The sequence below is a fragment of the Trachemys scripta genome, chromosome 1 (genome assembly GCF_013100865.1).
Source record: "Trachemys scripta elegans isolate TJP31775 chromosome 1, CAS_Tse_1.0, whole genome shotgun sequence".
NCBI classification, from domain to species: domain Eukaryota; kingdom Metazoa; phylum Chordata; order Testudines; family Emydidae; genus Trachemys; species Trachemys scripta.
Genome location: NC_048298.1, coordinates 14453297 through 14597475, shown reverse-complemented (window position 1 = coordinate 14597475; position 144179 = coordinate 14453297). Strand labels below are relative to the sequence as shown.

General features: G+C 45.6%; 1 protein-coding gene and 1 non-coding gene across 2 annotated transcripts; one reads left to right on the top strand and one right to left on the bottom strand.

Moving 5' to 3' along the window:
* Positions 1–22316: 22316 nt before the first annotated feature.
* Positions 22317–22423, bottom strand: LOC117871437. Its single transcript, XR_004644234.1, has one exon. It is a non-coding gene; the product is annotated as a U6 spliceosomal RNA (small nuclear RNA).
* A 21714-nt stretch (positions 22424–44137) lies between these two features.
* CCDC3 (coiled-coil domain containing 3) lies at positions 44138–116026 on the top strand. Its single transcript, XM_034764982.1, has 3 exons — positions 44138–44758; positions 47072–47246; positions 114814–116026. The coding sequence occupies exons 1-3, from the start codon at positions 44385–44387 to the stop codon at positions 115087–115089; spliced, it is 825 nt and encodes a 274-aa protein (XP_034620873.1). The 5' UTR covers positions 44138–44384; the 3' UTR covers positions 115090–116026.
* Positions 116027–144179: the final 28153 nt, after the last annotated feature.

Sequence of the window (144179 nt, the reverse complement as noted above, 5' to 3'; positions counted from 1 at the left end):
AATTTTTCCAGGGACTGAGGTGAGGCTGACTGGCCTGTAGTTCCCCGGATCCTCCTTCTTCCCTTTTTTAAAGATGGGCACTACATTAGCCTTTTTCCAGTCATCTGGGACCTCCCCCGATCGCCATGAGTTTTCAAAAATAATGGCTAATGGCTCTGCAATCTCACCCGCCAACTCCTTTAGCACCCTCGGATGCAGCGCATCCGGCCCCATGGACTTGTGCACGTCCAGTTTTTCTAAATAGTCCCGAACCACTTCTTTCTCCACAGAGGGCTGGTCACCTTCTCCCCATGCTGTACTGCCCAGTGCAGCAATCTGGGAGCTGACCTTGTGCGTGAAGACAGAGGCAAAAAAATCATTGAGTACATTAGCTTTTTCCACATCGTCGGTCACTAGGTTGCCTCCCTCATTCAGTAAGGGGCCCACACTTTCCTTGATTTTCTTCTTGTTGCTAACATACCTGAAGAAACCTTTCTTGTTACTCTTAACATCTCTTGCTAACTGCAACTCCAAGTGTGATTTGGCCTTCCTGATTTCACTCCTGCACGCCTGAGCAATATTTTTATACTCCTCCCTGGTCATTTGTCCAATCTTCCACTTCTTATAAGCCTCTTTTTTGCATTTAAGATCAGCAAGGATTTCACTGTTTAGCCAAGCTGGTCGCCTGCCATATTTACTATTCTTTCTACACATCGGGATGGTTTGTTCCTGCAACCTCAATAAGGATTCTCTCTCTCTGAGCTAATGATTAAGTATTCATACAAAATGGAACAGCTACAACATGTGTTTGGGGGGAAGGAGAGAATATGCAAACATATCTAAGAATTTACCTTCATGGGGAGATCAGAGTCTCCTCACTTGGGGTACTCACAGTCCCATTCGCATTAACAGCTGAAATCCAGAATCTGTAGGACGTCTGAGGCCTCAGTCCACCAATGTTACAGAACTCTGTTCGGTTTCAGCGAGGGCATGAAAAATGAGGGGAAGGCCCATTGCAACGACTAACCCACTCAACCCTGGTGTGAAGCACTAAGTAACTAAGGGTTAGCTAGGGTACATACTCTGGGGAAATAGAGTAACTGTGCCCCTCCAAAGAACATTGCAGCAGAACTAGGACTAGAAGTCAGGAGATCCCAGCATCCAGGCTGCTGCAACAGAGATAACTAGACCATGCCCCTCCCTCCTCTACTAAATAATTATGCACCCATAATCCACTATGTTAATGACTAGGGTTGCCAAATTCCTAATTGCAGAAAATGGAACACCCCTACTCTGCCCCTTCCCCGAGGCCCTGCCCCTGCTCACGCCATCCCCCCTCCTATTGTTGCTTGCTTTCCTGCTCACTCGCTCATTTTGACCAGTCTGGGACGGGGGTTGGGGTGAGGGGGTGATGGCTCCGGCTGGGGGTGTGGGCTCTGGGGATGAGGGGCTTGGGGTGCAGGAGGGGCTCCAGGCTGGGGGTGGTGCAGAGGGGTTCAGAGTGTGGGAAGGTGCTCCAGGCTGGGGCAGGAGGTGCGGGCTTTGGGGTGGTCCAGAAATGAGGTGTTCAGGGTGCAGGATGGGGCTCTAGGCTGGGGCAGTGTTGAGGTGCCAGGGAGGTGAGGGCTCTGCCTGGGGGTGTGGGTTCTGGGGTGGGGTCAGGGATGAGGGGTTTGGGGTGCAGGAGGGGATTTTGACCTGGGGCAGGGGATTGGGGTCCGGGAGGGGGTTCAGGGCTGAGGCAGTGGGTTGAGATGCGGGCTCTGGCTGGGCGGGTGCTTACCTCAGGAGGCTCCCGAAAGCGGCTGGTATGTCCCTGCAGCCCCTAGGTGCAGGGATGGCCAGGGGACTCTGTGCGCTGCCCTTGCCCGCAGGCAACAGTCCCCATAGCTCCCATTGGCTGCAGTTCCCAGCGAATGGGAGCTGCAGAGACAGCGCTTGGGGCAGTGCGCGGAGCCCACTGACGCCCCTGCGCCTAGGGGCCACAAGGACATACCGGCTTCTTCTGGGAGCCACACAGAGCTAGGGCAGGCAGGGAGCCTGCCTTAGCCCCACTGCACCGCCAACTGGACTTATAACAGCCTGGTCAGCAGTGCTGACTGGAGCTCCCAGGTCCCTTTTCTACCGGGATGCCTGGCAACCCTATTAATGATACCAGCCTTTCTACTTCATTTCTTTTGTGCTGCCCCTGTGCCTGGAATACCAGTCCTGAGGTGGGCCAGCTCTCCTCATTCAGCTCTATCCTCAAGACCTCTTTGGGCCATGATACTCACAAGAAGTTGCTAACTAATTAAAAAGTTAAAGGGGCAGCTGGGAAATGGCCATATATTTAATAAACAACACTCCAGTAAAAGCTCATTGTGCTAACACTCTTTATTGAGGGGGAGATTTTCAAAAGCACAATGTGCAATTTAGCTTCACCTTATTTATTTTTATTTCAGCATATAAGAGGAACACAGGCACTAGGCAACTGTAAGAGGGGCCAGAGCAAATCCCGTGTGGCACAGTGTGGCCCTACCAGCACCCAGCCCTCAGTTCCCTTAGGGGTCTTTCAATAATTTTCTCCATACCAGAATACTTGTGGGATCTTATTTATTAAATGTTTTCAAAATTCAGACTCTTTGGCCTCGCAATCTCCAATCCTTCATCCTGTTGGTTCAGGACTCCCAGTGCTCCCACAGCTCTCCTGCTCAGGGCCTGTGTTGTGATTCGAGCCATCTTCCCCAGCCGCCAGTTTCCATCCCTGCTTCACAGAGCACCTCTTCCCACCCTTGGTTCAGGGGTCCTTAGCCCTCCTTCTAAGGCCAGGTAGGCATTCTCTTTGAGTTGTCTGCCTGTTTTCTTCCTTTGGCTCTCTGGATGGTTCTTGTTTATTCCTAGGCTTGGACTGATTTAGCTATATGATCTGTCATGTGACTGGAATAACTTTCCCCATCCGGGGAGCTGGACCCATTACCTCTAAAGGGGCCAGTGACCAATGCGACAGCACCTTTGGCAGATCATTCAAAATCCAATCTACAACAACAACAGTTTTTCTCCACACAAGAGGAATTGGTCCACAAAAGTATCAGAGGGGTAGCCGTGTTAGTCTGAATCTATAAAAAGCAACAGAGGGTCCTGTGGCATCTTTAAGACTAACAGAAGTATTGGGAGCATAAGCTTTCGTGGATAAGAACCCACTTCTTCAGATGCAAGAAGACTTGCATCTGAAGAAGTGAGGTTCTTACCCACGAAAGCTTATGCTCCCAATACTTCTGTTAGTCTAAAAGGTGCCACAGGACCCTCTGTTGCTTTCCACAAAAGTAGAATTTCCCAACCTCAGCCTCCGCAAAACTCTATTCCCCCTGTCCCATTCAAATCTCAGCCCTCCCCAAACAGATGGGCTTTGCAACAGGTTGTAAAGGTCAACAAATTTGGTCATTTAGACTGAGTTAGGAAGTGAATTGCAAAGTCAAGGGACCATCATGGGGAAAGTCTTGCAACCAGCCCCCTCTTGTATTCTCTTAAAGGACTGGCACATACGACTTATTGTGAAAGATTCAAGGCACTCGATCTATTTAGCTTATCAAAGATAAGGTTAAGAGGTGTCTTGATCACCGTCTATAAGTAAAAATTGCTGAGGGGGGTTCGCCTTCCTCTGCAGCATGGGACACAGGTCACTTGCAGATTTCAAATAGTGTAATAAATGGTGAATTCTCTGTAACTTTAAGTCTTTAAACCATGATTTGAGAAGTTCAGTAACTCAGCCAGAGGCTAGGGGTCTATTTCCCTAGGAGTGGGTGAGGTTCTGTGATGTGCAGGAGGTCAGATTAGATGATCATGATGGTTCCGTCTGACCTTAAAATCTATGAATCTGTCTACATGGGGAACAAAAATCTGATAACAGAGGGCTCTTCAAACTAGCAAACAAGGGTGTAACAAGATCCAATGGCTGGGAGCTGAAGCTAGACAAATTCAAATAAAGTGCAGATGTTTAACAATGAGGATAATTGACCATTGGATCAATTTACCAAGGGTCATGGTGGATTTTCCATCACTGGAAATCTTTAAATCAAGATGGGATGTTTTTGTAAAAGATATGCTCTAATTCAACCACAGCTGTTGGACCTGAAGCAGGAATTAATTCCTGGAAGTCCTATGGCAAGTGTTATGCAGGAGGTCAAATTATATGATCATAATCATCCCTACTTGCCTTAAAATCTACAAAACTTATATCTAAGCCAAGGGAACTCCACCTCAAACCCCTCTGCATGTCCCAACCACGACAGCATCTCACACACTCACGCTCTCTCTCTCTCCTTTATAGATCAGAACCAGCACTTTAAGCTCCACCCAGAAACTAACATGTAGCCAGTGCAGATTCTGGGAACTGGTATCCTGTGCTCACACAAATCACCACTTTCTACATGAGCATTGGTTTGGAATTAATATAAGATGTTGTCTCATGTAGAGTAAATATCAATAGGCTAATCTCTAAGTGACAAACACGTAGATAATGATTGCAAAGGCATCATCCAAGAGAAAGGCCCTCCTGGCCAGATGCAGATAGAAAACACCAGCCTTGGCCAGGATCATCTATTAAATGAGTACTCCTCTGAGCTAGACTCCTTTGTTCTCCTACGACTCCTATTGCTTTCTCTCATGCCACCACAAAGCATGGAACTCCTTCCCAGTCCTTGTTCTCCAAGACGCTACTCTCTCTCTTCATTCAAATCCTTTAAGGATGACGTAGTTGAGTTTCTGTATTTTTCCAGTCCTTATGCTGTCCATTGAGACTGTCAATAGGAATGTCAGTTGCGGTGGTGATTTTTGTGATGGAGGCCCTAGTCCACTAGGAACTGGACTGAGATCCCCATTTCACTTAATCTCAGAACAGCCAATGAACATTTTCACAGAGGTCATTTCATGCAGGCCACTGAACAGCCAACAGATGATAACTTTTCGTATACCAAACCCAAGCTAAATATGGACTAGAAAACTGTTGGTGAATGCCCCAATGAATACCAGTGCCCCAAGACGATGTACTGTGTTGAAGAGGAACATTGCAAATTTAGTGAACTTACGATGTGATCCAAATCTCATTAGAGTCAATAAGGGTCTTTCTATAGAGAGCAGGAACTAATCAATCCCCTTACAGGACAGGCTCAGTTTAGATTAAGAATCACTAACCCTCCTAGGGATGATCAAATATTTTCTGTCAAATCTGTTTTATGTTGGAAAATTGGATTTTTGACTAAAGGAAATTTAGCAAAAGTGTCCGCTGTCCATGGAAACTTTCAATTTTTTGTCAAATAACCAAACCCCCTTTAGTAGGTTTCTCAGTGGGGCTAGGTGACTTAGGGGTTAGCATCCTCCCCAGCAAGGGGTGTAGTAGTAGGGGAGCTCAGGCCCACCCACTCCACTGGGCTCCAACCAAGGGCCCTATGAGGATCAGCAATGTTGGCCCCTGGAGAGGATTGTGGACAATCTTCCTCGTCCCAGCCATCCACATCCAAGCACCAATTTTGATCTGTTGGTAGAAGTGCCAATAGACCACTCCCCCCAATTGCTACAACTGACCACTGCTACCTACCCATTTGGCCACTGGTTGGTAGCTGTTCCGCAGTACCTGGGAATGCATAACATCAGACCGATGGGTCCTAGAGATCATTAACAATGGGTACTCTATCCATTTTACCTCCCTACCCTGTCCACAACACCCTTCCCTGTCCCTCTTCAGGGATCCTTCTCATGAGAGTTTACTACAAGAAGAGGTAGATCATCTCCTCCAGTTAGAAGGCATAAAAACATTACCTCAATATCTATGAGGCAAAGGGTTCTACTCTCGTTATTTCCTAGTACCCAAGAGGCAGGGAGACCCATACTAGACCTCAGAGTTCTCAACAAGTTTGTCAAAGCTCAAAAATTCAAGATGGTCACTCTAGCAACGCTTATTCCAGTGCTGGAACAGGGAGATTGGTTTTTGGCCTCAACTTTCAGGACACCTATTTTCATATCTCAATCCTTTTGACTCTCAGACTATTTCTCAGATTCACTCTAGGACAAGACCACTACCAATATAGGGTGCTCCCCTTCAGACTATCATCGGCCCAAGCGTATTTTCCAAGGTTCTCTGAGTAGTGGCTGCCCACTTATGTTCCCAAGGAATCATGATTGTTTCTGAAAGAGGCTCACTGAGTTACCAAAGCTGCAATGTACTTGTTTACGGAACTGGGTTTACAGATCAACGCCCAGAAATCAACCCTCTCTTCAGTGCAGTGCCTGGAATTCATATGCACTGACCGTGACTTTTTACAGGCCAGAACCCTCCTACCTCAACACAGATCCCTCTCTTTGATCACACTCATAGACAGTTCAAAACAGCCCACAAATATCAGCCAGACACTGCCTCCTACTCTTGGGGCATATGGCAGCGGGCACAGCAATAATGCCGCATGCCAGGCTTCCTATGCAATGTCTACAGATGTGGTTCAGCTCGGTTTACAGACCAAAGAGGGACAGACTAGACAAACCCCTGTCACTACCCACCAGATCAAAATCTCCTTAGATGGGTGGAAAGACCTAGCCAACATTTGCAAAGGGATCCCCTTCTTGCAAAACCCCGCGTTGCTTCTCACCACCAACGCATCGCTCATAGTGTAAGGTTTCTGTCTGTTGCATAACTAATTTTGCAGGGTTTAAATCAGTGGTTCTCAAATTTTTGTACTGGTGACCCCTTTCACATAGCAAGCTTCTAAGTGTGACCCCCCCCGATAAATTAAAAACACTTTTAAATATATTTAACACCAGTATAATGATGGAGGCAAAGCAGGGTTTGGGGTGGAGGCTGACAGCTCGTGACCCCCCCCCCATGTAATAACCTCACGACCCCCTGAGGGTCTCGACTCCCAGTTTGAGAAATCCTGATTTAAATCAACTAAGGTGGTGGGGTCTTATTGGGTAAAGAATTGTTTCACAATATGTTAGGATTGGTCAAAGAATTATTTTGTAATATTTTAGTAAAATGCTTGGCTAAGGTATAGCTAAGCAGGACTCAAGTTTCACTATATAACAGGGGTTGGCAACCTTTCAGAAGTGGTGTGCCGAAACTTCATTTAGTCACTCTAATTTAAGGTTTCGTGTGCCAGTAATACATTTTAATGTTTTTAGAAGGTCTCTTTCTATAAGTCTATAATATATAACTAAACTATTGTTGTATGTAAAGTAAATAAGGTTTTTAAAATGTTTAAGAAACTTCATTTAAAATTAAATTAAATTTAGAGCCCCCCAGACCATTGGCCAGTACCCAGGCAGTGTGCATGCCACTGAAAATCAGCTTGCGTGCCATCTTCGGCACGCGTGCCATAGGTTGCCTACCCCTGCTATATAAACTGGAGTCCAAAAGGAACTTCTTTGGAATCAACTCCAGGACAAGATCAGAGCTGCCAGACCTCAACACTCTGTCAACTATATCGTGCAGAAGCTGGAGTCCCCAGATGACCCGATCCTGACTAGCCACCAGGAAAAGTTCATCTGCTTTATTGGGAGTGGTGAGCATTGTATGCTTAGCATATGCATTATGTTTTGGTGATTGTTAATAAATAGAGACTAAGGATATCACTGTGTAGTGTCTTTCACTGGTAAAAGACCCCACAAACCCACAGTAGTTTACGCCCTGAGACCGAAGAATGAGGTAAAGGGGGTGCCCTAGGCCTAGAGTGTGCGGGTAACAATAAGGTGGGGTGCACATCTAAACGGCCTTACAACACAAGACAAATGGTCACCCATGGAGATATTCCTTCACTTCAACCTCCTAGAGCTAAGGGCGGTCAGGAATGCTTGCACCTGCTTCCTCCCGCTGCTCAAAGGATCACACACAAGAGTCCTAACAGACAACGTAGCCTGCATGTACTATATAAATCTATAAGGGGGAGCCAGGTCACCATCCCTCTGCGTGGAGGTGATGAGACTATGGAACTGGTGTATCTCCCATGACATCATGCTGTCAGCAGCCTACCTCTCAGCACACAAAACTCCATAGTGAGCAGTGTGTTGCAAATTCCCACACGACCACAAGTGGGAGCTAGACCCAGCAGTACTGTACTTCATGATCTATTCAGGCAGTGGGGGACACCAACCACAGACTTGTTTGCCAATTACCTGAACAAGAAATGTCCACGCTACTGCTCCAGACAGGGATAGGACAACACTCCCTGGATGATGCTCTCCTCCTCCCGTGGGGCGCGGACCTTCTTTACGCCTTTCCTCCTTTTCCCCTGCTATTGAAGGTCCAGCTGAAAATAAAGAGAGACGGAGCACACGTCATTCTGATCACTCTTACTTGACCGAGACAGACCTGGTACCCTTACCTGTCACAACTCATGATGTGCCTGCTGATCCCTCTCCCACTCACTTTGTACCTCCTCTCCCAGGACAGAGGACATACCCACATCCCAACTTGGGGGTTTCCATCTCAAGGCATGGCTCCTTCTTGGTTCAAACACCTAGAAAGCTCCTGTTCGAAGGAGGTGAAAGATGTTATAATTACACAGTAGAAAGTCCTTGACACGACATACTTACCTGCAAAAATGCTTCAGGTTTTGGATTTGGTGTACTTCCCAATAAATTTCCCCTATGTCCGCAACTCTTCCACATATCTTAGACTGTGCACTAGCCCTAAAAAGATCAGGGCTGCCTCTAAGCTCTCTCAGAATCCACCTGGTGGATATAACAGCCTTCCACCAACCAGTAGAGGGATACTCAGTGTGCTGTCACACCCAACAACCAAAGGTTCCTCAAGGGTATAGTAAACCTCTTCCCACAACCTCGACTTCCTGTTCCCACATGGGACCTCACCAAGTACTGAAAGGACTGACTAGGCCTCCCTTTGAACCCATGGCCACCTGTTCGCTCATATACCTCTCAGTGAAAATGCCCTTCCTGATAGCAATTACCTCAGCTAGGAGAATAGGATAAATAGTGGCTCTGCTGGCACATCCCCACTCAACACGGTATTCCTTCGGGACAAGGTTATGCTCAGGCCACATCCAAAATACCTTCCTAAAGTAACCTCCCCATGTCACATGAACCAATTGATGCATCTCCCAACCTTCTACCCCAAGCCTCACAAAGACAACAGGGAGGCTGTATTATACACTGATATCAGGAGAGCCCTAGCCTTCAACCTGGACAAAACAAAGGTTTTCAGGAAGTCCCCCTCTCCAAGTGTGTCTCGAACTGCATCAGACACTGTTACCAAGTTTACAGATACTATTTGTACACACTTCACAAGGTCAATCTCCTCATCCGTCGCCTTCTTCAAGAATGTCCCTATCTCAGAGGTCTGTAGAGTGGCAACATGGGCGTCAGTCCACACTTTCGCAGAACATTATACGATCACTGGGGACTCCGCCTCCGATGCCATCTTCGTCTCCACAGATGCTGTCATCTGTAACTGACACGATTCCGAAGTTCCAGCCCTCCAGAAGGGATACTGCTCAGGAGTCACCTAGAGTGGAGCACCCATAGGGACGCTACTCGAAGAAGTTACCTTGTGCAGTAACGATGGTTCTTTGAGATGTGTGTACCTATGGGTGCTCCACAACCCACCCTCCTCCCCTTTATGTCAGCGTTCTTGTCAATGACTCTGCGGTAGAGAAGGAATCGAGGGGGTTTAGCCCACGTGCACTGACTAGCCTCGTGGTGCAGCAGGGGAGAGACGGTGCTTATGCGGTGCTAGCGGACACTGCTACTGAAATTCTCCAATCAGCAGTGCAGGGACGCAAGCACACCTACAGTGGAGCACCCATAAGGACACAGGTCTCGAAGAGACATCATTGGTGCACACTTCACGTTGGGCATAAAATTAAAAAATAAACTAAAAATATGTTCATGTTTGCATGTCTCCAGTAGATGGTGCCAGTGATCTTTTCAGGTCAGTTGCAACAGTATCGGTCAAATAGAGCAGCTTGACAATACTGGAAATATTTAAAAACAAATCAGGGCATATCTGTCCTTTTCCTTTGCTCTAAGTGTGAAATTTGGACCCCGAAGGCAACAGACGGAGAAAATGAAGTTTTTGGAATGTGGCACTATTGCCAAATACCGCGGTGTAATGAAAATAAAGACAGATCAATGAATGAATATTAATTAATATTACAGGGGGAAGGAAGGTAGTTTGCTTTTTGCTAAGGAAGATCACCAGGTAAAAGTTGGGATATTTTAGGGATGTATTAAGGAGACATGAAGAGACATCTGTACAGAAGCATGAGGCAGAGAAATATGGGAAGGGCAGGAACAAAGAAATTGCAATATTGGATCAGAACATTTTTCCATCAAGTCCAGCATTTTGCCTTTGATAGTGGCCACTAGTTGATGGTTCAGTGTGCGAGGATACATGCACTGTTTCTTTAAAATAGGAATAGGAAGCCAGGCAAGAGTGGGGTTGGGAAAAGATATAGGCAGAAACCACAGTGAAGCAGAGATAGCAACAGAGAGAGAGAGAGAGAGAGAGAGAGAGCATGGCTTTAGGGCTAATACAGTTTTTCCTTTATGCTATTAATGTTCCTTGTTCAATGTTAGAAGAAAACAACTCTGGGATTCTTTACCACCATCACATGACACAAAGGAAGATGAACCCCTGCTCCCATAGCCCATGTTGACATGCAGGTGGTGGAGAAATTCCTTCCTGACCAGCGTGGAGATTGATTTATGGCCAGAAGCATAATATGTGATTAACCTTATCTTAGAAGGCATTACATTATTCATAGATTCATAGATTCTAGGACTGGAAGGGACCTTGAGAGGTCATTGAGTCCAGTCCCCTGCCCTCATGGCAGGACCAAATACTGTCTAGACCATCCCTGATAGACATTTATCTAACCTACTCTTAAATATTTCCAGAGATGGAGATTCCACAACCTCCCGAGGCAATTTATTCCAGTGTTTAACCACCCTGACAGTTAGGAACTTTTTCCTAATGTCCAACCTAAACCTTCCTTGCTTCAGTTTAAGCCCATTGCTTCTTGTTCTATTCTTAGAAGCTAAGATGAACAAGTTTTCTCCCTCCTCCTTATGACACCCTTTTAGATACCTGAAAACTGCTATCATGTCCCCTCTCAGTCTTCTCTTTTCCAAACTAAACAAACCCAATTCTTTCAGCCTTCCATTATACATTATGGCTGGGAGTTTAAAGGGAACCTAAGAGAGTTAGGAACCCAATAAATTTTGTTGGAGTTAAATCCCTAAATCCCTACCACCTTTGGAGCAAAAATCCAAGCTTCAAGTACCAGGACAAAGACTACCTTTACCCTCCCATATGGAGAACGGCACACATTGGAAACGATAGGCTCTGCAAGAAAGAAAAATTGAGATTTTCCAGATTGATTCAAGGTAGAAAAACATATAGAAGTTAGCTTATGCTCAAATAAATTTGTTAGTCTCTAAGGTGCCACAAGTACTCCTGTTCTTTTTGTGGATACAGACTAACACGGCTGCTACCCTGAAACCATACAGAAGTTAGAATTTTTCTATGAAATCTTTCTCTGGGAGTTGAGGGGGCTCAGCAGTTCTGGGCAGTTCTCAGCACATTAAAGGATGGACCCCTGAGATATACCACGAAAAATACCTTGAGACTTGAATTAAAGATAACACTGCTTGGTTCACAAACCTCTACCAAAGATTAGAATCTAACACCATCAACAAATGCAGCTAAGAAATAAAAGGCCTCCAGCTTGTTATCTCATTCTTGGATCAGTGTGAACGTAACACTTTAATTTTTAACACCATTTTAAAAGAACTCTTTGATCACATACTTCCCTTAGGCAGCAGAAGTGCTTTTTAATTTTTTTTTTTACAGTTTTGAGTCCCTCTGTGTGAAGTTAGCACTGAAGAAAATTGCCGGATTGACACCCCTGGATATTTATACTCTGAAGAAGTGTAGCAGGAGCTGTGGCAGGGTAAGTCTATTTGTAATGTCCTATCAATGTGCTTCAACTCTCTTCTTTAGGGATCACCTCTAGGCATAAGTGTGTAGGGACCCACTCTTGGAATAGGAATCACCATGAGGAGAAGCAACAAAAATGATAAAAGGTTTAGAAAACCTGATCTATGCGGAACAGTTACAAAATCAGGGCACGTTTAGTCTTGAGAAAAGAAGACTGGGGGGGGGGGACCTGATAATGGTCTTCAAATATGTTAAGGGCTGTTATAAAGAGCACGGTGATTAATTGTTCTTGTCCACTGAAGAAAACAAGTAATTTGGAGAAAAAGTAATAGGTTTAAACTGCAGCAAAGAAGTTTTAGGTTAGATATTAGGAAACACTTTCTAACTATAAGGATAGTTAAGATCTGGAATAGGCTTCCAAGGGAGGTTGTGCAATCCTCATCATTGCAGTTTTTTAAGAATAGGTTGGACAAACACCTGTCAGGGATGGGCTAGGTTTATTTGGTCCTGCCTCACTTGATGACCACTTGAGGTCCCCTCCAGCCCTACATTACTATGATTCTATGTACATCAGTCCTGGAGATGCCAAACTGGACTCCAACAAAGTTGGAGTATGAGCTGTGCTGGTGGATTTTGTGACATGGACACTTACCACTAGGATCCAGACTGATACCTTAGAAACTCATTTTGAATTGGCCACGGCTAAGGGTTTTTGTTTTTTTTGTTTTATTTGCAAATGCAATGCTTCTAATTTATCTTCCATACATTTATACAGGTTACTATGACCACTAAAAATACTCTGTGATCTTTCGTCATTCATCGATATTCTTTGGCAAATGCTCAGTTAGCTAATTCTTGTAAGGCAGTTTGGGATCCTCAGTGCTACAGAGGTGCAAATTATTATCAATCTTATTTCTCTTTGTACAATTGCCACCAGTTTCCTGTATAAACAACAAAGTTCAAATTATATTTGTTTCTTTTTTTTTAAAGGTAAAATAATTAGCACTATTAAAATATCTGCCTAGCTGGGCATTTCTTTTTGTGTCCTCAGGAAGAAGGATTAATCTAATTAGAATGGAAATGATTTCTATTCTTGTTTCAGCACCAAGTGGCAGATTAGCTTAGGAGATGAAGTAATGGATGTTGGAGACATTCATTTTTAAGTCCCCATTTCTAATATAGTCTGGGTCAATTGTGACTGTGGGCTTAATTTTCAAATGCTGTCCAGTTTCATATTTGGAATACAAATGGTCAAATAGGCACTCATTTATCTCTTTCAGATACTTGTGTACCAATTTGAGTGCTTAATGAAGAACCAATCACCTTAATTTAGGGTTTCAAGTATGAAAACTGGGCTCTGAAAATCACTTCTGTCTGGAAGTTAAGATCTCCATGTAAAGCACACATGTAGCCATTTATAGAGCACAACAACAAAAAGTTTTATTGGCCCAACAAAACCCAGGAACTATGTTACATATTCTTAAGCAAAATCTGCTGGCACATTATCTAACTATTTACATATACACAGAATAGAGCTCTCCTGGGCTATTCTGTGCATAGAGAACTTCAGCCTTCAAGGCTCTTAATCTTAAGCATTACAGTGCATTAATTTAAGAGAAATTTTTTTTAAATGTTTTTAATGACATGGGGTTCCCGAGGGTATGTTAGGGACCATGACAAACATTCATTATGGGATCTTTTGTCCTCTTTACACACAGCACATAATTAAAATTAATGGTCACTTAGGTACAAGTGATCATGACTCAATCACATTTATAATGAGCAAACAGACTAAAGTCCAAACAAGTAATATATAAACTTGATGCTTTAAAGGGGCCAGCTTCACAAAGCTGAAAAAAATTGAGCCAAATCAGCTGGGAGAATGAATTTAATTTAAAAAAGTGAATAATACTTGTAAATTATTTAAGAACACTTTACTAGTTGCCCAAAAAGCCATAATTCCACAATCAGGAAAGGAGGCGGTATTAGTTTAAAAAAAACGGATTTAGAGGGGAAGTGAAGGCAACTATAAAAATTATATATAATATGAAAAATACATATATATTACGGCTGTCAAGCGATTAAAAATGAATTGTGATTAATCATGCAATTAAAAAATAATTGTGATTCATTGTGTGATTAATTGCACTGTTAAACAATAATAGAATACCATTTATTTATATATTTTTGGATGTTTTCTACATTTTCAAATATATTAAAATCTGGAAGTTGCTTTCAGTTTAAGCCTACAGCTGTTAGGGGATGTGGTTCAGATCCTGGGTCTGGGTTTGCAGCAGGCTAGTCGGTCTGGCTCAAACCAGGCAGGGTGCTGGAGTCCGAAGCTGCCAGGGCAGGAAAGCCGGGGCAGAAGTAGTCTTGGCACATCAGTTGGCAGACCCAATGGGGTTTCTGTGATTCAACCCGTCACATATGTAACAAAAAATATTGACATTTGTAAGTTGCACTTTCACGACAAAGAGATTGCACTACAGTATTTGTATGAGGTGAATTGAAAATACAATTTCTTTTATCAGAGGGGTAGCCGTGTTAGTCTGGATCTGTAAAAAGTGACAAAGAGTCCTGTGGCACCTTATAGACTAACAGACCTATTGGAGCATAAGCTTTTGTGGATGAATATCCACTTTGTCAGATGCATGTAGTGGAAATTTCCAGAGACAGGTAAAAATATGTAGGCAAGAATAAGTCTAGAGATAACGAGGTAGTTCAATCAGGGGGGATGAGTCCCTCTTCTAGCAGTTGAGGTGTGAACACCAAGAGAGGAGTTGGCTAGCCATTCACAGTCTTTGTTTAATCCTGAGCTGATGGTGTCAAATTTGCAAATGAACTGAAGCTCAGCAGTTTCTCTTTAAAGTCTGGTCCTGAAGTTTTTTTGCTGCAGGATGACTACCTTTAAATCTGCTATTGTGTGTCCAGGGAGATTGAAGTGTTCTCCTACAGGTTTTTGTAGGGACTGTCCAGTTTGGCCGATGTACATAGCAGAGGGGCATTGCTGGCACATGATGGCGTATATTACATTGGTGGACGTGCAGGTGAATGAACCGGTGATGATGTGCCTGATCTGGTTAGGTCCTGTGATGGTGCCACTGGTGTAGATATGTGGGCAGAGTTGGCATAGAGGTTTGTTGCAGGGATTGGTTCCTGAGTTAGAGTTACTATGGTGTGGTGTGTGGTTGCTGGTGAGAATATGCTTAAGGTTGGTGAGTTGTCTGTGGGCGAGGACTGGCCTGTCTCCCAAGGTCAGTGAAAGTGAGGGATCGTTGTCCAGGATGGGTTGTAGATCACTGATGATGCATTGGAGAGGTTTTAGCTGAGGACTGAAGGTGATGGCCAGTGGAGTTCTGTTGGTTACTTTTTGGGCTTGTATCGCAGCAGGAGGCTTCTGGGTACATGTCTGGCTCTGTTGATCTGTTTCCTTATTTCCTCATGCAGGTATCGTAGTTTTGAGAATGCTTGGTGAAGATCTTGTATCTATTTCTTTTGTTTATCATTTTTACAGTGCAAATATTTGTAATCAAAAATAATATACACTTTGATTTCAATTACAACACAGAATACAATATATATGAAAATGTAAAAAAAAAATCCAAAATATTTAATACATTTCAATTGGTATTCTATTGTTCAACAGTGCTATCAAAACTGTGATTAATCGCGATTAATTTTTTTTAATCACGATTAATTTTTTTGAGTTAATCGCATGTGTAACTGAGATCAATCAACAGCCCTAATATATATACATATAACAAAAGGAAGAAAGGGAAAGTTGATAGTAATTAATATAACTCAGAAGCTAAGAATTGTAGAAAATTGATAAGGGAAGCAAAAGGACACAAGGCAATATCTTAGGCTAGCAGAGTTAAGGGCAGTACGAGAAGTTTTTAAGTATATTAGGAACAAAAAGAATCCTAACCATGATATTAATCCATTACTAGGTAAAAATGGTAGAACTATCAATAATAATATAGAAAAGTCAGAAGTGTTCAATAAATATATCTGTTCCATATTTTGGAAAAAACAGTTGATGTAATCATATCCTGTGATGACAATAACACTCTTTCCATTCCAATAGTATCTCAGGAGGATGTTCAACAGCAGTTAGACATTTTTAAATCAGCAGGTCCAGATAACTTGTATTCAAGAGTTTTAAAAGAGCTGGAGGAGGATCTCTCTGGACTGTTAATGCTGATTTTCAATAAGTCTTGGAACACTGGGGAAGTTCCAGGAGACTAGAAGAAAGGTAAAAAGCTAATGTTATGCCAATATTTAAAAAGGATAAAAGGGATGACCTGGATAATTATAGTCCAGTTGTCTAACATTGATCCTTAATAAGATAATGAAGCGGCTAATATGGGACTTGTTTAATAAAGAATTAAAGGAGGTAATATAGCTAGTGCTAATCGACATGGGTTTATGGAAAATAGATCCTATCAAACTAACTTGATATATTTTTTGATGAGATTACAAGCTTGACTGGTAAGTGTAATAGTGTTAATGTAATATACTTAGACTTCAGTAAGGCATTTGACTTGGTACCATATGACATTTTGATTACAAATTAGAATGCTATAAAATTAATATAGCACACATTAAAAGCTGGCTAACGGATAGGCCTCCAGATGTAATTGTAAATGAGGAATCAACATTGAATGGGTATATTTCTAGTAGGGTTCCACAGGGACCAGTCCTTGGCCCTATACTATTTAACATTTTTATCAATGACCTGGAAGAAAATATAAAACCATCACTGATATAGTTTGCAGATGACACAAAAATCGGGGGAGTGGTAAATAATGAAGAGGATAAGTCACTGACACAAAGTGATCTGGATCACTTGGTAAGCTGGTTGCAAGCAAACACTTTGTGTTTTAATATGGCTAAATGTAAATGTGAACAAAGAACATAGGTCATACTTACATGATGCGGGACTCTATCCTGGGAAACAGTGACTCTGAAAAAGATTAGTGAGTCCTGGTGGATAATCAGCTGATCCTGAGCTCCCAGTGCAACACTGTGGCCAAAAGGGCAAATACAGTTTTTGGGAGCATAAACAGGGATATCTCAAGTAGGTGTTAGAGAGGTTATTTTACCTCTGTATTTGGCACTGGTGCAACTGCTGCTGGAATACTGTATCCAGTTCTGGTGTCCACAAGTCAAGAATGATGACGATAAGTTGGAGAGAGTTCAGAGAAGAGCCACAATAATGATTAAAGGATTCGAAAACATGCCTTATAATGACCGACTCAAAAAGCTCGATCTATTTAGCTTAACAAAGAGACTGTTAAGAGGTGACTTGATTACAGTCTATAAATACATACATGGGGAACAAATATTTAATAATAGGCTCTTCAATCTAGCAAAGAAAAGTATAACAATATACAAAGCCTGGAAGTTGAAGCTAGACAAATTCAGACTAGCAAGAAGGTGTACATTTTTAACAGGGAGGGTAATTTAACCATTGGAACAATTTACTGAGGGTCATGGTGGTTTCTCCATCACTGGCAATTTTTAAACCAAGATTGAAGGTTTTTCAAAAGAGCTGCTCTAGGAATTATTCTGTGGAAGTTCTCTGTGTTATACATGAGGTCAAACTAGATGATCACTGTAGTCCCTTAAGGCCTGGGAAACTAACTTTGACATTAATGGGAATTATATCTGTGCTTATAAAAAGTAGATCCAGTTATTTTTAGAATCTGAGGGCCAATATTCAACTATCAACACTTTGGTTACATATTGTAGGGAAAGAGAAAGTTTAACATTATTCAGTCTGCTTGTTTATAGTCTGGAGCAGTTCAGATTAGGATTCTCAAGGCATAGTTGACTAGTTCCCTGGATAGGCTGTGGCTGCACTTAGAAGTGAGGTGTCCCTCTCAGATACCGCCTCTTAATCTGTCATCAATCTGTATTTGACTTCAGAATGGCTCTGAGTTAGGTGGAATTCATTGGTTGCTAACACTCTAATGCAGTGGTCTCCAAACTTTTTTGATCGCGCACCCCTATTAGTAAAAAAATTTTGAGCATGCACTCCCTGCCGCGCCAGCTCTACCATTTTTGCCCAAGCAAAAAAAAAAAAAGCCATTCGGACTCCAGCCCAAACTGACAAAGCAAAAAAAAAAAGCACTCCTCCTGCCGTGTACCCCCAAGGATCCTCTTGCACACCCCACTTTGGAGACAACTGTTCTAATGATCTGAACATGAGAGGTGTTGAATGCCAGACTCTCCCACTGAGTTCAGCACCCCGCGAGCTTGGCCCTTATGTAGTATAGGAAGAGTTTGCAAGTATGCTAGAATGGGGTATGTGGGTATTTCCCTCATCCCCATTAGCCTCCTAGTTCTCTCTGAAACGTTGGTTTTCTTCTTTCAGTAGCTTGAGCCAGTTCTATCTTTTAGAGGATAACAGTGGTCATGGTTATATAAAGGTTTAATTTATAAATTGTTTATAAGAGGTTAATAAATAACTAATAGATTTAATAACCATGTTAGACATGAGTACTACGTGTTATAGATGGTTATAAACATCACTGGAAAATCTTATAGCAAGGTTATTATAAACTATGGTTATTGATCTGTTGGACTCTATAAAAATCAATTAACAATTTATTAAAACACCTACTAATTAGTTATGAACACTTTAAAAAATGGAACTGTAATAAAGTCAGCCACCTCTTGTGCGCCCTCTTATGACCATTAGTGGCTTTGCAGAGCCGGGCCTCTTTTTCCCCTCTGGGTTCTTTAATAAATGTGAAAAGAGGCTTTCACAAATCCAGTAACAGCCCTTCTTGAGCTCTGGTTTTATTAGCACAAAGGTCCAAAACAAACATGAAAATTCTTCCACCCAGCCTTAAGTTGGGCACTGCCTCTCCTTCTTGAGGTACTGTCCTTTCCTGCTCTTAAGAGCTATAGAAGATATAAGGTCTGGCCTGCCTTCTTTGTCTTCTCCCTAAAAGGAAAACAACATTTTGGCTGGATCTTTCTATTCAGCCACAACTCCCTTCCTGTGGGACCACTGCAGGAGACAGCTTCTCTCTGCAGTTCCCCACTTTCAGCTGTCCATGGGCCTCTGTTTCTCTGTTGCCTTAGAAGCCCGATATAGTCACATGACCACCTGTCACATGACCACCTGTCACATGACTTTCTTTGTTCTCTCTGCCTGGCAAGGCAAATCAGCTGTGCCATAAGTGGACTGAGACTTATTTTCCTTTGGAAGGGCCAGCCACCCTGTGACATGAACCTTAATATAAAGTGTGACCGTTAGCTTTAGACACAATTTATTATTTCCTTCTCTTCATTTCCCCACTCCCTTGTCCTCCCCGTCTAACTCCTTTCATTTATGCAGATTGTTGGAGGATATTATACAAGGACCCAAATCATGTTGTCATATCTACCTGTGAAACTCCTCTGAAGTCAGATAAGCTGCACAGATGTGACCAAGAGCAGCACTGGACCCAAGATGTCCATCTCTGCTTACAGCTTCTTTCCCATCACTCATATTCTGCTTGTTATTTTCTTTATCACCTTCTTTTTCTATCCTTTCACCTCTCTCCACTGGGTGCCTAGTTCTCCCCTGCAGGATACATGTCACCTCCTATGAAGTCAGTGGGGAGAAGATAAAAAGGAGAGGTGGTAAGTAACTTCAATGGGAGTCACTCATACCCTGCAGGGAGACAACAGGCTCCACAGGGTGATGTCGGCTTCGGTTCAATGGTATTACATTGTGGAATAGGGATTTGATAAATGTCAAGTTTCTGTTCACACAATGTATTTATTAGAATCATAGGTGGTGGGTATAATAGGCCACGGTCGCCAAACGCCAGGTTGTGAGTTTTTGTTGTTTGCGAGGGCTGGGAGTGGGCTGGGCTTCTGCCGGAAGACGTTTTTGCCTATTATTGTGTGCCATGCAGGTTCTGGGGTGGCTGAGGAGGCAGTATGTGCTACTCAGCTTCCTGGGTTCATCAGTAATCTCCCTGGACTCCATTGATGAACCCGGGAAGCTGAGTAGCAGATACTGCCTCCTCAGCTGCCCCAGAACCTGCCTGGTGCATATAAAAAGCTGAGTGTTCTTCAGGAAGAGCTTCTGCTTTTCCCGCCAGGTGGCTCAAGGTCTCAGGAAGGGAGGCGTGGTGCATTTAAAGTGACCAGGTGTCCGGTTTTGGACCGAAACACCTGGTCATAAAGGGATCCTGGTGACTCCAGTCAGCACCGCTCACTGGGCCATTGACTGTCTGGTTCATGGTGCTGCGCAGCGGGGCTGGCAGGTTCCCTGCTAGTCACCACGCGGCGCAGCTCCCGGGTCGGGAAGCAACCGTCATGTCTGACTCCTAGCCTTAGGGGCTGCTTGGGGGGATGGGGGTGTCCGCGTGCTGCCCCGCCCCCGGCGCAGCTCCCATTGGCTGGGTCGGGGCAGGGGAGGAATTAGCGTGACTCATGAGCGCTCAGCAGGCGGCTGTTGAGGGTCGCGTGGCATGCACCTCTCCCACTGCTGCCCGGCCTCTTCTCCTCACGCTCCTCGTGTGGCTGGGCTCGAGCTGTGGCGCGTGCCCTGCTGCCCCATCGCCAGCACCCAGGAGTTGGAGGTATGTATCCCTGTCTCCGAGTGCTGGGAATGGGGCTGCACCCCCACCCCCCTCACTGCATCCCTCCCCATGCCACCCCCCTGCACTCCCATCCCCCTCACTGCATCCCTCCCTGTCCCACCCCTCGCATCCCATCCCCCTCACTGCATCCCTCCCCATCCCACCCCTCCGCACCCCAATCCCCCTCGCTACATCCCTCCCCGTCCCATCCCGACCTGCCCCCCACACCTTCCCATCCCATCCCTGTACCTCTTACAGCACTCTCCCACCCATCCTCTCCACCTCCCAGAGCTGCCACCCCCATGTCCCTCACCCCCCCCACCCCATTCACCTCCATACACTGCTGCACTCCCATTATGTCCCTGTGCCTCCCACATCCTCATGCATCTGTAGCCTTCTGCCTCCCCCTGCATCCCCATCCACCCCACATACCCCCACATCCCCTCCTCTCTCCTTCACTGCTCCCTTCCACCCCCACCCTGCTCTCATCCTTGGCCTCTTTCCCTCCCCATCCTCTCTCCTCTCCCCCCCATCTTTTCCCCTCCAGCCCACGCTTCTCCCTTCCCGGCTGGGTGATTTAGGCAGCCCTTGGAAAAGTGTATGAAAAAGTGTCTCTGTGTAGGCAAGTGTGTGCATGCATGCACTGTATGTGTGTAAGAGACTGTGTGTCTTTGTGTAGGGAGGTGCGTGTATTGCCGCATGTGTGTGTACCTGTGTGAATAAAAGTTGCAGCCTAACTCTTTGACTTTCATTCCTTTTGCTGGCGCGTGCACAAAAAAACTTGATGACATAAAATCTGTGTGTATTCATTTCATAACAAGTTTTTAAAAGAGACGGGAACTCTAGAAGAAATGTATTATTTCTTAAACAGTGAATGTTGGTGACTAGTAATTGCAGAAGAGCCGGTGGATCAGACATTTCTCCCCACCTCTGTCTAGCTACATTATAAACTCTTTCTTGCAGACTCTCTCTTTTTATGTGTATGACCAGCACCTACTACCCTGGAGCCCTGATCTTAGTTGGGGTCTCTAACACTAAACAACAATTGTAATAATAAATAATGTGGAAGTATATGTGTTAGTGCATACTAGGTGTGTACACATGAATACATGTGTGTATCTGCATGTAGGTGTGGGAGTCAGTTTCTACAGATTTATTTATATAGGTATCTGGACAGGCGTGCATTTCTGTGCTTGTGCTCTGTGGATTTGTATTTGGGCTTCAGGAGTGGGCCTTTAATGGCCCCATTGCAGCTGTGATAATGTGTGGTCCTAATGGAGGGTGGGGAATGGAATGAGCAGGGGGCCAGGGCCTAGGGAAGGGGCTGGACAGGGGTGTTAAGTTTTCTGGAATTAGAAAGTTGGCAACCCTAGTTGCATTTCCCATTCAGGGGCTGGGGCTGGCCAGGGACTTGGGCCAGCCAGTGCGCCTGGGGCAGCTTAGGCTGACCAAGGGCTCCTCCGGCCATGGGGGCGAGGGGCAGGAGCGGTGGGGGGCTTGGAGCTGTTGGGCGGGGGGCAGGGCCTGGGGCAGAGGGGACGGGGCGGGGGGGGCTAGCCTCCCTGAAAGGGGGGTCCACTCACCACCCATGAGAGACAGGGTTGTCAACTTTCTAATGGCACAAAACCAAACACCCCTGTCCCACCCCTGCCTTCCCCGAGGCTCCACCCCTGCTCGTTCCATTCCCTTCCCTCCATCACTCGCTCTCCCCCATCCTCTTTCACTTTCACTGGGCTGGGACAGGGGGTTGGGGTACAGGAGGAGGGTAAGGGCTCCAGCTGGGGGTGCAGGCTGTGGGGTGGGGTGGGGCTGGGGATGAGGGGTTTGGGGTGGAACGCTTCACGAATTTGCATGTCATCCTTGTGCAGGGGCCATGCTAATCTTCTCTGTATCGTTCCAATTTTAGTATATGTGCTGCTGCGGGGAGGGCTCCAGGCTGGGTTAGGGGGTTGGTGTGGGGGGGGATGTGAGGACTCCAGTTGGGGGTGGAGGCTCTGGGGTGGAGCCAGGGATGGGGGATTTTGGGGAGCAGGAGGGGGCTCCGGGCTGGGGCAGGGCGTTGGAGTGTGTGGTCCCTGCAGCACATACCACGGCTCCCAAGAAGTGGCTGCCAGGTCCCTGTGGTTCCTAGGTGCCCGGGAGGCCAGAGAGGCTCCACGTGCTGCCTTTGCACTCACGGGGGCCACCCCCACAGCTCCCATTGGCCAGGAACCGCAACCAATAGGAGCTGCAGGGGCAGCACCTGTGGGTGCGAGGGCAGTGCATGGAGCCTCCCTGGCCTTCCATGCACCTAGGGTCTGTAAGCACCTGGCGGCTGCTTCCAAGAGCCGCGCAGAGCTAGGACAGGCAGGGAACCTCCCTTAGTCCCGGACCCCCACTGCACCATCAACTGAACTTTTAACGGCCTGGTCAGTGGTGTCGACCAGAGCCACCAGGGTCCCTTTTCAACTGGGCGTTCCGGTCAAGAACCAGATGCCTGGCAACCCTAATGAGAGAACTTACAATTTTGGAGATAGGCCCAAATCACAAGTTCCAAACCAGGTCTGAACTTCCTGAGAGCCTGGGGAGACCTGGATCTGCCATTTTGGTTTGACCCATTATGCAGAAGGGCCCCAGTCATGGAGCTCGAATCCACACCTGGATTGGATCCTCACTGATGTCTGGCAGAGTTCTGAGCAGGGGTTTGGATTTAGGGATTTCTTTTATTTATAAGCATTTCTATAGCACTCATCACCACAGTATCTGGGCCCATCTCTAGATGTTATAACAATAACCGACTGATTTATACAGTGTCTTTTATGACACTGTCAAAGTTATGGTATTTGTAAGTAAAAAAGTCACTCCTGAAAATGGAACTTAGGCTGCTAAGTCACACAGATGCTTTTAAAATTTTTACCCAGAGTGCTGATCAGGGTACTGTCTGAGTGCTGGAGCTTTATAAAATTACAGACTATACACATGTAGACATCCCTTAACTCATTGGCCATTATAACAGGGCACAGCAACCCTACAAATTTTAGGGGCAGGAAGCAAAGAAGAATAATGTATTTAGTTAAAGCAACAGGGGAAGTTGAACAGATATGTGAAAACTGAATAAAACTTTATATATTAATAAGGTAAAATAATACAGTGTCAACTTGGACTATGTTGAAATGAATGGCTTTGATACTAGACATTACTTCTTCTTTGCTCCTTTGCATATCTGTTCAGTTTTTCATTACCAGGCACAGAGAGCAGAAATCAATAGTACTCTTGCATTAATTATTGATAGTAGCAGCCAGCCAACTGAATACAAAACTTCCCTAATTCAGAATCAGATTAATCAGTCTCATAGTTTGAGCTAACATATCTGAAAAATAAGCGCAGTGAGAGGTCTAGATTTAAGATGCAATAAACAACACTAACCCCCCCTATAAAACCCTGCAAAGCAGTCAGAGCATGCAGTGGTGTCATGGCTCTCACAAAAAGAGCTGCAGAAGTGAATAATAATGCAGTCTCATATTTATTTATATAGCTCCTTTCCTTTAAAATGATCCCATAGAACTTTAGGCTGGGTGAAATCCCACAGGATTTCAGAACCATCTCAAACGTCACCACGTTCTGTTCCAAGCGCCAGGCACTCTCCTTTGATCTCATCTTCAGTAACAAACACACATAGCACCACTCGCATAACGTAAATTAGAAAACCAAAACCAACCCTCACATAATTTTTGACTTGGAGAGAAATTTGGAAAAAAGGGGAAAAGAATCTAGTCACATTGCTTAATGCACTTCTGGAGGTTCTCACATATGACCATGATCCGGGTAGTAGAATTTTACAGTGTATATGGGGTGGGGGTCACTTCACACACTGAAATGCAGCCACCTCTAGACTGGCATGCAGCAATCCTTTAATATCCCACTGTAAAGCTGCAAAACAGTCTGCGAACAGGCTATCCTCTCCAAAACAAACTATGGGACAGATGTGCAGTGCGGAGGGAGTGTTAGGTAATTTTAATCATGATACCCTTTGCAACTTGTGTAGATATTTCAGGCATGGCTTGAGAGTGTGGAGGTGCTAAACCTGAAGGTTTTGTGGTTGATCAGGTTATAGAGACACCATTCACTATGCTAAGTTTAAGTAAAAATGTTGTAAACAGGGGATTCAATGAATAGCTTGGGTTTTTAATGAAGGATTTATTTGGAATGTATGGATTATTCTCTATTGATACAGTTCCAGCAAAGCAGTAAATATTAATTGGAGGTCTCCAAGTAGTGTATGAAAAGAAATCCAGTTGCAGTTAATGCCAAGATGGCTATGATATGTATGATGCAGAACTAAAGGACAAAAAGTACAAAGTAAAGATTTTCTTTCTTTCATGAGAATCCCAGGAGGGTTTCTGCACAGCCTAGGTGGCAAGTGCTTAGAATTCTAAGTAGCGTTGGTGAAGGGGCCACAGGACCAATGGAAGAAGTGGCTGAGAGAGCCAGAAGATTATTATGGCACCAATCGAGAGGGACAGCAGAACAACTGAAAAGCAAATGGGCAGCCACTGAGCACCACAGATGGTGGTTAGCCTGCACCTGATCTGCACCAGTAGTGAGCAAGGAAGTAAACGTGTCCAAGCACTGATGAGAGATGGGATGAATGAGCAGAAGCAGCAGACACGCTAGAGAAAAACGAAGGGCTTGGTTGTGAGAGATGTTAGTGACTTCAGTGAAGCAAGCGTTTTGGGGTAAGTTATGTGGTGTACTGTTGCAGTTCTTCCATAAGTTTAACTGGTACACAGTCAACGCAGTCTATAGAGAATCATGTGTCATTTAAAGAAGGAATAAGAATTGGAAAACCTTTTGCATTTGAGTATGCAGGAGTTCCACGGCCTAAGTCTCTAAATTCCTCCTTAAAAGGGGAAAAATTGAATGAAGTTGTAAACTCAGTTTACAATACCTGAAGTTGATATATAGAATTAGGGTGAGTTTCATGGGACCTCAATAAATTATCAGTGCAGCCCTTCTGCTGGGTGAAGTTTGCATCCCCCTTTCAAACAACAGCCAGATCGGATTCTTTAATTTTCTTTTTTGTGATCTTTATTTGCTGTCTGCATAGAGACAAGAATAGCTTGAAGATACTGTGATTTTAAACAAACACAAAACAGAAGTCTTGTTAGACACAACCCATCTGCCCCTCCTGTCACAATGTATTTTCTTCCAGCTTTCTTCCCAGGGCCAGATGGCAGTGTGTACAAGCCCAGGAAAACTCTCTGTAACCCATTGGTATGTCTACACTGTAATAAAACACCCTCGCTGGTCCGTGTCCCCTGACTCAGGCTGGTGGGGCTTGGACTGCAGGGCTATAAAAGTGCAGTGTGCTGTAGTCATTTGGGCTCAGGTTGGAGTCCAGGCTCTGGGACCCCATGGAGGGGGAGGGTTCCAGAACCTGGGCTCCAGCCTGAGCCCAAATGACTACACTGCAATTTTATAGCCCCCCAGCCGGAGCCAACTGACCCGCACCAGCCACAGGTGTTTTACTGCAGTGTAGACATACCTTGAGTTATTTCTATGGCCCTCCATTACAGTAGTAATTGAGCGGCTTACATTCTTTAACATATTTAGCCTCACAACTCCTGTGAGGTAGGGAAGTGCTGATATTCCCATTTTACAGATGGGGAACTGAGGGCACAGAGAGACTAAGTGACTTGTCCAAAGTCATACAGGAAGCCTGTGGCAGAGCTGGAAATTGTACCCATGTCTCCTAAGTCTCAGGCTAGCACCTAGCCATGATCTCCAGTCTCTTTGCCTATGAATTTCCAAACTACCCCAAGCACCTGCAAAGAAAGAGGAGCTAAAGGGAAGCAAATTTAAAAATCAAGGACCCGTCAGAGAGAATGGTCTGTTAGCAGCTCCCTCCATTATACACAAAGGGTCTTTCGCACAAAATGCCTCTTCTGACCTCAGTTGTGGATGTATGGCCCAGAGAGCTGATCCAACTCACTTTGAAGTCAATGGGAGGTTTTCCATTGACTTCAGCTGGGGTTGAATCAGGCTCTTGCAGATTATTAAGATTAAAAACTCCACACCAGAGACAGTACAACTCGCCGAGTACTGAATACTTCCTGTGTATTGCACTAGTAGTCAACAAACAAACAGGGGGCAGCATTCTGTATTAGCTTGAGCTTTGGAGTGGTCTAGGCCCAAGTAGAATGCATTGCAGTACTAGAATGAATATACTTCTGTTGCTATAAACTAATTTCTTAGTTAGACTGCAATAATGTCTCATTAATCATGACATTTTAAATATTTAAAATGAACCCCACTCCATCCTACCTATAATATCACAACTCATAAAAGCCAGAGGGAAGCATATCTAGAGGCAAAATTAAATATGGATGAAAGCGAAGTACTGATTGTTAACTGGAATGGGGCCAGAAAAACACAACTGAAAAGAGGAGAGAAATCTCAGTTTTTAAAACTGGCCCTTGGTCTTATATAGCCAGTTTCAATGTATATATAACTTGGCCAAGAGCCTGTTATTAATTTTGATTTAACACAAGCAGACTTGCACTTTTTGAATACAAAACTTACCAGGTGAAAAAAGCATTACCGAGTATACACTCTAAGGCCTGGTCTACACTGCGGGGCGATCGATCTAAGATACGCAACTTCAGCTACGAGAATAGCGTAGCTGAAGTCGACGTATCTTAGATCGATTTAAAATTACTTACTTCGCTTTCTCGCGGCGCAGGATCGACGGCTGCGGCTCCCCCGTTGACTTTGCTTCCGCCTCTTGCACTGCTGGAGTTCAGCAGTCGATGGGAGAGTGATCGGGGATCGATTTATTGTGTCTACACTACACGCGATAAATCGATCCCCGATAGATCGATCGCTACCCGCCGATCCGGCGGGTAGTGTAGACGTACCCTGTGAGTCAGATTATACCATTGAGTCACCTTCGGCAACTCCCATTGACTTGAGTTTACACAGAAGAAGCTGGAAAGCTTGTCTTTTTCACCAACGGAAGTAGGTCCAATAAATGATATTACCTCACCCAGCTTGTCCCTCAGATCTTTGAATCTATATGGCTACAACACCACTGCAAACAACGATAAAAGATATTACTCCTCACCCACCTTGTCTCTCAAAATATTTTAGTTTCATTTGTTACAAAACAAATATTGGCCCATGTATGATCTGAGCCTGAACTTTCTAAAAATTAGTTTACCTTATTTCACTTAATCCACAGGTGTGAGTCAGCATGTGTCTCCATTAGCACACCGTTATTTCAGTATCATAAAGACTATCAGAGGTGTAATGACATTAAAAGATGCAGGATGTTAGATATCATAGCAACAAAAAATAACATCTGCCTTTATGATGGAGACTTAAAAACAAAGTTGCCATCTGCTGAATGTGGATGTTAAACACCCCATTGCCTAAGAATAGAGGTTTACTCAGACCCCTCCCATCCCCTGCTGTGTAGCTGGCTGAGTGTGCTGGTTCATTCGTGCCCTCCACTCCAGAAGTGGCTGCTGTTCATTTGAGTTGTGTGTAAATGACCTTGATTCAGCCCTAGGTTTTTCTGCCTTCTACTGGCATGGCCCAGGATGCAGCGCTCTCAGCAGCGTAATTTCTGCATGGGAGGACTGTGCTGGCACAAGGAGCCTGCAAAGGCCATGCTGCAGTTGGAGAACCACAGCAGCTAGTACAACCCCTAAGGTGGGTGCTGCTAGCTGCTGAGGGGGCCTGATAAGGGTGGGTCAGTTCCGGGGACGTCCAGGCAGTCCCTGTCTGCAGGGCTTCACTACAGTCTAAAGCTAACCTCCCCTGTGGAGGGCAGAAGTGGGGAAGCTACCTGCCTTCCTCCTGGGAATAGATCCCGCCCTGGGGTGCAGCAGTCCCTGGTGTCTCAAAGAGGTGCGAATAGCCATTGCCAAGGCTGTGTCAACCAGAGTGAATGGAGCCCAGTCGGAAAGATTTTCAAATGTGCTCACTCCCAGCAGCTCCAGTTGCTGGGAGCTGGGCACGTTTGAAAATCTGGGCAGTTATTTCCAAAGCACTTTGGGATGAAAGTTTCTACATTCATGAGGAATATTCTTCAAGCAAATGTTTCTTTGTTTCAATGGGACCAATCGTAACAGAGGATACAAAGCTGACCCTAAGGCTGAAGGATCCACCTAAATCCCAGTTTATTAAAAACCCACACCAAACTTTTGATGCCTTTTTTAAGACTCTCTCGTGAATCACCCTAACTAGGGAATGAACCATCTGACGCATCAAAAGGCAGTTACTATAGTTCCCACAGCAGATAGCAGGACTGTACCATTTATCTGTTACACTTTCCTCTCTCATGTATTAATAAGACTTTTATCAGCAAAGTGATAGTCATAGAATAGCTAATTAAGCTTAAAGCAGAGTGAAGGAAATTGTGTATCCACGGCCATCCACAGCAACCTTTAAAAAAAAAAAAGTTAACACCTGTGCCTGGCTCAACATGCCATTTTTCAAGTTTGCAGTTGTTCTCCAGGGAATCAAAGTGACAGATTTATGCGGAGCTGCAGTTTGCATCTCCCTCGAGCAACACTTTTATCCGGTGTTTCTTTCCCCACCCTTAGGAAAACTCTTTTAAGAAGACGCTGAAGAGAAATACATCAGATCTGAGAAAGGCAAAGAAAAAAAACAACATCTTTCACAGCTGTTCCTAGCAGCTGGGATAAATCTACTCAGAATTAGAAATTAACACACCTCACAGCCAAGGAGAGATTCTTCTCCTTTTTCCTCTATAGTAATGTTATCACATATACAGTGGGGTGAGATTCTGTGCAGCACAGAAATTGCAGTCCTAGCAGTGAGGTTGTTTAAGGTAGCGTTAAGTCACCTTTGCACCATCCTCATCCCAGGATGCTCAAGGGACCTGAGTGGCCTCTGGTGTAATTTGGACAGTGTCTCAGGGCTGTCTAAATTATGGCAGTCTCGCCTGGCTGGCAGTGCTGTTCAAAACCCCCACAATACTACATGCTAAGACCCTGCACTTCTCCTGCCCCAGCCATACCCCTGACATGTCCCTTCATGCCCGGTCTTGCAACAGGGTCCTTCGAATGCAGGCTTATGGCTATCATCTGCAGTTACGGTGCTGGGGAAATCATTTCCCAGACAGATGCAAGACTTTTAGAGACCCATGATGTTGTTCTTGTCTTTTTACCTAATTTTTGAGTGTTTGACTTTGCAACCATAATAATGTTCTTTTAACTAGTTTTTGTGTGTCTAGATTTTTAAAAACGAACTGAAAAAACCCTGAAATTCCATCATGTAGCTTCATATTGACATCCACATGGATCATCAGCAGGATTGGAACTTTTAGATCCACCACACAGACCTCTTCCACTTGAGCTAACGAAGTAACCGAGAGCAATAGTAGGCTGCCGTCCTCTATGTGGACCAGCACTAGAGAGGAATGAGATACACTTTGCCCGTGGGCTTCACAGGTACTTGCTGACAGCAGAGGAAAGGTGAGATTCAGGAATCTTGGGTTCCAATCCAGGCTCTGGAAAAAGTAACAAATCCATATGTGACGGCCAGTGAAGACACATGTACAGCAACAGAGACAGAATGCTGGATTGTCTGCTTCAGCCACACAGCCCTCCATTGCTTGAGCCAAAGGAGAATCTTTGTTAGGAAGCAGTAGCATTAGGGCTCATAGCCTTTGCGGGCCAGTCACTAGTGGAAGAAATTATCATACACTTAGAGCAGCGCTGACATTCCATCCAGCAGAGGGCAGTGGTGCTCAGTGCATTAGCCAGGAGACTTCAAAAGGAAAAACGAAGAATTCATATGTGGAACAGTACCGGACCTGTTCCGCAATGTTTGTTTCTGCTACATCGCACATAGTGCCTACCACATTCAGTTTCCTCTGCTCAGAGTTGTGCTGCAGCATTACAAGAGTGCCCCATTTTGAGCCACGCTAACCATAATGTATTGTCCATTACACAGACCAATGCAACTACTAGGGAAGTACAACTAACCCCCCACATGTAATCCCAGGGTGAGTGTTTTGATAAAGTGAGTGCAAGGACTGTTTTTTAAACATGTTTTCTTTGTAAAACACCCAGTGAACCTTGTTTAAAGGTGCTCTACACAAGAGTGGTGTGTACTCCTGGCTCACAAAGTAACAATAATACACCGCTCTCACATATAGCACCTTTCACCCAGTAGTTTCAAGTCACTTTAGAGATATTAATGTCCTAAGCCTCGCAGTGTTTAGCTTTGTGCATCTCCTCACGCAAGAGATATTGACAGATTGGAAGGAGTCTAAAGAAGTGGGAATGATCAGGAGGCTGGAGGGATAGATTATGAGGAATGATTACAAGAACTAAATGTGTGTAACTTGGCTGAGTAACAGCCCAGGTGGCGGAGGTGGAAGCAGTGGTGATGGTTGGGTGAGTAGGCGGAATATAATGAGTGCCAAAAATATTCAAATGCTGTCAAAACCCGTACAGAAGCGCTTCCTGACAGTGAGATATATTGGGTTGTGGAACAGTCGCCCCAGAGACATGGTGGAAGCCCCCCATCCTTTGGGATTTTTATTAAAAACAGACTGGCCCAAACACTGGAGATGGGAGTAAATCTAAGGATAGAGAAAGGCCTATGAAGCAACAGAATGTGAGGAAAGCGGGGCTACGGTAGGGCCATGTTTAGGATTTATGGAGGAAATAGACAGTGAGAGGTGTCACTACAGCAGCTACAAATGTTTCAGGAATAGCATGACTAATGAAGGAACTGTACTAGCGCTCAGTGGACGTTGGGGGCCATACTATAAAACAATAACAAGCTATGGCCAAGATTTTCAGAAGAGACTAGTAGTGATTTTGGCTGTCCAGTTGGAGACTGTTAAAAAGGGGCCTGCTTTTCAGAAAGGGCTGCACACCTGCCCTCTGGAAATCAGGCCTCTCTAAGGTGTCTCTAGTTGGGCACCCAAAATCACTGGTAAATTTTTTAAAGCTTGGCCAAAGTCGGTTTTTTTGTCCCTCGTTTTCCTTTTCCCTTCCTACGAAATATATTTTTAATACAGCTTTGCTTCCCTCTTTGGGGAGTCCGATTTTTCCTCAGGTTATTTGCTTCTAATTTCTAATCCGTTATTTCCTCTATCTCCTCCTCTCTTTGACCCAAACTATTCCTTTAGTTCTTTCCTGCCTCCATTCCCACCTCCCAGGTCCACTCCCTGATCTCCCTCTCTTCCTCAATTGGTTCTCTCACTGACTCCCCTTTGTCTGCCTCACTTACCATGGTGCTCCCCTTCTTTCCATTCTGCTTGCCTATGTCTGTTTACTACAAGCACTGCCCTCTCTCCAACAGAGATGCTTCTCACTCTGCATTCTGTGTGACTTTGACCCTCCTCAGCCATCCACAGATCCACACATCAGACACACGGACACACAGGCCTTTGTGCTGGAACCAAGTCCAGTCAAGGATATTTCCATTAACTTCATAAGCAATGGATAGTGCCCTTTGTGTGTTGACTGATACACACACGTTAGTTGCATTGCTCAGTGCACTGCCGGAAGGTGCTCAGACAGTATAGTGATGAGGCTCTCATAAGAACCTGTGTAGAATAGAATAGTCTCTGCTGTTGGGTATGAAACATAGGCTGTCTTGGAATTTAAAAACATTTAAATAAAACCTTTAAGCATAATGGTTTTATTAAAATGCTTTCAAATTCCAAGGTGTTTTCAAATTCAAAGCACAGCTTTATAAGTAGACTATAATATGCTATGGGACAACTTTATTGGAAAGAACAACTGTAATGAGAAATAATTGTGACTAGCCTTTTATGCAGTGCTTGAAAGCAGATTTCCCTTGAGTTAAGGGGATTAATTTGCACTCTAGCAGTGGACAAATTAAAACTTTTTAAATTTAACATAAACAAAAGAGATTTAATCCAGAATCCTGATGCAAGCGTATTTTCTGCTCACTTAAAAAGTTCAGTAATTCCATAAGCAAGATGGACACTTAGGTTATTTGAATCTCAGCATAGAGTCGGACAACAATGTAAGGGACGTTGAAGGAAATTAGCTCACCAACATAAGAATCTAGTTTTGAAAACTAAGCACAGTTTGAGTTCAATTGCATTAACTATATGTTGTACCAAAATCACTCATTAGCAATATCTCTTCTCATTTTTAATCTTTTCCAGTCTGAGAGTAAGTGAAAATACTTGTTCGTACAGGCCAGGAGTGGGCAAACTTTTTGGCCCCTAGGGCCACATCTGGGTGGGGAAACTGTATGCAGGGCCATGAATGTAGGGCTAGGGCAGGGGGTTGGCAATCCAGTGGGCCAGACTGAAAACCCTGTTGGGCCGGATCCGGCCCGCGTGCCATAGTTTGCCCCCCCCCTTGTATAGGCTCTGATTTTCTTACTTCAGGTCAGTGCACACAGAGACCTATCCTGAGCTCAATGGAAGTCCTGTACATACATATTCCAATTCCAAAGGTTGTGGTGGATTCTCCAGCACTGGCAATTTCTAAATCAAGATTAGATTTTTTTCAAAGATATGCTCTAGTTCAAAAGGAATTATTTTGGGAAAGTTCTCTGGACTGTGCTATACAGGATGTCAGACTAGCTGATCACAATGGTCCCTTCTTGCATTGGAATCTATGAATATCTGAGGATGAAAGTAATCTCAGTGCAGGGGCCCACACAAGGATCCCCGAAAGCAGAATTTGGCTCTTGGTGAGGGAGGAAGAGGTAAGTGAGTGGTTTCTTGTAGAAACACCATTAGTTAGCCTGTAAACTGGAAGGCCGGCCTATGAGAGCTACCAGACATAGCCAATTCCCCTCCCTACAGAATGACAACAAAATATCTTTAATCCTTGCTAGCACAGCCTTCTACTAACAGTCTCGGCACAAAGGCAAAGATGGAATGGGCATGGAGACTTTATTCTCTTGTCCCCTTTCAGAGTTGGTCCCTCCCTCCAACTGAAATTTGGGGGGCAATTTGTTCTGCTGCTGCTCTTGCTATTCCTGTTCTGTGGAAAGACACAGAAATTAGGACTGCCAATCTGGTGCCATTTGAAAGCCCTAAATTCACTTTAAAAACAAGCAGTGTCAAGCAGATCTCTGAAAACTATAACAGATTCAGCTCTTTGAAAATAGGATAATGATGGGATATAAATACTAAAAGCTTGAGCAATAAAGACAAATGCAAAACACTACCCAGCTATGCTTTATGAACTCCATTCATTTCAGAACAGAATTTAGGGCCGTGGACTCAATCGACAATACTATAGCTGGATTGCAACTTAAGTACTTCAAATATTGCTTTGTCCTCCAAGACAATTATACCCCCCAGAAATGGTGTGGCTGAAGAGAACCAGTAAGAACTATCCGATCCTGGGGCTACAGCTGTAGAACTCTTTGCCAGAAGGGGTTAGAGTTGCCCTAGCTTGAGTGTGTTCAGGTCCAAGTGCAAAACGCACCTTTTCAATAAAACTCAGTAATCTGGGAAAAACCCTGGGTGCCTCTAAGAGGCAATACTTCCCCTCTCGCAAGCGCTGCGTCTGTGTAGGAAAACGAAAACTTTTAATAAAAGGGGAAAGGAACCCGGCATTAATTTGGGAAATCACCACAAGCATGATTCGAAGACATACACCATGAGCCAAACAGCCATCCCAGCATATTTTGGGCAATGTCCTTTTCCTCGGTCTCTTACCTTGTGGTGTGAAAGTCTAACAAAGGTCTCTTTAACCACTTCCCTCTCCCTCCACCACACTCTACTCACAGTTGTTGTCCTTGGTCAGCGGCGACCCAGAGTTCAGAGGTGCATTCGCATGAGCTCACTTCCCACTCTGGGGGTGGGGGAAGGCATCGAGCAATGCATCATCTCTGCTGCCCTGCCGTTCACTCTGCATCGCTCACTCAGGCATCAGTTGATCTGCTGTCAGCTGCTCCACCACCTCGTAGACCCCTAGACTTTAAGGTCAGAAGGGACCACTGTGATCAACTAGTCTGACCTCCTGCACATTGCAGGCCACATAACCTCACCCACCCACTCCTGTAATAGACCCCTAGCCTCTGGCTGAGTTACTGAAGTCCTCAGATCATGGTTTAATGACTTCAAGTTACAGAAAATTCACCATTTACACTCGTTTAAACCTGCAAGTGACCCATGACCTGTGCTGTTGAGAAAGGTGAAAGGTCTCTGCCAATCTGACCTGGGGGAAAATCCTTCCCAACCCCAAATACGGTGATCAGTTAGACCCTGAGCATGTGGGCAAGACACACCAGCCAGACACCTGGGAAAGAATTCTCTGTAGTAACTCAGCCTATCCCATCTAGCATCCCATCTGCAGCAGTTGGGGATTTTTGCTACTGGCAGTCGCCAATGGGCTACATGCCACTGTAGCCAATGTCATCATACCATCCCCTCCATAAACTTACCAAGCTCCGTCTTGAAGCCAGTTAGGTTTTTTGCCCTCACAGTTCTCCTTGGAAGTCTATTCCAGAACTTTACTCCTCTGATGGTTAGAAACCTTCATTTAATTTCAAGCCTAAACTTGTTGATGGTCTGTTTACATCCATTTGTTCTTGTGTTCACATTGGTGTTTAACTTAAATAATGCCTCTCCCTCCCTGGTATTTATCCCTCTGATGTATTTAGAAAGAGCAATCATAACTCCCTTCAGCCTTCTTTTGGTTAGGCTAAACAAGCAAAGAAGCTCTTTGAGTCTCCTTTCATAAGGCAGGTTTTCCATTCCTCAGATCATCCTAGTAACCTTTTTCTGCAGCTGTTCCTGTTTGAATTCATCTTTTGTAAACATGGGAGAACAGAATTGCACACAGTATTGCAGATGAGGTCTCACCAATCCCTTGTATAATGGTACTAACACTTCCTTGTCGCTACTGGAAATAGCTCGCCGGTGCATCCTAGATCTGCATTATCCTTTTTCATGGCTGCATCGCATTGATGGCTATAGTCATCCTGTGATCAATCAATACACCCAGGTCTTTCTCCTCTTCTGTCACTCCCAACTGATAAGTCCCCAACTTATAGCAAAAATTATTGTTGTTAGTCCCTAAATGCATGACCTTGCACTTTGCACTATTAAATTTCATCCCATTCTATTACTCCAGTTTACAAGGTCATCCAGATCTTCTTGTATGTTATTCCAGTCCTCCTCCGTATTGGCAGTACCTCCCAACTTTGTGTCATCTGCAAATTTTATTAGTGCACAACCACTTTTTGTGCTGAGGTCAGTAGTAAAAATGTTAAATAAGATTGGTCCCAAGACTGATCCCTGAGGAACTCCACTAATAACCTCCCTCCAGATTGATAGATCACCTTTCAGTATGACCCATTGTAGTCACCCCTTTAACCAGTTCCTCATCCACCTTTCAATTCTCATATTAATCCCTATCTTCTCCAATTTAACTAATAATTTCCCATATGGAACTGTATCAAATGTCATACTGACATCCAGTTAGATTAGTTCTACTGCATTTCCTTTGTCTAAAAAAATCAGTTGTCTTCTCAAAGGAGATCAGGTTGGTCTGGCACGATCTACCTTTTGCAAACCCATGTTGTATTTTATCCCAATTACCACTGACCTCTATGTCCTTAACTACTTTCACTTTCAAAATTTGTTCTGTAGTCACTCATGCTGCCACCTGCGCCATCGTTGTTCACTCCGCCTCTGCCCTCTCTCCTGCAGCCTCTAGGATGTCTTGAGGTCCCACCACTTAACACAGCTCTCAGTGATTTCAGCTGCTAGTGGGGAAGCCTCACTGCTTGCACAGGCTGTGCAGTCTCTTTCACCAGAGACACTATCCCATAAGCAGGTCTAAGGCTTAGCACTTGACCTGGTTATCAGTGATTTCAGCTCTGCTGATCCACAACAAAAGACTCTTAATTGAGTCTTAATCAGCTCTGTCCTTAAACAGTGGAGTGGGGGAGGGTCAAATGGTGTCTAGGACCCTTAGGCAGCACCACCAGGCAAAAACACCTATCCAGGGATATCAGTTGGCGGCTCCTGCACGGGGCCGTGAGCATGGGTGTGTATTTGGCACGGTTTACCGCTGTCCCAGACACCTGCCCCTTTTGCGGCGTGAGGGAGACCCTGGCGCACGTTTACCTGGAGTGCGCCAGGTTGCAGTCCCTATTCCGGCTCCTCTTAGATATCCTGTTACGTTTTTGGTTGCACTTTTCCCCTCACCTTCTTATCTACGCACTCCCTATCTGTGGCCCCACAAAGTCACGGGACTTCCTGGTCAACCTCCTCCTGGCCCTGGCTAAAATGCCCATCTATAAAACCAGGGAGAGGAGGTTGGCTGATGGGGTCTCCTGTGACTGAGGGGCTTATTTCTGATCCTCCGTCCGCTCATGCATCTGTGAGTTCCTCTGGGTGGCGTCCGCTGGCTCCCTTGACGCCTTCGAGGACCAGTGGGCGCTGTCTGGGGTTCTCTGCTCGGTGTCCCCATCCAGGTCCCTTCGTTTGGCCCTTTGACCTCACTCCCGTCCCTGTTATCTCATTAGTTGTCCCCCGGAATCACTTGGCTTCCAGGTCCTGTGGGTATGTCAACACAAATAAGGCACAGTGAGGATAATTACCTACTGGAACCTACCAAGGGATGCAATGAGGTCTCCATGGCTACAGACTGGAATTAATGTACATTTTAAACAGAGAGAGTAATTAAATATTGGAACAATTTACCAAGGGTCATGGTGCATCCTCCATCATTGACAATTTTTAAATCAAGATTGGGTGCTTTTTCAAAAGATCTGCTCTCGGAATTATTTCAGGGAAGTTCCATGACCTGTGTAATACACGAGGTGAGACTAGATGATCGCAATGTCCTTTCTGGCCTGGGAATCTGTCAAATCTTTACATCAAGAATGAAAGTCTTTCTAAGAGATATGTTTTAGCTCAACCAGAAGTTAACAGCTTGATGCAGCAATTACTGGGTAAAACTGTGCTCTGCAGGTCAGACTAGATATTCATAATGGTTCTTCTGGCCTTAACATTTATGAATCATAAGAGTCCAATGCAAATGGTATTTTCTCTCTCAACTCACTTGGATTACAATGGGAGTGTGACTTAGACAATCAAGGATCTTCATCTCGCTCCATTCCTCCGCAGCTGTATGAATGATATGTTCAGATATGTTTCCTCTTGTTAAGGCTGTCAGTTGTGGAAGTGTTTTTTGTTATGTAGATGTCTGTCCATTGGCATCTAGGCTGAAACACAGATTTGGTTCACATTGCTTAATGAGTAGACACCTGATTGCAACAACCTCCTGTTCTGTTGATTTAGGCTGGATTCAATCTGGGAAAGTATAGGTAGAACTGAAGACTCCATAATTCACTGCCAATTCCCTAATCCATCCCGAGCACTTTTACATTAAATTCTAAATTGTTTTAGGAGAAAGTCTTTTATTGTCATTTATAAAATCATGCTTGGCTTTTTGCATTGCTGTTCATTGTAACAGTGTATTACAGCTGATCCCCAAAAGGCAGATCTTATTTCACCAGGTCATAAATATTGTCCAAAAAAAACAAAAAAGTTAACAGAAAATTTGGGGCAGCAGAATGTTTTGTTTGATAGGGGGAAAAAAACCAGATGTTGGTAGAAAAATCATGAAATGCAATGGAACAAATTTTAAAATGTACAAGAAGAATGAACCAAATTATGGAAACAGTCATAAGAAGGTAAGGAAAAACACCACTTCCTTTCGGGAACTAAGAAAGCCAAATATTCATCTTTCTAGGTCACCCAGTTTAAAGGAGGGAAGAAAATCTGGGTTTGATATTTTGTACCCTAGACTACAAAGGAATCGCTGAGGATATATAAATAAAAGACAGATGAGTTGAGGTTTCAGGTCACCTACACTCATCCGTAAGACAGCCAGAATCTGATACTGCGCTCTTTTGTTTGGTACCTGGACTAATACTCAGCTCAGTCAATGCTTTAGAGGCAAAGAGAGCAAGATCAGAGCTATGTTTATACTAAAATTCTTAAATCACCTGTATTTCCATAGAAACAGGAAGTAAAACGACAAAGCCCTGAGGGAGAAATCCTTGGCTTTAATGTTCATTAAAATGTGTGAAAAGGAAGGCGAGTTCCTGCCTGGGAAAACCACAAGTCTGTCTCAAAGTCAGAGGAGGAAGTGAATGAATAACCCGTGGCGCATGCATGAGTGGTTAGAAGCGTGGACGCAGCTATAATTGGCTCTATTGATGCTACTTTGATTAGTTAGTTTTGGCTACAGTGCTTGTCAGATCCATTCTGAGTTCACAGAAAAAAAATCACACGGCACTTCACAGGGCACTGAAGAATGTCTCAGATCAGTCTTAGGATCCCCGAGGAGAACCAGCAAACACAGATCTTAAAAATGCAGTCTCCTGGCTGGATTTCTTAATCTTTGCTTTATGTCACTAATACCTTGTTATCCAGAGCTAGAAGAAGAGGAACCCTGGTGAGAATTTAGAAGGTCTCGCTACATCTCAATACATCTGCCACTTACAAAAAAAATAAAAAATAAAAAAGAGCTGCAGTGAAAAAATTAGAAGCAACATTGCATTAATTGTCATGTCTTGAGTCCAGAGAGCTAAACTGCTCCACTAAAATATTGATCTAAAAGTGGTTGATAAAATCCCTAACTGAAACAGAAAACAGCCTAAGGGAGCCAGTTTGGTTGTGATGGCTCTGGGTTGAAAGGTCACCTACTGCTGATTATCAGGAAAACTTTCTAACAATTAAGCTACCAAAATGTGGAACGTCTCCCAAAAGGAAGCCTCATTGTTTTGGACATCTAGAACTAGACTGGATAAGGCACTAGCAAATATAAATGGAATAGATACAGGAAATATGAGTCTTTAAAATGAAAGGTATTGCTATTTTTATATATACATGATTCTTTATAAAACTAAGGATATGACAACATTTATGCTCAATGACTGAAATCCTGGGTCCATTGACATCCATGGGAGTTTTGCAATTGACTTCAGTAGGGCCAGGATTTCACCAACTGTGTCTCCTTGCCTGAAGAGATTGTAAAGGCTAGGACTATAACAGGGTTTAAAAGAGAACTGGATAAATTCATGAAGGTTAAGTCCATTAATGGCTATTAGCCAGGATGGGTAAGGAATGGTGTCCCTAGCCTCTGTTTGTCAGAGGGTGGTGATGGACAGCAGGAGAGAGATCACTTGATCATTACCTGTTAGGTTCACTCCCTCTGGGGCACCTGGCATTGGCCACTGTCAGTAGAAAGTGGGAGGGATAGCTCAGTGGTTTGAGCATTGCTAAACCCAGGGTGGTGAGTTCAATCCTTGCAGGGGCCACTTAGGGATCTGGGGCAAAATCAGTACTTGGTCCTGCTAGTGAAGGTAGGGGGCTGGACTCAATGACCTTTTGAGGTCCTTTCCAGTTCTATGAGATAGGTATAAAGGATACTGGGCTGGATGGACCTTTGGTCTGACCCAGTACGGCCATTCTTATGTTCACAATGTACGCATCATCATCACTGCTGGATCATGGAGAGAATTCCAAAGGAGAGTAATTACTCACTTCTACACCCCAGTAATCACCACAGAAAAGAAAATCAGACAGCTCCAATCTGAACCAAAGGATGCAGGCAAATATGTCAGCACACACATGCTTTTGGGGACTGCAGTATTTCAGATATTCTGGTCACACAATATATTTATTCACTTTATTAACAGTGGCATTAAGAAAACACAGCACTACAGTAGGGCTCAAAAAAAGAAAAAAAAAGAAAACCAAAGCAACCCAACGGTAATATTGTGGCTAAATGAAATAAAAGGAATAGCAGCTATGGAATTGGTCACAGCTCACATGAGATATTCCCAAATCTGGTTTGAGGATTGTTGAGCCATCTCCAATTAGGTATTTGCAACACACACAAAACAAAACAAAGAACAATGAACCTTCCACTGAAACTGCTCTCCTCTATCTAGAAAGCTACCAATTTCTTATTTAGATGATTAATAAATAGTATCTACATAGCTATTCAAGTATAATAAAACTGCTCTAAATACACATGTATCTATCTAGGTATAAACACTCTTCATCAACTACTTTTGTCCTATGACAATGGTGCACCAAATACCCACATATGAACATGTGGATAATAATGCTGCACCAAGTACCTGTATATATATTCCTCCACAAAAAAACGGAGTTAACTTGGAGTTAAAGTTGGTAGACTTCTTTCCCAGGAATGCAAACCATACAAAACAAGGGCGGGGGGGAGAGGGGGGGACAGTTGAATAATTAAACAATCCACTCATCCATTCTCTTTCTCAACTTCAAATGCCTCCCTTCTATCACCCACAGACAATGTCTCCACCCTTGTCCAGGACAACTGACACAACAGACTTGACTCCAGCCTAGTTTATGAGTTTAGATTATTAATAGAATGGGTGTGGCCTGGATGAAAAACACGCTACATAGTTCTGTTCACGGTTTTGCATTGTGGTGCATAAGTATGTTATGATGTCAGATTGCTAAAGGTAGCTGTGATATATGATTTTCTATAATGGTTAGGAAGAGTTATGTTAATAGGTCAGCTATGCTTTTAGTGGTTATGAATTTGTTAGTAGTTTTTAATGTAGAAATTACAGAACATAAACTTGCATGTGTGTGTTGGTGTATTACACTTATGTTTGAGTTAAGGCTGCACCTTGGTTGGATGAAAATATATGGGCTGTCGGCAGTGAGAGAGAGATTCAACTGCTTATTTCCTTGCTATTCAAAATTTTAAAGATTTTTAAAACTTTTAAAGATTATCAAACATCCATATTCATAATGTAGTCCCCTTTGTAAGTATCAATGTTGCCAGATGTAACTGCTGATACAGCCAAACATTTCAAAACTAAATGTCATTGGAAAGCAGGGGTGCACAGTGGGGTAGGAAGAGCATGTTGACAAGGCCACCAGGACAATCTATGCAGGGGGGGCGGGGGGTGGGCATAGGATTCCCTGAATGGGAGAAACAGGATTTGTGAGAGAGGGGGTTTCCCCATGGCACTGCTGCCTTGGCCCCTGGGTGGTGAGGTTTGGAGATTATGGTTGTTTAGCTAGAGGAACCCAAGTAAATGTGAGAAAAACAGGGCAACATTTCAAAGAGGGAGTATTTTTAAATGTTTCCTTGGCAAACGTTAGTCAATATTTCTCTTTAAAAATTACATGGCCTATTCAAAAGTCCCTGGAAGAGTTACTGTGCCAAAAGTGGAGCCTAAATTCAATGACCGAAGTCTGACAGAGGGTTTAGTACTGTTTAAGTGCAATTTTCAATACAAACTTAACTAAGAGATTACTACCAATGTCTTCAGAATTGTTACATACAGCATTGCACAACAATACAATAGGGCCCAATTCAGCTCCTTTTGAACTCAATGGCGTTGAATCTTCAACTTCAGTCGGAGTTGGATCAGAACATTAGTTCTTATTTGCACCCAAAATCTGAAGAACAAACATGTGAACTATTCCCTAATAATCACAACTCTGGCCCAGTTTACAAAACAAAACAAAACAAAAAAAACCCTTACCCTGGAAGATTACATTTTAAAAATCACATGTAATTTGTTGATTCCTTGACCTTTATTATTATTTCTTTTTATTGTGGTTTCCCCATCAAGCTTTTCTTGACAATTATGAAACAATATGTTGCTCTCCAAGAAACGGATTCTGAAGAATGCTGAAAAAGATTTGAGTCCGTCAATCAAATTTACTCTAGAATGAGTGGGGGAAGGGGTGAATAAATTTTAAAAAAATCTGTTTCTAGGCAGATCTTTGATGTTTTTCCATAAAAATTATGAAGAACTAAGGTATAGGAGAACTGTCTACTAATGAAAAGTGAATATTGCATTTATTTAACATTAACATTGCTGCACGCTGATCCAGTGAGTAGTGTAGACATACTCTTAGTGAAGTTACTCCAGATTTACACCAGTGTCACTGAGAGCAGGAGTTGAGCCAGTGTTATTTAACTAACTTTGCATGATGTATAGCTGCTAACAAGACTGTTATAGGTGCCTTGGGCCTATTCCTGGCTCTTATCAACTTTAGTCGATCAGGTTTGGGCCCTTTGAGATCCTCAGATAAAGGGCAGTAATAATAAATGTAATTATTATTATAACAGAGTTGGGTGGTCTCCAGTGCCATTGGACTCAGGAAATACTTGTAAGAGGTGTGAGAACCAAATGCTCCCTCGTAGATGTATCCTGTTGCTGAAGTGGTAGTCAGAAACTTGTAGGGTGACCAGACAGCAAGTGTGAAAAATCAGGATGGGGGTGGGGGGTAATTGGAGCCTATATAAGAAAAAGACCCAAAAATTGGGACTGTCCCTATAAAATCGGGACATCTGGTCACCCTAAGTCAGAGCCTTGGAGATATTCTCCAAGGCCTAATAGTCCCGCTAACCAGAAGAGACCAAAATGTGCCGCTAGACACCTCTAGGTTGTGATGAGATAGGATAAGATGGTAGTAAGAGGTTGATGTGCTTGGGCCTGCCTTTCTATTTTTATCTTGTTTCTTGTGATTTAAAAAATGCCTAAAGCTAAGGATAGGAGCTTTTAAATATGTGTGATTGAAACAAATTAATATAGATAAGCAGTGCGGGAAAGCAGGAGGTGGAGGAGAGAAGTGGCCTGGGGTAACCTGTGGCTGGTCAGAAAAAATGGGCTGGCAGGAAGGGGTTCTCCCCTGCCCAGAGGTTGGTCTTCTTCCTCCTCATCTGCTGTGCATTGAATGAGAGAGAGAGGGAGGGAGGTTAAGAGGAATTCTCCCACTCTTCCCCTTCCCACTGGGTGGGGGAAAGGAGGATACAGGGAAACTGTAGTCCACACATTCTCCTTTGCTTTCTTCTTCAATCATCCCTCACTTCACCATCTCAATCCCGCTTCCTTTCATTTCTTACCCCATTCCTCTTCTCCCACTCTAATTCTATGACTCAGTCTCCACTACCCCTTATCATCCACTCCTCACCCCATTCTGCCTACCTGCGTTCTTATGTAGGGTGCCCTCAGCACCACTGACTCCGAGTGCCTGACAAACACCGTCATTCTAGTCTATTATTTGCACTGCAGCAGCACCCACAGATCCCCACCGTGCCAGGCACTGTACAAACCCACCGTTCCTGCCCCAGCACGGGCGCAGGGGTCTGCCCACCCAGAACCAGCTGCAGGAGTGGGGACCAAAGCACCTTCATGCGTTTTATCTCCACACGGGTGGACAGGGACATAGCTTTCTCATTTGACAGATGGGGGAGCTGGGACGCAGCTCCCCAAAAGCAGGGAGTAAAGCTTTCAGTGGGAGTAAAGCACCGAAATACCTTTGAGGATCTGGGCCAGGGAGATTAAGTGAGGTGCTCAAGGGCACAGAGAGAGGCAGAGCCAGAGATGGTTTGCAGTCCAGATCTGCGTCCCAGCCACAAGGCATCTCCCTTACTCCTGCTTCTCCTCCATCACTCTTCGTTTCCCCTTCTCCCCACCTACCCCCCCGTCTCAAAACCCCTCCCCAGCCCGCCCGAGCCCAAGACAGGCTGCGGCCGGGGGCCGTGTTCCCCCCGCAGGCAGACGCGCAGGGGCAGCAGACGCCTTGCTCCGATTTTGAAACGTCCCCTGTGCGCCTGCGCTCCCGCTGCTGCCTGTAGCCGGTGCGAGGCTGGTTCTGGGCAAAGCGCAGCGGCCGGGCTGCTGTCACTGCCCCTCCCTCGCTCCCCGTGTGACTCCAATTGGGCGCCGCCTGGTTGATCGGTGGGGCTCAGCCCCCAGTCACCAGCCCCTGCCTTACCCACAAGCGGGTTCCGTGCGCGGGGATCCAGTTTCACGCGGTGCAGCAGCCCAGTAGCAGCAGTTTTTGCCTTGGGAAGCCAAAGTGTCCGGCGTGTGCTGCGCGTTCATCCATCATGCGGCACATGCTGCTGCTAGCCCTGCTGAACCTTGGAAGGCAGCTCAACCCGTGCTGGGGCTGTCAGCTGCCCTCAGACTGGAGACCCTTGAGTGAAAGCTGCAGGGCTGAGCTGGCAGAGATCATAGTGTACGCCAAGGTGCTGGCACTCCACCCGGAGATGTACAGCATGTATAATTACCTGCCCTGGCAATATGAAGCCAGCGAGGGGGGGCTCTTTTACTCGGCTGAGATAGAGATGCTGTGTGACCAGGCTTGGGGAAGCATGCTGGAAGTCCCTGCAGGCTCCCGGCTGAACCTCACTGGACTGGGCTACTTCTCCTGTCACTCCCACACAGTCATGCAGGATTACTCTTACTTCTTCTTTCTCAGGTGAGTAAAAACGTGTGACCCAGGCCCTGCTTGAAAATGAGAGAGAACATTTGCTCCTTCATACATGCTCTGCACTTCTATAACACTTTCACCCCAGCATCTCAAAGCACTTTGGGTGCAGCTGAATCTCTAGAGCTTCTCCGAGGCAAACAACAGTTAGCCCGGTACGTTTTCTGTAACTAAAATACACAGGGAGCCACCAGCAATGACTTAATGTTGTATAGTGAGTGAATAAAAGGAAATATTCTCTGGTGTGTAACTATATCATGGATGAGCCTTGTACATTTCTGTTAGAGATAATATTACCGAGCTGCAGCACGTGTGGGAGAGCAAGTCTCCTTACTTTGGATAGTGGAGTTTCATACTCCTTGTTGCTCAGGTAGGTACAAATTCACCTAGCAGAGAAGACGTGAATGTTACGCATTTCAAAGGAGAATACTTTTTGTTGTGATTTTTCTTGGAAGGAGTGGTGCTTAATTAGTGCTTTCCTAGACTACAGAAAGTGGAAACAAACGTGTTCAATTTATTTGAAATCTAGCGTGTGTGACAGACATATCTATAACAACAAAAATCGAACAATGCGTTTTACTGTAGCTTGTTTATAGTTGGTGTGGTTTGGATCTTACATTTTCAGTGTTCAATATTTACATTGTTCTGTAAAATGTAATCTGTGTCAGTTTCTTTGATGTGAAGTGCTGTATAACTAGCCAGCTGAAGTATGTAAATGCACCATGATATATGCAGACAGTTTGGAAAGTTGTCCTTTAGAATGTTTTCGACAGACAAGTTGGTATGTTCATGGAGGATAGGTCTATCAATGGCTATTAGCCAAGATGGTCAGGAACACAGCCCCATGCTCTGTGTGTCCCTAAACCTCTGACTGTCAGAAGCTAGGACTGGATGAGAGGATAGCTTACTCAGTAAATTGCCCTGTTCTGTTAATTCCCTCTGAAGCATCTGGCACTGGCCACTGTCAGAAAAAAGGAGACTGAGCTAAATGGACCATTGGTCTGACCCAGTACGGCCATTCTTATGTTCAGGTTTAGAACTGAGCATGTTATTGGTTTTTGTCCAACTTGAGATAGAGGGTGTAAAGTTTTTCAAGCATTCTAGCTAATAACTGAGATGCAAATCAAGTTATCTTTTGAAAACTAAACTCAGTAAAAGTGATTCACCCCCCCCTCCCATATCTGTTTTAGAAGCCTGCAGCAGATAAAATACTAAATGATGAAGAATCACTTTCTAAAGAAAAATAAACATCCCAGCAGATGGCATTTGTTCCCATCTTGTTGCTAATTTGTGCTCAGTGATTTGTGGTATTAACTTCTTAGTGATCTTGCTCATTTACAAACCATGGTAATGTCTTTCATGACCAAAAGGATACAACATTTCAAAACAATAATTTGGCATTCCTATAGAACAGATTTATTTTGAGCTGTTATTTAACTGTGTACAGCTCAGCCTCTCTTTGTTTCTATGAAACCACAGTAGGTACACTAGATTCTGGTCAGTTTTACAGGCTGGATAGGTGCCAGTGTCTATTCTCCCAAAAGTTTGGCACATGGGTTTAGCACTGATCCCCAAGTATTTACTCAGAAGATTTCTCTTTGCTCTTCTGGGTACTAGCCAAATCCTCATTTTATTCTAATCAAAAGAATAAGAATAAGAAACTACAATGTGGAAATAAAGCCATCACAGTGAACCTTTAATCCAAAAATATTTGTGAAATTCACTCAGTAGCTTGTTTAGAAACACTCAGTGTATCTCAATCCAGGGGAGTAGTGGCAGAGAAGCATAACAAAACATGTTTTGATGGTGCCTCCTAATGTCTCTAAAAGCTAATTTTGTATTAGTTATTAATGGATTATTTTAAATTGTGCTCATCTAGATCTGTGGGTACCTGGAAAGAAATGGCAAACTAAAGCATAGAAAAATCAAACAAATGCCCAAAATATAGGACCATCCCAAATTATGCCCCCAGTTGTGCAATTGGCCCTCGGTGGGAGGACCCCTGTGCCCCTGAGGAGCCCCATTGACATCGGTGTGGTTGCAGGGACCTGCCTGTGTGGAACTCATTGCAGGATTGGAGCCGATTGGGCAGAACCATTGCTAGTTTACAGTGCTGTCATGATAGCGGCTGTCATGGACCAATGGCTGTTTACACCCTCTATGAATATATGCCTAGGAGTCTCCTGCCACCCAGTGTAGCCCATTCAGGCAACAGTCCTGGTATAGGCGAGAAACACATCATAGATGGGGGGAAAATACCCCATGATTTGACATGACGTAAGTACGATCTGATTTTTGTTTCAGAATGGATGAGAATTATAACCTCCTTCCTCACGGAGTAAATTTCCAGGATGCAATATTTCCAGACACACAGGAGAACAGAAGGATGTTTTCCAGTCTCTTCCAGTTTTCCAATTGCTCTCAGGCGCACCATGTCATAACTTTCTCCAGTGACTGGGAGATTCAAGAGGACAACAGGGTAAGCCTCAGTGGGTAGGTGTATCCCCACATCACTTGCAAACACAAGTGTGTGAAATATACAGCAGTTGCAATTGATGGTACCTTTCTTCTAGATGGTCATGTAATGTTTTAACGTAACATGGTATTGCCACAAGCAGACTCCCTGCTCTGGTCTTATCTGAAATGCTTGAATGTTCCAAGTGGGATATTGTTTCAGCCAGTGTTTTCTGTATTATGAAGCTTCTAACCTCACTCTTGCTGGCACCAAATCTATGTCCTTGATTGGGTCACTCTGCACGCTAAAAACACATTTTTAGTAAGCAAAGTCTCAGATGCAGATACCACTGGTGGGTGTGTCTACAATGGCTTTTGGCCTTTGCGGGGGGAGGGGGGGGGGGCGACATGTGTGTCACTTGCAGGTTTAAAATAAACAGGGGAAATACTTTGTTAGCAGTTTTGGTGGGGACAAGTCATGCTTATTTACAGAATTAAAACTTTTGGATTATGTTTTTTCTGCCATTGCTGATAGTTTTATGAAGTTGGTGGTTTCTCCAAGGAGCTATGAGAATTGAAAGTGTCTCTCTAGCTTAGGAATGACTGGATATTTGTCATTGGTTGCAACTTCTGTCATGCTGATTCATGCAAGGTCTACGAAACCACTGTTTACACGTAGGAGAAGGAGCTCTATTGCCTTGTTCGGGAGAATGATGGTAGAAGCTCAATAGCCAATTGAAGGGCTCTTATTTACAAGCTGGCTCATAGCCAGCATAGGAAGTTTTAGCTCCTGGTTTTCCAGCTGGCCAGAGGTGCAAAATAATCAGAACACCGCTCAGGTCAGAGAGCAGTCACCATCAGGTGGAATTTTTATAGAACCCTGGGGGTTTAACTGTTTAACACTAATTTTCAATCATGTATTGGGGTGGGCCATAGAAATCAGGTGGTTTTTAAGAGGGTGGCGACGATTTATCCTACAAACAGATCCCATAGTTATAGAAATATTAGGACAGGAGATAGGACAGGCTTGTAGTCAAGGCACAGGGCTGGGAATCAGGGTAGTCTAGATCCAAACCTACTTCAGTTTCTCCATCTGTAAAATGTGGAGAATACTTACAGGTTACAAAACACTTTGAGATTTAGGTGTAAATCCGCCCACACTGGGAAAGCCCTGCTGGTCCTCTGCTCCAGATCAGGGATCTGGATTTGAGCAGATAGGGGATAGCTTCTATGTTCAGACTCCAGTCTGAACCGCCTCAGAGTCTGAGATGTTTGCAGGCACGGTCTTGATTTGGGCTCAACTCTACAATTAATTAATGGGGAGGGAGGTTTAACTGAATTTTCAGTTCTCCAGAGGCTGCTTGGGGTGAACATTCGGCAGCAAGGAAGGAGGTGAAGGGCATTTTATTCAACTTGTTTCACCCATCCCTGTTAATACACAGGGATAGTGCAGGGGGACTGGGAGCTGCATTCTCCAGCCCTCAAAGGCCACTTGGCAGGCAGGGGAACGTTGCGGGCATAAATCTTGACGAGGTGGCTCCTACACCAGCACTGCTCCAGGTAATGAGAAAGAGGATGGGGCATATTCAGAACAGTGAAGGGAACGGGATGTGGCAGAGAAGAGCTCAGCTATACCATGTGCTCCGGTGGACCCTTTGCAGCCCTTACTACAGCCAGGGGCAGGCAGCCCTGAATCAAGGAGCAGCGACCAGCCCCGTAACTGTCAATGGGTTGGATATAGTGGAGGATCAGGGCCTGAATCACTTTGGTCAGAAAAACCTCTTGTCAGCACAGCATATATTTAAAACCATTGTTTTAATATGACCCTCCCGTGCTGCACAGTTTTCCACGTGCCTTAGTAGAATGGCTCCAAATCGAGTTGACTTCGCTGGCATAGCACCTGGCTATGCCAGCAGTGAATCTGGCCCATTCACTTTCATGGAAGTCACAAGGCAAAATCCCCAAAGGCCCCTTGGGGAAACAAACAAATGTAGCAAAAGTGTGTTTCAACTGTTGTGCTCTCTGACCAGCTTCCAGCGTGGAATTATTTTAGCTGCTTGCTTTACAGGTTTGGACTGAGATTTTTATCCACACTGAGTGGATAAATTCCATCCAATTAACAGGCACCTTGTCTCCCCTCCACCTCCCTTTACAATAAAAAGTAAAAGCTTCCTTTGCACAATTTAAAAACCATCCAGGGTGGCCTCTCTCTCATTCATCTGGGGTCCCCTAATGTCTCTGTTCTCCAAGCTGAGTGCTGGTTTTCCTTTGAACTGTCCCTTCAGGCAGGCGTTCCCCACCCTTGGGAAGGGCTGCAATGATGTGGAGGTGTCAGGGTTTTATCCTCACTCCTTCATGAAAAAAGAGTAATAGAAGTGTCTCCTTCCAAAGGTAGTGCCTGATCTCCTCTGTTGACCGCATGTTTAGGCCTTGTGTACACTACAGTTTAAGTCGATGCAAGTTATGTCGCTCAGGGATGTGAAAAAATCCACCTCCTGAACAAAGTAACTTGCATCGACTTAATGCTGTGTCCACACCGCGCTATGTTGGTAGGAGACGCTCTCCCGCTGACATAGCTTCTGCCTCTCATTGAGGTGGATTAATTACATTGACAGGAGAGCGCGCTCCCATTGATGTGGTGTGTCTTCACCAGATACACTTAATTGACGCCGCTGCGGCATGGTAGTGAAGAAAAGCCCTTAGTGTCTTCTTCACTTCTTCCCCATATCAGACAAATGCCATGCCTGTGATTTCCCCATTGTTCTCTCCCATTTCCCTCAGTTATACTCATCCTACCAAAATCCAAACTATTTCAATTTCCAAATCCTGCCAGCTGAACAACCTCTCGTTCCCTTTTAAACTGAAAGGTACTATAAATGCTGAGTTCCCATTGCAGTAAATGAGTGAGTTTTCGGGAAAAATTGATATTGTTCCTTCAAGCTTTTAAAAGTAAAAAACTATTAAAGGGGCGCCCAGAGGGGAAAGGAGGCAACACAACAGGGGACTGTCTCTTTGACACTGTCAGGCTTTAGGATTCCTATGTGGAGGTACAGAGTTATTTTCTGGACTCGCCCTGTTAATCAGACCAGAGGGGTCTCATTAGCTGATTTGCATTAGTATAAATGGCTACACAAGGTGCAGGGCAGTGGAAATCAAGCACCAAGGGTTTCTTTGAGGTAACTGAGAGCCTGTCAGGGAGAAGAAGTCATGGGAATAACCAGCCTAGGAGGCTTGGGCTAAGGTCTATGCTGAAGTGTTAGTCACAAACCTGCACACAGGCAACCTGGGATTCTGGTCACTCGGCCTTGGATTCTGGGCCGCCAGGCTGTTTGGCAACACCCCAGTGGCTGAGCAGCCCTTTTTAGTACATTAATGCTCATTCTAGTAAGGGAAGGGGTTAGAAAACATGACCTAAACATTGCCTGCCAAACTTTAATTTGCCTAGTTCACCACGACTGGGGGGAGGGGGGAAAATCATCCACACACCAGGCATTCTATAAGAAAAACAAGATCTCACTGTGGAGCCATGGAACGTGCAGGCTCTAGTGGACAACAATAACACCTGAAAGACATACAGCATTAATTGCAACGGAAGCTACTAAATATAGCATTGACATAGCTGCCCTTAGTGAAACCAAACTTGCAGTCGAAGGGTCATAAAGGACCCTTCGGAGGTGGCTACATCTTCTTTTGGAAAGGGAAACCAGCGGAGGAAGACAGAATTGATGGCATTGTTCCTGTTAGAAACAGCCTCCTGAAATCACTGAAAGACCTTACCTGTAGGCAAAACTGAATGCCTAGTGACTCTACAAGTTCCCATTGGAAATTCATGCTTTGCAGCTCTTGTCAATGCTTATGCTCCAACCATGAACAGTACAGAAAAAATAAATCAACCGTTCTATTCTGGTTTGATTATGTCATTCTAATCTTAGGGGAGACAAACTCCTACTCCTGGGAGACTTTAATGCCAGACTCAGAAAAGTCAGTGAGGCTTGAAGTGGTGTGATAAAGAACAGTGGAGTTGGAAAAATGAACAGTGGTCTTCTTCTACTCAGCAAGTGTGCTGAACATGAGCTCATTCTTGCTACAAGCTTTAGGAAAGCAGACAAATACAAAACTTCCTGGATGCATCCAAGATCAAAGCACTGGCATCTGACTATGTCATTATACAGCAAAGAGATATCAGGGACATCACAATCACTAGAGCCAAGTAAGGAGCAAACTGTTGGGCTGGCCACAGGATGATCGGAGCCATTTTCAGTTTCCACATTGTTGCCCCTCAGTGAAATAAAGAATTCTGAACAGATTTAAACTGAAACTGAACATAGCAAAGTTGAGACATTCATTTAATCAAGACAAACTGAAGGAAAACAAAGGAAAAATTTGATAGCATTACATCCTCACCCAAGAACACACTCAAAAAGTGGAACATATTCACATCAGCCATCCTTCAAGACTTGGAAGACAGCACCAGGATAGGTTTGATGAAAATGATGAAATAAAAAAGATCCTTCAGGAAAAGAACGAACAATGTTTCTGTGTTGACAAAACAAAGAATCAGTATCAAAGAAGGATAAAGTCAAATACGGCTTCATGTCCTTCAGGATAACTGGGGGACAAAGAAAGTGGAAATACAAGCTTACATCGATATAAACAACATAAAGTTGTTTTAGGACTCCCTGAAGGCCATTTAAGGGCCATCGAAATGGACCAGCTCCATAAAGCTGTTCAGATGAATCTACCTCAATTAAAAAAAAAAAAAAGGCATCTCTGAAAGATAGGGGCAGCACTTTGCTGAGCTACTCAACCATCCTTCTACTGTCAGCCAACAAGTGCTAGAGGAACTAACCCAGCACCCTATACATGAAGAAATTGCCCAGTTGCCTACTGTTGAGGAAGTGCAAAAGCTATCAAACAAATTAAGTCAGGTAAATCACCAGGCAAAGACAGCATGCTGCTGTAATCTTTAAACTTGCAGGCCCCAAAACTGTCATCTATACAAAATTATTAAGGATATCTGGGAAACTGAGAAAATTCCTCAGGATTTCAAAAATGCAATAATAGTTTTATAGTTACACAATACAAAAATAAAGGCAACAAATCTGACTGTGGCTACTACCTGGGCCTCTCCCTGCTATCTGTAAGTGGCAAAATCCTCGGTTGTACCTTGCTCAATTGGCTTGTCAAAACAGTATCAGAAAAGCTTCTACAAGAGGCCCTATGTGGGTTTAAATCAGGTCAAAGCATCACAGACATGATTTTCATTGAGAGAGAGAGAGAGAGAGAGAGAGAGATATTCAGGAACAATGCATTGAACAAAATACAGAACTCTACGCTGTCTTCATTGATCTAAAAAAATAATTTGCAACTGTGAGCAGAAATGGCCTGTGGAAAATTCTTGAAAAGTGTGGCTGCCCCACCAAATTCATTATTGTACGTCAATTCCACAAAGACATGACTGGGCAAATGCTCTCAGAGGGTGGCCTCTGTAAACCATTCCCCATAGCTAAGGGTGTGAAACAAGGCTGTGTGCTGGCACCAGTCCTCTTTGGTTTCTTCTTTGTAGCTGTTCTAAATTACACAACTGACAACCTTCAAAAGGGCATCTACACAAGGTACAGAACTTATGGAAAACTCTTCAATCTCCAAAGGCTTTCTGCAAAAAGCAAAGGCCTTGAGGAACTCCTATCTGAAGCTCTTTTTGCGGATTATGGTTCCCTACTTAATCATAGTGAAAAGTGACCTACTGTTTATGCTTGACAGATTCTAAGAGACCACTAAACAGTTTGGACATGCTGTCAGCCTGGAAAAAACTGAAGTCCTCTTCCAACCAGTCCCGGCAACCACTACCACTGAACCAAATATCATAGACTCATAGACTTTAAGGTCAGAAGGGACCATTATGATCATCTGGTCTGACCCCCTGCATGCTGCAGGCCATAAAACCGTCCCTACCTCTTCCCTGGACTCTGCCGTTGAAGTCCCCAATCCCGTTTTTAGTGACCTCAATCGGCAGAGACCCTCCTGCTAGTGATCCCTGCCCCATGCTGCGGAGGAAGGCGAAAAACCTCCAGAGGCTCAGCCAATCTGCCCTGGAGGAAAATTCCTTCCCGACCCCAAATATGGCGATCAGTAAGACCCCGAGCATATAGGCAAGAGTCTCCAGCCTGACCCCTGTTAGCCATTTTACTATTTACCCACCATTGCTTGGTTTTCCTTGACTACTATGTTTTACCATTAAACCATTCCCTCCATAAACTTATCTAACTTAATCTTAAAGCCAGACAGGTCCGTCGCCCCCACCGTTTCCCTCGGAAGGCCGTTCCAATATTTCACCCCTCTGACGGTCAGAAACCTTCGTCTAATTTCAAGCCTGAACTTCCCCACGGCCAGTTTATATCCATTCGTTCTCGTATCCACACTAGTACTAAGCTGGAATAATTCCTCTCCCTCCCTTGTATTAATCCCTCTAATATATTTAAAGATAGCAATCATATCCCCCCTCAGCCTTCGCTTTGTCAGACTAAACAACCCAAGCTCCTCTAGTCTCCTTTCATATGACAGGTTTTCCATTCCTCTGATCATCCTAGTGGCCCTTCTCTGCACCCGTTCCAGTTTGAGTTCATCTTTTTTAAACATGGGAGACCAGAACTGCACACAGTACTCCAAATGAGGTCTCACCAGCGCCTTGTACAACGGAAGCAGGACCTCCTTATCCCTACTAGATATACCTCTCCTAATGCATCCCAAGACAGCATTGGCTTTTTTCACCGCCACGTCACATTGCCGACTCATAGTCATCCTGCGGTCTACAAGGACCCCTAGGTCCTTCTCCTCTTCCGTTACTTCTAACCAATGCGTCCCCATCTTGTAACTAAAATTGTTATTAGTCATCCCCAAATGCATCACCTTACACTTTTCACTATTAAATTTCATCCTATTTCTGATACTCCAATTCACAAGCTCATTCAAGTCTCCCTGCAGAATATCCCTATCCTCCTCCGAATTTACAACGCCTCCCACCTTCGTATCATCCGCAAACTTTATCAGCCCACTCCTGCAATCGGTTCCGAGGTCAGTTATAAATAGATTAAATAAAATGGGTCCCAAAACCGAACCTTGAGGCACTCCACTAGTAACCTCCCTCCAACCCGACAATTCACCCTTTAATACGACCCGCTGCATTCTCCCCATTAACCAATTCCTTATCCACCTCTGGATTTTCATATCGATCCCCATGTTTTTCAGTTTAACCAATAATTCCTCATGGGGTACAGTATCAAACGCTTTACTGAAATCCAGGTATATTAGGTCCACCGCATTTCCCTTATCTAATAAGTCCGTTACTTTCTCAAAGAAGGAGATCAGATTTGTTTGGTACGATCTGCCCTTCGTAAAACTATGTTGTAATTTATCGCAATTGCCATTAACCTCCAAGTCCTCAACTAGTTTCTCTTTCAGAATTTTCTCTAACACCTTGCACACTACAGATGTTAAACTTACAGGCCTGTAGTTACCCGGATCACCTTTTTTCCCCTTTCTTAAAAATAGGAACCACATTAGCTATTCTCCAGTCTAACGGGACCACCCCTGAGTTTACAGATTCATTAAATATTATCGCTAATGGGCCTGCTATTTCCTGCGCCAATTCCTTCAATATTCTCGGATGAAGATCGTCTGGTCTTCCCGACTTAGCCCCATTAAGGTGTTCAAGTTTTATTTCTACCTCGGATACGGTAATCCCCCATCCTGAATGCCCCTCTGTAGTGGTGCTAGTATCCCTAATACCTTCATTGGCCTCATTAAACACCGATGCAAAATATTCATTGAGATATTGCGCCATGCCTAGATTGTCTTTAATCTCCTCTCTAACTATAGTCTTCAGCGGTCCCACTTCTTCTTTCTTTGCTTTCTTCCTATTTATGTGGCTGTAAAATCTCTTACTGTTGCTTTTAATTCCCCTCGCTAGGTCCAACTCTACACGGCCTTTGGCCTTTCTCACTCTATCTCTACATTCTCTGACTTCACTTAGGTACATTTCCTTACTGATCCCTCCCCTCTTCCACTCTTTGTGCGCTTTCTGTTTTTTCCTAATCGCCCCTTTGAGTCGGTCGCTCATCCAACTCGGTCTAAATCTCTTGCTTAGTAATCTTTTCCCCTTTTTTTGAATACAGGCCTCCGACAGCTCATGCATCTTTAACTTGAAGTAATCCCAGGCTTCTTCTGCCTTTAGATCCATTAATATGTTTGCCCAATCCACTTCCCTTATCAGTCCCCTTAATTTGTTAAAATTGGCCTTTTTAAAATTATAAACCCTAGTCTTTGACTTAATTCTGTTACTCCTTCCATGTAGTTTAAACCAAATTAGCTCATGATCACTGGAGCCCAAACTGTCCCCTACTACCACTTCCTCAACGAGGTCCTCACTACTTACCAGAATCAAATCTAAAATGGCCTCCCCCCTTGTCGGTTCAGCTACCACTTGATGGAGGAACTGATCAGCAAGCACATCTAGGAACATCTGAGCCCTATTATTGCTACTAGCGTTTGTTCCCCAATCTATATCCGGGAAGTTAAAGTCCCCCATAATTACACAGTTTCTATTAGTAATTACTTCTCTAAACACATTAAATAGTTCCTTATCCATATCCTGGGTCGATCCCGGCGGTCTATAGCACACCCCAAGCACTATCTCAGGAGAGGCTCTAGTAGTCCTTTTACCCAGTGTGAGTATTGCCCAGACGGACTCTGTGTTATCTATTCCATCAACTATTATTTCTTTACAGCTTATTTCACTATTGACATACAATGCCACCCCCCCACCTTTACCTTTGTCCCGGTCTTTCCTAAACAGCGCATACCCCTCCATACCTGTGTTCCAGTTGTGACTGCCATTCCACCACGTTTCAGTTATTCCTACGATATCTGGTTTCAATTCTTGGACCAAGAGCTCCAATTCCTCCATTTTATTACCTAGGCTTCTGGCATTGGTGTATAAACACCCTAATGTATGTCGTTTAGCCTGTCTCCCCTTAGTAGCACTATATGTTGCGGGCCTCCTTGTGTCCGTCCCCCCTGTCCTTCCTATGTCCAATCTCATCTCCCCGGCTATGTCTCATTGGTGGTAAAGATCAATCAATCAATCACTTTACATACCTTGGCAGTACTACTTCAAGTGATGGTTCAATGGGTCAAGAAATATCAAACAGAACACGAAAGGCAAGCCAGGCTTTTGGAAGACTTCACCATAGGATACTCAACCAGCATACCATCAAACTGCCAACAAAACATGATATCCATTGCAGCAGTGATAGCATCCTTTTCTATATGGGTGTGAAATATGGACAGTTTACCGCAGACACATCAAGCAACTTGAAAAATTTCACGTGCAGTGTCTTCACTCTGTTCTGAGGGTCCGCTGGCAAGACCACGCGTCAAACATCAACATCCCTGAAAAAGCCAAAACAGCCAGCATCGAGCCAATGAGCATCAAAACTCAGCTTAAATGGAGAGGTCACATTATCAGAATGGACAATGATACACTCCTGAAAATAGACCTCTGTGGTGAGCTGAAACTCGGAAAGCCCTAGCGCGTCAGTCAGTGTAAACGCTTCAAAGACACCCGTAAGCAGAATCTCAGCTCATACTGCATAACTATTGATAACTTTGAAGACATAGCCAAAGACAGTCCTGAATGGAGAGCAACCCTCAATTAACGTAAACACTTTAAGAAAGACAGAAATGAAAAACCAATTGAGAAGGACCAACCATCATGCCAAGTCTTCAGTGGGAGCCTGCCCATCCCTATGTGTAGACGTGGCAGAATTCAATTTTCATTTATTTATTTGCAATTTCAATGATTAATATGGATTTCTATTTTTAATTGTTTTTATTTTTACAGTTGTGGGACATTAAGGAGGGGAGAGAGAGGGGTTAGGGTTAGGGAAGCGCTCGCAGTGGAGCTGCATTCATGGTCCCCCAAGGTGTGGGGGAAGCTGCATTCCTGGTCCCATGGAACAGAGACCCCAGCCCAGGACTGTAAGAAGGAAGACAAGCCCTCAGCTGCATGAGAGTCCGCTCTGCTGCTGAACAGCTCCTGCCCGGGGATGGCCCCTCAACTCCTGGCTGGCGAGTGCGCGAGCGGGGCTGTGACAGCAGAGCTGCAGAATGCTCCCTGCACGGCCACAGGGCTGCTGACACCCAATCCCTGCAGGCGCAAGGAGTGGCGTTGGGCAGGCTGCTCTTGCACCAACTGTTACGGATGGATTTTTTTTTTTGTCATCAATCTCAGCGTGTCAGCTGAAATCAACGTTCACTGACAGATACCGATTTAAATCTAATCCTGCCAAGCCTACGTTTGTGACATCTGGTCGCGAACTTGCTCCCTGCAGATCGGATTGTTCAGCCACAAGAGAACGCACGAGATGCTGTGACGTCATTGTCAGATAGGATGGATAGCCATAAAGTCCTGCCTCAGGGCCTTGCTTCTCAAATCTCTGAGACAGCAGAATACTGGGAAATGTCAGGGAGGGGGCGAGTTTGGACAAGAACAGTGTGTGCATGATGGGAATGAGGAAACCTCTTGTTTACAGTCTCAGGTTCATTCCTTGTAGGGGGCCTTCTGAAATCCTAAATTTGCCTCTGGCCCTCTGTCTTACTTTTGATAGGTCTCTGGAGTGGACTTTTAAAGTTGTGAATGCACATACAGTTGCACTGCATATTTATGTGAGTATTTACCTGATTTGCCATGTATATCTAGTGTTTGCAAGTATAAGGCAGGTGCACCCAGTTGCTGGATTGCAAACATGTATGCACATCTTTGGAAAATCTGGCTCTTTTTGCCTGTCACTTAATGTAAGATCACTCCTAATGACTCAAGGGATGCCTTCTGTTGAATGTATTTGAGTTGGGAACTTGGTTGAGCTTGCATTGTGGATTTTTGCTCACACATACTCTTCTATGCCACTGTGTAGACTTGAAGGAAGTTGTACACTGCATCCGTGCACAAAAAACCTTCATAACCATGTATTCAGTACATCCTTCTTATTAAACTTTTAGGAATAAATTGTTGTCTTTCCTTTTCTTGGCTGTGCAGAATTTAAATCTAAAATGTATTTCTTTAACTGGACCTCACCCAGCTGCATAGCGCAAGTTACTTTGCAAAACTGACCAAGTGTACTTTGGAATTATACTACCAGTGTCTCATCGGGCAAACAGATTAGTATTATGGAAGTCAGTGCCAGGCTTGTGTTGCAGGCCCCAATTGGAACTCAGGTGACAGTTTCACATATGTGGTTGTGGTGGGACATAGGAGGCAAAAGGCATGTGGGTTGGGATCCCTGGAAAGAGGCGTAGTAAACTGAAGCATGGCCTACCATTTGCACCATGTGAAAATGTTTTTCTTAGAAACCACTTGGGCATGTAGTAGAGAAAACTCATAGTAAAGAGCCCAAACTTGGGTATATTTGGTTGTTGATGAAGCACAGACCTTCCTCCATGTGGGCCTGCTGCTGCTGTTGTAATCTGGGACGACTGAAGGTCATGCGATATCCATGGTTTTCAAACAGCCCTTTGAATTGAATTCTCAGAACTTCACTCAAGTGGCTATACTCAGCACGGGGAGGAGCTGCAGTAGGTCAGGATGTCTTTTTTGTAGCAAAAACAAGAAGTTCTTGTGGCACCTTAGAGACTCTGAAACCTGTTTTCTGTATAGGGTGACCAGATGTCCCGATTTTATAGGGACAGTCCCGATTTTTGGGTCTTTTTCTTGTATGGGCTCCTATTACCCCCCACCACCTGTCCCGATTTTTCACATTTGCTGTCTGGTCACCCTATTTCTGTAGCAAGTTGCACTTTGTTTCTGTTGAGAGTAATTGAGCTTTGTCTTGACTCCTCCCAAAGACCACTCCCCCTTTGTGATGTTTGTAGTTCTCCTGCAAAATACCAACTTGCTGCTGTCCTTCTGGTCTGCGCTTATACCAATTTCCTCAAAGTCGCTCATCAAGCGCCAAACCCCAGGAAGGGTTTGTGGCCAGCGCTTCAGCTTCCAAGGCTGGATTTGTAACAAGTTGCTATATTTTTCTCTACGCTGCCAGGGGATCATATAGCCCTGTTGTAATTCCAGAACTGATGTAGGTGGAGATGATATATGTGGAGGTGCTGCTATTTTTCCTTTTAGTTACAATTTTAAGAAGTTATTGTTAGAGTTGGTCCTTTTGGCCTCCCCCCACAAGTCTGGAATATTTGCCTAGGAAAAGGGATCTTGCAGTCACAAATGTTTCTTTTTATTTTAACAGGACATGAGCATGCAAAAAATTAAAAAGTAATAAAAAACTCTCAATAACTTTCTTAAAAGCTGCATATTTTTACTGTGCTCTCCTGTGGGCCCCCTCAGGGGAGAGCCACAGATGGATCAAACAGTTGGTGAAATTTGACAACCCAATAAATAGACATACCAAACTGCTCCTGTATTGGCTCCAGAACAATCGCTAGCTCACTTCTGGCTCTAGAAATTGCCTCAAAAGGTCTCTTCATTTAACAAAACCCCACAGATAGTTCCCAGAACCTTGTATGTCACTTAGTCATGTGCATTCTCAGAGATCTGTGCAGCCAAGGCCCGTGCTGTCAGTAGCAGTCGCTTTACTGGTACCTTGTGCTACTTGTTAGACCCAGTCCTGGGAACCCTCCCTCACACAAGCAGACCCAGTGACTTCAGTGAGACTCCTCACATGAGTCAGTGTCTGCAGGATTTGACCCTTACTCCCAGGGCCATCCTTAGGATTTATGGGGCCCTTCACAGTATTATTAAACTGGTGCCCCAGAAAAGCTCCCCCACCTTCGTTGTGGACACATACTGAGCTTTCTACGCAGCAGATGCTGCAGCAGCCCGGGGAGGGGGGAGAAGGAAGGACGAGGCAGCAAAGGATACCAAGCCTCCTGGCCTGCCCCATGGCGACGGAGAGTCACAGTTCCCTGCAGAGACCCCCGTGCCCTCTCCCTCACGCAGAATGCGCCGTGCCGGTTCATTCCGCTCTGTGAATACGGCCCCTGCCTAAGGAGACTGTAGCAAGCGCTGGGTGTGTGGGAGCCGACCCGCTCTTACCTGCTGTCCCAGTGGTGCCCCAAATTTTCAGGTGCCCTAGGTAGCCATGTATGCTGCGTACTCCTAAGGACGGCCCTGCTTACTCCCTTCTGTAGACTGTACTCAGAGTCTCCTCTTTATAATAGAGAATGTGACTACTAGGAATTTCTGTAAGTTTCCCAGCTCTGTAGAGGAGCAACTCCTGGTGTGATCATAGTAACCAGAAGGCATTAAGTGGCTGTAGAAACTTTCTACCTGTACAAATGCCAGCGTCACACCGCTGAAGCTCAGACATCTCAGGGTATGTCTACCCTGCAGTCTGAGGTGTGACTGCAGCCCATGTAGACATACCTTGATCTACTTAGCTCGAATAACTATAGCAATGAAGCTGTAGCAGCAAGGGCTGTACAACCCTGTCTGGGAGCCTGGGTATGTACTCGAGTGGCTAGCCTGTGCTGCTGCTGTGGTTTCACTGCTATGGTTATTCTGTCTACACATGCTGCAATCACAGCTCTGATTGCAGTGTAGACATATCCTCACACACCCACATGCATTGACTTTAATTTGAGTTGTTCATGCAAATTGGGAGCTAGTATTCGTCCCTGGGACTTTCACTCTCTGGCAGTGCACACAGCTAAGCCTGTGGATAAGACACCGGGTTGGGTGTCAGGAGTCTTGGGGTGAAATCCTGGCTCTACTAAAGCCAAGGAGAGTTTTGCCATTGATTTCAATGAGGCCCAGACTTCACCCCTGTTTTTCGTTCCCAGCTGTGCCACTTTCTTGGGCAACCTTGGGTGAGTCACTTCACCTTTCTGCTCTGCAAAATGGGGCTAATAATCCTAATCCAACCCTGAAAAGTGATTTGAGATCTAGGGATAAAAAGTGCTACCTGTGTGTTAAATATTTCTTTGTTTTATTATTATGCTGAGATTTTAATTTCCTGAGTTACTAACAGGAGAGCAGGAAAAGCTCAGACTTTTAGCCGTCTTTCCACTTTGCGGTGAGCCTGCTGACCAATGCCTGATGACACATGATGCTTTCTTTACAAGCCAGGTTTCCCCTATTTTAAACATAGGAAATCAGAGAAATGACCCAACATGTATATTAAAGGGATCAATACGGATGCATTAACTTCTTCTTGAACAAGCTGTTAAAGTAGCACGGGCCTGATCCAGAACCCACTGACATCAATGAGCATCTTTCCAATGACTTCCATGAGCTTCCCATCAAGGCCTAGGAGAGAGAGATTCAGCCTTGGAGTAAGCCTTTAAAGTCCATGGTGTTGTACCAGAGATGGATTTGATCCCTTGTTTCTATGTATCTAGTGGGCTCTTTGCAGACTCAGTTCAAGGCCACAAGGATTTCTTCACAACCATAAGGGCTAGACATTTAATATTTATAAAATGAAAACTTAAAAAGAAGCTGATTGTGACACCAGAGAAGTACTTGTACATTTCACCATGGAGAACCACTCAATCCAACATCTGGCCATGAGTAGAGACTACAGAATCTCCATTAGTACTGCTCTTAATCAGTATCAGTTGTGTCACTAATGAAACCAAACTTAAAGAAGTCTTTCTAAGAACACTGAGTAAATGATCGTTTAGGAGCTGGTTGGGTTTTGCTGTTTAGACTTTCCCTCACCCCACCCCAAAGGGAAGGCTTCTCCTCTCCTCAAAACATTTCAGGAACACTCTAATTTTTCCCACACATATGCAGAATGAATTTTGTTATGTGCACCAATATGGAGGTGATGTGTGACACATCACCTTCATATTGGTGCACATAACAAAATTCATGTGGTGGTGGTGGGGCCAAGGGTTTTGAACTGTGGGAGGGGGCTCAGGGCTGTGGCAGAGGGTTGGGGTACAGGGGTGTGAGGACTCTGACTGGGGGTGTAGGCTCTGGGGTGGGGCTGGGGATGAGGGGTTTGGAGTGCAGGAGGGGGCTCCAGGGCTCCCCCCACTTCTCTCTCCCCACAGCAGCAGCAGCAGCAGCACCTGAGCTGGGGGGGAGAGGCGCCTCTCCCCGCCGCAGCAGTTCTGGGGCTGGGGCCGCAGGATAGGTGCCGTGGCAGGTCTGGTCCAGGGCTGGGTTCAGGCTGGGGGAGGGGTGCCTGGCCGCAGCACGTCTGGTTCGGGCCGCCCCTCCCCCGGCTGTGGCAGGTCCGGGGCAGGGCTGGGTTCAGGCCAGGGGAGGGGTGCCCCAGCCACGGCAGGTCCAGTCCAGGGCTGGATTAGGGTCGGGGGAGGGGCAGCCCTCCCTCAGCCACGGCAGGGCTGAGTTGGGACTGGGGGAGGGGCACCCCGGCCACAGCAGGTCCGAGCCGGGACTGGGGGAGGGATGCCCCTCCCTCGCCGCGGCAGGTCTGGGGCTGGGTTGGGGTCTGTGGCAGGTCCCAGCTGGGCGAGTTCCCTGAGCACCTGCATGGCGCTAAATAGGTCGCTGTGCAGCTTACAGGAGACTTAGGTTTCCACCCATCTTTTCCCCTCCTCCTCCTCCTCCTCATTAAATCCCTTTCTTCAACTTGTGTCAGAGCTGTGGCTAAATATTGCAGCACCCACCTTTGTAGCCCTGAACTGTCTTTCAGAGGGATTATGACTCTTCAGACTGGTGGCTACAGGAATCTACTTTGCCCCTGAGAGGATGAGAGCATGAAGCAATTAGAGAGAGCAGACTGAGCATTGATTTTGTTTGTAGAGTTATAGTGCTTCTAAAGGTTCTACGATGGCTACTTGTGGGAGCCGGCGCTGTAGGTAGGGTAGCGTGGCAATGTACAGTCATTTGCCAGGCCCTTTGGTACAGATATAGACCAAGCTTTTTAAATGGGGTGGGGAGAGCACTCATTGAAGGCAGTGTCCTCAGTCTCATCTGTAGAAGCTGTATTTGCTGTGGAAGTGGGGTCAGCTCTCTAGTATTTCCGCCTCGACAGCTCAGACTATGAGGCTGTCCCTGCGATGGCCAATCCTGTGAGTCAGAGCCCTAAGTTAGACCTGGCCTTTCCGCATGCCTGGGCAATGTGCTGTCAGCCAAGCCCATTAACCCTGCCTCTATCAAATGCAAAGGTCAGTCTTGGGGCAGTTAATCTCAAAGGCTTTTAGTAATAGGCCTTCTGAGAACCAAACCCACTTCATAAATATGATAAGAGCCTCTGTTCCTTTGTCTCCCTGGCGAAACACACCCACATAATGTGTAGAGGGTCAGGGCAGTGCATCTCCCCCTACCCTCTCCGCACTATGAGAGTGATCACAGCTGGGTTGAGGAAAAGAAGACTGCCTGGAACTCCAGGTTCCAGGCCATCGCAGTGGAGACTGGGCAGAGCTCTATGACATGGGCACAACAGGCAGTTGGTACATTAACTCTCCATTCACAAGGTAGGCAGGGAAGCAGTAGAAGTCTTGTAGCCTCATCCCATTGATTTTCCATGGCACACTGTTCAGAGAGCTGCAGTTGTGTGGTAAGATTCCCATACACATTCTTCTCAGAGAGACATTCCCCTCCACTAATTTCAACCACAGGGCCAGTTAAAAATAATAATGCTTTTAGAGTTCTGCACCACTGCGCATCCACAGAATTTATGTCCCCTGCAGATTTCTTTGCTTCCCCGCAGAAAAATGACTCCCTGACAGGGAAGCAAAGGGAAGCCACAAGAGCAGTAATGCAGTCCTCTCCATCAGTATGTTTTGGGTGCCCTGGGCAGCCGACAAAAAGGTAAATCACTGTGGGTCAGGGGCCAGGACTGGGAAAGACCCAGTTGGTGGCTCCTACCCTCGTGCTGGGCTGAGCTGCTAGTTGTGGCTGGGCTGGGAAGGACGGGACTTCCTCTTCCCCTACACGGGATCTGGGGTAGGGTCAGACCCACCCCCAGATTTCTCCCCGAGCTGCAGGAAGCTCTGCAAACTCTGCCACCCACCCCAGCTTCCTGCACCCATGGTTCCTCTGCTGCAGGGGGGAGGATCCCTGTACAGGGAGCTGCTCATGCATCCGCCCAACCCCTGTGCATCCAGACCCCCTCATACCCAGAGCCTCCCACTAAGCCTCACTCTCCCACACTCAGAACCCCCCTCTCGATGAGCCCCACTCCCCCGGCACCTGGACCACCTTGACAACCCACCTGCACCCCCACCCCACCGAGCTCCAACCAGCTGCACCTGGATCCCCACCCCACTGAGCCCCCCACACCCAGATCACCCTGCTGAACTCTACCCCCCACACCCAGACCCCTGCTGAGCCCCAACACCTTCACCTGGACCCCCTGTTGCACCTAGAACACCCCCCCCAACAAGCCCCTGTGCAATCTGATCTCCCCCCCACACCGAGATTGCCCCACACAGAACCCTCTCAACCCACACCTGAATCCCCCCACACTAAGCCCTTCCACACTTGGATCCTGCCTTGCTGGTGCACCTGGCATGGAGGAACAGGGCCCTGGGATGTTTGTGGGGCAGGCCCAATCCTTTCACTGTGTCAGGGTTGGGTGCAGCCTCACTACTGAGTCCGTGTCCTGGGGGAGAGCTGCAGTGATCTCCCACCTCTGTGCAGCCAGTGGCCTGTGCTCCCCAATGCCATGGTGGAGCCTCCACATTTAACTGACAACTAAAATTTGCAGAATTTTTAACTTTTGGGCACAGAACTTATAAAATAAATCAATTGAATATAAATATTTTACTTACATTTCAGTGCCTAGTATATAGAGCAGTATGAACAAGTTGTTGTCTGTATGAAATTTTAGTTTGTATTGACTTCGCTAGTGCTTTTTATGTAGCCTGTTGTAACACTAGGCAAACATCTAGCTGAGTTGATGTACCCCGGGAAGACCTCTGCATAGCCCTGATTGAGAACCACTGTTTTATAGCACAAGAAGGGAGCAGCATTTCCCTTTGCCCCAATCACTTTAACTAAGCCTCATTAAACAGCCCTCTGAAATAGTTGTGTGGTCATTTCATCCACCACCACAGACAGGCTTACGCATACATGGTGGAACGTGGTAGCTGCAGGGCACTGCCCAGTTTAGGACATTGATGAAGAACACCATTGCCAGCTGAACTGCAGGGGAAAGTTGGATAGGATTGCAAGCTGGAATCTGGAAAGCGAATGGGAGCTGACATCACAGACCGGTGTAATTTTAACACCATCTTAACAAAGCAAAAACAGTGGGATCTTTTATCACCAGCAGGGGCTAGAGCATTATTTTACAGCTGATCTGAAAGATGGCACCTTCAACAGCACCATTGTCCCTTAACACTCTGCTAGTATATGGAAACAATGTTGGCTCATGGGACTGGTGTTCCTTAGAGCAGTGGTTCTCAAACTAGGGCCACTGCTTGTTCAGGGAAAGCCCCTGGCGGGCCGGGCTGGTTTGTTTACCTGTCGTGTCTGCAGGTTTGGCCGATCGCAGGTCCCAGAGGCCGTGGTTCGCTGTTCCAGGCCAATGGGAGCTGTAGGAAGCGGCATGGGCCGAGGGACGTACTGGCCGCCACTTCCCGCAGCCACCATTGGCCTGGAGCGGCGAACCGCAGCCACTGGGAGCTGCAATCAGCCGAATCTGCAGACACGGCAGGTAAACAAACCAGCCCGGCACACCAGGGGCTTTCCCTGAACAAGTGGCGGCCCTTGTTTGAGAACCACAGCCTTAGAGTTAAGGAGACCTCTAACCGGGCTTGTCCCCGCTTGGTCTGAGACTTGACTGGGGTTGAACAAATCAGATGGTATTGGCCATTTAAACTCGTTTAAAACACAATTGTTTTGCTTTATTTTCCTGCATGGGAAGCCGCTTTGTCACAACTGCCAGAAGAAAGATTGGCAGTAAGCTAGTTTGAAAGGTGGGCGAGGTAATGTCTTTTATTGGCCCAACTTCTGTTGGGTTGGTGGGAGACAAGCTTTCAAGTTACACAGAGCTCTTCTTTCGGCTAATTTACCATGGCATTAGCACATCAATGAAAGTGGGATCTACGTTAGTCATTGGAGGTCCTGTGCACTAGAAAAGTCGTCCTAGTAATGCCAGTAGCTTTCAGTTTAAAGACTCAAAATATCCAGTGGGGTAAAATAAAGAGTGAAGGGAATTAAGTTTACTTTTTTAAGAAGCTTGTTTTATAAACGTATTTACAACACTCACCCTAGTGCTTGAAGAACTGCCTCACCGTCCAGGGTTTAGAATGGAAGGAATGCTGTGTGAAACAGAGGATAAGACCCATCTCTTCTGTACACACTCAAGAGGCAGCCTGAAGCTGGCCTGCCGTTTACATCTGGCTTGTTGGCTACAGGTCGGTTAAGTTCAGTGGGCCTGATTCTCATGTATGTTAAGGCCCCTTTGCATTGCCCTGGTTGTATAAAGGGGCCCGAAAGTGAGTGTAAATAAATATAATTTGCTCTCACTTTAAAACACACAGCAGTGCAAAGTGGCCTTGGTTATAAATCAGAATCAGGCCCAGTGACTTAAAAGTTACGCTTTTGTATAAGGGTGAGCGGGAATAGCCCCCCCCCTTCCATTTAATAAAGCAATCGTCACTACATTAGCCTAGCAGCATGAAATGCAACTGTGCGCAGAATTTTTGTAGTTTGAACAGCAGTTTGAATAAATTGCTCAGCTTGATTTTCCTTCCTAATAATCCATCACAAAGACAGGACGCCCATTCCTACGATCTGTGTTTAATTTAAAATGCATGCAGGCAAGATTTAAAAAAAAGGGTAACTGCTGGCAAGCATCTGGGATGAGCTGAGACGAGGAGACAGTCGACATATTTGGGTGACATCACGGACTTCTCGGTCTGGGGAAGGGACATGATTAATGTCTAAATCTTCTTCTACAGAGGTAATCAACTCTTTCAGGGTTGCTTGGTATCTAATTAGGGGCTCAGTCTCCTCCCACATGCATGCACACAGTTAACAGAAACACATTGCAAAAGGAAAACGGAGCATTTACGGGCACAAAATAGTCTCTCCCATCCATGGAAAACATATTCCTTACAATTTTTATTAGGTTTACAGCTCCCAAAGTGTTCTGGGCACTTACAATATAAATAGAAAGACAAGGCGTTGGATTTCCTTTGAGAATCTAGGCCCAAGTGACTTAGGAGCACAGGTCCCATTGATTTTAAACACATTTGGAAATCCTACCCAAGATCCCAGCACTTAAGGAGCCTCCAGTTATAGTTTGAGGATTCTGCTACAAGTGGGGATTACAAGCGGTAGAGAGAGGATTGGGAAAGGGGTGAAGTTTACAGTGATAAGATCATGGGGGTTATTCATCTCAGACATGGGCAAAGTCTGGCCCATCCATTACAAGGGCTGGGTTTTTTTTTTTTTTAATATATAAACAAAAAAATATTCTGGTCAACCCACTTCTTATGATCATCTTGGAAGCAGCAAGTCTTCAGTGATGCTTTTACTGACAAGACAGAAGCGGCTTGGCACTGCACAGTCGGGAGGACATTTCATGCACGTGGGTGGCATGGGAAGAAACGCAGAGATGGCTGTTTGAGAAACACACAAACAGTTCACGAAGGCAGACATCACTGGCAGAGAGGAGATAAAGGGATACGAGGCTAGGATGGATATGGTGGCAGAGGTGCAGTTATGTAGACCCTCAAAGGAGCAGGGTATGGAGTTTAAACTTGATGTCATGTAGAAGGGTTGGGATTCGGAGAGCGGGTGATGTGAGCAGATCAACTGAGAAACATTTCAGCAGCCACCTTTTGAATAGAAGGGAGCGGGGATATAACTGGATGTCAGGGAAGATCCAGTGGAGGTGGTATGGATGTAACAAAGTAAGCAAAAAAGTGCAGAATTTATTGTTATCCATCAGTGGAGCTTGGAGGACTGTATCACATTATGCCTAAACTGCCTTTAATCCTTAGAAGGTTGGCAATTTCTAGCCTACCAGCCCAACAGATGCTGCAAGAGGTGAGGGTATATGCCTCTCTCCTGTCTCCAGAGGGTTAAGTGGGAATCCTTTCGCAGTCCAAAGATGAATGAAGACAATCATTGCTTAAGGCTGCTTTTAGTTATTCAGAGCCACATGTTAAACAAGTTCTGCCAAATTCACGAAAGCACTTAGTATTTTGTGGCATGGTAATAGCTGCTGTCCTGGATCTTCACAGGAGGCAGGCAGGCAGTGAAATCTACCACAGCTGAAATACAGAGCTCATGCGTACAAATTGGGTTCTCCTTCCACAGCCACAGAGTGTGGGAAATTGCAGATGGCAGTGGGGACTCTGATTACCGATGTGCTCAGCTCCATGTGTTTAGAGATTCAGAGATAGGCTGGCGTTCATCAAGGGCTTAAGAAACCTGTCGTTTCCTCCAGAACTTTTCCAAGTCGTGTTCTGCGCTGGCACTGCCAAGGTCCCAGGAAGGATGCAGTCAGCTGGAGCGCAGTAATGCTGCAGTGCTACTGCTGCAGCATTTCCTCAGGTGGCCCAGGCAACATCTCAGTTCTTTCTGACCACTGATCTGCTGCTCTCGGCCAAGGGGGTGTGGTGTGAAGTGATCAATTTCCTTCTGTTGGCAGGAAGATGAACTGGATTAATTAATAGAGCCTAACTGCCCCTCATCCCCCATATTCCCTAAACTAACCTGTAGGATACAGTTCAGCGACACCCCCTCCCACCTCTGGAGCATGAAGGCTAGAACATTCAATGTGGTGGGGTGTATTGCCCCTATATTTGTACCAAATCTGGCCTGAGGGGAAAGACAGGGATGAAAGGGGCCTCTCCCCCAGCCCTAGATGGAGAGGGACATTGTAGGATATGCTTAGATTTAAAAACAGTTGCATCATTTGTCATTCCCAATTATAGGCCTGTTCTGGGGCATCATTCCTACCTAGACCTTCTGCCCGGCCACATCTAACTAATGGTCTTTGATGAGAACCATTCTCTGAATGGGTTTGCCTCCCCCTCAGGGAACGAATGTCAAGCTCCACCCCCACATCTGAGTTAAAATAAGCATTGCCTCTGCTGAGAGAAGCATCCAAACTTGGGGTGCTAACTGTAGCCTCTAGAATGTGAAGTTGGGTAGGAATTTGGCGAGAGCTGGTTCTCTCATGAGATTGTCTATGTCTGGAGATAGGTCAGAAATACTGTGCAAAGAGCACTTGTGTTATTATATACAGATAGAAACGTGTATATCGGGGTAGGCAACCTATGGCACGTGTGCCGAAGGCGGCACGCGAGCTGATTTTCAGTGGCACTCACACTGCCCGGGTCCTGGCCACCGATCTGGGGGGGCTCTGCATTTTAATTTAATTTTAAATGAAGCTTCTTAGACATTTTAAAAACCTTATTTACTTTACATACAACAATAGTTTAGTTATATATTATAGACTTAGAGAAAGAGACCTTCTAAAAACGTTAAAATGTATTTCTGGCACGCGAAACCTTAAATTAGAGTGAATAAATGAAGACTCGGCACACCACTTCTGAAAGGTTGCCGACCCCTGGTGTATATCTAGATTATAAAGAAAAACCCCAAATGCCCCTGCGCGCACACACATCTCTTCTTGGGGAAAGCATGAGAAAACACAGCAGGACCGATGTTAGTCACGTCTCTTAATGCACCGGAAGGTGCTCAGATCCTTCAGCAGGGGTGGGCAAACTTTTTGGCCTGAGGGCCACAGCGGGGAATAGAGATTGTATGGTGGGCCAAGAATGCTCACAAAATTGGGGTGGGGGGAGGGGGCTCTGGTTGGGGCTGAGGAGTTTGGGTGTAGGGGGGTGCTCTGGGCTAGGATCAAGGGGTTCAGCATGTGGGAGGGGGATCAGGGATGCGGGAAGGGGTGCAGGTTCCGGCTGGGGGTGCAGGCTCTGGGGTGGGGCTGAGGATGAGGAGTTTGGGGTGTAGGAGGGTGCTCTGTGCTGGGATCAAGGGGTTTGGAGGGTGGGAGGGAGATCAGGGCTGGGGGAGAGGCTCCAGGGTACAGGCTCCGAGCAGCATTTACCTCAAGTGGCTCCTGGAAGCAGTGGCATGTCCCTTCTCCGGCTCCTACACATGCAGTGGTCCCTGACCCTGCTAGCGCTGGAGCAGGGCCATGCGGCTGCTTCCACGACCTGCATGGTGTGGCCCCCAACCCTGTGCTCTGGAGCAGGACCATGCCATGGCTTCCGGGAGCTGTGTGGCATGGCCCCCGACCTGGAGTAGGCTAGAGTGGGGCAGTCCCCAGACCCTGCTCCCCAGCAGGATCTCGCGGGCCAGCATAAAACAGCTCATGGGCCGGATTCGGTCCACCGACTGTAGTTACCCACCCCTGTCCTACAGTGATAAGGGTGGTATAAGAACCTGTGGAGAATAGAGAAGGAATATTCCAGGGCTTCTGCATCTAGTCCTGGCTGGAATTGGGAAAAGAAGAGTTCTACAAGCAGGAAAAGTGAGAATTAAGAGCGTGTGTCTCCACGGCTCTGCACCGCGAGCCTTCCATTCTGCACCCTGTGGTATAGGAGTTTAGGCAGGGAGCATGGCCAATGTGACTCTTGGGCATGGTTGCTGGGATAGGGACAGCCAATTCAATCGTTTTTCAAGGGCTCCCAAGTTTTTCTGAACCTAAACCTGGCTGCTGAAGTCATCCAGATTCTACATGGTCCTAAAAGTCTGTAATCAAAGGAAGTGTTCTAGCGTGAAGAAGAATGGCTTAAACAGTAGGGAAGGATGACGCACATGGCACTAAACAGGCACATCTGGGCCAACTCCTCTTTGATGCATGCACACAGCCTCTATCCCAGTGATCTGGAGCACCACACACTTAGGGTGGAATACAGTCTTTTGGTCAGTAATTTGCTGCGTGCAGCACAGATCCCAGTGAAAAGATTCTTCTATCGGTTGTTTTCTCTCTCTCTTGCCCCACATGTGAATACAGAAACTGTGGAACAGGCCGTTTATTAAAAACAACCACCTCCAAAATCCAACTGGCAGCTGGCCATTGGGACACCTGTAATGTTGCCTGTAACCTAATCAGCCATTGTGGCTGAAGGGAGATGAGATCTTTCAACCCAAGACATAATTTATCCTGTTCTCTGTCTTTTGACATTTATTTTCACAAATCACAAGCCAGCTTGGCTGAGGCAGAGCAGCAGTTTGAATCCCTAATGGATGCTACAGATGGAACCTTTTAAAGCCTGGCCTCTCTTCATGAGTTGAACAATGTTTCCAAATTCATCCTATGTAATTTCCTTTCCTTACTGTGCTTTTCAGAAGCAGCAACAATTTCAGAGACTCGGTTCCTTTATTTGCATCTGGAAATGCAGAGCACATTAAAAGGGTGAAGAAAATAATGAGACATGACAAGCGAGAGCAGCAATTCTGGGAGCTGCGAGTGTAGTTTGTGTGTGTTTGTTCCTGACCAATAATAGCTGGGTTCTGCTCCTGTCGTTCCAGGTGCTTTTCACATCTGATGCGATTACTAGCTCCATGTCCCCCACCCCTCCCCCCATTCCTTGCATTGGTTTTGTTTTTTTGGAGATTACTACTAGGACAACAGTCCAGTCATCTGTAAAATGAATGAGAGAAGGAATGTGCATACCAAAATAGATGAAAGTCTCCAAGATTCATCTGTATAAAATCGAGGAAACAATACCTATAAAATAAAAATCCAGGTCTGAATCTATGCCCCAAAACCTCAAACTAAATGTGACCATTTTTCTTTGAGGTCTGAGACAATTCAGTTGATGTCTGTTTTTGGCATTTCTCGGTTTCCTAGATTTGTCTTAAACCATTATTAGCTACAGCAAGAAGAATTGTTACTGCAGTATTTCTGGTCCAGATAAAACTAGAATGAAAGAATAACCTGGCACTTACATAGCTTCATCTTCCAAGCACCTTGCAAGTATTAAGCTAATAAATCCTCATAGTGTTCTCTCTGTGTGTGTGTGTGTGTGTAATTATGCCCATTTTGCAGATGGAGAAATTGAAGCAGGGAGATTAAGAACCATATCCCTGGTCCCATAGAAACAATGTCAAATTCCATTTGATTTCAGTGGGACCAGGAGTTGCCTCGACTTGACTTATCCAAGGCCAAAAAGGATGTCAGAAATTGAGTTAGAACTCAGGAGTTCCTGGCTGGCTCCATGTCAGGTGCTGTAACTACTATACCATGCCTCTAAAAGTCTCATAAGCCAACCCTGTTTGCATGAGAATTCCAGCTCTGCTTCCTGATTTAGGTAAACTTCACACAAGCAGACAGATTTCTGGTTGTTTATTCAAACTGAAGCTTTTGAAGCTCAACCATCAGTTGTGTTTACCCCAGCTCACTTCAAGGAGGAAAGAGTGATGTACGGTCGCTGCACTGAGCCACAAAATTTAATGAAGTTGTGGCTTTTGTTTCTCTTTTCTGTGAGCCTGTTTCAAATCATTCGTTTGTTGGGTGCTTATTTTTCCTTCTTTCTTTTAAACTTGTATTGGATCTGAGCACAATTACTTTTCCCAGGATGTTTTTGATTATATGTTTATTGTGGGGGGAAGAAAAGTTTAACTAACAGCATAACTAGACAGCATCTCACAAGAGGTTTAAAAGAGAAAAGTCAAGATGACGGCACAGTTTCTATCAAGGCGGACTAAGGATATGAATAGAAATAGAGTCCAAAAAGATTCACATCAGATTGGAAGAGGAACCCTATTTCACACCCTTTGAAATGTGAATACAATGCACTTGTCCATTGGAAGTCCCCTATTTATCCACGGAACAGGCAAGCTACCTCCAACTCTCTATAAATGTTAACTGGATTCTTGGATATATAAATAGGGAGATGTTGTGCAGAAAGTTAATATTACTTCTGCATATGGCACTGGTGAAAACATTACTCGAATCCTGCATCTGATTATGGTGCCCACACTTTAAACTAATAATATCTAGCTCTTATAGAGCACTTTTCATCAGTAGCTCTCAAAGCACTTTTACAAAGTAGGTCAGCATCAGCATCCCCATTTTACAGATGGGGAAACTGAGGTACAGAGAAGCGAATTGAGTTGCCCAAGATCACCCAGCAGAACCCAGATCTGTGTCAGATTTGGGAACAGAACCCAGGTCTCTGTAGTCCCCCTCTAGTGCGCCATCCATGGGCCACATTTCCTCCACCTTTGGAAACCTGCAGGGAGGTTAGAGAAGAGCTAAAAAGAATATTAAAGTTCTAGGGAACATGCCTTATAGTGAGAACTGTAAGGAGCTCAATCTCCTTAGTTTGCAAGAGGGAAGGCGAAAAAGGCAACTTAAAGTCTAGAAGTAGCTGCACAGAAAGAAGGTATATGACATTAAGCGGCTCTTTAATTTATCAGACAAAGACATAAGATCCAAGCTGAAGTTAGAAAAATGGTGCAATAAGGAGTGATTTTTTTTTTATATATATATATAAAAAAAAAAAAACAGTGAGGGTAAATAGCCATTGGAAGAATTTAACCACGGTCTAATGTAAATTCTCCTTCACTTGTGAGACTTTAAATAGCAATTAGAGCCCTTTCTAAAAGACATCTTCCTTTTTATGTAAAAAGGAAGAATAATTAATTCCCTTCACTGCCATGGCTACTGGCTGAAATTCTAGAACCCATCTTATGTAGGAAGTCAGACTAGATGATCATAGTGGTCCTTTCTAGCCTTAAAATCCAAGAAGTCATGACCTAGAGGGACTACCACAAGGTGTCAGAGGGTAGTTCAGTCTGACTGTCCTCTCTAATCCTTTGTCTCTAATGACTGACAATAAAAGTGTGAATTGTGACCTGTCCACTAGAAAGTGGGCTTAGTTCACCAACCCATTTCATTTAGGCTACTGAGAACTGTAAGGTAATAACATTTGCTCTTTACCTCCATTACCTAGCTTTGAACCAATACCCTACAGATGAAAGGCTCTAAATCCCATGACCTAGTCTTAGCCACACAGACAGCTGCAGTCATATTAGACACGAAGAAAAATGTTAAGAAAAGGTTGCTAAGTCCAGTCCTAAAGGAGACTCAAAGGAAGGTTGGTTACTAACATCAGTGCATTGGGTGTTTGCCATTTGACAAATTTAAGGCTCAGTCCTCAAGACTTTGCTTAAGTGAAGACTACATGATCAGTTCCTTAAAAATCTTCTTTGGTTCACCTTAAAGTAGAATTTCCACAAAGCACAGGGCAGAAGAATGTCATTCCGGGTTCCATTTCCAGAGATGCCCAACTGTAGATTAAATGGATTCAAGAAACGGTATTGTATGTTTGAGCCTTTCCTGCGTCGATCTAAATCATTCAAAAATAAAATTCAGCGACAAAACCGTACTTTATTTAACCACGCTCAAAAAGCTGCTGAAATACTGACATGAAAAGTCCTGAAGCTTCCAACTTAGTGGCATTCGGTAGCCACTGGAATGCATCCCACCCATTATAAATGATCTCGGCTCTGAAAACATTTTACAGATGTTAAGACGCAGGCTCCATCCTCCATAGTGTTGAGATAATTAAGGGATTAACCAACCCCCTTCCCCTCCCCATCACTACCAAACTCAAGGCATTCTTATGGCAATTGCAAGGCTCATCTGTTTGTGCACTTCAAAAATCAACCTCCGCTTTGGTTTCAATTCAGCCTCATAAAAGTTAAAGATGGAAAAAACGTACAGTGGGCACCACTAAAAAAGCTACATTTACTACGCCATGGTAATTGCACTTACCATGGTATTTCCTATACTCAGGATAGGAAATACCACAGGAAAGACAAATATTGCGTTTTTTTTGGTTCTTCTCCCTCTCACCCCAGCACTGCATTTGGTCATATAGCTTCACTTATCTTCTGTAAAATTACTCGTTAAGGGCAAAAATCAGCTCTCAGAGGCACACAAGATCTCTTCATTCTGCAAGATAGTCATGACTTCTCTGAACATGTACATAAATGTTTCCAGCATCAGGGACCAATATGAACAGCACGTTTAACCATTTACATGGTATCGATACTGTATCAAAGGGGAATATTTTGTTCCCTCCTCTGCAGAACTGGGCAGTCATTTTGGTACTGCTGTTGGGGGGAGGGGCTGAGGTGTAGGGGATAGACTGACACCTGCAGGCATGCCATGCATGCCGTAGCTCCTGGGAGGCTAAGGAGGGGTTGAAAGTGGGCAGTCTTTCAACCCTAATCGGAAAGAGGGCTGTGTTAGGCCAGCAGAGGCTAAGAGCCTTTAGGCTAGAGTAGGGGTCACTGGAGTAGCTTTGTGGCTACAGCTGAGGAATCTGTCTTTCCCCAGCCCAGGATACACCAGGAGGTCCCCAGGTTCTAACCCAAAAAAGAAGAACAGGAGTTCTTGTGGCACCTTAGAGACTAACAAATTTATTAGAGCATAAGCTTTCGTGGACTACAGCCCACTTCTTCGGATGTTACTCAGAGGTTGCATGCTTCTACTTAGCCTATTAGAAACGTGGTTCCAATTAGCGTGGAGTGTCTTAAAACAACACGCCATCAAAATCACAATCAAACCAGTTTCATGATATAACTTGAACCCAAGAAAATTCAGGGCTGAGGCAGGTCATTGCTAGCTCCATCTCCACGTCTTTAATAAATTTATTTCTGAAGACCCACAAAAGTTCCAGCTGTGACCTGTCCAGGAGAAAGTGGGGTTAGATCACTAATCCATTTCACATAGGCCACGGGGACCCAGGAAGTGATAGCAGCATTGTCACTTTGTTATTTTGCACCATTTATGATTTCTTTTCTTGCGCCCTGATCTTACAGTGGTGAGTGAAAGCAGCATTGAATATAAACATTCCCTTGTAGCTGTATCACTTTGGCATATGATCTTGTAAAATCTCACAAGCTAGGCAGCTTCTGGTGTGGACAGTATTTGGACAGGCGGCTTCTACCCAAACCCCATGTAACAAACTATGCATTCTTACAGAAACAAATGTCTTCAACAGAGACTGAACTTGGGTTCTTCAGTGCCAAAACCACAAGCTCCTACTGTTGTAGTTAAAGGAATAACCTCTGTTAGATCCGAGTATATGGCAGACTATTATCACTATTAGGGCCTGCCACTAGACAGACACTTGGACCTTGTCTACACAGCAATGTGCACTAGAGGGGTATGAAATCTAACGTGCACTAATGTGTTGCACACTATCTGGCCCATATAGACCTTGCTGGCACACACTAAAATTTCCCGAATGCACATTAATGTAGCCTTGTTTCAAACAGCACATGCACTAACCCCGTGTATCACATTCAGGTATTAAAGGAAGTGATACTGGTGATTTAGGGTGTGTCTTCTCTGCAATTAGACACCCATGGCTGGCCCAGACAACTGACTTGGGCTCGCAGGGCTCAGGCTAAGGGGCTGTTTAATTCTAGATGTCTAGGCTTGGGCCACAGCTTGAACTCTGGGACCCTCCCACCTTGCAGGATCCTAGAGCCCGAGCTCCAGGTGGAGCCTGAATGTTTACACTGGAATTAAACAGTCCCTTAGCCCAAGCCCATGAGCCAAAGTCAGCTGGCACAGGTCAGACGAGGATGTCCATTTGCTGGGTAGACATACCCTGAGTACTCCAGGTGGCATTTCTTTCTCAGAGTCACTACTCCAGCATGGTATTAGAGATCACTGAGCAAAGGATCTTCTAGGAGGCCTCCAGAACCAAGGTCTTGACCATTTGTGATCCTCTGATGGATTTGACACAAGTAAGGGCATGGGTCAAATGTCCAGGTTACCTTCAAATGTGGGTAGTTCCTTTCTTTCAACCTAAACTATCCTTGCAGTTTCAACAGTGCACTGTTCTGGGACCTCATCCTCGTAATATCGGAGCATCTGTCAAAAAGCTGCTACATTCCACCCCTGGAATCACTGCATTTCAGCAGAGGGTGAAGGGACTCCTTTGCAGCCAAAGTCAGATCTGTAGTGGTCCATGGCCATCGCTCCCAGTCAGGCTTGGAGGGAGGCCACTCTGCCTCACTACAAGATCCCACTCAAATTGTGTGGAGACAGGTGTATATTAGTAGCGCAAAAGGAGTGGTGATGTGAGCGTATATTCTGATCCAGACTACACAGATTTATTAAGAATATGAATGATCTTAGTAGGCGAGTTAACAGTCCTGGAACATGTGTACTAAAACATTCGGACCAGTATCTCTGGCCTAGTCTCCCAAAAGAGGAAGTCAATCAGCAGTGCAATTTCTGGGGGTTCCACAGGTTCCGGGAAAGCTCTGAGCTGATGTTCCCTGCTTGACTTCCTCTTTTCATGTGTGCGCATCTGTGGAAAGGTGGCCTGAGTTTAGTCTATAGCTGGTAATGCCTTTTGGATCCTTGATCCTTTAGCTTGTGAAAGCTTTTGGATGAGAGCTGCAATATGCCTGCGCAGTGTGTTTATTTTGTGGATTTCAATCCACTCTTCTAAATTGCTTTAACGCAGTTCCTTGTGTTACTAAATTCAAAATCTCTTCTTTTAAAATCAACCTTTGTGGTCAATTACAAAATGGTTTAGGAAATGATGCAAACAAACAAAGTTATATAATCTTTTAAAAAAAACCTATTTTAACACACAAAAACACACGTTACCAACAGTATAGCAAAAGAGCAACAATTTCTCCATCCATTGAAAACCCGTGCTAAAGAGATGAAAGTGGAAATTAACCCTTGCTTGGAGTAGCAACCAAAATGAACTTTCCAACCCATGGAATACTGTGTTGCAATCATCATGTGAGAAATGGCTCATTGTTGAACGACATTATAATTGATTTTAGGAGACTGTCTAATGGACGCTCACACGTATTCTCTGGGGAGCTGAAGGTGCAGGTTAGAAGGGATTTACAACTCCTTTCCCCAAACATTTGATGTATTAATATTCTCAAAGAGGGTAGTTTTAGGCAGGTTGGCTGTTTTCTTGTTTTTTAATTTTTGGTAGTAAAAAAATTATGTGACATCTCTGAAAGCTCCTGCAATATAGTTGTTTTAAAAGAGGTGCGAATTTAAAAAGCCATTCAAATTCATATGCTAGGAGTGGAGTTAGTGTCACCAGGTACAGAGTGCATTTCCAAGATTTTCTTGGACGTGGTGGTGTGTTGCTGGGTTTTAAGATGCTTGAAATTGAAAACAAATTGCTTTCAAGTGAGGTGAGCCATCAAATAGCATGATCTACTGTGCCTTGTAAATTCTACTTCTGAGGAACAGACTAGGGGTTGATCTTGTTCCTATTTTAGCTCCCACCGAGTTTAAAGGAATCAGGCCTTAGGGGGCAAATCCAGCCTGTCCTGGCTGGCCCAAGTATCTGGAAAGGGAGGAATTCTGCAGAGCCACTTATCAGCCACTACAGCCCCGTGGAAGTTGCCTATGTGAGGTGCTTACAAAGAGCCCTCTAAGTTGTGGGGGAACGGAAGGAGCTATACAGCTGCACCCAACCTATGCTCAGCCCCCCAGCCACACACATCTAATCCTGGGCCTCTCATGGAGCAGCTTTCTGTGCCTTTGTGTAGACTCCCTCTGTGAAAGAAGGGGAAGGCTGGATGTGGGAATTGCTTCCTTCAGCCATGGAGAAAAGTACTGGCTTTGTCCATGAGAGAAAACAAAAGGTTCTGGGCAGCCTTGCTTTCGTGAGAGATTGAGATACATGGTTTATAACTTATTTGGGCTTTGTTTGTTTTGAGTTAAATGACAGTCATGACATTTCTGGTTGGGCTCTCTGGGGGAATTGAGCCTGTGACCTCTGGATCTAAAAGCCCAAATCTCCACTGCTTAAGCTAAAAGACCAGCTCCAGCAACTGACTCAAACCCCCATATGTGGGCTAGTCACTAGAGAGAGTCAGTGAATGACACTGTTAGCAAGGGGGCATAACAGCGGAGGAACAACTCCTACAGTGAGGCCTACCCATGAAGTAAATTTAAATTTCTAAGAGATTAGCCATTTTTAAAACTCGGCCCAATGCTGGGTGGTACTTGAGAGCTTCCTACAAGGTGTTCCCACTAGGCCTGATCTTTTAAAGTGCGGAACACTTCCTCGAACTGGTGGCCTCTCAGCGTGGTTCAACTTCAGACCTTGTGTGCAAAAAAAGCCTGTGTGATTGTAAACCACTGGTGAGCATGCGTTACAGTCACCTCCTCCCCCAGTGCCAGATCCACCAAGGATATGGTTGGCTAATGGCTCTATGTACTGATCTCTTTAGCTCAAGCTGTAGGAGCTCATGCTTTTAGCTCTGGAGAGCCTCATGTAGAAGGAAGAGAGCCTAAGACATAAGCCCTTGTATCAGAGGCCTGGTATTAGGCAGGACCTGCTCACTGAATCTGGCAAGAATAGGGCTGAGATTGCAAAAATACTCATTCCTAAGAAGTGCTAAGCTCAGAGTACTCATGCAAACACATCCCAATATCCAGTGGTACCAGAACATCCCAATATCAAGGATGGTACAAAAACATTCCCCCAAGAATAATGGGAACACACTAACCCCTCCTAAAAGATAAGGGCAGGATGAAAGTAGGTAATAAAGATGTTTAATTGAACCAACATGTACAAGGTAATAACTAGCCACATCAGGGGGCAGTAACTAACTATGTCAGAGGCAGTACTAACTTGTTTGTATCAGTGTATAAAAATGTATCTCCGAGGGAGTATCTTTGTCCAGCTGAGGGGGGAAAAGGAGAGTCCCGCCATTCACTGAGCTGCATCCATTGTCACATTGTCTTAGTATCCTCGTAGAGACTGCCATGTGCTATTACTGTGTTCTGTCGACAATAAACCTGGCCTGGTGCCTTCATATATTAACAGATCTTGTGATCATTGGGCAGTTTGCTCGAGGTCTGCTGTGCCGGCTGTCTGCGCAGAGCTGGGGCAGCACACAGGGAGAACACACACAGCCAAACATCTGACTACACCCCAGTTCAAGCCATGTTGTGTATTAGTCCAGATGGTGGCCATCACATAACTAGGGACTTGTCCATGATTTGACTGCTGTGGGATGAGCTTCCTTTGTTCAGATGAACTATGTAACCCACTGGTAAATGGTTTTTAACCTAGTGGTCAACCATATGACCATGTTGGTCTCTTACAGACCAAGTTAAAAAGCCCAACCCGTTAGTTCAAGCTGAAAAGACCCATGTCAGCTCTGCCAATCCCTTGTTCTAGCCCTGGTGTTGACCAAGAAGGGGGCAGGGAGAAATATAGTATTTTTTTTTCTCTTGCTCATCTATCTCAAAAATGGTTGTGGATTTTCCTTGAACAGTCCATTAAAACATAAATAGTTTTAATTTGGGCAGAGACCAAGCCTGAGACACTACAACCTAAAATTCTCTTAAAATAAGTTAATTGTGAGTGAGTATAAATGGGTTCCTGATGAAAGTGAATTTGCAACTTGAACTCTAACGAACTGTATTGAAAGCAGATTTTTAGATTAAATAATAAAATTTCCATCAAGTAATGACTTTAATCTTCAGAAACTTCACTAAGTGAAAGTATGAAGTGACTGACTTTGAGGTGGTTGGTAAAGGAACACATCACCTTTCTGAGAAACTGCCAGGTCAATGCCAAGTGTTGATGGGGTGCTATACTATAGTCCTACAACTGTTCAAGGGCCTCATTAGGAAAATATTTTACAAAATCCAAGGCTAGTCTAAAGTCCTTTTCAGAATCTCACTCCTACTACTTCTGTTACCAAGGAAACACACTGTAATACAGTGGTCCCCAATCTTTTCAGGGTTGCCCCCCCACCTCTGTCCATGCCCCCCGTGAGCTGCGGGCAGGGCCATGGCTTGGAGGGGGGATGCAGACAGGGGTAAGGGGACTGAGGCTGGGGCCACAGTGGGGTTGGGGACCAGGATCAGAGCCTCAGCCGCACCCCCCAAACATTCCTCTGTGCCCCCCAGGGGAGCACACCCCACAGTTTAGGAACCTCTTCTGTAATGGGAGTCCATGAAAATGATGGGGTTCTTTTCTTGTATGTTGAGTTCCACTTAAATTTGCTCCCACCATTCCCATTTTGTTTGTTCGGTCTTCTAACAAAATACACCCTGAGCCAGCTCCACAGAAAACGAATGCACTTCACAGAAAGGAATTCTTTTTGCATCCATTCTGAAGGCACAAGTCATCCTTCGCTTTCAGAGAACAGAGGGGAAGAGATCCTCAGTACGGTAGTCATTTACTGAGGAGTTTCGGATGAATATATATTTGTTTGTCTCTCCTTGGATAGTTTTACCCAAGCTACTCTATCCAATTTGCCATTCTACCCACCAACTCATACCCCCTCATTTTTCAGTTCTGTATCTGGTGCATACCTGCTTGGCCACACTCACCTGTCTTCCCCTACCCCAATAACATGCACCATTGCTAATGCCTCGCCTGGCAGTAAGCCACAAGGTTTGAATAGGTCAGGACTTCCTCAGGGCAAGTGTTGATCTACTTCGTCTCCAGGAAGGAATTCCCCAAAACAATGTCACAAGAAATTGTTCAGGGCACCAAAAGACGTGCCATGTTTTACCAAGTGTGACTAGAGCTATAAACTATGGCAGGAAAAAGCCCTGAGCGGTGAAAACTCATTTGAAAGCAGAAGTCTTTTATGTTCTTAATCAAAATTCTTTACAGAACAGCTTTAAAAAAAAAATAGGAAAAACTGGGGGCCAGGCTATATGCCATCACAACAATGACATCCAAGAAAGATTAGTCGGACCTGAGTCCATCTAAAAACATAGATTGTGCTATTTTGTACCCTTTGGGCTGTTTGCTGAAGTATTAAGGAAATGGGAGAAGTGCCAGAAAACTGGTTCAATTCAAACACTATGAAGCTAAAAAGAGAAACCCTAGCCAGGGAGAGTGAGGAATACAGAATACCGCTAGTTGCGCATGGAAGCAAGACGCTGCTATGCAGCATTGTGATTCACACCAGGAGCAGGAAGATGGTTGGAGCTGCTGAAAGTGTTTATATAAAACACGCACTCTGGTTCTAGAGTTTTCAGCTTGCTGACGGAACAGAGGCAAGGGGTTTCATGAGACACTTCAGAAAACCGTGGACTGTGATGATGCAAATGAGAGAGGATGCACTTGAACGCTGGAAGGTTGGCTTCTGAGACATGGACAACATCTGCCCCTCTGAGCCTCTTGTGGTTTGTCAGACTGAGTGGTGCTTGTCTCCTTTCTCTGGACTCCCTCCCTCATAGTTCAAACTTTGCAATCCCATCTCTCCCCCCCCCTCCCCCCCCCCCCCCCCCCCCGCACACACACACACAGACTTCCAGCTGATATAGAACTCTAGGGCCCTGATCCCGGAAGGACTCCGCTCACAGGCTTATCTTTACATACTGAATAATTCCATTGGCATCATAGTGTGTAAAGTTAAGTCCAGGCATAAATCTTTGCAGGATCAAGGCCTAGGTGTACACTTCCCCATGTCCTAAAGACGCTCTCTGTACCACAGCCTTTAAAGTTGTAAACTCCATTTTCCCCCTAAATGGATCATTTAAAGTCCAGGACACTAAACTGCATTCAGCTGATTCACTATATGGATTCTCAACACTGCTGTATCTGAATTAACGACAGGAACACTGAAGCTTGGTATTGCTATGTGGTGAACCAGGTGCCATGTTTCACTTTACAGATGCTTTTTCTGTAGTGATGGATGAAATATTTGTAAGTGACAGTATGTAGAAAGTAAGCTTTCCACATTTGTAAAACACTTGAGGAACCTGGATGAAATCGGCTATATAAATATAGTATATTGCATTATTATTAGAAATGGATCTGAGATAGATGCTTTGGACCTGGGTCTGATCTTTCTCCAAAGCTTGTAAGTGTTCAGAGCTTGGGCTTAGCTTTGGTCCATTACAGAGATAAAGTTCAGACCCAAGCATCCCTCAAAGGAAGCGTCTGGACATGGGAATTCAGATCTGATGTTGAATTTATTTGGGCACATCTCTGATTATCTCTATAATCTTGCTTATCTTCATAAATTACTCTTTGTTCTTACGTAGCATCTTTATTCTGGGGAATCTCAAAGTGTTCTACAAACAGCTCATTAAGTTTTGACACACCTAGGAAAGATGGGGATAATTATCCCCATTGTACTGATCAGCGAACAGACAAGGGTAAGGCCTAAATTTCCAAGTCTCCACTAAATTTGGGTGCTCAACTTAAGATACTTAGGCCCCCATTACCTTGCACCTTGTGGAATCCTTTACACCAGTACAATTTTCCATTCTTGGTAGTATTTTACACCTATGTTGCATTACACAAGCTACAGAGCAGTGACAAATTTGGCCTCTTGGGACTGATTTTTTGAGGTGCTGAGTGACTGCGGCTCTCATTGAAGTCAGTGGGACTTCAAGGTGCTTTGCAGCTCTGAAAATCAGACCCTAGGTATTTAGAGTTATACATGGCAGTATGAACAATTACTGGATAGTTTTTAGGTCAAAATGACTTGGACGAGGTCATTAACTGTGGTGGAACTAGAACCCAGGAATCCTCGGCCTGCTCACTTGCTCTTGCCACTAGCCACATTCCCATCTTTACACGTAGCTCTGGAACAATTACAACCTCTTCGTCTGTATTCGAATGTGTGATATTTTGAGACAACATATTAAAGTTTAGCTCAAGTGTAGCCAGTACAAGTTACAAGTGCAACTATATTGTGAAAGTCTGTCTTGCATTAGTACCTCTCCAAAAAACATTAAACCATGATGGGCTCTGCATTCTCCCGGTGCATGTTGATTCAACTGTTCTTAAAAATGTGGGTGTGAATGTCAGCACGAGTGGGAATGCTGAATGCATGTAGGAGGGGAAAACAGATCTAGCTGACTCGACCATCCTCTCCACTCACCCCCTCATGTGTAACTGGAAGGGTAAAGGCTCAGTTGGCTTCGGTAGCCTAGTGCTTTGGGGGAGCCACCAGCTGCTACTTATGTGTTACAACTGGATTAAACAGGAGCCGAGTGGAATGTGCAGGGTGGGTAGGAGCGATTGCACATTCATCCCCAGCTTCTGTCCGCAGCAGTTTAAATATAACGTACAGGCCTAAAACCAGCTAAACAAATGCTACCTAAGAAGTGTGGGAGGGGAGAGCCGCCTCTGGCTGAAAACGAGGGAGCAAATGCTGAATGGGCCATAGCAATGACAAGAACGTGCGTTTCTTATATACAGCATCTTTTGATCTGGAGGTTCCCAGAGCCCATTGGAAAACAATGGTTCCCCGTCCATTTCACAGTGTAGAGGGGAGCAAACACACACAAGGTCTGCACAAATGTAAGGAAAAGCAGGGGGGTCACCCCAGCATGCTCCAATCTCCCAGGCCATTAGCCACACAGCGGGACTATCTAGCTTCATGAATGCCCGTCGGATCCCCAGGGTTAGATGCTGGGATACCCAAGGGTCCAGTAGCTGTATGGGGCTTCAAGTCTGTGTGTGTGATGGTCTGTACACACCATACATTCTGTTTACCCACCACTGAAATATCTCCATCTCTGGTCTGAAACACAGCAGCTGTTTAACACTCCACAGCAATATTGCACAGCAGTGTGGATCAGGAATTAAATAATAGCATGTGTGATTGAAAGGCACAAGGAATTCAGGTCAGCAGAATGGAATTACTCATGTTAGAATTTACCAGGATGATTTCATTTCTGTTCAGTGAAAATGTCAAGATGTATTTTGTGTGTTCCAGTTAACCTTAAATCAAGCCTAACCATGTCACCACTTTCCTTTCATTTCCTTTTATCTACTGACTGATGGGTAGCAAGTGCTTCTTAAATACAACAGCATGGAACTATAGACCAGTCAGCCTAATGTTGATATCGGGAAAGATACTGGAACAAATTGTTACACAATCAGTTTGCAAGCACTTAGAGAGTACTAAGGGTATAAGGAATAGCCAAAATGGGTTTGTCAAGAACAGATTATGCCACACCAACCAAATTTCCTTCTTTGAGAGGGTTACTGGCCTCATGGATTCGGAGGGGAGCTGTAGACATGATATATATTGATTTTAATAAGGCTTTTGACACAGTTCCACAAGACTCTCATAAGCAAACTAGGGAAATGTGGTCTAGATTACATTACTATAAAGTGGGTGCATAACTGGTTAAAAGACCATCCTCAAAAAGTATTTATCAATGGATCGCTGTCAAACTGAGAGGGCATATCTAGTGGAGTCTCACAGGGGTCAGTCCTGGGTCTGGTACTGTTCACTATATTATTAATGACTTGGACAATGGAGTGGAGTGTATGTGTATAACATTTTGGATGACATGATACTGGGAGGGATTGCAAGTACTTTGGAGGACAGGATTAGAATTCAAAATTATCTTGAAAAATTGGAGAATTGGTCTGAAATCAACACGATGAAATTCAGTAAAGGTAAGTGCAAAGCACTTCACTTAGGATGGAGAAATCAAATGCACAAATACAAAATGGAGAATAATTGGCTAGGTGGTAGAACTGCTGGGAAGGGTCTGGGAGTTATAATGGATCATAGAAGATTAGGGTTGGAAAAGACCTCAGGAGGTCATCTAGTCCAACCACCTGCTCAAAGCAGGACCAACCCCAACTAATTCATCCCAGCCAGAGCTTTGTCAAGCCTGGCCTTCAAAACCTCTAAGGACGGAGATTCCACCACCTCCCTAGGTAACCCATTCCAGTGCTTCACCACCCTCCTAGTGAAATAGTGTTTCCAAATATCCAACCTAGACCTTCCCCACAGCAACTTGAGACCATTGCTTCTTGTTCCATCATTTGCCACCAGTGAGAACAGCCTAGCTCCACGCTCTTTGGAACCCCCCTTCAGGTAGTTGAAGGCTGCTGTCAAATCCCCCCTCACTCTTCTTTTCTGCAGACTAAATAAGCCCAGTTCCCTCAGCCTCTCCTGCTCTGGATCACAAATTAAATACGAATCAACAGTAATATGATGCAGTTGTAAAAAAAAAAAAAAGTTACTGTCATTCTGGGGTGTATTAACAGCAGTGTTGTATGTAAGACATGGGAGGTAATTGTCCCACTCTACTTGGCACTAGTGAGGCCTCAGTTGGAGGACTGTGTGCAGTTCGGGGCCCCACACTTTAGGAAAGATGTGAACAAGTTGGAGAGGGTCTAGAGCAGAGCACCAAAAAAAAAAAAAAAAAAAAAAAAAAAAAAAGATAAAGTTTAGAAAACCTGACCTTTGAGGAAAGGTTAGAAAAATTGGGCACGTTTCATCTTGAGAAGAGATGGCTGTGGGGGGACCTGATACCAGTCTTCAAATATGTTCAGGGCTGTTATAAAGAGGAGAGTGATCAATTGTTTTTGTCCACTGAAGATAGGACAAGAAGTAATGGGCTTAACCTGCAGCAAGGGAGATTTACGTTAGATATTAGGAAAAAAAACTTTCTGAAATTAAGAACCCAATAATAGTGGGGGATTTCAATTATCCCCCTATTGACTGGGAACATTTCACTTCAGGATGAAATGCAGAGATAAAATTTCTCGATACTTTAAATGACTGCTTCATGGAGCAGCTGGTACGGGAACCCACAAGGGGAGAGGCAACTCTAGATTTAGTCCTGAGTGGAGCGCAGGAGCTGGTCCAAGAGGTAACTATAACAGGACCGCTTGGAAATAGTGACCATAATACAATAGCATTCAACATCCCTGTGGTGGGAAGAACATCTCAACAGCCCCACACCATGGCATTTAATTTCAAAAGGGGGAACTATGCAAAAATGAGGGGGTTAAACAGAAGTTAAAAAGTACAGTGACTAAAATGAAATTCCTGCAAGCTTCATGGGTGCTTTTTAAAGACACCATAATAGAGGCCCAACTTCAATGTATGCCCCAAATTAAGAAACAGTAAAAGAACTAAAAAAGAGCCACCGTGGCTCAACAACCATGTAAAAGAAGCAGTGAGATAAAAAGACTTCCTTTAAAAAGTGGAAGTCAAATCCTAGTAAGGCAAATAGAAAGGAGCATAAACGCTGCCAAATTAAGTGCAAGAATGTAATAAGAAAAGCCAAAGAGGAGTTTGAAGAATTGGAGTTTTTGGCTAGCCAAGGTAATAACAAAATGTTTTTTTAAGTACATCAGAAGCAGGAAACCTGCTAAACAACCAGTGGGGCCCCTTGATGATCAAGATACAAAAGGAGCGCTTAAAGACGATAAAGTCATTGCGGAGAAACTAAATGGATTCTTTGCTTCAGTCTTCACTGCTGAGGATGTTAGGGAGATTCCCAAACCTGAGCCGACTTTTGTAGGTGACAAATCTGAGGAACTATCACAGATTGAAGTGTCACTAGAGGAGGTTTTGGAATTAATTGATAAACTTAACATTAACAAGTCACCGGGACCAGATGGCATTCACCCAAGAGTTCTGAAAGAACACAAATGTGAAGTTGCGGAACTATTAACTAAGGTTTGTATCCTGTCCTTTAAATCGGCTTCTGTACCCAATGACTGGAAGTTAACTAATGTAACGCCAATATTTAAAAAGGGCTCTAGAGGTGATCCCAGCAATTACAGACTGGTAAGTCTAATGTCGGTACCGGGCAAATTAGTCGAAACAATAGTTAATAAAATTGTCAGACACATAGAAAAACAAACTGTTGAGCAATAGTCAACATAGTTTCTGTAACGGGAAATCGTGTCTTACTAATCTATTAGAGTTCTTTGAAGGGGTCAAACATGTGGACAAGGGGGATCCAGTGGACATAGTGTACTTAGATTTCCAGAAAGCCTTTGACAAGGTCCCTCACCAAAGGCTCTTAAATAAAGTAAGTTGTCATGGGATAAAAGGGAAGGTCCTTTCATGGATTGAGAACTGGTTAAAAAACCGGGAACAAAGGGTAGGAATTAATGGTAAATTCTCAGAATGGAGAGGGGTAACTAGTGGTGTTCCCCAAGGGTTGGTCCTCGGACCAATCCTATTCAACTTATTTATAAATGATCTGGAGAAAGGGGTAAACAGTGAGGTGGCAAGGTTTGCAGATGACACTAAACTGCTCAAGATAGTTAAGACCAAAGCAGACTGATGAACTTCAAAAAGATCTCACAAAACTAAGTGATTGAGCAACAAAATGGCAAATGAAATTTAATGTGGATAAATGTAAAGTAATGCACATTGGAAAAAATAACCCCAACTATACATACAATATGAGGGGGGCTAATTTAGCTACAAGTCAGGAAAAAGATCTTGGAGTAATCGTGGATAGTTCTCTGAAGATGTCCGCGCAGTGTGCAGAGGTGGTCAAAAAAGCAAACAGGATGTTAGGGATCATTAAAAAGGGGATAGAGAATAAGACTGAGAATACATTATTGCCCTTATATAAATCGATGGTACGCCCACATCTCAAATACTGTGTACAGACCTGGTCTCCTCATCTAAAGAGATATACTGGCCCTAGAAAAGGTTCAGAAAAGGGCAACTAAAATGATTAGGGGTTTGGAACGGGTCCCATATGAGGAGAGATTAAAGAGGCTAGGACACTTCAGCTTGGAAAAGAGGAGACTAAGGGGGGATATGATAGAGGTATATAAAATCATAAGTGATGTGGAGAAAGTGGATAAGGAAAAGTTATTTACTTATTCCCATAATACAAGAACTAGGGGTCACCAAATGAAATTAATAGGCAGCAGGTTTAAAACAAATACAAGGAAGTTCTTCTTCACGCAGTGCACAGTCAATTTGTGGAACTCCTTACCTGAGGAGGTTGTGAAGGCTAGGACTATAACAGCGTTTAAAAGAGAACTGGATAAATTCATGGTGGTTAAGTCCATTAATGGCTATTAGCCAGGACGGGTAAGGAATGGTGTCCCTAGCCTCTGTTTGTCAGAGGATGGAGATGGATGGCAGGAGGGAGATCACTTGATCATTGCCTGTTAGGTTCACTCCCTCTGGGGCACCTGGCATTGGCCACTGTCTGTAGACAGGATATGGGGCTAGATGGACCTTTGGTCTGACCTGGTACGGCCGTTCTTATGACTATAAGGAGTGTTATGCTGTGGAATAGGCTTCTGAGGGAGGTTGTGGAATTCCCATCATGGAAGGTTTTTAAGAACAGGTTAGATAAACGCCTATCAGGGTGGTCTAGGTTTACTTAGTCCTGCCACAGTGAGGGGGTTGGACTTGATGACCTCATTTCTATGACTCTGAACATATGCATTGCTGATCACAGGGTATAAATACGAATAAGCCACAACATCCTCAAATCAGCAAAGCTAGTAGACGTTACAGTTTTAACTGGCCCACTTGTTGATCCAATTAAGCATTTAGGATTACATGTGGTCCCAACCCAGGCAGTCTAGGGGTGAATCAGAGCTACCCTATCCCAGCTGGAGCACAAGGAGGTATAGTGCCTTTTGGGACCCGGGATAGGGTAGGGATGTAGCATGGGCAATCCAGGTGAGAGAGGGAGTTAGGAGGAGCTACTTTTATTCACATCCTCCTTCTCTACAAGAGGGGAAGGAGAAAAAAAAAAAAAAAAAAAGCACACAGAGACTACTTCAACCACTGGCATAATGTAGCTTCTGGGGAGTGGCCCTGTAGCTTCCCCGGTGGCTGGAAGGCATAATTCTCTCCTTTCCACTCCTGTCCCCTCTGCCAAGCACCTGGCCAACACTGCTTGGGGCCAGGAGCTGTGCTGTGCCTTTGGCCATAGGATTTCCCCCTCCCCCCCCCCCGCATGTCTTACTGAGGCTGGAGGACTTGGGCTCAAAGGCTTCTAACAAGAATGATGTGGAATGCAGCAGTTTTGCTTGTCAGCAGCTCATGGGAACCTCTCATTAGGTTTCAGCTCAAGGGGTGTGTTCTCCCTAGGTTTCAAACAAATCCACAAGCTCCAAGCAAAACTCAGCTGAAACCACAACATTTCGCCCACTGTTGAGTGGAAACATACGATATCTCCAAGTTTCCCTCAGTTTCCACATGGAACCATTAGCTGACCCAGATTCACCTGGCTCAGCGGCGTGCACAGGAATCAAAATTTGGCTGTTTGGAGGAGCTGCCTCACCCCCTGCCCCACACTCCCCGGCAGCCAGAGGAGCTGCGTCTCCCTCCCTGCCCCCATGGCCCTGGGGCCGGAGGAGCTGTTATCTCCCACCCTGGCCCGGGGCCAAGGAGTTGACTCTCCCTGCTACGGCAGATGGAGCAAGCTCTCACCTGGCAGCCAGAGGAGCTGCCTCTCCTTGCAGTGGCCCTGGTGGAGCTGGCTCACCCTCCCTCTGCAACCCCAGTTTGCTGTCCCGGGCACCAGAGGAGTTCTGTGCCCCTGCTGATTGGAGGGCGGGGGCTGTGCCCCTGCTTGCCTCCCCTTACGCACACCCCTGGCTTGTGCACCTGTCAGTGAATCCCAGGTTAAGTTTCCAGTCTGTAATGAAACCTTTACACTTACACCTGCCGTTTTCCTTTATGCGCAAAGAGCTGTCTGCACTTCCACAATAAAGTCTCCCTGAGCCAGGCTCTCAGTCCTGTATAAGTCAGGAGTTACGTTATACAAGAGGAGAGACTAAGCAGGTCCGCTACCTTAAGGATGTACAGCTTGGCTACCAACACTGACTCCCAGATAAAACATGACAAATCAATCTCAGCTAGGAAGTAATTTGACTGTCTTGCCTTCCCCTCCACGAGCACATGCTATTTTGTCAAGTTAAATTAGTGCAAAAATGTGGTGTTTATGGAGTGCCAGTGTTGTTGGTACAGTACAATAAATCAAACAGAACATTGCCCATGCCCCTTGCAAACCAAACAAAAATAGCACATAGACATCAGTGGCCACCCAGTGACCAGATGCCAGGCTTATTTCTTGTAAAATCCCTGCACATTTCTTTCTAGAAGTGTCCTTTTGGCTGTTGGAGTAACCCTGATGGCCTCTATGGTCGAAGAATGTTTAGAGAAGGTTTAAAGCAGTCAGTAAAGGAGTTTCCTGCACAAAGGGGGGAGTGGAAGGAGAGAAACGTAAAATGCTACAATTTCAGATACTTTGTGTGCGCCTTGAACTGAAGTGTATTGAGCAGCTTTGTTTCCTTGTAGATAACTGCATAGATTGTTTTTTTTAAAGCTATAAAAAAACCCAAACCAACCAAACAAACAAAAAACTAGACAGACATTATCTGTGATTACACTAATGCAGTTAGTAAAGGAATTGAACAGATCAGTGCAGATCTGAGAGGTTTATTTGGATTGGAATCAGACCTTGAACAAGTTAGTCATCCAATCCTTCCACCTGCAGTCATGGCATGGCTTCTTATAGGAACCCTAAACCAGTGGTTCTCAAAGTAGGGCCGCCGCTTGTTCAGGGAAAGCCCCTGGCGGGCTGGGCCGGTTTGTTTACCTGCCGCGTCCACAAGTTCAGCCAATCACGGCTCACACTGGCTGTGGTTTGCCGCTCCAGGCCAATGGGGGCTACAGGAAGGGTGACCAGCACATCCCTCGGCCTGCACCGCTTCCCGCAGCCCCCATTGGCCTGGAGTGGCGAACCGCGGCCAGTGGGAGCCGCGATCGGCTGAACCTGCGGATGCGGCAGGTAAACAAACCAGCCCGGTCCGCCAGAGGCTTTCCCTGAACAAGCGGCGGCCCTACTTTGAGAACCACTGTCCTAAACCATCTCTGATAGATTGAGAGGCAGGCTTAGCCTCCAGCATCAGTCGTGAAAGTGACTCCACCACCTCCTTTGCCACCTCCTTCCTTTGCCCAGGGTTATGAAGTACTTCTCCTGCTCAAACCCCACCCCATTAGTTCTTGTGCAGGGTGACTAATGAGAATAAATAGCTCTGTCTGCCCTGTGATATCCCTTTATGTATCTGTGGATAGCTCTTGAATAAAAAAAGTAAACTAAGTTTCATTTGTGTTCCTTGCAAGGCCAGTGCTGTTTCAAACAGAGGCATGCAAGCAAGCCCATCCCCTTTCCAAAATGCCCTCCCTGGACTAGCTTAGTGGTAGGTAATCCAGGACAACCACCTTCTCACCACAGATGAGCTCCCTTGGGTGGTGCTGAGCTCTTCCTGCACGGACAGTGTCAAGTGCCTTCATCTCCCACTGAAGAGGGGTTGAAAACACTCAGCACCTCTCAGGACTGGGCACTAGAGTAGGTCACTTTGTAATCAACTACAGCCCAGCCAGTGGAGTAGACTTACGGAGGCAAATCCTGGCCCCATTGAAATCAATGGCCAAACTCCCCATGACCCAGTGAGGCCAACATTTCACCCCAGTTCTCAGCCTCCGGCCCAAGGCAGTGCCCACAGAAGTCAATGGAAAGATTCCCTTTGACCTCAATGGGCCTTGGACTAGGTGTCTAGTGTAGAGAAAATGTCCTCTCAGTCACCAAGAGGAAAGCAGAGTTCTAGTTTGGTTTGTTCTAGTAGCTTCAATTTCTGGACCCTAAAAACGTAACTAGGAAAAAATAAAAGGTGTGTCACTAATAAAATATCACTGCAATCCCCCCCTCCCCACCCCCAGCCCATTGCCAGGCTATCAATGACAGGTTCTTCTGGCAGCATCACACATCACAGCTTTCCCATGATTCACACTATACAATATAGCTCTTAGTGCTACTTGAGCATCATGTTTCAGGGGCCATAACAAGCCATATTTCATCCTTCACCAGGTAGGTTTGAAGACAAATGGAGAATTCGTTTCACTGGCTGGTTGAAATTACTCATATGCCCAAATGCCTGGCCCTAGGGTCAACAATCACATACCCAGCAGAGGGCATGGAGGTCACGTGTTGGTCACAGAATAATGGTCAGACTGTGTTTACCCTATTAATAAATGGCATGTTGCTCAGCTGTCGAGGCAGCTGTCAGCTGGTAAAGGAAGGAATTTTACTGCAGGTGGTGAAATGACTGTCCCTCATTTCCTAGCCCTTTGTCTCAGCAAGATGTAGACAGGTGTGGAGAACATTCATTGTCACCCTTTCATTTGTCCTCAAGAGAAAAGGAAGGGCTGTCTCTTCTTTAGAGAAATATATTTTACATCTGGAAATTCAGCAAATAGAAGATAATTATTTAATACTATAGAGATCCCCCTTTTTCAGGCATGTTAAGCTTTTGAAGTAGGATGCACAGACCCTTCTCTAAATCAGTTGTTCATCTCTCCCTTACTTCTGTGCCATCTGGCAGCATAAAAGATTAAAGGTTGTGTGGGATTTAACCCCATAACCACTGGCTTCCATGAGAATTGGGAGGCTAAATACCATGCAAGTCTGAAGATTTTCAAGGCTGTCTAGGGGATTTAGACATATCAGGTGGGATTTTAGATATGCCTAATTGATTTAGGAGCACAGTGACTGTCAATGGCATCTATGTTCCTAGCACCCATAGGTGCTTTTGAAAAGCCCACCCACCTGTCATTAATTTTGGTGGAACGTGTGTGTCTAAATCCCCTAGACAGTTCTGAAACATTTCAGTCCACGTGTCCAAGGAGCACTGACCTGTCTCCTACTCAGAAGTTTCTCACACCGTGCACTCAAATGCCTTATACCGATCAGTGGGAAAGTCAAAGATGCAGCTTTCTGGTTACCGAGATTCATAGGTTAAATGCCTCATGCTGTAATGTGACTCCACTGCTACAGACCATGCAGTGTACTTGCTAATAAGGAGGCTCTGGAGCAGCAAGACTTAATTGAACAACTTAGATACAGCAGATTACTGAGGGATGTGTTCTAAGTGCCCATGATTAATATGCACACATGGCACCAAATCATATTACAGTTCTCTAACTAAACTCCTATCTCAGAGCTGCCTCTGCATTTACTTCCTATTACTTATAGCACCAGCTGTGTGACGTAAATAGAAGGACACCGCAGCATATACTTATCTTGGAGAAATTTAGTGGGGGAGTATTCTTGAACAGAAGAAATGACAGAGCACCTCACAGCCAATTAGTTGTATCATGATTTACTGTATTTGCTCCATAAAAGCTCTGGCCAGACTTTGAAATAGGCCCAGCAGCATATTTTCCAAATATTTTAGATTGCGTTAGTAATGGATACTATTGTGGAGGGGGACAATTTCTAAGACAGCAAGGAGGAGCAAGTGTGTGTGTGTGTGTGTGTGTGTGTGTGTGTGTGTGTGTGTGTGTGTAAGATTTGGGGGTTACAGTGGATTGCAAATGGAATATGAGTCAACAATGTGATGCAGATGCAAAAAAGCCATATTTTTATAAAGAAAAAATCTCAGGGTCTTTTGGGTGCACTTGTTCATGTTTACAAGCTTTTCTCTGCAATGGTGAGGGCTAGAAACTTGCTTTCTTTTTAAATGAAAGTGAAGATTCTCATGCAATGATGATGATCCCAGCAGCTGGGGCCTTAATAGAAACACCAAAGATCACGAGACTCATGATAAAAGTCAGGCCAACACTTGCATCCACATGGTCAAACAATGAAGATGCAAATTCTGCCAGCATGTGCTCTTGCAATGACTCCACTGTATAACCTTTGTAAGGTGCAGATAACACCATAGTACAAAAAACATGTAATACAAGGAAGAGCAAAATAAACCTGTATATAGGAATCTGTACTTGAAGGAAAAAAAAACATGCATGATCCAATTTAAAAAAAGACACAAGAAGAGTAACACCAAGTGACCTGGGACAAATATCCTCAAACTTTTCCCTAATGACCTGGTCACTAGCAACAGTAGTTTCACTAGTAAATGCATCACAACAGCAGAATTTACAAGTTCCTACAGATTACTGTAATCATACTTAAAAGATCCCAAAAGTAATTGCCATGTGACCTGTGCACTGTAGTTCAGAAGACCTCAATAACCATGCATTTATCTTGTAATGGTGTGGCATCATGTAATTATCTAGCCGTGACAATTATTAACCTAGAATTAAATGGTCAAGAATTACCATAATAATATTAAAGAGCAGTTATAGGATATTATGTGTCCTGTAATTTACATGGTTTCCCAGATAAGTTCACCCATGGGTACACTTCTGCTCAGTGAACATGAAGTCAGATATAGCCCACTGTTCTCCCATATAAAGCAACCCAGCAAAGCTCCTCAAGCTTAAGTCTCAAACTCATCCCCTGAAATCAGGCTAGAAAAATAACCAAAGACATTTTCTGGCTTGGGAGATGAAGGCTGAATCTTGCTCTTTCAATTATTATCTGTTAATCAGCATCAAACGTATCATTATTGCAATCACGTAAACGCATTCCTTCGCGGAGTACTTACAGTTTTCCAGCAAAAGGCTGCATTTGCTGAGGTTTACTTAGCTATATGAAATATGTCTAAGCCGTTTCAGTTGAGAGTGTCTTGAGCTGTAAAAGTTGAGCATGGATTTCAAATATTCCACAGGACTTGCTGGAGGTCAAGGAGTCAAGGCTCTAAACTGGGCCCATATCTAATTTATGCATTTTGGGACCAATGTTCCTGGTGAAATCAATAGATTTACTCCCATTTACCTCACCTGGAGGGGGAGCAGGCCACTAGTAGCACTAATACTTAGGGCCAGTTTCTGCCATGTTTCCCACATGGAGTTGTTCCTCACTCCATGCAGAACCCCATTGTAATCTTTACTGAGTAAGATATTGCTCAGTGTGTATAAGGGAGGCAGAATCTGTCCCCTAGGGAATAAGAATACAGTAAATCTAAGTCTGCAAGTGGTATATACAAGATCACTTGGTGTCTGGCATGTTGGAAGCCGTTCCTTGTATGCATTGGACATGGTCTGTCTCCTCCTTAACCAGAAACATTGTGGAACCTGGGAACACAGACTGACCCAAGACCATCCTCCATAGTGAGCCTTCAACCTGGCACCATAAATCAGGCCCATGTCCTTCTGCTCCACTTTAACAATCATAAGTGCATTCAGAGGCAGAACAGAGGGGAAAAAACCAAACACCATTCCTGAGCCCTGAAGCCCAAGCTATTGCAGAATTCTCCCCATTCCAGGAGTGGTATGTTCTACCATTATCACACATAGGATCATCCGATTCATCTTTCAAGATTTATGGCCCTCTCACCAGGATGCATTGTACTCAGCCCCATCACTTCCACAGTCCACCATGAAAAGGAGATCTGTTCCATAAACTCCTCGATAATTAGCACTCTGTGCCGGTTTTCCAGATCCCCAGTTCCAACTCAGAGTTTTACCCTGTTGCTTCAGAACGACAGCATGTGCCAGAGGTATTTTACTAACTGCAGTCCTTTAATTTTCCATGTCTATGCACATTCTATTGCTACCTTACTGAAGCTTTCAGACTTCCTCTCTGTTGGCTCGTGTATCACTTCTAACACATTACTAATATCTTTAGTTTTGGTGACTAATCAAGCCATCAGCGCCTGATAGTGTGACACCAAAAGTGACAGGCCGTTCCTGAAGTCTCCTGGTTGCTGGTAGTTCACTGAGCCTCCTAGTAACCAAAATACAATGGCCTCTATGCTTTTCCTTACTCCTCTGTGTGAAGGGGAGCAAAACCATTCAGAAACCCCTGTGCAAACTGTGATGAGGTAAGGTGCTATGCAGAATGCTTCCACGGAACCGGCCTTTCCCCCTCTGCTAGATAATCCACATATGTCACTGAGCCACATTTACATTGTCCAGTCTCATTTTAATGGGGCTTCCACCTTCTCTGGATGTTTCAGACATTACTAGACATTTACATTGAAAATGCCTATTGGACCATCCTGTGCATCCATTGCCAGATTGCTCCCTAAAGTAGCCAATGATTGTCCAGTCTGTTTTCATATTACTCAAATGTTGCCATTTCCACCCCCTCTCTGCAGCGGCTAGTTTAATAGATCTCAGTCAGGAAGATCCTTCCTACTATTAAACCTAAATCAATTATTGCTCAACTCCCAGTTATACCCCTTGCATCATCCTAAATAGTCCTCTCCCTCGTGGGGCCCAACTCACTATTGCCCTCCATCTGCATATTCCTTTACACCAGTGCAAAGTGTAAAATGCCAGAATGGTAGTGCTTTGCACTGGTGTACGTGTCTATATAATACACAGGACAACCTGCATATTTATGCCCTTTGGGACACGACAACAATCTACAGATAAACACTCTACTTAGACATTATTTAGACAAGCACTAAAAGTTTAATCTTTTCCTTCCTCCAGCCCCTTTGTGTTTTGGCGCTCTTCCTTCTATTCCCTCTCAATTGGCAAGGCCCGGTATTACAGCTATGGCCAGACCTGGGTGTTCTTTAGAACTAGGTACTTACAGGACTTTAATCATCATAGCATCTGTCGCCTGACCGTCATTATTGGTTTTTATGCTCACAACACTTCCGTGAGGTAGGGTAGTTCTATCCCCATTTTACAGATGAGACTCTGGGTCACAGAATAAATTAAGTGACTTGACCATGGTCGTGCACAGAGTCTGTGACTAAGCCAGAAATTGAACCCACGTCTCTCGGGTTCCAGTCCCATAGCCTGTGCACTAGACCAGCCTTCCTACTTGTGTATCCTCATGTGTATTCATGATTTCATGAATAGAGCAAAATGAAAGTAGTAAATGCAACTTCACACCTGATTCTCAGAAACGATACAAGAACTCTGCACTTCCCAATCACAGCCAACTAGCAGCAGCGTGCTCTGAGCATATATGCATTTGACTTTCAAGCTCTGAACATGAACAGCAGCAACACATGTACAGTATTCGGCTAAGGAAATATTTTTTTAAAGGCACCTGAGCTACAGAGGCATATGTGGGGTGTGAAGTCAAGAGGTCGGGCCATGGAGCATTTAGAAGGATTATGATATTTATTAACTGTGTTTTAACTTTAAACTGATGCCCTGCCTGACTTAGGTCCCTTGTCCAAGTAAGTCTCTCGGTCAATAAGCAGGAAGCTTCCAGAGCAGCTATTGCTGTTAACAATTTTATCATCATGCAACAAGCCATCCCCCAAAACTTATTTGCCATATGCATATTGATGTTACACCACGGTTAAGGATGTCTCGAAACTGACTGCAGCGCTGTCCTTTTACACTGGACCTTGCTTTTTGAAGGGGATTTAGCAACTCTATAGCACTGTCCAACCAAGGATCTCAAAACATTTAGCATTAATTAAGCCCCTGTGAGCTAGGAGAGTGCTAATTCCTTAAGTTTAATTTAGCAAGAATTCCTCCCGGGACTGTAAGGCGACATGCCCCCAGGGTAAAGTGTACGCTACCACCCTCATGCAGCTGAGGAGGTGTGGAAGGGAGGTGGGATCCTAGCCTTGCTCATGCCTCTCTGGGAATCTAGAACCACAGGCAGCTCTAGACATGCAGTCCTTGCACTCCCTCGTGGGATTGCAGCTGACTTGTGCCCAGGGAAACAAAGGGGTAGATAGCGGAAAGGCTCCTTGGACCTTCCCCTTGATGTATCCCCCCCACCTCCAAGGTCAGAGAGAATTCCTCCCTCAGGTGTGGGACATCATGCTATCCATGCTCTGTATTTGAAAGCGGTAAAGTATGAGGTAGGAGAGGAGTTGTTTATGGAGGACAAGGAGGCTTAACTAGGGAGTTAAGTAGAAGATAAAGTAGGCTAAGTATTAGGGGAAACTTCCTAACACTGAGACATGACTCGTTCTCCTTAGGGAAGTGGTGAAAGCCCCATTGCTTGAGTCACTTATAACTAGTCAGGAGAAAACCCTGGAGAAGGCTCTGGGAGGGGAGCGAGTCCTGAACTGGCAGGGAGATGGACTACAGCAGATGACCTAATGGGTCTGGTCCATCTCTGAGGGATGAGGCTCTGTGAAGATGGATTGCCGGTGTTGGGGAATGGAGGGGTGCAATTTAGCAGAGCAGTTTAGAAAAAATAGTTTTCAGTGCTGCTTCGCAAGCATGTTTGGTGGGGAGAAACTACCAGATTCCATTTACAGTAGATTACACGGTTATGCTTTCTTTGAAGACACAGGCAACGATTTACTGTGTGACACTCCCCCGGCTACCTTCTGTCGAAAAGAACCTGCGGGAATTTGCTGTGCTTCTTCCTTCCCTGGTTGTATCTTACAGGTGACAGAAAATTCCCCACTTTGTCATTTTGCTGTCCACAAGTCATAAATCCCAAGGCTGACAGAAAGGGGCTAAGGTGGGAGGAGGGCACTCTTGATATTTCAAAGCATGGATCATCCATTTACCTTTACTCAGCAGAGGGGGGAGACTTCACTTTTTCTTGGCTGTGCTTTTTCCATTTGGAAGTACAAAGTCACAAATCTAGCACTTGGTCTGAGCTGTGTTGTAGGGGATTCTTATGGATAGAGGAATTGCCCGACTAGCTCAGACCCGAGGTCCATCTCGCCCAATATGCTGTCTCTGATAGTAGCCTGTACCAGAGGCAGGGGTGGGGTAATTTTCTGCATGAAATTTCCCACCTTTTAAATTTCATTTAACAGTCCCTTGTTCTTGTGTTGTGACAGATGGAGAACAGAAGCCCCCGCACTACCTTCTCTATGCCAGGCATTATTTTATATGCTTTTATCATGTCCCCTATTAGTCATCTGCTTTCTAAGGTAAATAGTCCCAGTCTTTCCCCTCTCTCTTCATAGGAATGTTTTTCCATGTCCTTGATCATTCATGTTGTTCTTCTGTGACCTCCCCACTCCAGCTGCAGACTATACACATCATACAGTAGGTGACTGAAGCATTAAAAATTCTGTGTGCACAGACAGACCAACATCTCTTTATTTAGTCACCTTGCCTATCTTTATATGCCAGATATTTTCCCGTCATGTAACCGTTTAATTTGTCTGCCTTAGAGTATGTATGTGGTGTTGAAATACATCTTTCCTATTTGGTCCATACAAGAAAAACTAAGGTTCCTAATAGGTGATCCAGATGGCATTTATAATGCTTTAGGTTGGACAGCATTGCTTCACTTCCCACTCCCAAATTGTTGTAAAGTGCTGCTATGTCTCACCTCAGAGCTGGCTGCATTTCTGTGGTGAATAAAGCAACCTACTGGTTCAATAGTTCATAGGGCACTTTGGGGGCAAAAGCACCACATAAGCATAAGATTTTTATCATGCCTCCAGAACAATGCCGCCAGTAATAGCTAGGCAGGTGACAAACTGAGACAATTTATCAATCAACTTAATTATCTTCACTAATAATCAAAACAACTCAGCACCTACAAATTGTGCACAGTTGGTCTATGCAAAAATATGTGAATGTTTATCATCCCATCCTCCCTCATGTTCAGAGCTTGTTCGTTTGCTTGCTTCGTCCACCTGTTACATCTCCTCTTAATCTAAGACATCAAAATCTGTGGGGCCTGCTTTTTTACTAATTGTACAGAACCTAGCGCAACAGAACCCTGCCCTGGTTGAGACTTCTTGGCACTAGAGTAATACAAAAAATAAATAAGAATGAAAAACCCATCCTCATAAAAAAAATCTTCTGAGCCAAGTTTAGCCCTGGCATAATCTGGTGCAACTCCAGTGATACTATACTGATGGAGATGGATATTTCATTGATACTGATGGAGATGTGTTTGTTTACCCAAGAGTTGAATCTGGCCCTCAGTCTTCACCATCATTAAATGCAGTGACTTTGAATAATTTTGTATGCCCCCATCCCCACTGCTGTCTAGTTACCCCAAGGTAGATAGTTTAACATCCCTATTAAAGAGATTAAGAGAATATGTAGCTTCTAGAAGTTGTTGTAACACAAGACCTGCAGTAAGATAGTCTTTTAAAGGTTTGTGTAACGGGTCGTTCAACTCACCACCTCGGCACCTCCTGCTGATCATCCTGGGAATTAGCTCGGGGTTGCCAGTGCATCCTCCTCAGGTGGTATCTCACCTGTCATCACTTCTGTCTCCACCTCCAAGACCACATCGTCCTCCTCTGGACATAGCCCTCCAGCCATGTCCCAGAGGGTTCTTCCCCGCCTCTGGGGGACCAACAATCCTCAGTCCTACCACATGCCTCAGTGTGAAATTGCAGTCCAGGTTCTAGCCACTCATCTCAGTGGCAAATTGCAGTTCATATACTAGCCACATCTCTCAGTGGCAAGTGGGGGCAAAGGCAGGGGGCAGGAGTTACCCGGGACCACCCGCTACTCTAGGCCCCAACCCAGGGACCATCAGACGGCAGCCATGTACTGCCCCTCCTCCAACTCTGCTGTCTCCTTCCCTGGGCCACTTCCCCACAGCCCCAGCACCTCCTCTGCCCTTGTATCCAGGCCTCAGTTTGGCAGCCATCAGCCTGGAGCTTTCTCATACTCTGCTGACCCTGCCCAGCACTGCTCTGTCCATGGTCTTCTAGCCCTCTAAGCAGCCAGTCCTCCTCCCTTGAACTCCAGAGAATGACTGCCCTCTGCTCTGCTGAGCAGCCCCTTCTTATATGGGCAAACCTGGCCCTGATTGGCTCCTCCAGTAAACCTTCCCCTAATTGGCTGGCACAATAAGCCTTTTCTTTATTGGCTGCCTCCTGCGCAGCCTCCCCAAGGTTGCTTTAACCCCTTGCATACCAGTGAGGGGCAGCCAACCCATTACAGTCTGCCATGGCCATTGTGCGTTCAACAGATATGGATGCTAGTTGCAAGATGCCTGGCTTTTCACACCAGCGCTTCCTAATTTCCATGCAGCCAGCGCCCTCAGGCCTTGTCTACGCTACAGAGGCTTTGCTAATACAGCGACCCCAGTATAGCTATGCCAGCAAAGCCCCCCAGTGTGTGGACACAGCCTATGTCAACAGAAGGAGTTCTGCTGTTATAGTAACATCATCTCCCCAAATGACATTAGTTCTGCCGACAGAAAAACTCTTCTGTTGATGTAGCTACATCTATGTGGGGGTAGTGGGTTGCCGGCATAGGGCTTTACTGGCTATATCAGTGATGGGGAGTGATTTTTTCATACCCCCCACCAACAGACCTAAGCTGACAAAACTTAGTACTGCTGACCTGGCCTTAGTTTCAGTCAGTGATGATGACCACAACACACTTCCATTTCTAGGTCATTCTGTTTTTATTCCTTCCTTGAAATGTTGTTAATTCGGGGGGAGAGGGGAATCGTTAAACCAATCCTAGTGAAAGACGAGTGAAGTACTGTAAAACAAAACTTTAGTGGTGTCAAGTTCACACAGCATCTTTCAATCTCAGGCCATGTCTACACTACAAAATTATGTTGATCTAATTTATGTTGGCATATGGCCACTGCAGTTATTATATTGCTTGTGTGCGTGCAAACGTGACTCCTTGTGTCAGTGGTGTGCATCCTCACCAGGAGCACTTGACTTGTATCTATTGTATTGCCAGTGTGGGACATTGTGGGATGGCTCCTGAAAGCCAGGAACAGTCTATGTAAGCAATGCAGTGTAGATTACTAATTACATCGACCCTGACTCTACGCCGCTCAGGGAGGTGGTGTTTTCTAAATTGGCGTAAAGAGGTACTTACGTTAGTGGGAGCCAAATTTAAGTGGAGCCATTGCTGCAGCTAGGTCAATGCAAGGCAGCTTATGTTAACCTAACCGTGTAGTGTAGACCAGGCCTCAGAAGATATACATAGGCCAAAGGACACTGACAAATAGTTTTAGGCACAACAGGGCCTTGTTGGGTTTTGTAATAATAATAATAATAATAAAAAATAATAAGTATGAGGAAAAAATAACAGAGTTAGAAAAGTTTATGTGAATTAAAAATAAAATGGATGGAAAGGTTTTATTGTATGTTTTATAGAGTATAAATTATATAGAGTCTTAAATATGAATTAAAATTGTACTAGGGCATAAATCTGAAATGAAAATGACTATTAAAAAGGAAACATTAGCAGTCTAATTTCAGTATCCAAGCTGAGTGAAATGCAAAAAGTCAAGAAACCGCATATAATGTAAACTAGATTATAAAAATCCTTTCAGTTATCATCAAAGGTGCTTTTAGTAACAGAGGGAAAGGTTTTATCCTTACTCAAAATGTGATTTTTATCTTGACAATGCCCCTTTAAGTGTAGTTCAGAAGCAATCAACCTAACACATGCATCCCATGCCCTATACTATACCTTCCTTTATTGCTCTGGGGATGGGGCAGGATAGGGAGGTACCCTGGTACATTCATCATCCCTGCCCCATCCCTTATGGGAATCCATGCAAAAGGCTGTATTACCCGGTCCATGCTGTGGACCTCCACTTTAGGTGGTCAGCCACACTGGAAGAGAACTTGGAAATGTAGCTCCAAGGTGGGCCTTCAAAAGGCCTGGGCTCAGGATGGAGGCGAGAGAGATGGGAGTTAGGCACTAAACGGCACTTATACCTTTGTACCGCAGCATGAAAACAAAGTGCTGGCAGCAGGGGTGGCTCTAGGCACCAGCAAAGCAAGCACGTGCTTGGGGCAGCCCATTTGCAGGGGCGGCAGGGATCCAGCATGGGAGCTGAGAACCACCGGGGGGGCCTGGGAGCTGTAGTTCCTTGGTTAGCTCCCTGCCTATAGAGTCAGCCCTGGAGCAGGGAAAGAACTACATTTCCCAGCATTCCCTTGGCCACTACCAACAGGAAAGAGGGGGAGGGAGGGAGGTAGCTGAGATCTCATGCTGCAGCCTGCTATGAGTGGAGAGCTGCACTGTGAGTAGGGATACCATATGTTAACATTCAAAAAATAGGACACTCCACAGGGAGGGAGGGTAGCCCTACCCTGCCACCATTCACCCCCTCTGACTGCCCCCACAGAAACCCCAACCCATCCAACCCCCCCCTGCACCCTGTCCCCTGATCACCCCTCCCGGGACCCCTGCCCCTAACTGCCTCCCAGGACCCCACCCCCTATCTAAGCCTCCCTTCTCCTTGTCCCCAGCTGCTCCCTCCTGAGACTGCCCCAACTTCCTCCCTAGGACCCTACCCCCTACCCGTCCCTTGACAAATCCCCGGGATTCCCATGCCTATCCAACCGCTGTCTGTCCCCTGACTGCCCCCCAACCCATCTAACCCCCCCTTCTCCCTGCCCCTGACTGCCCCCCCGAACCTCCGCCCCATCCAACCCCCTTACCGTGCCACTCAGACTAGCATGTCTGGCTCCGCGCAGCACCAGACACACTGCTACATACATGCTGCAGTGCCCCCCCACGGAGCCACAGCCCCCTTCCCCCCCCACCAGCACCTGCCTTCCAGATTTAAACACCTCAAAATTCAGGCGTGCTCAAGCTCAGTTTGGGCAGCTGTTACTTCATTTCTCCCAAATCAAATATACTGATCCATTGTAACTTCCTGTAGAAAAAGTAGGATAAAATTGAGCAAGAAATGCTTCCCAGTAGTTATTAGGACTGGAATTGCTATTTTCAACAGCCATTGCCTTTTGTTTGTTTGTCTGTTTAAAAGGAAGACAGTGATATTGCATTGGCAAATTCCCCATAGAAAGAAAGAGTGGAAGAAAAGAATAATAAGGGCACCTAAACTTTTCCTCATTTATGTAGGACAGTCTTATAATATGTATCCAGATATCCTCCAATCACACAAGCTGAAAATTGTTCCACTTTACTGCAGTTCTGTAACCATATGGGAACCAATCCTGTCTGTGTTCTGTGCACATCTAAAATTCATGCTGAATGACCTGCCGTGGGAGCGAGTTACCAGTGACCCAGGGCTGCGGCGGAAGGAGGATGCAGGTGGGGGCGGGGGGGAGAGAGCCCAGGGCTGGGGCGGCAGGAGGTGTGTGTGGGGGGGCAATGGTGGGGGAGGAATGAGGGAGCCCAGAGCTGGGGCGGCAGGGGGGGTGCAGGGGGTGGGGGAGAGCCCAGGGCTGGGGGGGCAGGGGGTGCAGCGAGGAGCCCAGGGCGGGGGGGGGGGGGGGGGGGGGCAGCCAAGAGCCGGCCCTGGCTGGCAGGGTGCTAAATCATCATAATGACCTGAACTCGGAGGTTAATAACAACACAGAAAGTGTTATTTTACTGGAAATTACCAGTCAAGACAACACTAGGAATACAGGTCTCAACAAACAGGTATGCAAGACCTCACCTACCCTCAGGGCTAAACCTATGGGAATGTCTCCCGCCCAACCCCATACATTAAAATCCTTAACATGAATGGTTCTCAGGCTACAGCACCGGGGAAGCTGCCAAACAACTGGAAGGCTATTTTAAATCTAAAAAGCAATAGGTATTCCTTGCCTCAGCTCTCACGGGATGCTCAGCCCCTTGCAGGGTCAGATCCGTACAGTGTAATGTGACCATGTTACAAATGTTAATACACGCAAAAGGAAGAAGAGTGCTTTAATCACCAGCCCAAACGGAGACTCCAGAGATGTAGGTTCAGTTCCCAGGTTTGCCACTGCAGTCCTATTGGACCTTGGGCAAGTCATTGGTGGGCAACAGATAGCAACTGGGCACCTAAGTCCCAGCTGAGCCGTGGAAAATCAGCTTAATCTCTCTGGGCCTGAATTTTAAAGGCATTTAGGCGCCTAACTCCCATTGACATTAATGAGAAATAGATGTCTAAATACCTTTCAAAGTCTGGCCCTCCACATCACCTCTGTAAGATGAAAATACTTCCTTCCTCCCACTCTTTGTCTTTCCAATTAATTTAGATTGTCATCTCCTCGGGGGGAGGGACTGTCTTTTGGTTTGATATCGGTACAGCGCCTTGCCCAGTGGGCCCCCCCAATACCTGACTGAGTTCAACTGCGATACAAATAATAGGAAAACTGATAAACATGGAGACAATAGTGCTCCCCTGCCCCAGTCTCAGCAGAGGGGCCATGGGCTGAACAGGACCTGGAATCTGTAGTGTTGTCTCTTCCGTAGAAGTGCTCCTTGCAGCTCAGGGTTCAAAGCATAGTGGGAAGGCAGTGTTGGGGACCCCATCAGCAGTGTTGTACCTATATGATGGACAGAGGGGGCTCTCAGGTTGTCAGGCTAGCTCCTTTCATCAGCACTAAAGCCACTCAAACCCAGCTGTACTGTCCAAAGCAAATCACCGTTTATTCATAAGAACTCAGAAAGGCTGGGAACTTGAAGACAAAGATGAGGATTTTAACATTGGATGTCTCCGATATTTACTACAAACAAGTACCCACCCAGAATCCAAACACCCCACCAGAAATGAAGGTTGTGCTTTCAAATTAATGGGCTCTTTGTTGTAGATACGTTTTTCAAGAAGTCCATCGTTGAGGTTAAGAACATGGTTCAAAAAATAAGAGCAAGTTGTGGAGTTTTTGCCCTTTCAAACACCCCCTACCCCCCCCCCAAATCCAACAACCCCTCTTCCCCAAAACAAAACAGTCCTGCCTGCTGAGTCAGTGCATTCTGGTGAAGCAGCTGGCACGTTGGCAACTGGGAAGTAAGTTTTGTCACAATTTGTAACCAGAGATCGCATTTTCCAGAGAGAGTGCAGGCAGCAGGAATCCTCGGCCTTTTCGCAGCCTGCAATAGGAATGTCAGCAACACATCCTAGCAAGCACAACACGTGCCTGGGAAAACAGCGCTTTGGTCAATGCTGCCTGCATCAGGCTCCTTAAGTTATCACTCAGGCAGCTTGTTGTCACTACAGAGGGGGGTTAGCCCCAACTATCAACTTTAGGAGAATTTTAAAACTTTATCACACATGGAACCTGAATTTAGGTTCAACCTCTCTGCCCCAGCTTCTAGGACAGGGATGAAAGCTTGGGGTTTTTTGTTTGTTTTTTGCAACTGAAATAGTGAGAGACACCGCCACCCCTTTTTTAAGAAAAATGAATGCTGGTCAACAGATGAAAAGGCTAGCCTTGCTCCTGGGCTAGTTCTTCATGACTCATGCTTTGAGGAAAGTGAATGCTTCACGTTGCTCTTCAGTAATCTGCTGATGGCTGGAAGCGAAGACAGCAGTCACAGGAAAACCATCAGGCATCCGACTATCAAAGCTGATGTGGGCTTCTTGCACTTGGAGGGTCACCACAGTAAAGGGCCTTAACTCTTCCCTGACAAACACGTACATCTGCGCCTAGGAGTCAGTGACAGGCATCCGAATAGCAAGGATAACCATCAAACTCCCCTCCCATGCACACAAACACACCCAGTCCCCAGCCAGCCTCTCCGTCGGTACTTTACATGAGTTTCCATAACCCTCCCACCTGCCAAAACCCTCCTTCGCTCCCTGCATCAGTGATAAGCAAGCGGTCACGGTTTCCTCTCACTAACTCCTGCTGACAGGGGCTGATACGCTGAGGAGGCAGCAGGCTCAGGCCCACCCATGGCAGGAGGCAGCACTTCAAATCTATAAACGATCCCACTGATGGGCTCAAAGGAGTCCCCCATCCAGCCCTCTTCAGCCAAGGCAGGGGGTAACATTTTGTGGGTGATCTGCATCATGTCTTATTTACCCTGGGGCACAGAGAGAGCCCTTCTCCTTGCTGGGCAGACTGACGGGGCTCAGTAAATATATCCTGTATAGAATTAAAAGAGACAGAGCGAGGTTTGGCTCCCAAGTCTTTCTAGAAAGAGTGAATCAGTTCTTTCTGTGGTTAAACAAATAAGGAGCCAGAGATCAGTGTCTGGGGCTGGCTAAGGTTTCACGAAGCACCTAAGCAACATGCTGGTCAGATTTGTTGCTTCTCCTGGTCTCGGTGATTTATGGCATGGATGGCAACTGGAGATAAATGCTGGGATGCAACAAGATCTGCTGTAGGGTAAGATACAGCATGTGCAGTGCTTAATTTGTAATGAAAGAGGGGCCAGGGCTCAAGCAATTAAGTGCTGGGACTCAAGCAATTTTTTTTACTTTCGTAACTGATGCAGCAAGTCCAGAGGTGCCGGCCCGGCACAAATTAAGCACTGAGCACGTGCAAAGGGAGCGGCCAATCCCTGCAGCTACCTATCTGTAGCATTTGCACCACATTCCCAGAGAGCATAGATGTCATTTGTTCCATCAGGCACTCCAGCTGCTGTTGGTGCGATCTTGGTTTTGGAACTCTGTTTTTGGGAAGAAAAAAAAATTCTGGACTGTGCATGCTGCTTAAGGGAGAGGCTGAAATCTCAGCCAGAGCAGTTACTTATATATGCTCCCTTTGAGCAGTGAGGATATCAGGGAAGTAACCGTCTCATCACTGAGGGGGCCTTCTTTTTAAAGCTAGGAATTACTGCGGGGGAGTAATTTAAAAAAAAAAAAAATGAACCCCATAGTAACAACAGAATGCAATAACAACAAACATCCGTCGACATCGTGCCAACGAACAAGGTGAGTAGGGATGGAAATTTTTGGCCCAGGACACCATGGCAATCCTCCCCCAACTCTTAGAAAGAGTACCAGAGTAGCTTTATTATCCACGGAGAGCGGAGGAAACCTTGTTTCATAGGTTTTAAGGCCAGCAAGGACCATTATGATTAGGGGTCTACTAAATTCGCGGCCGTGAAAAACACATTACGGACCGGGAAATCTGGACTCCCCCATTAAATCTGGTCTTTTGTGTACTTTTACCCTACACGATAGGGTAAAGTAAAGTATACAAAAATACACAGCGTTTCTCAAACTGGGGGTCCCAACCCAAAAGCCTATTGTAGGGCAGGTGCGGTATTATCACCCTTACTTCTGTGCTGCCTTCAAAGCTGGGTGGCCAGAGAGTGGCAGCTGCTGGCTGGGCACCCAGCTCTGAAAGCAGCACCACTGCCAGCAGCAGCACAGAAGTAAGGGTGGCCTGGAATATACAACTGTATGAACACATCTGCAAAATTTTGCTTTTTATGCCCTGACCAACCCGCAAAAGATGTGTGATTTTGTTGCAATTTAAGTAGACCCCTAATTATGATCATCTAATCTGAACTTGTGCATAACACAGGCTGAAACTACTGGTTGAAGGGAAACATATCTTCTAGAAAGACATCCAGGCTGGATTTAAAGACTTCAAGTGATGGAGAATCCACCACATTTGAAAAATCTTGTAAGTAAGTTCATTGTGTGTGGTTCTATCTGGAACTCAATTTATGTCTCTCAAATAGATGAAGGGCTGAGTTGGCACTGCTGGGGTTTGAACTTGTGGCTAACCTACTTGATCTCTTCTATGCCAACCTAATCATTTGTATACTGTTCATAATGTATAAATGCTACCATTGTGTCCCATTGCCTTGGACAGCAGAGCGATCACTGTTCATTATGCCGTTACTACAAAGCATCTTTGATTCAGCCATAGGAGAGCAGAGTCCAATGCTTCAGCCATTCAGAAATCAGCTTATGTATGAAGTACAGTTTTTATAAATAAATGTAATGTGTGTGCACATGCTATAAAAGTGCTCATTCTTGCAATCGCATTAGCAAAAGCAGTGTTGTTTGATACAATGCTGGTTGTTATTGGCTTGAATACATTTTGTTAAGCCTGTGGATGGAGTGAGGCTTAAAGGCAGGATACATTTGTAAGACAAAATATTTCAGACCAATACTTGGACAAATGAATCTCTGATTCCACAACAATAGACTCTCTGGGCTAAATCCTGAGAGGTGCTAGGAACCTGCAACTGAGGAATTTCCCATGTCTATGCTACACCTCTACCCTGATATAATGCTGTCCTCGGGAGCCAAAAAAAAATCTTACCGCGTTATATCGAACTTGCTTTGATCCGCCGGAGTGCACAGCCCCACCCCCCTAGAGCACTGCTTTACCGTGTTATATCCGAATTGGTGTTATAGCGGGTTGTGTAATATTGGGGTAGAGGAGTACCTGTCCTTACCTGGGTCCTGGAGTAGATTTGACTTCAGGCCACCCTTGAACTTTGCTAGTTAAAGAAACTATGGAACAGAGAGAGACTCCTAGCAGAAGTCATCTCAAGAAGAACAGATTGTTCTGAAGTGTTAGTGGCTAGAGGTAAACACAATACCAGCAGAGCCCAAAAGTGTAATTCGTAAGCTGTTCTAAGCAATGTGTAGTGCTGCAGCCTCAGTCTGGGGTCACTTGGCAGCATCGCTCAGTTCCATTAGAATTAGGGTGACCAGATCAGCAGTCCAAAATATCAGGACCGGGGGGGGGGCGGCAGAGCAAAAAAAATTAGAATGCATTGTAACTAAGTATTCCTTTCAGAAGGGGTATCTTATCTGTTTGGTTTTAGAGGCTCTGTGGGACTGGTAAGCTCTCCACTTGATTGGCCGTGTTCGTGTCAGTGCTGGCATTCAGTAACAGCTTCCAAGACAGTTTTGCTCTTTCCTCTCTAGTCTCCTCTCCTCATTCCACTATCCTCCCATGAGCCACATTCGATTCTTTCACAGCCTACTGGGGGGTCGGCATCCCGCTCAGCACACCTCAGGACCGATTGAGCTGCTTTCTGGTTGGTGGACATTCCCGAAACCGCCCTCCTTAGTCTTAGGGAGTAGGGGAGGAGCCTATGCCAACTCAAATATAGACACCGAAGTGTGCTGCTGAAGCCTGAAAAAGGCTTCAGATTCCTTCACTTTGGCACATCTGCCTCTTTCCCTCTAGCCCTCTGCAGAACTCATCCTTCTGCTGGAAGCGTGCAGGACGGCTCTCTTTAGTGACTTACTGTGCAGGATCGTGATGCAGGAGACTTCAGTGGCCTGTTAACTGAATCTGATGGGCAGGAAAGAGCATTTTACGTAGCTGGGTTTCAGCCCTTCTTAAAAACTTAGCTCACAGAACGTACGTGGTCACATGTTTCATGTTTTATACCTGAAGTAGCTTTCCAGGCACAAGGAAACTGAGCCTGCTGGCAGAAGATGCCGAATGAATGAGGCCACAGAACCTGCCCAGAAGCAAAATCCAGTTCTCTGTGGCTTTCAGAGGTGAGAGTGGTAATGAGTGATCCCATTTACACTAGTGTAATTCTACAGGACCTAAATGGGATCACTCCACATTTATACAAGTATAAAACTGGGCAAAATGTGCCCCAAAACCGGTCTATATTAGTGGAAAGCTCAACACATTTGGAAACCACTTTTAACGGAGGCCCCGTCTATGCTACAACTGGGTTTTTCTAACCATCTGGCAACGCAGTGGTGATTTCCAAGCTCATTGTGTCTCAGTGATTTCCAGATCAACTGTGCTTTGTGCACAAGTAGAGAGGATTGTTTTCTAACTGATAATCATGCAAATGGAACCAGGGATCAAAATGTCAAGCTGGTTTCGGTCTAGTACATGCCTCAACAGCAGCAATAAGAAGCTCCTCAGGACCAGTTCTGGCCTAGGTCTTGTGCAACCACACTGTCTTCAGTAGATTTACATAGGGTTCGCTGGAATTTAGTAAACAATCCTGTCGATGCACAAGGAGGAATAAAATCCAGCTCATGTACAAATGTATTGGCTGACAGCCTAGCAGAAGTTGAAGATATTCCGATACGAGTGACACCTTATAAGAAGATAGTGCAGATGGATAGATTAATAGTAATCAAAGCTTATTTTTGTCACTAACGTCAGTCAGGGATTCTGATACACAGTGTACAGGTCTTGGGTAACAAGGTGCCATTCTGACAGTCGTTTCTCACATTAGAACCATACTTCTATATAGGAATTGCCAGACTGGGTCAGACCCAAGGTCAATCTAGTCCAGTACCTGTCTCCAGCAGAGGCCAGCACTGGATGCTTCAGAAGAAGGTGCAAGAAACCTCACAAGAGGTTGAGATAGGATAATCTGCCCGCCGTGAAAGTCATGTAGTAATCCCTAATAGCTAGGGATTGTTTTAAAAAAACTGCAAGTGAAAGCTGTAAACTTGATTTAAGATTATTCTTACATGTTCAGGTTGAAGCTTCACAGGGGACTGGGAAACATGAAAGCCAAGAATTACTGGCTGTTTTCAAATAGCTTGTGGATATAGCTTGCAATATGCATTATTGGAAAAACAAAGTCTTTCTCTGACCAGCATTTGGCCCTTTGTTTTGGGGTTACCATTCTCCTTGGCATGCATTTATAAAGCCGCTCTGGTGGGAGTGTGGACACTGCGAACGGTTCCGTCCCTCGGAAAGTCTTACAGACGAGACCCAAAACGGACTGAAGCAAAGTAGCCAGCTGCAAGTGGAAGCTGCTGCAATGTTATCCCGCAGAGGTTTTTGATGGCTGGTGGATTTCCGAAGCATTACATTACATGTCCACCCACCACCCCCTGGGTTGCAGAAAAACATTACAAAACAAGATGGAAAAGATAATGAATAATGACATGCTGTTATACACTATCTCTGCAAGAATTCACATGTTTATTTAGATTTCAGTCTTATTAAATTCCACACCAAAGGAAGCCTATCCAAAACTCTGGGAGCCCTCAATGCCTATTTAAGAAACAGAAGATGATTGGAGATACAAAGTAAAATTTAATCAAAGAAACAGTATTCCTTTCTCTCCCCCCCCCCCCCCCCCCGCAACATTTGATGGCCTGTCGTGACCAGCGCAGCTTAAAACTCCAATCACACTATTAAAATTTAAGAGGAATATTTTCCTAGAGAGAATGGAAAGAAACAAAATGCTCTAGAAGGGACTTCACTTCCTCCAGTCACTACTGTACTTTGGAGTTTATTGGTAAGATGTACAGATTTACTAACATGATGCATTAGGAACTTAAATTCTTTGTTTCTCTAAACTCTGCCCTGAAACCATGCCTGGGTTCCAATTTTTGTTAGCACTAGTTTTCATTTTTAAAATTGATTTTTATAATCTTGTTATGACAACCACATACATGGGAGGTGAAACCTTAAACAAAGGCTGAAACAAGGAAAAACCATACAGTGAGCCTATCCAGAGATACAACAGCACTGTTGAATCATTACAGGAGAATGACTGTAGTAGTTTTGGGCTGAGGTTCAGCCCTCAGCGGGGCTGTGGGGTATCCCACTGCCTTGCTCTGGTCCGGCGGCAGTCTGGGACAGCAGACACACAGTTAGGGGCTCAGGCCTGTAAGCAGGAGCTGGGTCAGTTCGTAGCAGCCTAGGCCCTAGGTCAGGGCCGGGCAGTAAGCAAATAGTCAGAAACCCAGGCCTTTAAGCAGGGGCTGGGTCAGGGTTTGTAGCAGGTCCCAGCCTCTCTAGGCCAGGGAAAAGGGGGAGTCTGCCACCCAAGGAGTGGGTGGCAGGGGGGGACACAGGCCCTCCCACTCCACTGCGTCCCAGCCCGGGGGCCTAGCAGCAACGGAAACTCGCTGCTGTCAGTGGGGATCCTGGCCGCAACACACTGACATCGGCTCTGGCAGTGCAGCAGCCAGACTGGGGTCAGCTGCCCCCGGGCTACTTCCACACTCCCCCTCGTATGGTACCTAGTGTCCTCTGTGCTCTCCACCAGCATCGGCTCCTCAGGGTAGCTGGCACGGGGCAGGCTCGGCCAGTCCTCCTCGGGGTAGCTGGCACGGGGCAGGCTCGGCCAGTCCTCCTCGGGGTAGCTGGCACGGGGCAGGCTCGGCAGGCCTGGCAAGTCAGCAGGCCGGTCGCAGCCTGCGGCTGTCTCCCAAGCAGGAGCTCGGCCAGAGACGTCTGCTCTCTCCGCCGGCGTGGGCTCCACTGAGCGCTGCAGGCGGGCTTTTATACTTCTGGGTCGGCACCCTGACCTCTGAGGGACGGGCGCCAGACCCGGTGGCTCCACCCATGTTGGTATTACGGGAGGTTCGGCCCTCAGTGGGTCTGTGGGGTATCCCACCGCCTCGCTACAATGACACAGAGTGATGTGGCCATGTGATAGTATTTGATACATTACAAACAAGTTACTTAAATATTTGATACTATCTTTAAAAAACTTTATCAGTCCATTCCTCAGCTTTACAGTTCTACTCAGACTCTCTCATCCTGGAGGATTCCAAACTGCTCTGCAAATTATGTCAGCATTTCCTGTCATTGTCCTGCTGAAGTCAGTGGGAATTTTGCCTGAGTAAGGACTGCAGGAGTGAGGAAATTTAGTGCTCCTGAATGTATAAAATGCAGCAATCAACTGATGCATTGCACATTGTGCAACAATGGGGTTGGATTGGGGGAGGAGAAAATTTTTGACCAAGGGCAAATGTCTACTCTTAAGAATAAGGCCATGGGCGCTTTAATGTCCACATGGAGAGGACATGATCTTACTTTTTAAGGTCTCATCTAAAAGACCCATATGTAATAAACTACATAAAATCTGGGGGAAAGTGGCGGGGTTAAACTTTGGAAGGGCAGAGTCCAAACTTGCCAGGATTTGACCTTATGGTTCCAGGCAATATAGGCACATCAAGTGTGAGATTTAGATCATTGTGCCATCCTCTTCTGTCTCTAGTAGAAAGAACAAGAGGCGGGCTTGAACCAAAACCTGAACTTCAGAAGAGTTAAAAAAAATAATAATCAAACCCTGCGTCTGAGTATAGATTTTACAAATGGCAGAACCCAATGGGCTGAATTCAAATTCCAGATCTGAAACAGAGCAGAAACAGGCCAGATTGCCTTCTTAAGTTCAACTAAATGCCACTGATGACCTAGACCAGTGGTTTTCAAGCTGTGGTCCATGGGGGTCTGCAGACTATGTCTAAGATTTCCAACGGGCTCCACACCTCCATTCGAAATTTTTTAGGGATCCACAAATGAAAAAAGGTTGAATACCACTGACCTAGGTTAACCTCTTGTAGAGCTCATTAAGGTGATGTTGATAGCTAATGTTATTAAGATCTGAAATAGTTTGTTCTTGTATTCAGAGAAGACTGAGGGGTAGAAGATTTTAGGAGAAAACTGCAAGATGAGGAGGAGCTTCCGAAAGCGACCATCCAGTTGTGGGGTGTTCCAGCAACAGAATGTTTGGGGAATTTACATGTGCCTTCATAGTGCAAGTGGCTTCCTGGCTTTGGTTTAGAGCTCATGTTTCCTTTCTACTCTTCCCTCAGCTCATGTGTTCTTCGGTCCAGAAAGCCCTATTTGAGGAAGAGGATCAAGTGAAGAAACTGCAGCAGAAGGTGGCAACCTTGGAGAAACGCAACAAGCAGCTCCGAGACCGGGTGAAGAAAGTCAAGAGGTCCCTCCGGCAAGCCAGAAAGAACAACAGGCACATGGAACAGATAAACCGAAAGCTCAGTGAGAAGCTCTCCTCTGCAGGAGGTCAAATCCCACATATTAACTCTTTAAAGCAAGAGAATTCTCATGCTACCTACCTTAAAGTATAATGCAAGGTTTAGGGCACAAGCCAATGATATTGGTGACTTAGGGCCTGATCTCATGCTCCTTACACAGCCAAATACTCCAGTGGGAGTTTTGCCTGCATTAGAGTGCAGGATCTGGTCCTCACACCTTGTCTACACTGGCATTTGAACCATGTATGAAAAACAAATTGGAACTGTTTATATACAGTACTAGATAAGCAGGATCCACACTAAATTTGGGTGGATACTGTAGACTGGACCAAGCTGTCTGAAGAGTGCGTCCAAAGAGTCTGTTTGAGCCTTACGTGGATCGCAGCATCAATACACTTTGGCCCCATTTTCACTGCCCAGCCTGGCAATATTTGAAACCAGGTTACCTGGACCTGTGTCTAGGATTGGATCCAGCTCTCAGTCAATGAGCGAGTTTGCACTGACTTCCAATGGGAGCTGAATCAGGACCATAAAAAAAGATTTCAGATCCAGTTTTCAAGCGGGCTTCAATTTTCAGGGTAGACAAGGTCTCCTGTCTTGGAATCACTGTTTTAAGACATGGAGGTTGCTGGGCAACCTCATTTACCTAGTTTAGATACTGTAGAGATCACATCAATATCAACAGGGCATTAAAATTAAGGTAGTTTATATGTGTATATATTTTTAAATCCTATAGAAAATATTTTTTATTACACATTTGATATAGTCTAATTTCTTAAAGTATGAAATAAATCCTGTTTCTTGGAGGCAGTCATCCCTTAAAATATATTTCCCCAACATTCCTCCTTAGGCACTGCCAAAAGAGATTAGAAACTGAATTATTAAAACGGCTTAAGTTAAGGCAGCAATCTCATTGGTTGACAAGGATGCCAACCTTGTGTATATACACATCAGTTCATGGCTTGGAATTGGTTAGCCAAATCACCGCTCTTCGTATCAATACGCCATGGAAGAGTAATAAAAAAAAAAATAAAGGAAAGCGTTCGGTGTGTTTCCCCTTTTTGTTTTTTAATATTTATTTTATAATCAATTTACGTGACCTGAATACAAATACACTTAATATTTGCAACTTTAGGACAGAGGCAGACAGACTTTGCCCAACCAAGGGCAACACTGACAATTTGCCAGGGCTACACCTGACTTGCATAAAAATGACCAGATAGCAGCTTATCCTTATTCCAGAAATGTGGGCCATGGAGGTATAGGTCCCTGCATGCAATGCTTGATCTGAACCCCCAAACCTTACTAGACTATCCAGATCATGGCAGAACATTGCATGCTGGGACATGTAGTCTCCACAGGCTGCACCTCTGTACTGAAGAGAAGAGCAACCACAGGCTGCATTGGGCTCATGCACCATCCCTGCATTAGGACCTAGAGGGGGCCTGTACTAGCTTTTATACAACCATTTGTATCAAACCAAGCTGAATTTGATACTTAACTGTTGCTTTGGCTTCTAGGAAGCAGCTGAAGCTTAATGATCTTCTAACTCTGCTCCGCTTGGAAACAGAAGCATATATTTTTCTCCTGAAATAATACTGGCATTTCTTAAAAGTCTGACTCTTCTATAAACTGCAGCAGCTTCAAATTGTCTGCCTGTCAAGTCAGCATAATTCAGGTTGAAATAGTACAATTTCTGGAGAACTACTGCAGACCGAAGGTTTTCTTAGCATCCTAAAAACCATCAAAGGATTTTTACTCAGTCAAAAATAAAATCCAGAAGAAAGTATGTAGGTTTTGTGTTGTTCCTATTTTTAAACTGTTTGAATAAAATTAACTGTTTTCTTGGCATTGGTACTAAAATTGTGTTTAATTTTTTTTAAAATAAAAATGTTCCGTGTTAATCACGTATGTTAGTAAGGCTGATAAGATGTTACTAATACAACTAGATTGTCATTTTTAAATGAAAAGGTGATTTTCAATCAAAACAAAATTTTGCACAATATTTTTGTTTTGGTCAAAACTTTGTTAGTCAACAAAAATACTGAAATTTCTTGTTCTGTTTTGTTGGGGAAAAATCCCATTCTTTCATTTTTAAACTTTTTTCCCTCTTTTCTCGTGGGGAAAAAGTACAAAAAAGCAGGAGTGTTTATTTCTCTAGGAAGTTCAAACATTCCTTGTATGTTTGATCAGTTGGTTGAATTTTTCGTTAAAAAAAATTGTGCAAATTGAAATTTGAAAATTCTCACTTTTTTTGGGACCAGCTCTAAAGATGTGGTCTAGCGGCCTGAACACTGCACTAGGAGGCAGAAACTCCTTAGTTTTGATCTTGACTCTGATCCTTGTCCTTCAGAATCATAACTTAGACAAGAGTTTTCAGAAAATTGTGTGTGCACTTTGCACATGCAGACACATGCATACAATTCATGCCTTGTTTTTACATGGTTACTACGGTCACACTTTGAATCACGATAACTAAATGTACCAGTTTAGGTGTGTAATTGTAGCACACATGATTCACAGAAACAACAAGGAGTCTGGTGGCATAGCTATGCATCCGAAGAAGTGAGGTTTTTACTCACGAAAGCTTATGCCCCAATAAATCTGTTAGTCTTTAAGGTGCCACCAGACTCCTTGTTGTTTTTGTAGATACAGACTAACACGGCTACCCCCTGATACATGATTCACAGAGTTAAGATCAGAAGGGACCATTAGATCATCTAGGCTGGGTGGAATTTAATGACCTGCGATATACAGGAGGTAGATTACCCCCAAACTGAGCCCAATAACTCGTGTAAATGACCTTAAACTCTACCTCATTTTCCCATCTGTAAAATGTGGATACTACTACTTACCTATCTGGCCAAATAGTGAGAATTACAAACATTATCTAGACTTACTGAAGTGATACGTATTATTAAGCAGACTACATCTGAGTATGCAGATACTGGGAGATCCACATTTCACAAATACCCACTAGCTTTGTAGTTTGTATTACTTGTGAGATATGTACATGTACTGTATTTAGTAAGGGCTGAAACATGGAGTCCAGTGATGTGTGTATGTCCCTGCATTAAACACAAATGCACTGTCACTATGCTCATGGTCATGCACTGTGGTTGCAAGGGGTACAGTTTGTAATGCATGTAATGATGGAAGTATTGTCCCTTTCCATCTGAGGAAGATACCTGGTGGAAGCACGTAAAGCCAGATTGACGGGTCCTTGCACAGGTACACAACAGTGGTGTAACATTCTGGCTAAGTGTGAGTGTCCATCTCCAGTGGGTGATCCACAGAGGATAAGAGTGTACTACTCCTACCAGTTAAAAGAGATACTCCTTGAGCTCAAGGAGTAAAAGCCGGTACTAAAGGTCGTGGGTTCTTTCCCTGATGGTTGTTAGAGATTGGAAGATTTGAAATCTAATGTGCAACTCCTTGGCTAAGTGTCAGATTATTACATGGGCACAAGGTGCAGGGTACAGGCACAAGTGCAGTTCTTGGTAGTGGCGGTGTGCACACTAGATTTCAAATTCACAGTCTGACAAACCATCAGGGATAGAACCTCAAAAAAGCGATTGTCTGCTGCCGCCACCTGGTTACGGTGGGGAGCTCACCCTCCTAAAAGCTGGAGCAACACCCCTCCTTCTGGGAACACAACAACACCTCAAGAGCAGTGCAAATTCTCCTTGTTTCCAACCAAAGCTCTCACATGTACAATATTTTGTGGGATGTTCTACATTTCAGTCAAATCAGGCTCCCTGTCTCACTAATTTAGGAAGTAATACATAGATGAGAGCACATCTCCCCCCATCAAAATATCCCTTAGCCTAGAGGAAGGTGCACTGGAATAGGATCCAGGAGACCATGAGGTCAAGCCTCACCTTTTCTACTGACTGGTGTTAATAATGTGCACCTTAAACCCCTCTACTGTGGAGCCCCAGTTATAAGCCAGGACCCCATTGTGCTAGGCGCTGTACAAACACAGAACAAAAGGATGATACAGTTGTACCGGGTAACTTCCATTTTTCCGTAACTTAAATTGTATTGGTGTGGGGAACAGCATGAATTGAATTTGGGGGTAGCCTGATCACTCTCTTCCTCCCCCTGACACCGCAGGTAGAGAACTCCCCTCACACACAATACACACACACAATCCTTTAACAGCCAGGGCAGGGACCCCCTCACACCTCCACCCACATCTGTAACAGATTGAAGAACCATTTCATTTGATTCACACAGTGAGGCAAAATCCTTAACAATGGGTTTATGGTTTAAAATACATATAAAATTTATCAGCTGTGGCGTGGTGTGTTTCAAAACCCAGGTGTTACTTATGTCAAGTCTTTGGTCACATGTCAGTGGTTTGTGTCACTCATCAGATTTGAAGGGGAGGCCACCAACAGAGGCCTGTACTTCACAGGCATGGACTGGCCCCTAGATTGTATAGCATGAAAGTTCCCCCAGATTTAGAGAACGTGTCTATTGACAGAGCAGAGCAAACCAAGTGAGCTGGATGTTTCCCTCTCCTAAACCACAAGCATCATCATGATTTAACAACCCCACACAGGTGGCGACGAGCAAATCATGCAGCGAAGGAGGAGGATTTATGGAGGACAGTGTTAGCAGCTCTCTGGATTGCAGCAACAAAGAAATATAGGCAAGACAATGATTCCCATATGTCTGAATATTAATTTGGGGGAACAGCCACGCTTTGTTTCTGCGTTGGTTTATTTAATTTTGTTGGCGTGCGGGTGACAGAATAATTGTGTCTGGAACTAGGGACAACAGTACTGCTTCTGATATCAATTGCACTCCACAGAATAATTCCACTCAGATTAGATTTATCCTGTTGCAATGGAGATCACAATCTGGCCCAGTATTTTTAAGGCTGATCATAGAATCATAGAACTGGAAGGGACCTCGAGAGGTCATCTAGTCCAGTCCCCTGCACTTGTGGCAGGACTAATTATCTAGACCATCCCTGAGAGGTGTTTGTCCAACCTGCTCTTAAAAATCTCCAATGATGGAGATTCCACAACCCCCATAGGCAATTTAGTCCAGTGCTTAACCACCCTGACAGCTAGGAAGTTTTTCTTAATGTCCAACTTAAACCTCCCTTCCTGCAATTTAAGCCCACTGCTTCTTGTCCGATCCTCAGAGGTTAAGAAAAATTGTTTTTCTTTCTCCTCCTTGTAACAACCTTTCACATACTTGAAAACTGTTATGTCCCCTCTCACTCTTCCCTTTTCCAGGCTAAACAAACCCAATTTTTTTTCAATCTTCCCTCAGAGGTCATGTTTTCTAGACCTTTAATCATTTTTGTTGCTCTTCTCTAGACTCTCTCCAATTTGTCCACATCCTTCCTGAAATTCAGTGCCCAGGACTGGACACAATACTCCAGTTGAGGCCTAATCCGAGCGGAAGAATTACTTCTTGTGTCTTGCTTACAACTCTCCTGCTAATACATCCCAGAATGATGGTTGCTTTTTTTGCAACAGCATTACACTGTTGACTCATTTAGCTTGTGGTCCACTATGACCCCCAGATTCCTTTCCAGGTAGTTGTTATTTCCCATTTTGTATGTGTGCAACTGATTGTTCCTTCCTACGTGGAATACTTCGCATTTGTCCTTATTGAATTTCATACTATTTACTTCAGACCATATCTCCAGATCATTTTGAATTTTAATCCTATCCCAATAAAACCCCAATTTCTCATTCACAGAAATATAAAGTCTCCCTGGGCCAGAGCATCCCCCATCACAGCGACAGAGGAGAAAGTTTTACTTTTTGGGATGGAAACACATCCAGAGACCTGAATGAAACAACATGACAGAACATGGATAGCAGATGAAACTGACAAAGCCTGTCAGCTGGTTCCAGCCATAAATCTAAGTAATTGCTATAAATTTCCACTTTCCCCCTATTTAACCACAAATTATTTTAATTTCAGTCACAGTAACTTTGATATTTCACCCAAGCTCAGAGCACTTGCCATACAAAACAGTTTCCAGCATCAGTTTTAGTCTAGGCACATTCATGTTGCCAAAAATGATAAGACAAAGAGCAGCCATGTGGTCCCACGGGAATGAGGCGAGCTGTTATTTACATTACAGTAGCACCTAGAGGCCTCAATCCAGATTGGGCTCTCATTGTGCTAGGCACTGTACAAGCCTTCGTAAGGCACAGCCCCAACCCCAAAGGACTTACAATCTAAATACACAGACAAAGGGAACCAGGAGGCACTAAGAGATGAAATGATTTGCCCAAGGTCACACAGCAGGTTAGTGGCAGAGGTGGGAACAGAGCACAGCTCTCTTGAGTCCCAGTCCAGTGCCCTATCTACCAACCACACTCTCTCTAGTTGAGTTCCTATCCCAGCATTGCCATTGACCTGATGCATGACCTCGGGTAAAATCACTTCACCGCCCTATATCAATTTCTAATGGGCCAAGGTCAATGTACAGCCAGCCTTCACACCTGGGGCCAACGAGAGCATCCCACATGCAGCTGTGGCCAGAGACAGACTGTCACATGCCATGGATGACTGCCCTCTGATAAGATTCGCTGGTGGTTTGAGGGCTCTGCACTTGGCTGATGAGGCTGCCATAAATTGGCTTGGCAAGTGCCTCATCTGATAAGACGATAACTTCCCTATGTCCTCAGTTTTCCCAGCTGTGAAATGGGGATAGTGACACTGAAATTCGGTGACTTGTGTCGTGCAGGCGGTCAGACAAGATGATCGCAATGGTCCATCCGGGCCTGAACATCTATGAATACTTCTCTCAATTCTGTGCTTGCTTTATGCTGCCTACATCCTTTAGATTCTGTGTCTCCAGATGTGTGTACCTCAGCTGTTTATACAAATTGTCTGAGTTCTGGAATCCAGATATCAGAACACCACAGATGCACTAACGAGATAACTGATAAGGCTAGAGCCAGTCGGAATACAGGATTTTTTTCCCCTGCTGAAAATTTTGATGAAAACAAAAATATTTTCATTGCCATGCGGTTTCCCACAGAAAATGCCAACTTTTTGGCCCCAACGTTTGGCTGCACACCAAAATATTGCAGCTAAAGCCTTTCCTGGTTTTGAGCATTCATTCCCCCCTCCTCCAACAGAATATTGAAATTTTTCATGTAAAGCAGAAAAAAAATCCATCAAAAAACAGTTCTGACAGAAAATATTTGACCAGTCCTAGATAAGGCCCTGCCCTGGCCCCATTTCTGTATGGCTAACTCCAGTAGCGAGACCCTATTCCAGAAGCTATTTACTATTGCAATTATGTTCTACTCCAACTGCCATCTTCCGAAATATGTTAGAGGTAGTATCCCCCCAGCACTGTTGTTTTGATTTGAGGACAAAGTGCTGTACAGAATTGCAAGTGTCAGTAATATTATTTATTTCATCACCTTCTCCTGCATCTTCCTCCCACAGGGAAAAAAAAAAAAAAAATCAGAGGTCCTGAATCACACGTCTGGAGATTGTCATGTACATGGTATAAAACTGAGACAGTGCAGTAGGATCCAGCATACAATCAAATGAATGTAAAAATATGCTGACAGGGCAATCTGCTAGAACTGAGCATATGAGCTTTGCTAAGGGCCTGATCCTGTGAGGTACTGAGTGCCCGCAGCTCCCATGGACATAAAGGACCATGTGGGATCAAGCCCTAAGAACTCTTGCATTCTATAGTCTGCTACAGCTACGCTGGGCAGAAGATGTAAGTGAGCAGCACAGCAATTCAGCATGCTTTATTCAAGGGTAATGCTACAGTGGGCTACAGATTAGGGTTAGTTTTCACTGTGGAATAAACAATTACCCACAGCCAATTATATGTCAGCCACAGGCAATTATTCTAGCCCAAGTGTGAATCAAAGGAATTCTTTCTTGGTGGGTTTGAGAGTGAGAATAGGCATTTTTCCACAGGTATATGAAGTAGAGCGGAGGCTGGAGTTTAATAGCTAAGTGTTTCTCTTTTTTTCCATATGCGACACTGCATTCCACACAAGGCTGTAGTGGAACCAAACGAGCATGGCTTAATGGTTACAGATGGGTCTCCTGGGATGTCGTCTTCCTCCAATACTAATTCACTGTGTGAACTTGGGTAAACCACTTAACCTCTCTGCCCTTCAATCTGCCCCCTGGAAAATACGTACCTACATCCCCAGAAGTTCTGTGAGGCTTTCATAGTTCATCTCCGCAAAGGACGTTGAGGTCCTCAGATGAAAAATGATTCTCATCTGCCCCAGGCAGCAACATCTACAAAAATGTCACCATTGTTGTCAGTAGAATCTTGGACAAGCCATAGCGGCCATACAAGTGCCCCATCTTTTGGCATGTGATCTATCTAGAGGCTTTCAGGGGTTTACAATCCTCTTTGTCCCTTGGCTGGTTGGCTCTCTCTCCACATAGAATAAAAGCGCCAATCCTGAGTGCAGCAAAATTGGATTCCTGCCTAGGGGAAATGTGATCCCAAAGCAGCCATTTGTTTCCTCTTGCTTCTTCACTACCAGAAGTCATTAACAGTTAGCAGCAGCAGGCCCAGGAAGAGAGCAGCTAGGCCTAAGATGACTGCAGCTGGCACAGTGAAGAGAATGAGGGTCTAGGCAGCAATGAAGCAGCCACAGCTGGGCTGGGTCAGCTATTTCAGGCCTGCAGGGCTGTAAAATGGCTGTGTAGACATTTGGGATTGGGCTGGAGCCCGAGCTGTGGAACCCCGTGATGGGCGAGGGTCCCTGATCCCTGACTCCAGTCTGAGCGGCTCTCTTTCACCACATCAGCACCCCCAGCAGACAGGTGGGAAGTGACCTCATGCTGCATCTGTTACATGGCTGCTTCTCCCTTTGCTCACCTCCTTGTGAGGATCAATGGGCCTTGATCGGCAGCAATCCTTTTATAGCTCTTGCTGGGGAGGGAAGGTAGTACTGGTTTCCTGCTTGTGGAGTCACGTATTGCTTTCAAAGCCATGCCTTCTTAGGGCTGGAGGGGCATTTTTAATTAATAAGGGATGGTATCATAGAGAGATGTGGTTTCAAGTTGGGTGGAAGAGTCATAAGTGAAATGAGCCTGGTGGCCGTATTCTAATCCCCATGGATGCTTGGAATGCGAACGGAGACATTCATGCATCAGAATCAACTCAGAGTAATTAGAGGAAATAGTACTTGGCACTTGGTTTGCATCCTCAAAGCACTTTACATATGTTAACTGAAATTAACTAGTGATACCCTCAGAGAGGAAGAGAGAGGCTACTGTACCAATCTCATCCACTGCAGAGAATAAGATTACACCGTTTCCCTTTATGTTTAGTGATGCTCTAAGCAATCAGCTTGGCTCATCGTAAAATGGGCAAGTTTGTCCATGGTATAAAGCTACTGACAAAAGTATCATTACATGGTCCCAGGGTGAACGTGGTCCATCATGTTTAGTGTCACCGGAGCTAGCCATACAGAATTATTACCATACCTCCTTATTACCCCATATTCAAAGGCTTTTTCACTCAAGGAGGATTTCAATTCCTGCACACGCTGACATTCCCACATCTACCTGATTCCTATAGAAACAGCAGACAGCGGCAGCCCCAAAGCTCACCTACGTCCTATGAACCATTCCCAAAACAGACTTCTGAAAACAGAGCGATGGCTATATTTTATTTATCATCTTCCTCACTGTGGTAGACAAATGTTTGTCACTGGGAGGAATAGCTCGAGGTCAAATTCCTTTAAAGTACGCTTAACTCAGGTAACTCAAGCTGAGGAAGGAAGGGACCCAGGCATATTTTCAGAAATCTGTAACCATCTTATAATTTCACTAATGCTGCTTTAAATGACCATTTGGAAGTTTGCCCCCTCAGCGAGTCTAGAACTCAGATCTTCTTGTTCTGAAAGTACAAACCTCTACCACTCAAGCTAAAGGAGAATCTCCCTTTAACAGCTATCAGTACAAGACCTATAACAAAGCAGAGAAGTTCTGAGTCCATCCAGTGTAGGGTATGTGTGTGTGTATATCCATACATACAGCCATATGCACACATGGATGCACCTATGTGCACACACAGTTTGTTATAGTATTCTTCCAGAGTTAATGATCACTCTCAAACCCTTTTGAGTTCTTCTAAGCTTTCCTTTCCTGAGGTTCAGAACAGGCTGTCTTGGTGTGTTTTGTTTGGAAGCACAAGGGTGTTAAGAGTTCCGATTAAGCTTTCAATTATCTAAATCCAAGACTAAGTGGAAACTGAGTGGAAAGTTTCCTACTAAGTAAGAGTCTTTGTAAATGCCAAGCCTGTTTCTATGCAGATAATCCCTAGACTGTTTATATGCTGGAGGAGCTGAAAGTCAGATTCACTCAGCATCCCAACCTTCAGTTACACCACAGATCAGTCTGCAGAATGGCTGCCAGACCTGCCTCAAAGAGCTGAGCAGAGGAGGTTTACAGTGGAAGGTGCCCATCACACACTGCATGGTGGGAAGACCTGTCCGGTTCCAGGGTCAGTGATACTCACCATCCTGTGAGTGTAAGAAATATAGCAGCAAGGGCAGAGAAGGAAGGTCTTCTTCATATTAACTCCTCGCACCTTGGCTCTCCTTTTTGCTGAAGCACTAACAAATGTTCTCCAGCTGCAGTCTGGATCTTCAACAATGCACAGGGAGGGAGAGGGACGAGGCAGCAAAGGCTACCGAGCTGCCCAGCCCACCTCACAGTAGCGGAGAGGCACAGTTCCTCTCAGAGCCCCCATACCCTCTCCCTCATGCAGAATGTGCGGTGCCGGCTCATTCGGCTCGGTGAATATGGCCCCTGCCGTGGGCGCCGACTCCATGGGTGTTCCAGGGCTGGAGCACCTATGGGGAAAAATTGGTGGGTGTTCTGCACCCACAGGCAGCTCCCCGCCCCTCCCACACAGCTCACCTCTGCCTCCCCCCGCCTCCCTCCTTGAATATGCTGCTTCTCCCCCTAGCTCCCAGCACTTCTTTGAGTGCGTTGCATTCCCCTTCCTCCCCCCCAGCGCTTGCCGCCGCAAACCAGCTGTTTTGCGGCAGCAAGCGCTGGGGGGGGGAGAAGGGGGAATGCAGCACGCTCAGAGAAGAGATGGGGCAGGGATTTAGGGAAGAAGTCCAATAGGGGCAGGGACTTTGGGGAAGGGGTTGGAATGGGGGCAGGGCATGGGTGGGGCCAGGGGCAGGGAAGGTGCCAGGAAAAGTTGACACCTATGGCCCCTGCAGCACACGCTGGGTATGCGGGAGCTGACCCACTCTTACCTGCTGTCCCAGTGGTGCCCCAAATTTTCGGTTGCCCTACGCATGCACTTTTCCTGCGTGTGCCTAAGGACGGCCCTGTCTCTGGCTGACACGTAACTACCTAATTACCATCCAGGTGAAATGAACTTGACTAATTGACCCTTCAACCCTTTCTCACTCCTGATTGGGAAGGGGCTCATCCCATCACAGGTCCCTTTTCCTCCTCACTGATATCACATCCACCAATATCACAACCCTCTGTGGTAGGGCTCTATACCGCAAAGTTGTGAGACAGTCTCATGAGTGACACAGCGTAGCAATGTTTGACTCACCCCTGCGGCGCCTCCTGCTGGTCGTCTCCAGGAATTAGCTCGTTTCCAGCCTTGGAGCGCCCTCTGCAGGCTGGTGATCTGCCTTGCCACTGGCCCCATGTCCCTCCCAGGACCCGAGTGCCCCTTTCTCTGGGTGCTGCCCCCTGGCAGTACCCCCACAGTTCTGGGTCTTCCCCCTCCCAGGGGAACCCCCACCCACTACCTCCACTTTGCCTCAGTCTTGGCTACTGCCCAGTCTCCATCTAGCCCCCATTCACTGGGGCTGACTGCAGTATAAGCCACTCATCACAGGCAAAGGGGTTTGGACCTGCTGCCTCTACCTACCCATGGGCTGCCCCCTGCAACCCCGTACTTAATAGGCCTTACCAGACCTGCAGCCTCAGGGGTTTCCAGGCCAGAGCTCCCCGGCTCCCTCTAGCCTTCCCCAAGCCCTGCTCTACTTTACGTACCCTCTCAACTTCCAGGCCCTTCTCTTTCTACTGCTAGAGAGAGACTGCAGCCTTTGCCTGCCCTGGCCTTCTTATAAGGCCCGGTCAGTCTGTTTGGGGCGTGGCCCCAGCTGCAGCCATTTCGCCCAATCAGCTGGGGTTTTGCTCCCTTTCCCAGCCCCAGCCCTCTGCAGGGCTTTTCCAACCCCTTCAGGGCTGGAGCGGGTGCTCACCCCACCACACACAGCAAAACCCCTTGCCACTGGGAGCATCACCTCAGCCCTACTGCCCCTTGTGCAGAACTCATGGTGAACTGCCTACGTTGGGGTCTCAGATCGCAGCATGATGCCTTCTCTCTACTGAGCCATCAGTCTGACGAGCAGTTGGGTGACCCAGGACAATAGTTGCTGATTAAAGAACTTCAGATACTTGTGTTTAAACTCAGGAGTTACAAGGACAGAGAAAGGGAGCTTGGCAGGCTGCCCTGCTCTTCCAGGTCACCAATGCGTGCGAGGGCCTGCCCAAAACACTTTCCATTGTATTACTCAGCAGAAAGTTGGAGCCTTTTCCTCCAGTCTTGGCCCCTGAGACTGCTAGCCATTAACATTATGTGGACTGGCAGTACTTGCAAGAACTCAAGACCCGTGGTTACTGCACTCTTTGTCCACACGCTCAACATCATCAGATCCTGCTACTCCTTCAAACACCCATTAGAGTGCCCTGGATTGACAGCTCAGCCCGCTTAGATAGACAGCACGAGACTGCGGGTCTCTGTCGTGTCAGTCCAATGCTCCTGGTTGGGCCTCTCCACTTAAATATAGTGAATCTGCGTCTCCTCTTACTTGCACTGGTGTAAATGAGGGGACCACCACCGAAGCTGGTAGTGACACTGGTGTGAAACTGGTGCAGGTTTTTGGCCCAATCCCTTCTGAAGCTAAACAATTGACTGAGTGTGTCTGTAAAGCAGCCATCTGGCTGCCTTCAGCCTGCACAGCAAAGTTTTCTGTGATCTAGAAAACAACCGACTCAGTGGCCAACTGTAATATCATCTGTGCTGAGTTGCATAAATCCAATTGTATTTCCATTCAAAGCAAAGGAACTGATCAAATGATCACTTTTGTCCAGAGACAATGGCGATTTATCATTATAAAATGGCCTTTGGCTCAGAGCATTGGTAAAGGTATAGATGTATCTACAGGCGATTGAATTCAGCCCAGCTACTGTTGACCTGCAGTTGGCGCTGTCTGATGACAGTTTGGTGGCCTCTGTGAAATGAGGTGGGGATCACAGTCCAGTTCCTAACTGACCACCACATGATTGACTCCTCTTCCTTCTTTCCTGCTGCTTTCATAGGTAACTAGGCTTTTCTCTGCAAGGAAGAGAGCCAAAACCATGTGAGCTGACTGTTTTCTGGAGACCAACTGATAATGAACCCCAGCGGAAGGACACAGACCACAATTTAGGAATGCTGCAGCAGTAAAATACATCGCACTTCCCCTGAACCTTTCACCTGGAGCCTTTAAAGTGCTTTATAAACTTTAATTCATTAAGCCTTTCAACGGCTCTTTTTACTCAAAGACACCAAGAGATCAGTAGCTCACCCAAGTTCACACAGCAAGTCCGTGACAGAGCTGGGTTATAGAACCTGACCCCCAGTCCATGGCACCAGTTTCTAGAACCTTCCAGTGCCCAAATAGCAGGGACAGGATGTGTGAATAAGACCAAAAAGGAGAGATACAAAAACACTGACTCATGCAGGAAACTAAGAATGCTGGGGGGAGCCCTGTTTTTAGTGTAACTCTTTCCACAACTTCTCTCTATCTAAGGTAATTATATGTCCCCCCCCGCCCCCATTGCTGTAGTATCAGAGTCTCACCATCTTTAATGTCAATTAAAACTTCTACATCAGTCGGAGGATTCTGCATTTCTGACATAAATCATTTTCTACAATGGAGGGGAGAGAGAGTGGGACAGAGATAACGTTGGGACTAAAGTGAGCGACATCTCGTGAGGCGAGGGACTCTCGAGGAGGGCAGGCATGACACTTCATTGCTGTAAAGATGCAAAGAAGATGAAATGCGCTCATGAGTCTGAGAAATCACCCTGGAGCGTCTTACTCTCTAGTCTTTTCTAGCTTGGCCAATGTAAACAGGGGTTTGAAAAGAGCTGCTTTCTCCAGGTGTTCTCCCCCGTGATTACACAACGGACATGCTTGTTGGATCAGAGAAAAGGATTTACAGTTTCCTTTTTCTATTTTGCTCTGTTTATTCTAGAGGAGACACCATAATCCAAACACTAATTTTTACAAGACTCAATCAAATCCTCTGTCTGAAAACCGGCAAGTTTCTATTATGTCATCCGCTTGGCTCCTCCTGCCTGTGCTTATGTTTCAAGAATTCCCGAGAAAATGTTAGGCTGTGCTGGGGTTTTCATGCTAAACTCATTCAATGAGCCAGAATCTATAGGATCAAGATTTTTTCTCTTTTTCACAGCCTCCTGTACAGCGCGCACCCATGGGCAGGAAACACAGCTTAAACTCTTTGTGGCTTATTAGACACACATCTGCTCTGTGTGGGTATGAGAGCTCCATCCAGGTCATTTCCTTTATGACGATGGTACACTGCACATGGGTCACCCAGGGGGCTGCTGTTGCTCAATTCCTGAGGGACCTGGTGAGGTGTAATAAGAGGCAAGAAAACATGGGGAAAGCTGAAACTGATGATGGGGACAGCAGGAAGACCAGGACAGCAGATGTCATCATTTATTTACATCTCCAAATGCATTTTTGTTGCACCTGCACTGCTCGCTGGCTGGAGGAAACGTACGATCCTCCAAGCAAAGGGAGTTTAGAATCAAACATACCACCAGAGGGAATTTCCAGTCCAAAAACACAGAGGAACAAAAGGAAAGATGAAACACACCATCCCCATTTGAAGTATAAGACAAAGACATGACTATACTGCAATGCTCTGTCTGTTTGAACTGCTCCCATGCATTTCTTAGAGGAGCAGGGCACTCTTTTAAGGTGGAGTGGAGGGGGTTACTTTTTTATTATTATTATTTTTTAAATAATACAGCTACAGACTTCAACTCGGGGGATAAGGAAAGGGGAATGTCACAGGCTGTTGTCAAAACAGTATTTTCCTTTTTCTGAATGCCAATAAAAACAACCTTACTCCAAAGTGGGAAGAGAAATGATGCATTATGTTTGCCTCAAGTAATTTTTTGGCTATGCTGTAGATTATTTTATTTATACATTGTTGGGGTTGGTCCTGCTTTGAGCAGAGGGTTGGACTAGATGACCTCTTCCAACCTTAATCTTCTATGATACATGAAATACATTGTTGGGGAGTTGGTAGCATCTCCTCTATTAAAGTTGTCTAACATTTTTCATGATAAGAGATTCTTACAACTTTAATTCAGCCCTCTTGTGCATATGCATTGTGAACAGTCTTTAATGACATGATCACATACTGTCCCACCCCCACACCTCTCCAGAAAACCAGGACCCTATTGTGCTGCCTCTGTACAAACCCATCAACAAAAATAAAGCCCCTGCCCCAAAAAGCTTACAAAATAAGTCAATAATTACGGGAAGGGCAGGTAGCACTGCTTATAAAGGTTCCCCCACACGACCCATTGTAAGACCCTGTTTTCAGTTGTTTAAAACTTTACCAAACTTGCACTGTTTGAGCTGAAATTTCCCATGTCAGATGTCTACCTCAAGCTGAATATTTTTGGAAAGTTTCAGCCAAAATGGTTTAGTCATTTCTGAGAACAAACCTAGCGCGCGCAGGGGGCACCATTGTTTTGCAATGTTAGAAAAATTCTGGTCAGGGCCGGCTCCAGGCACCAGCTTAACAAGCAGGTGCTTGGGGCGGCCAAGGGAGAGGGGCGGCACCTGCGGCAATTTGGGGGTGGTAGGTCCCTCACTCCCTCTAGGAGCGAAGGACCTGCCGCTGAACTGCCGTCGCCGATTGTGGCTTTTTTTTTTTTTTTTCCAATTGCCGCTGCCAATCGCGGCTTTTTTTTTTTTTTTTTTTCTTTGCTTGGGCCGGCAGAAATGCTGGAGCCGGCCCTGATTCTGGTGACCTTTTATTTGAAAAGCTCTGGCTTCCCCATGGTCTGGAGCAGGGACTTGAAATCTGGTGTGTGTGTGGGTGTGTGTGTTCCTATCAAAATCTGCCTGAATTCGGCCAAATTGCAAGCCTTTGAAAAAATCTCAATTTGCACACGCTCAGTAGAGATTTCTTCAACTTTAGCAGCTAAAAACTCCACCGATTCCATACTCACACAGCATGCTCAAGCCTCTGACACGTTTTAGTACTGACCAGACTACACATGTACTATCCCCATAGCACAACTGAGCATGCTTCACCCCAGGATGATAGGGGCTCAGAAGGACTATCCCTGTAATTGCTGCTCTTTGCTGGACACCAGAGCTGTCTTTCCTGTGCTCTCACTGAGCCCCCGGCTGGTGCAACATGGAGGAGGAAGCCACCTGACTTGAATGCAGAGGGGACAAGAGCTGGATGGGGGAGGGAAAGGAATAGATTGGGACTGGAGGAACAAGAAACTGAGTAAGAGCTGAGAGGGGGAGTGACGGGGCAAGGAGGCTGGGCCTGGGATCTGGGGTGTGGGGGGGAGGCTGAAACTGGTTGGGCAAGGAGGCTGGGCCTGGGAACCAGAGGGAGGGGAGGCTGGGACTGGAAGCTGATGAGGAAAATGGGGGCAGGGTGGGGGGAGACACACTGAAATTGGATGTAGAACGGAGGAGACTGGGACTGGCTGGACAAGGAGGGACTTGGAACCACTTTGGAGAAGAGGGATGGGGAGATCTGACAAGGAACAAGGGTGTGGGTGTAGAACTGGCACTGGATGGACAAAGACTGGGACATGGAGCCAGAGAGAACGTGTTGAGATATTGGCAATTCAACAGGAGGTATATTCCCCTGTAGGTCTGTATGAACGCAGAGCTCCTTCATGGTGCTAGATATTACCGTGCCTTTCCAATACCACCTAAAACCCAGGACCGTTGAAAAACCCATCGCACTTACAGCAGATGTAGGTTGCTATCTGAATTGTCCTGCCAAAAATCCAACTCAGGCAACTGTATCCAGCTTAAGCTCCTCCTGGTATTTCTCTTCACTTCCTAAGCTGCAAGGGGTAGTTTGGTGGCGAGAATGCATTCTCCTGAAGAATCTATCAAGGCAGTGAATCCCACACAGCTACAACTCCTGCTGTATTTCAGGTCAATACATACTCTAAGTCACACCTTTATAAGCAATCTAAAGGCACCAGCTAAGGTCCCAAGGGCACACCCACTGGAGCCAGTGGAAGTTCCTCCACGGAAGATTGGCACTGAGAGTATGAAATAAGCGAGTTTCTCTACCATGAGGCTTATTTTATGCTTCATCTACCTGGGTCAACAGTTTTCTTGCCATCCCTCCCCACGTCTGGCGAGTTGAACGGAAGGTAATGGAATGTGGTTACTTTCCCTTTGGGTCTGGACTTGCGGCCTGGGCTCCAGTTCGGGGCAATTAATCTCCCCTAGAAAACCCACCCAACTTGCGTCCCTCTAGCACAGGGGAGCACAGTGGGAGCAGCTGCTTCTTGTTTGCCTCCTGGTTGTTTACGGTGCTTCCCCTACCATTCACTTCCCCTCACTGCTAAAATACTGTGTGAGACATTCGATACCATGGCCTCTGGCAATTTCTAACTAGCACTGGAGGGTTTCCTGCAACTCATCTGATCTGCCCTCCCCATATGGAAAGCTAAAGTAAGCCCCAAACCATCCACATAGACAGCTGGCAGATTTGAATAATGATTGTGTGGTCGACCTGGCTCCTTCTCGCTGAAGGAGCTGTAGGATCAGTGATTCCAAGGAATCTTTACGTGCACCTTGGGTAACACCGGTATCAAATAAAAGGCTTGCTGTGTGTCAAGTGCTGCCTACAAGCTGTAAATTACCCTTAAAGCAACTGTTAATGAACAAGGGGCCAGGGTGAGGCAATCCCACAAGTCACAGAGGTGAGGTGACCTAATGCTGTCACTGAGGTCTCCCTGGGCTGCAAGTCAGGATGATGTTCCAGGAATATTTCCCATAAATTACCCAATTGGATGGGAAGGGAGGAAATGTCGCTGGTTTCCCAAGGCATCACATGGTGCAACATTTTTGTATCTCCTTTGATTGTCCTCACAGATGGTTACAGTTTCGTGGAGGTAGAGTTTTATCATGCTAGTCCTCCCAATCCACTCCCCCTTAACCCCCATGTCTGTTTCATCCTGTCGCAACCTGAGACCTACATTGTAAGTTTAAGAGATGGGACATTCGGGAGTGTGTTTTTCAGAGTCCTCACTTGAATAAACTCTCTCAGAGATCTGGCAAAGGAGTTACTCACATCTAATACAAGGCCTGAAGGTTCACCTGTGGCCATGGAAGAGGAAACTGGTGGACTGAGAAGCAGAAGGATGAGCCACTTGGGTAAACGGAATTCAAAAAGCTTCCCAAATCAATTACTTCATTGCATGCAAGTCCCCTTAGGTACTCAGGTGACAGACATCATTTAAGACATTGACATCAGCTATGTCAGTTAGGCAGTTATTGTACAAAGTGAAATGGCCTGTGTTGTTGTGACGGTTTGCAGGGACTGTCTATGAACAACTTGTGAATCCTTTTTCATATTTGTGAACTCTCTGTACATTTATGCCCTTACGGTTGTGGTACTGTAACTGTATTGTTGCATCACACTTCTTGTGGCAAGGAGAGGGGGACTGGCACCAGGGTGTCTGCTTCTGAATGGGATGGTTGTTAAGGCCCATCAACAACTGAATAAGCCCTGCCCTGGCAGAGCAAAGGGGTGACTGCAACCTAGGTAAAGCCAGATCTCAGCCAGCGAATGGAAAAAGTCAAGAGGAGGAACAAGGAACCAAAGTGTTAGTGCTGGATTTTAAAAATTCAGAGACTGGTCAGAAGCACAAAGGGATCTTGCAGCAGGAGAAGAGACTCCATGACCTGGGCGAGAAGCCCAAACTGGAGGTGTGAAGTCCAGGAGAGAGAAGACCTGGAACCCTGAAAGGACACTGACTGAATCCCAAAGAACACTCAAGACTGAAGTAGGGAGTTGTGTACAGGTATTTCTTGTTTTGCATGAATCTGTATATTTTTTTTACTGTCTAAAGTAAAGAGCAACTGGTTTAGAAATCCCTCAGCAAAGTCTGTCTTGTTTGCTTCAACGATCATGTGTTCCTCAAGGTTTATGTTACAGTATCCACAAGGGTGGAGCTCAGGGGAGGGCGGACTTAAGCTACTCGGCAGCCTTGGATGGTTCAGTTCTGGTCTTGGGACTAGGGCAGGTGGACCATGAGAGCCCACTTCCAAGAAGGGGCACCAGACAGAGAGTCTTTGCACAGGGAATGAGTCTAGAGGCCAAGGGAGGGACTGTGCCTGGAGCCTAGCTAGATCCTGGGGAGCTTAAGAGCCCAGGGATTCAGAACATGAGTCCAAACACAGCAGCCTGGGGAGTGTCCAACAGACAGGAGCTCGACCCTTCAATCATCATTATGGACTTAAAAATGAGGAATAAAAACTATGAGTGCAAATCAATTTGCCATAGAGGTAGTTGCCAAGGCAGGTGGAACAGGGAGAATAGGAGTATTAAATGTCAGTCCGAAACACAGCACACACAGCATCCATTATAAATATAGGACTGGTCATACCAGTTTAAAATCACCAGTGCAGCCAGTCCAGCAACCTGCCTCCAGCTGTTGCCACTGACACATGCTCTAGAAGAAAGCAACAAAAAATACCCAGCCCGATAACATGCCTTTTCAGTTGCTCAGAGCTGTACATGTTGAGTCACTGACCCCAGTGGGAGATTACACTGTGATCCGCTGCGTGAGCTTTAATTACCCATATCATTATCTTAGCTTGCACAGATACAACGACATTTGAAGGTCATAAAACTATCCCGCTTTTCCAAACCCAACCACAGTGTTTGTCTCAAATACACGATCTGCAGCTGTGCATGGGACAGCTAAGAGGTTGAATGCGACATGTTACATAAAGGATTGGTTCTATTATGTGATGCAGCCCCACTCACTGGCACAACAGTCATACTGTGTTCTGAGGTACAAATGCCTCCCCCAGACAGCCATATGGCAGCAAAAGCCGGTCCCCTGAGGGATAACAAATATTGGCCAACAGGTGGCTGATGCAATCTGGGAGGCCATCACTGAACGTCATTAGAAACACAGGGTCAGTCCTATTTATCCATTTCACTGGACACAAAAACAAAATAGTCAAAACAGCTAAAACCTGGGCTAATGTTGACCTATGGTCAATTGTCTACAGTTTCCAGCCAAACTGGAAAATGATTAGGGGGCTGGAGCACATGACTTATGAGGAGAGGCTGAGGGAACTGGGATTGTTTAGTCTGCAGAAGAGAAGAGTGAGGGGGGATTTGATAGCTGCTTTCAACTACCTGAAAGGGGGTTCCAAAGAGAATGGATCTAGACTGTTCTCAGTGGTAGCAGATGACAGAACAAGAAGCAATGGTCTCAAGTTGCAGTGGGGGAGGTTTAGGTTGGATATTAGGAAAAACTTTTTCATTAAGAGGGTGGTGAAGCACTGGAATGGGTTATCTAGGGAGGTGGTAGAATCTCCTTCCTTAGAGGTTTTTAAGGTCAGGCTTGACGAAGCCCTGACTGGGATGATTTAGTTGGGAATTGGTCCTGCTTTGAGCAGGGGGTTGGACTAGATGACCTCCCAAGGTCCCTTCCAACCCTGATATTCTATGATTCTAAGCTCTAAAATAAAAAAGCAGCCTCTCTTGAGCAAATCCATGTCCCTTCTTGGGCTGTTATTTCTGTGAGCTCTATAGTAGAGGTACCATAGGATCCACCGTGGAACAGAGTCACACGTGTGAACTGCAGAAATCCAAAGGCAAGTGGTCTCACTTTGCCATAGCAGCGATCACCGTGTCACCGGTGTCAAGCACGCCGGATGAACGTTGGGCCTTAACACGCTGTAACTGTGGAATGTTCATATCTCAACAGATTTTTAAGAGTCATGTCAGTAGCCTTCTGTATTAAAGGGAAGAGAGACAATAAATAGCAACTAATAACTAGGATCTTACATTTACGCAGTGTCTTTGAGCCCAATCTATCCCAACAGCCCTACATTTCACCTGTCCCTGAACTGCAGTCACCGCTGTGATTGAACAAGGCAGCTACTTAACAGCCCCCCGCAACAGCACCGATTAGTTTAAATGAAGACGATCACATCTAATGTAGACTGCAGGCGGATGCAATTTGGCCAAGGCACCAGAACACGCACCCTGACTCGTTAGGAGTCTTTAGTGTCCAGAAGGGGTCAGGGTTTTACATCTCATCCAGTACACTGGACCTCTGGCAGCACAGCTCCCAAGAACTGGCAGGCATAACAGTAATGGTATATTAGGTGCTAGTGACTGGTAGTCTAGACAACCCATCTAGTACCTTACTGAGAAGCACAGGGTTTATTGCTACAGCCTGCCTCCATCAGTGCCCTTAACAGACTGCAGGGGCATTGGTTCAGCACATACTCTAGGGGACAAAGAGTTCCCTACCTGAATCACCAGCATTGCCTGCTGCAGTATTTTGACTTTTCCCTGGAGATCGCTAATGTCTCACTCAACTGCTCACCAGCCCTGACCTTGCCTGGTTAGTCAGATTTAACAAAATCACAGCCCGGGGATGCTACGGCTGCCAGCCAAAGATCATGCTGCAGTCAGGATAACTGACAAGCACTGAAGGCCCTGTATTTATTTTTTTGGTGTACAGCCGATTCCCGGTTCTTTCCCTATGCTTATTGAGTCGAACTACAATGTCAACATTAAAGATGTTGTTCAAGTTGGTGACTACGGACATCACATTCTGAAGTTTCCTTTCACCAATTTCTTCCTGTACATCCTTAATACCCAGCTTGGTATGTGTCTGGATACTGTATTTACTATCTATCTAAGGTACGGCTATGGTCCCCACTGCCACCACATCTTTAATCCTCACAACAGTCTTCTGAAATGGGGAACTGAGGCACAGAGAGGCGTGAGTGCTCTCCTACAGTTAGGTGCCTAAGCCAGGCCAGCTCTTTCTCAAGAAATGCCTCCCCTGCTCAGTATCCCAGTGGTTAGAGCATTCATCCAGGATGTAAGAGCTCAAGGTTCAAATCCCGACTCTGCCTGATTCAGAGCAGGGACTTGAATCCAGACCTCCCACCTCCTAGTTGTGTGCCCCAAATAGGGTGACCAGAGAGCAAGTGTGAAAAATCAGGATCAGGGGAGGGAATAGGCATCTATATAAGACAAAGCCTGAAATATTGACTGTCCCTATAAAATCAGGACATCTGGTCACCCTTGCCCAAAATAATGGGCTATATAGGAGGTTATCCTGGTGTGGACCTTTCTCAAGCTCTCCTACTGAATTCAGTCCACTGTGTATGAAATACCTGAATAGGCACTGGACTGAAAAGAAAGCATGAGAATGACTCCATGGCCTGGTGGCTTAGGCCCTCCCTTGGGAATGGGGAAAACATGGGTTCAAGTCCCTGTTCAATCAGGCAAAGGGTAGATTTGTATCTGGGTGCCCCAGGGGAGTGCTCTGACCACTGGGCTATGGGATAGAAGAGGTGGTGACCCCTCCACAGCAGGGTTTTGTGCAGGGCCCAGTCTGGCAGTATGCTGTAAAGCAGCCCCATAGCCCATCTATTGGATTGGGCCTGACAGATGGGCGACTGCCTCCTTTGTGAATCCCACCAGGGACCGGGGGTGAGTTAGGCACCAAGCAGCCTGCTGGTGTCTGGGCTAAGACAGTTCTGTGCATACCCATCGGCAGAAGTTTTGGTACCTGGAGCACTTCATCAGTGGAAATTTCAGGGCTTATAGACTTTAAATGTTGCACTTTGGCACCTCCGGGCATGGCTAGGTGCCCAATTCCCCCTTATGAATCTAGCCCTAAGTGACTTGCCCAAGGTCACACAGGAAGCCTGGGGCAGAGCTAGCAATGACCGCAAGGCTCCCATGTGGTAAGCTAGTGCTCTAATGAAGGCACCATCCTCCCCCTCCAGTATAAGTGAGAAGTGTCAGTCCACATAGCACCACAATTTCCCCCTAAACACCTGCATGGCTGGCCGCTCCGAATGTGCCAGGGCTCTAGCGGTTAAGCTATGTTGCTGCACAATACCTACGAACGCTTTAACCAGGCTCAACATTCAACCCCTCTTGACCAAGCAGCAAACAAGAAACCAACTCGTCGAGATACAACCTGAGGCTCCAGCTCCACTAATTATACGTTTGAGCAGCTACCAGAAGAACACAAAGCTGTGAACAATTATGCAGCTAAGTAGAACGCAGGGATAATGGATGGCAGGCCAGCCGTGACCCGCTGAACTTTGAATGCTGTGATTGATTACTGTGCTGGGGTCGATTCCAGCTGGTCACACAGGGACAAGAGACACTGCTGCATCCGCCAGGCGGGAGAGCCACGTTTACACCGGGAGGCTGAGTGTTTAGCACTAGGGCTCCAGAATAAATCAAACATCTGGTAGGGAGAACGAGACAGCGCTGCGCTGGCAGCACTGCGTGACCCTCATTTCAAGGGCAAAGATGAAATCGCCGTTCCAAAAGCAGGAGAGACGTTGCTTACCGGAAAGGCCCTGCTTGCAGACGAGAGCACCCTTTCGTGCCTCCCACTTCTCCCCTACTGCCACCCGCAGGCTTAACACATCTCAGCACAAGAGCCTGAGAGCCAAAACTGAATCCACACACGGTCCACATCCGTCAGGCCACCTTTAGCGGCGTGGGGGGAGGGGAGGAATAACAGACTCCTGCTCTGTGGATCGGACACAATAACACTGACCAGTCGGTTACACATGCACTGCACCTGATTAAGTGGTGTAGCAGCAGCCACGCTGGACCACACTCCACCTGGCACTCCTGGAAGCTCTGCGCCTCATTGTGATCTCATTGACACCGGTGTAAATCTGGAGCGATATTCAGGGCAGGTCTACACTGGCTGCGCCGCTGTAGTGTTTAAGTGAAAACACTCCTACGCCGACGGAAGAACTCTCTCCCATCTCTCCCACCACCTCCCCGAGAGGCAATAGCTATGTCAATGGGAGAAGCTCTCCCGTAGACACAGTGCTGTCTACACGGGGGGGGGGGGTATAACTAAGTCAATCAGGGGATGGATCGCACGCCTGAGTGACTTAGTTATACTGAGATAGGTCTGTAGTGTAGACCTGGCCTAAGCCACACCACTGAGAGAGGGGAAGGAAGCCTAAGGCTTCCAGGAGTCTCAGTTGTGGCAGGGCACATTAGCATGTGCCCCTCCCCCTGCAACCTGTGACTGAAGAGCCACCACTTAGCCCCCAGTTTTCTTTCAGTAACTGCACAGGAAAAGAAAGAAGGAAGGAACGAGACTCCCACGGAACTGAGGGCCCATGGTGCAGAGCAGGGCCAGCTCTAATTTTTTTGCCGCCCCAGGCAAAAAAGAAGAGTGCCGCGCCGCCAACACTCCCCCCGCCCCCCCCCCCGCCCCCCACCCCGCGCCGCCCACCTCCCCCTCCAGCGCTGCGCTGCCCAACCCCCCCCCCGCCAGCGCCGTGCCAGGCCGCCCACCAGTGCCGCACCGGGCCAGGCTGCCCAAATCCCCGGAGCGCCGGGCCACTCAACCCCCCACCCCAGTGCTGTGCCATGCCGCCGAAACCCCCGCTTCCCCTGAGCGCTGCGTCGGGCTGCCGAAACCCCCGGAGTGCCAGGCCGCCGAAACCCCCGCCCCCCCAGCCCCTCACCGCACCGGGCTGCCCAAACCCCCGGAGCGCCCAACCCCCCCAAGCGCCGCGACGGGCCACCCAAACCTCCGAGCTGGGCCGCCCAAGCCCCCGAGCACTGTGCCGGGCTGCCCAAACCCCCGGCGCGCAGGGCCGGGCCGGCCAACCCCCCTGAGTGCGGCGCCGCGCTGCCAAAGCCCCTTCCCTCCCCCGCAGCGCTGCACCGCCAAAACACCCCCGCGCTGCCCGGCCGAAACAGAAAAACAAAACAAAACAAAAAAACCCTTGAGTGGCCCCCGCCACCCCAACATTGGCCGCCCCTTCTGAGGTGCCGCCCGAAGCACGTGCGTGGTCGGCTGGTGCCTAGAGCTGGCCCTGGTGCAGAGTTAGGACATGCAAATCTGGGGCTAGGCCACACACTTGTGTTTAGGTATATTTCAAGGGGCACCATCTACTTAAATATCACCTGTCTGGAAATGTTTCTGACTGTTACAAGCACTAGCTAAGGGTCTTATAGCAGAGAAATTCAGGGATGGGGAGGGAACAGGAGAGGGGTTCTGTTTTCCCCACTTTGTGCTACAATCTTCTGGGTCAAGCCAGTTCCCCCAGTACAAATAGTTGGAGCCCTCTATTTTTGGGAGGGTCTCACACACAGCAACAGAAGACAAGGCGGCGGGGGTGTGTGTTAAAACTTGGACAACATGACAGTAAAACCACTGTAATCAGCCAGGGGATTAAGAGGCAGGAACTAATTTTAATTCCTTTTAAAACCTGTCTGGATTTCAAACTGAGGGTGCCTCTGGAAAAGCCCTAGGGCAGTTGGGGTCCAGAATCTCCTCCCACAATGATAAAGGAATCAAACAATGAACTACTTGCAGAATACAGAGTAAATTCTGCATGGAACCCACATGCTGACTGCTGATTTCTTACCCGTAGCAGTGAAACACAAATATAATACACACAGATAGCTCAGCATTAAGAAGGGGGAAACATAACCAGAGGGAAGGCCGTTGGATGCAATCAGAGGCAGCCAAGTTTCAAAATGGCCAAATTAAGACCACTGCTGCTTGTCTCTGACAAATTGAAGGACCAAGCATTTAAAGGGAACAGGCACCTATAAAAGGGAGTGCCAACCCCAAGAGTTCAAAAATCATGAGGTTGACACTAAAATCATGAGACTTTTTAAAAGCTTTTTTTTTTGGTCCATTTTCAGGATTTTGAGTCCCCTTCCCTCCCCCCAGCTCCCATGTGCATCAACCTTAAACACACATGAAATGTGCACACACAGAATGCAAGCCCCTTTCCCCTGTGATGTCCAGAGCCCTTAGCAGCTACACTCCCACAATCCTTCTGGTCCCCTAGCAGGCTCCTTCAGCCCCCTCACTCCCCCAGCCCCAACCGGTGCCAGACTCAGAAACGCCCCCCCCCCGCGCATCTCCGGCCTGCAGGGGTGGGGGTTTCTGCTGAGTTCTTACCTCCACTAGTTCCCCCTTCCTGCTCTGTGGTAGGGGAGCAGAGCTGCCGCTTCTCTCAAGTTTGGGGAGGGGTTAGACCCACTGTGCAGCATCTGTTTTGGGCCTCTGCCCCACTCGGAGCACCCAGGGCACTCTGGTATTTATTGTAGCCTGCTGTGCAAAAGCGGCCCAGCAGCCTCTAGTGGCCAGGAGAGGGAGACAGATGGTTGGGACAACGTTCCTGAGCCTGATTCATCCGCGCTAGAGCCTCAGACATCCATTTTAAAGCCACAAAGGATCATCATTGTCATCTAGGCTGCAGTACTGCCAAGCCCAACTATTCAAAACTCATGAGTCAGGTCCCCCAAAATCATGAGATTAGCTTCAAAATCATAAGGGATTGTGGGGTGTTTTTATTTAATAAGACATTTTAGGCTTAGTTAATTTGCCTTCTGAGTCTTTAGGTCTGTGGTCCCCAAACTGTGGGCTAGTGGGCCATGGAGGAACGTCCAGAGTGGCACGGTGGGGCCTGGGCCAGCCACCATGGGGTGCAGGCAGGGAGCGCCACCCAGCCCCACTCTGCCCACAGCTCCGCTCTGGCCTCACCCCAACCCCAGCCGCTGGCTGCAGCTGCCGCACTGGCTCCGCTCCCAACTCCCATGGGATGGCTAAGTACTGCTGCAGAGAAGCTGAGTCTGAACAGAGCTATCCCCAGGAAAGTCAGATGAAGATTAGCTAGGGAGGAGACATTCGATTGTCCTAGGAGAAACCAGGCCATGTTGGCCTGAATGAAAAAGTCAGGCCCCAACTACATTAGACATTGCATCTCCAGCTATGAAACACCAAGACAGTTGCTCTCGCTATAGGTGGATCAGAAAGACTAGGACAAAGTGCAGAGGGGAGGCATCCTTGACCCAGGAGATCTGAATATTATAAATCAAAATATATAAACAAAGTCGTCTCCAGTGTGGATGCTCTCACATTTGAGGTATTTTAGGAAGAGTCTTTATAGGCAATAGGCGTTCCCATCCCCAGAGAGGCTGGTGCACTGATCTCAGGACCAATGCCAAGTACCGGCACATCATCTAAGGGCTTGATCCTATGAAATGCAGCAGGTCTCCTGCAAGGATCTGAGACTTCCTGGGCTTGAAGATGTTCAGCATTATGTTCACACAGCCTACACACAGAGAAATTAGGTAATAACATAAATACTCTTGCTGGAAGGTTGCACTGTAACACTCTCTTATTCTTTCTTTTATTATTAAACCTTTAGCTTTCAGTTACTAAAGGATTGGCACCAGCATGTTTATTGGGTAAGAGCTGAGTTATATATTGACCTGGCTAAGTGGCTAATCTCTTGAGATTGGAAGGACCCAGGTGTGGACAAGCGGTGGCTCCAGAGTCCCATGTGGCTCTTCAGAAGATAATATGCAGCTCCTGCTAGGAGCCAACTCTGGGGAAAAAATGGTGGGTGCTCAACACCCAACTGCAGCCCTATCAGCGCCCCCTCTCTCCCCCGTGCATCCTGCATGCTGCGATCAGCTGTTTCGCGGTGTTCAGGAGGCTCTGGGTGGGGAAGGGCAGAGGAGTGAGGACGTGGCATGCAGCCTCCCTCCCCTAGCACTCAGCTGCAATCAGCTGTTTCATGGCGTTGAGGAGGCTTTGGGGGAGAGGGGGGAGGAGAGAGGACGCGGTGCACAGCCTCACCCCTCCCTCCCCCAGCTCCTCCTCCTCCCTCCCCATGTCTCCTGCCCACCATGATCAGCTGTTTTGCGATGTGCATGTGGCTCGGGGGGCGTGGGGGGTAGAGAAGCGAGGACCCCCCCTCACTTGGGGGAGGGGGCGGGAAGAGGTGGGGCAGTGCTGCAGGTAGGGACTTGGGACTCCTAGGAGCTACCACAACTGCAATACAAATAAATAATAAAACCATAGTATTAATAATAATGAATGGCCTCTAATGCTAAGCCATACATTTTTATATCGATGGTGTTATGACCTGAGGGCCTCTTCTGGGCTAGCTCTGATGCATGGAAAAAGGTTCCTCAGACTAGACTGTAAGCCCACTCCCCTTGCCTTCAAATCCCTCTTCAAGCCCCATTTTGGATGTGACCCTCTACAAGAATCAGCCAGGTCATGAGGGTCAGCTTGAGCAGCAGAAGCCGGTGGTCGATGATACTGCTCTCGTTATATTTTAAACAGGTAAACCAAAAAAAAAAAAAAAAGCTATTAAATGTGTGCTGCCTGTATTCTGGACGTGGTTATTCTCTGGTCATTCTTATTTGGGGCACTTGGTTCCATAATTTTGATGAAAGTTTCCTGTGAAAGTTCTGTCTCCTACACTCACAAGCCTGTCTGCTCTTGGTTGACGGTTTCCTTCTTCCAATGGAACGCAGCTGTTGTGACCAGAGAGGTGCTCTCCTGAGTTGCTCGGGTCACTTTAAGGCAGAGACCACCTTGAATGGGTCGGGATGTTGAGGTTTGTAATGGAGACTGTTGGCAACCTGAATGAGAGGTTATTAACATCAATCACTCTGTGAAGAGGTGGTTGCATTGTTCTCACAAATGTTTCCCTTTTGCCAGTGTATTGACTATGAATGGTTCCCCATAATGGTCAGCATTAGTGAGATTCCAAGTGTTTCAGCCTTCTCAGTAAGGACCTGATTAAACATTGCTGCAAATTACCAAAGGAAGTGGTGGATTCTCTAATTCTCGGTGTCTTCAGGTGAAGACTAGTTCATAGATTCCAAGGCCAGAAAGGACCATTGTGATCAGGGCCGGCTCTGGCTTTTCTGCAGCCCCAGGCAAAAAAGCCGCCGGCCTCCTCCCCCTCCCTCGCCGGAGCCCCGGGGGGAAGGCGGCGAGCCCCGGCGGAGGCTCCACTCTCCCCCCTGGCGGCCAGGGGGAGGGCACTGGGGGGGAGGGCGGCC

Coding starts and splice junctions, on each gene's coding strand:
- CCDC3 (XM_034764982.1), top strand. CDS start 44,385: ATGCGGCACATGCTGCTGCTAGCCCTGCTGAACCTTGGAAGGCAGCTC. Junction 44,759..47,071: donor TCTTACTTCTTCTTTCTCAG/GTGAGTAAAAAC, acceptor TTTTTGTTTCAG/AATGGATGAGAATTATAACC. Junction 47,247..114,813: donor AGATTCAAGAGGACAACAGG/GTAAGCCTCAGT, acceptor CTCTTCCCTCAG/CTCATGTGTTCTTCGGTCCA.